This window comes from Erpetoichthys calabaricus, chromosome 1, assembly GCF_900747795.2.
Source record: "Erpetoichthys calabaricus chromosome 1, fErpCal1.3, whole genome shotgun sequence".
In the NCBI taxonomy this organism is placed as follows: Eukaryota; Metazoa; Chordata; class Cladistia; order Polypteriformes; family Polypteridae; genus Erpetoichthys; species Erpetoichthys calabaricus.
In genome coordinates, this window is record NC_041394.2 from 71,050,969 (window position 1) to 71,172,864 (window position 121,896).

General features: G+C 39.4%; 3 protein-coding genes across 4 annotated transcripts in view; 1 reads left to right on the forward strand and 2 right to left on the reverse strand.

Moving 5' to 3' along the window:
* The window catches only part of LOC114669378 (zinc-alpha-2-glycoprotein-like), a 15,748-nt gene extending 14,318 nt beyond the window's left edge, over positions 1 to 1,430 (reverse strand). The window contains exon 1 of one of the 2 annotated variants that reach the window (XR_003719034.2): positions 1,256 to 1,427. Coding sequence is in view for 1 of the 2 variants with exons in the window: in XM_028825593.2 (XP_028681426.1) it covers positions 1,256 to 1,310 (55 nt within the window). In the remaining variant the exon portion in view is untranslated. Of the gene's footprint in view, positions 1 to 1,255 lie in introns of both variants that reach the window. The other variant, XM_028825593.2, reaches the window with a different exon arrangement.
* Positions 1,431 to 36,727: 35,297 nt separating this feature from the next.
* Positions 36,728 to 99,193, forward strand: LOC114651648 (neurogenic locus notch homolog protein 1-like). The gene is made up of 25 exons (XM_028801483.2): positions 36,728 to 36,927; positions 46,487 to 46,556; positions 52,827 to 52,981; positions 53,340 to 53,462; positions 58,746 to 58,901; positions 63,448 to 63,633; positions 65,621 to 65,854; positions 65,940 to 66,092; positions 66,185 to 66,422; positions 69,918 to 70,122; positions 70,203 to 70,356; positions 70,729 to 70,916; positions 72,381 to 72,513; positions 75,025 to 75,267; positions 78,767 to 78,879; positions 84,432 to 84,823; positions 84,923 to 85,279; positions 85,385 to 85,614; positions 88,687 to 88,912; positions 90,350 to 90,567; positions 91,098 to 91,216; positions 91,319 to 91,466; positions 96,989 to 97,086; positions 97,197 to 97,645; positions 98,460 to 99,193. Exons 1-25 carry the CDS (start codon positions 36,864 to 36,866, stop codon positions 98,965 to 98,967), a joined length of 5,160 nt encoding a protein of 1,719 aa, XP_028657316.2. The 5' UTR covers positions 36,728 to 36,863; the 3' UTR covers positions 98,968 to 99,193.
* A 5,835-nt stretch (positions 99,194 to 105,028) lies between these two features.
* On the reverse strand, positions 105,029 to 117,763 carry LOC114651656 (vesicle-trafficking protein SEC22b-like). The gene is made up of 5 exons (XM_028801495.2): positions 117,362 to 117,763; positions 112,875 to 112,984; positions 109,613 to 109,773; positions 106,136 to 106,282; positions 105,029 to 105,970 (listed from the first exon to the last, which is right to left on the reverse strand). The coding sequence occupies exons 1-5, from the start codon at positions 117,434 to 117,436 to the stop codon at positions 105,813 to 105,815; spliced, it is 651 nt and encodes a 216-aa protein (XP_028657328.1). The 5' UTR covers positions 117,437 to 117,763; the 3' UTR covers positions 105,029 to 105,812.
* Between the last annotated feature and the right edge of the window lie 4,133 nt (positions 117,764 to 121,896).

The window sequence follows — 121,896 nt, forward strand, 5'->3', positions numbered from 1 at the left end:
AAAGAATAAAAACGTACAATGCAACCAATACCTCTAACGCAACCTGAAACATAAATGCAGAGCAGGTTAGAGATTATGAAAGTACTAAAATTTAAAAGTCTCAAGAAACTGATAGTAAAGATCAATAAAGAGGCCTATCCACGAGAATTAACAGATTTGTTGTTTGTTCAAAGTGAAATCCACATACGTGAGCAGCAGAGATGCAAAGTTGCTGACACGTAGTGCAGGCAGGAGGGTTGGCGAGCGAAGCAAACAGGGGGCAAAGCCCCCTAGTTTTACTAAAAATAACAAAATATATTTAACTGCAACTGTAATATTTATTTAGTTGATATTGGTGTAAACAAATGTTTTTAATCATATAAAAAATTTCTTTTAAAATATCTGAAGTGGTATACTTGCCATTCTTTAAGCCATTTGCAGCTCCTTTATTACAATAAAGGAGTAATAGCCGTTTATGTTTGGTTATGTAATTTAGGTGCAATAATTCCAAAAACCCCTTAGTGCAAAAGTGTTTAAATATGTAAGGTTAAGAATGGAAACTGAGGTGCTGTACCCAAACAAGACTCCCCAGGATGATGGATGGACATCTCAGAAGAAGGAGAAGGAGATTCCCTACCCAGATGGGAAGCCCAGGCAGATGGACTGGTGTCCAGGCCGGATATATTTGAAGTATCTTCCCTGACTGGGATAAAGGGGGACAGGAAAGGACTGTCGCTGGGGGCTGTTTATTCCCCAATTTGGTTAAATACTGTATAATCATACAATTCAATGATGAGAATCACAAAATATTCAATGGGAGCTTTGTGCTTGCACTTTACTCAATAGTTTTTCAATATTAGGCTTTATTAAATTAAATTAAAGATAGTCTCAAAGCTTTTTGCAATTGCAAACATCTTTTGTTTTGTTTTTATAGCACTAAGAGCAGAAAACACAGTTGTAAACAAGTATATTGAGTGAAAATAAAGGAGTACAGTACTTTAAACAGTATGTTCAATAAAGATACGGCACTTTACTTGAATAGGCTTTCTTTAACTATTATTATTACTTACTGTAGATGAATACCAAATCACATTTTAGCAGCAAACAATGCAGGAATTTGAAAAATTTCAAATTGTTCCTAAACGTTTTCCTACATTGAGGATATTTAATAAAAATAAGATGCCGGTTAACATCTTGACACTGTAATAAATAATAAAAAATAAAAACTTGCAAGTAATTTCAAGCGAAAAAAAATCTTAGTGAATTTAAAACTTACCCGCAAAAGATATTTGTAGCCCACACATTATTCCAAGTACTTTAAGCCAAAACATATCTGAAAATTATAGCAAAAAACTTCTAAAGTTCTGAAGATATAAAACAACAAACAGTGGAGAATATCACATATGACAGTCCACTTCCACACTCAGCTTGTGCTTCAGGTGCTTTAGTTTCTCACCGAGCCAGTTTGATATGGGCAGGGACACAAATAAACTTTATTCATGACTTGACGTTATTCATTTCTGATGGTGACAGACACACAGAAGGAGGTTCCTTAAGACTGCATATCAAGAATGTCTAAAGGTCTTGTTTGTGAACATTCAATGCAGTGTTAAACAAAACAAACATTTTCCCAAGCCAAATTCTGATGTTTTATTTAGTTTTAGTTAATTCTTCTGCTTTCTGTCTTTCTAGACACCTTATCTGTGTTTGCTTCCATTCGTTACTTCTTTATAAACTTAACCCTTGACAGTAAGTGTCTCATGTGCACTTACTCTGTAGTTACTCAGTTATTACCAGTATTCTGTGTATTTTATCATTATTAATGTATAGTTAGTGTGTACATCAAATACTTGTACTGTAGAGGTAAGTAGACAATCAATTACAGAATTAGAATAAGAAATGAGTCGTCACCTAACGCCTTACATAAGTTATACAGTAATTTCACAGTAATCACACAGACGTACACTGTAGTTATGCTGATGTAATTACTGTGTACGTTGTAGCTGGGAAAATGAGGACACGGGACAAAGTCAGATGCTTGGGGTGCCACCTAGGCAAAAATAAAATAAAAAGGAAAGCATGTGCCAACGTGTCTTCATAACAGTCTCTCTTTTCTTCTCTGGAACATCAGTACATGCGTTTCATGGGTTAGTTCGGCACAGAAGTAAGGTCAATATCAGAATAAAACACCACCTACCAGGAGCGATCTCCTTTTATATCATGTGGACTAGAAGGGACATGGCTTCCTTCACTTCAATACCCTTAAGGGGAGGTTTCTCGAGTTTGTGATGGAGAAAGGAGACAAAGCTATTAGCGATAGTTAGCGCCCCCTCTCGTCCCCGAGTGGTACCACTTACTTCAACTGAATCTGGACAGTGACCCACTGACGCACATCGGTGACAACATGTACTGTGAAAGCAGTCACTAAATGAAAAAAAAGATTTTTCAGATGCTTTTAACTGAAAAAAACAGAAGCTATTAGATAAATGACTTTTCTCCGCACAGAATACATGGAATTATTTTTGTCACAGCCATGCCGATAAAAGGCTTATTTTAATAAACTATATTTGATGGTGCAAATGTGTGCGATTTTGAACATTGATGTATTGAAACTTATTTTACTAATAATACCCAGCTGTGTTATACGGGTTGGAGACGGTGGCACTGACCAGAAAGCAGGAGACAGAACTGGAGGTAGCAGACTTAAAGATATTAAGATTTGCATTGAGTGTGACGAGGATGGACAGGATTAGAAATGAGTACATTAGAGGGTCAGCTCAAGTTGGACAATTGGGAGACAAAGTCAGAGAGGTGAGATTGTGTTGGTTTGGACATGTGCAGAGGAGAGATGCTGGGTATATTGGGAGAAGGATGCTAAAGATAGAGCTGCCAGAGAAAAGGAAAAGAGAAAGACCTAAGAGAAGGTTATGGATTTGGTGAGAGAGGACATGCTGGTGATGGGTGTGACAGAGCAAGATGCAGAGGACAGGAAGATATGGAAGAAGATGATCTGCTGTGGCAACCCCTAAAAGGAGCAGCAGAAAGCAGAAGACGACTGTTGATGCAAAAAACATACAGACAGGGCCGTTCTTAGGATTTTGGGGGCCCTAGGCAAAGGTACCTGTTGGGGCCTTGCCATGTCCATCCGTATGAATGTATGATAATTATTTTATCCATATGAATGCATAATAATTACTTTATCTGTATAAATATGTAACAATTAGTGAGGTAAAGCTTATCATTTTATGATTATACTGTATATTATATATACCAGATTGAGAGGAACATGTTAAAGGAACCTACGACTAAAGCTAACGTAACATGTAAATCAAACCTTTAATGTAAAAATACCTTGCATACTTTCATTTTTGCAATGTCTTTGATTAATAATAATTAATAATAAGTTACATTAAGTGTGAATAATCAAGGGAGTCGATGACTTTGTGCTCAACTGATATTAATGCTAAGCCATTATGTTCGATCTGATGTGCAGACGCCCTGGCAGGTGAGGAGCATGATCTGCCCTCCCTATAGGGTCCCACCCGCTACCCCAGGACCCACCGTCACTGTCGATGCTGCCTGTCGTCGCTGTTTCCTCTCTGCTCACATGTAACCATACTGATAATTCTCCTACCAAAAATTTGTTCTTCTGAAATATGGACCTGTAAGTTGTATTTGGTTATGGCAAAAACAGGCTGGGCGGGGTCCTTTGGCAGTGGGGGCCCTAGGCGGTCGCCTACTTTGCCTATGCCTAAGAACAGCCCTGCATACAGCAGGTGAAGCAAAGCAGGTAGAGCAGGAATTAGATTTGCCAACCCTAATGTACCAAACATTTATGACTCAGAGGGTGTAACCTTATTGCAGAAAATTCTCTAAGTTGTAAATTTAAATTCAGAGCCATTCTGATGAACTGCAGTGAGTTGTTAGTGTGTTCGTAGACCAACACTAGATGGCGGTACTGTATGAGTAAATGCATCATATGAATAATACATCTGTTTGTATGATGTAATGAACTGGGAGGTAGCTGTAATATCACATGCAAGCCACACATATTCACTGTCCTGTTAACGCCAGCTTGTATGGCTTGTTACATTTCTATCCCCACAAAGTGCCCCAGATTTTATGGCGATCAACTCAAGCACATGGTGACCAAGCAAATTATCACATAACTGTAGGCATCTGTGAGAATGCACATCAATGTCCATACTATAGCAGCTTCAAATAATCTCGTGGACAGTGGTCTTTTGGAGCCACCTGTTGGCCATCAGAGGCTTCATGGATTACATCACTGTAACTACCACCACTCATGTACAGGTAACCCTATCATCATTGGACCACATGGTTATATGGACCTGGATGAGATTCAAGTCTACAAAGTCAAGAAGTCTAGTGGTCAGAAAAGATGTAATTACCACCAAGTTCAAGCTGCAGCCACAGGGTGAAGATATTGGTGTGGTGGTTGAAGGTTAAAACATCTGAGGAAAGCTGCATACTGCCTGATGATATCAGCTTCTGGCCAAGGCAGCAGTCATCGAATGCGAGTGTGGGTGAGTGCAATAGACGGTGTATTTGAAAGCATATCATTCACATACAAGGAGTTTATATAATCGCAGAGATCCAAAATCCTTTGATCACCAGTGCCCAACAATTACAAAGAGTTGTGATTTGCATTAGAGGGCGATGTGCGTAAATTACTGGGTTTTGTTTTACATTTACTTTTGGGGCCTATTCTACATAACATGGGTATTGCCTTAGAATCTGAGCTGTGGACATCAGTGAGAATGTCAACTCCAGCAAAGTGAAAGATGTCACCGATATTCACATCATGCCATACCATTCAGGAAATATCCTTTAACTTTGCATGTTAGTTAACTGCATTTTTTTTACTCTTCTGCAGTTTACACAACTTTAAAGTGGCAACCTGTCTGACATGTGATACTGGTGCCAAACAAAATAAAGGAGAGTGAAAATGATAAACATTAATATTGGATCACCTACACACTGCCATAAATACAAATACAGAAGTGGAAAATGATCGGTGAGAAAAACCATGGCAGTGCTGCTTTTGTGTTCTTTCAGCAGCAGGTGGTCAGGACCCCTGATTTAGAGAGATTTATAGATTATTTCTTAAATTATGTAGATTATTTATAGATTTATAGAGATGCCTCAATATGTGAAAAAAACAAGCCTAACATGAACACAATGGATAGCACTGCAGGTCTAGCAGCACAGGATGGCAGCTTTTACTAACTTTCAATGGCAGAATGCAGACTAGGAAAATACATATTTGTCATTCAGTCATTCTCCAACCCACTATATCCTAACACAGGGTCACGGGAGCCAATCCCAGGGCACAAGGCAGGAACAAATTCCAGGCAGGGCACCAGCCTACGGCAGGACACACACACATACACACACACCAAGCACACACTAGGGACAATTTAGGATCACCAATGTACCTAACCTGCATGTGTTTGGACTGTGGGAGGAAACCCACGCAGACACGGGGAGAACATGCAAACTCCACGTAGGGAGGACCCGGGAAGCGAACCCAGGTCTCCTTACTGCCAGGCAGCAGCGCTACCACTGCGCCATATGTATTTGTGCAATGACTCAATAAAAACTATTGTGTAAAGATATCAAAATAGACCAACATTATCAAAACTTTCATCAATCATGAACAAGTGCATATGCGGTAGATTGCAAAATGTTAAACTGATGGCTTATCTGCATGCTGTAGCCGCACTTAAAACAAACATCTACCTTTTTTCTCCTGGAGTGACTGGTGTCCTGTCCAAAGCCAGTTCTACCTTTGCACAGTGTGCAGCGAGCATAGGCCTTGGGCCCCAATAACCGTATAATAAATATGGATATATAATAAGGATGGATGGATAAACAATCTACCTTTGATTGTGTTACCCTCACAACAAAATGAGCACAAATTGAATACTTTTATTTAACAAGCACAAGAGATGGCGGGACACAGCATAGCTGAACTCAGGCTTTGGAAGGTAACCTGAAGCGACTTCAATGCCTGGCAATTCAACAAAAGTGTTCAAGTGCACTAGAGGAAATGCATATGTGCCATAAAAGCAGAGACTATTTTTGTATAAAATGTAAGAAATTGATTTTGCAGCTAGGATTTTTTGCTTCATAGTGCCAGCAGAACTTGATTCAGTCCTAGATTTGCTGTCATATCTACAGTAAATGTTTTTTGGACATATCCATGGACTCCGGTCACCTTTTTCATTGCATACTATTAACTTAATTATCACGTCATATTGCCAAGTCAGAGTGAATGTGTTTATGATGGCCTGGCATTATATCCAAGGTTGTTTTCTTGTACACTTTACTGTTGGGATATAGTCTAGCCCACTGTATTCCTACATTGTACATTCAGAAAATGAATGAATGGATGAAATTGTATTTTAATTGATTTTTTATGTGTATTATGCAGCACCCCAGGCTTTTAAATCAAAATGAGCAAAATAAATATACAAGGAATTACACTGAATAAGCAGACCCAACTCACTGTTTAGTCTAGTTTTTGTATCACATCATTTTTCAAAGTCAATGAAAGTGTTGTAGGAGAACATTGTGATTGATTTCATTTATTGTTGAAAATTACGCAAAAACTATTTTCTGCCAATTCTAGGCAGAAGAAGGATAAGGAAACTGCATCAGGTGTAGACGTCTCTGAAATGTTTGTTTGAAAAATATTATAGTGACATCAAAAGCAAATGGATAAAACTGAAGGGTAAATTCTGGGAGGGAAAGATCTTTGTCAAGAGAGCTATTAACATGGAAGTGGATGTGATGGATTTTTTATAAAAAGCAGTAAGGACATTTGTCTTAAAGGTCAATGAGGAAGAATGAACTTCTGGTCAGTGAATTTTTCTAAAACTTTCTCATGAGTATCAGCATCTTTTTTTCCCCACTAGCATTGATCTGCTGTATTCATTCCATCATAGTAGAATCTGATCAGTCCATGAACTGGACACTGCTGTCTGAAAGCTTAAGTGAACTTCTGTCACTGTGATGCCCGGGTTGCCCGCAGCAGGCATCACTTCTGAGTCATCGATAGTCATGAAACCAAGATGGACTGGACAATGATGACACATAACAACAAAAGGTTGGTGCAAACAGTGTGCATGGTGCTTTTTTTCCAATCAAGTGTTCTGATACAACTACATTGCTGTCACAATAAATAAATGGATAAATAATCCATGCATGGTAAAATCACTGCAGTTGTGGAGATTTAAACCAGCAATAAATAAGTTCTTTCAACCATTAAAATCCAAGAATAAAATCGGGTTTCCATTTCTTGCATTTCCTGCCAGCACAAAGCGTCTTTCTTCCTCTGTCTCCTCAGTTCACACACCCAACAGCTGTGGCTCCTCTCTCAGGGTCTCAACCCCACCACCATACTGCAGTGTCCACCAGAACACTCAGAACTGGATCTCCATCATCTTGCCACTTACCCATTAGTCCAGCAGGACCCCCTACTCCAGACTGTTTAGGGGGAATAACACACCCTTGGAGCACCATTCCTCTTGGGGCCACCAGCAGCTCTGCCTTCTCACCACTGACTTGACTCACACTCCAGATTCTGCCTTTCTTGGCCCTTGGTTTCTGTTGCTCTCCCCCTAACTCTGACTCAGCTCCTGTTTATACTCCTGTGGGTGCAGTGTCTTGATTACGACCTGTGGAAAGTCAATGAGGAAACTGGAACCAATTGTGCACTTAGGTATCTCCATCCAATCTCTCCATTAAACAAGCCGGGGCCGCATGACCACACACAACCACAAGGCCTGAGCTGCACGATTTTCATTTCAAAAGTCACACACTGTCATAGACCCCCGACATGCATCACCACAGTCATCTGCTGTAAATCTGTAAAAACTTTTTTTACTTTGTTCAAAGACAAAAATATGAAACAGAAATGGAGAAAAGTGAAGTGATGTAACATCACTATTCGAAAATGAAAAAGAGCGTCTGTTACTTCTTATGCTTCTAATGCTATGTTATGATTCAGCAGGTAAATTAGCTCACGTTTTCATGTTTGTTGATTATTTCTAGATTACTGGTTGTGTTTGCCTTCTACCTGCCTATCAGTTAGAGCTTTTCATCTGCGCAAAAACTCACGCGCTGTCACAGACCCCCAACATGCATCACCACAGTCATCTCCAGTTTCCAGATTCATAATCATTACTCTGTCTGACACTCTTATCACCTCCAAAACACTCTTGACATACTGCTCCTTTAGATTAATCCCTACCCCATTTCTCCTCCCATCCACATCATGATAGAAAAATTGGAATCCACCCTCGATCCACCTGGCCTTACTCCCCTTCCATTTAGTCTCCTGCACGCATAACATATCAACCTTCCTTCTCTCCATCATATCGGCTAACTCTCTCCCCTTACCAGTCATACTGCTAACATTCAAAGTTCCTGCACTCAGTTCCACTCTCTTTACCTTCCTCCTCTCTTCCCTCCTCCGGAAACGTCTCCCCCATCTTCTTCTTCTTCATCCGCCAACAGTAGCCAATTTCCACTAGCACCCAGTCTGGCATGGAAATTTGTATTGTTGTCCGCATATTGATCTGCAAAATTTTACACTGGATGACCTTCCTGACGTAACCTTCCCCATTTATCCGGGCTTGGGACCAACACAAAGAAGCACACTGGTTCATGAATCCCCTGTGGCTGGGTTGTGTTTAGTTTCTGTAAACGTTGCTAATACTAGTAGAACTAACTTATTTGAGAATATTTTATAAAAATCTGTTTTGGTAGCCATTAGGGCTGGCTGCTTTCCCACTTTGAAGTGAGTTTATAGTATCTAGTAATTCTTAAAGCATCAGTGGTTTATCCAATTACGCAGTATTAAAATGATCTAGCTGTGGTATCTCTAATGAATCAAGTAAATTGTGTCTTATCTTCTTTAAACTGAGTAGAATATAAGGACTTATAATATCTCTAAATATATGAGTAATATATTTATGGTTAATATGTTTATATCCATCTATGTTGTTAATTGCTGTTATTGCATTACGGACTTCCTGCTTGTAGGTTGGTTGGGCTAAGATTTTATTGGCCTTTTCTCTGCGTTCATAATAATGATGTTACAATTTAAAGATACGCTGTTCGGTTTCTTTAGTAGACAAGAGGCTAAATTGTGATTGCAAAACATGTCTTTTCCTGTAGAGTGCCTCATTTGGAGACCTGGCGTATTCTACATCTATTCTGGTAATTTTGTGGATTAAATTGGATGCCTTCTTGGTTTTCAGTTTTTTTTTTGTGAGAAAGATATGAAATAATGTGTCTTCTTAAAAATGCCTTCAGAGTTTCTCAGAGTATACACGCTGAGACCTCTGAGGATGCATTTGTCTCAAAAAAATAATCAGTTTGCTTGGATATGAATTCCGTACAGTTCCCATCAGCTAATGACGAGGTTAAGACGTCAGCTAGAAGATGACTGTGTAGGATGCAGTAATTTAAGCTCCATGATCAGAGGGGCATGGTCAGAAATAACAATAGCATCATTTCATAGTGGGCAAGAAATAAGTATTTATGAGGAAATAATCAATTCTTGAGTAACAATGATATATGGGTGAGAAGAAGGAGTATGCTCTTAGGTCAGGTTTTAAGAACTTCCATAAGATAAGTTATGATCTGTTACAAACTGTGTAATTATCTTTTGCACTATTGGATGTTAACGCCATTATATCTTTGGATCTGTCCAGGGGCCTTATATATTAACGGCGCGTACACACAAAAATGTCGCATATGCCCATTTCCATGCTAACATCGCAATGTATAAAAACTAAACTTGGCATAAAGCCACACACATTCTCATACTAGCTCAGTCCATTGCGTACGCAAGTTTTCAGCTCGGTTTTGCAAACTGGCAGCACCAAGCGTCAAAGCAGTGCTACTGTTCCTGTGTGGTTTCCCTTTATTTTTTAGATTCACATCCCTGATGCGGCTTTATTAAATACACTGAAATTAACCGGATATTATTTCTTACTATCGCTTTTAAGTACAATTTCCTCATTGTAAACTTGAACTACAGTTGTAATATTGCACAACCTGAGCCACTTATGCTTTCATATTGTATATCTTTCATTGTTTTTTATCGTATTATTATTATTATTGTTGTTGATTTATCATTTTATAGGAAAATAAGTTTATGGAGGATTTGCAAACTGAATCTCATTGTATCATACAAAAACAATAAAGAAATTCAATTCTGTTCAATAGAAGAGAGATATTCACAGATGATGACGACCGGCTTCTAAGTCGATTTAGTAGATATCCAAGTGCTGTCCTCTTTGAGCTGTTGATATCATTTTTAAGATGAAATGCAGTAAAGTATGTTTATTACATTATACAGATAAATTGTTAACTTCATTTAAATAATGTATACTTTTAATAATTAGACATGTAGGCACAGTGGCACAGTGGTAGCGAAGGGCTGGTGCCCCGTCCAGGGATTGTTCCTGCCTCATGCTGTATGCTTGCTGGGACTGGAGCCACCCTGGATGGATAGATGGATGGAATAATTAAACATGTACTAGGAAGATATTTCAATGTTCCTTAAAAGTTTTGAAGAATTGGAGTTCTTAGCTTATAGATGGCTTGACATTTACTACAGAGCTGATTGTGTGGCGATTGGTTACTTGGGGAAAGAAAGGGAAGGACTGAAATTGGGGGTTAGTACGTTTGAAAGAGACAGTATTGCTGCAATAAATGATTATTATTTCATCATGGGTCACACAGCTATAATCTTGTGGGAGAAAGGAACAATCTCTAGACAGGGAGCCAGCTCATCACTACCACTGCACCACCTTGCCTCCATGTTTAATCCATCCATCCATTATCCAACCCTCTATATCCTAACACAGGGTCACGGGAGTCTGCTGGAGCCAATCTCAGCCAGCACAGGGCACAAGGTAGGAACAAATCCCGAGCAGGGTGCCATCCCACCGCAGTCTTGATGAAAATGCTGGCAGGAAGTTACTCCACACTATCCCAGTCTTAGAAATATGAAGAATCCACAAAAATATTTACAAACAAGAAAAAGAAGTATATATATTAAAAATAAAAGTGCACCAAAACCCAAATAATATGAATATCTCCACCATTTAAAAACAATAACTAGGAGATATCTATAATACAAAGAAAATACATACAAAAATAGGCACAAGCTGTAATTATTTATTACACTGTAAAATGCTCTGCGATAAACTGCACCTCACACTCACGAATTGGCAAAAGACAAACCCTGCAGGCAGGAAGTGTCTTTAATATTTTGCTGAAGAATTTTAGTGCACGCTGTCTCTCCCAACCAATTGTGGATGATCTAAGCACGTCCACACAATGCCTCTGTTAATTTCATTATAGTCTCACGGGCTTTGGGCTTGACTATACTGCCACCTTCAAACAATATTGTAAGCTTTCACCTTCTTTTTATTTTGGGACAATAACTAAGTGCTCCACAACCGTCTTGCACTCCAGCAGCAGTTGGCAACGAGCCGCCACCTTTGGCCCGGACACTGTGTTATATATTTGACACATCTGTGCTAGGCATGAGGCCACAAGTCAAAAATTATGTGATATTTGGAGTTACACCCCTGCCATGGTTGCCAGATGGCAAAACTCCAAGGGGTGACTTTGATAGGTTCAATACTCCAAGGGGGACTCCCCATATCTACAACATCCACAAATCTCCCCCCAGTCATCAAAAGCGTCATTCATTGGTGAGGCCCACAGTACTATTAGGCGGGTTATCAGCTGTCATTTGGTTGTAAATAATTCCCGGACCTGGCAGCCCTGACCCCCACACACTGTCTTTTCTAACTATGCAGTGAACACAGCTTCAGTATATAAAAAATTGTGAGGCTGGTGATGTGGGTGCCAGAATAATGAATGAAAGGCTGAAAATGGTGCAACAGGTCACAGAAATGCATAGGTGCACCAAAAAGACATACAAAAACATCTAAAACACATCTCCTCATCATGTAGGTCCCCCACTCACAAGAATGTTATACTCGTCCTTCCTTTACCACTTTTGGTCAATAGGTCTGAGTCTCCAGCTTCACATTTTCTTCCTCCAGGTCAGTAATAGCAAGCACAGCTCTTCTTCCATCAGTAGAGTCTCACATCCTCTGCTGTTACATTGTTAGCTCTTCGATAATGGTCAAACACTATTCCTTAACTGAAAGTCAGAATATCAACACACTGATCAAATGGGTCACAACAAGTATAAATGTGTAGACATACATTGGCTATGATTTGCCAAACCTGAGACAAAAACAGCTTAACTAAAGAATCAAACAGGTGAAATAAGAGCGGCCACAATAACTCAGGAACAACACGCAGTGAACATACACACTGCACGACTCAAACACAAGACTCTGAGGCTGTCCAATTGCAGTACTAGCCACCATCAGGCCAGGTGTTTGTCGAAAAAAGTGTGGCCAGCAGATCATTGGAAAAGCAGATTTCTACATGTCCTTCTTTCTGCACCAGGGCCCTTTTATATTTCTTTGAAACAAAGATATTACACTGCTGGTGTCTTTTCTGTGAAGTTGAAGGAGCAAATGTAAAGCTTCCTTGGTGGCTTTTTCAAATTTAGTGCCACAAGGTAGTCCTCCATAGTGGTGTTTGGTGATAAGGATGTCACTCGTCACAATCTGTTCAGCATAATATCTTGTGATAGGCACACTCCTGATACTGATCAGCTTTTTTAATTACTGTGGCTACCTTTAAGAAGATAAATGGTATTCAACTTTTTCAACATCTTTGTTGGCACACTCTGTTTAACCTTAACTAGGAAACTTTCAGTTGAGAACTGGAAACTTGTGATTAATAAAAAGGAAAGAAATGGCCCTCATTTTAATGCCAAGAATAAAGGGCTGTGTGTGGGCCTTTGTGATTTGCACTCCCTATAAAGTTAAGCCCCATCTATTACTCTGAAATACATTAAGATAAAATATGTTTAAAATCAATTAATTTATGTTAGGCATTGCAGGTATATGGTTCATGACAAGGGATAAAATGCAAAGGTCAAACAAAAGGCAGCAGTTTAAAGGAGAAATGAACAAAAACAGCAGTAAAAGTAAAAAAGTCTGTAGAAACTGTGATGGATGACCGGGGTCCATGCCTGGCGCCCCTTCACCACATATACCGGGGGACAAGGGTGGGAAACCCAGTATCTCCAACTGGACACTAGATGGCCGCCTGCCTGGGTTCCAGCGGTGCCTCGGACTCCCCCAGGGCTTCATGGGGGTTGGAGTTCTGTGCAGCCCTGTTGGGTTCTACAGATGCCGCCAGGGGGTGCTGCAGCAGGAGCTGCTGGCCCTTTTGGGCATTGGTCTCGCCACACCCAGAAGTGCATCCGGATGTCGGCAATCAAGCACCTGGAGCACTTCCGGGTACCCAATAAAGGGAGCCAGCGACCACCACTCAGCGGCCAGAATCAGGAGGAAGAGGACCAGTTTGCCAGGGAGGAGTGGTGGAGGAAGAGAAAGAGCTTGGCTACTTTGTGTGCTTAGGGTACTGTGCTTGGGGCTGTGTTGTGGCTGGAGGGATTACGGGGAAGACGTGCCCTCCAGATGAAGAAAAATAAATATTTGTTTAATTTTACCTGTGCCTCTCGTGTGAATCTGTGTCGGGTCTGGCTCAATTGAGCGCCTTTTCTTACAATGCCTAAAAAGCATATGAAACAACGGGGCCGGCTCTACGATGGGGCAAGAGGGGGCAATGCCCCCTTAAACAAACGTCCTGCCCCCTTAAATCAAACTTTTACAAGTTGAGAAAGAAAATAATTGATTACCCACAAACAGAATATGGACAAGATTTACTACAGTAGCTGAAAAATCCACTAGAAAAGGCACAAATGAGACAATAGGTTTCACCTCTTGTTCGCTCTTTCCTTCCGTGCTCTGTTTGTGCGCAGGCTCACACAGCACTTGGCAGAGATCTCCGACTAACCCTCCCCCCAGCTAAACATCCAATCACTGTTAATATGCAAATGAACCGGTGTCAGGTTTCTCAGCAGGCAGGGCAGAGCAAAATGAGCTGCGAAACAGCGGAAGGCTTTGAGGAAGCAGCAAATTTCTGTCGTCAAAATCATAGCGACTCGTGAGATAACTAACAACAACTAAAAAATACATCTATATTTGTACAGTCAATGGGGGACTAGTCTATTGTTCTTCTCACAATTTCAGTCTGGTAGAGAAGTGTTTCTTTCTCGATCCCACAAGCACCACTGCTGCATAGAGCCGACTGGAGGACCTGTGTCTGTCTGTCAGACCCGCCACAGCTTTCAACTCTGCACCCAACAGTTTTCTCGTTTCATATACTGATGTAATCACAGCGATTTTAGTAAAGCTTATTCACTTTCCACCAACAGCTCACAAACGGAAAGTTAATGCTGTGAGATGGATCCTTTTTTCCAAGCTTTTAAAAAGTGTGGCGCTGCTCCTGCCTGTACCAATAGCAGTAGCAATAATGCTGCTGCTGGTACATCAGAGACAGCAGCTGGCATATCTACTCCTGTGGCATCAACAGGCACTGCTTCTCCTGTACCTCTGCCATCAATTGCTGCCCCAAAGCAAACCACTCAGCTACCCAGTGACTTAAATGGCAATACACCATCCCAGCCAATACTGGGTAGTTACCCCAAACGTGTATTTGGTGGTACAACATTAAGATCATTCAATCCTGCCTGGTACCGCACACGACCATGGCTGGAGTACTCTGTTGTGCGGGACGCATGCTTCTGTTTCCCCTGTCAGAAATTTGGCAGCACTGTTAATGAGAGGGATGTAGTTTTTACCTTAACTGGTTTTAACAACTGGAAAGCAGCACTTGATCAAGACAAGGGGCTACAGAGGCATGTGTCCAGCCACAACCATGTGCATGCTTCAACCATCTGGACTGAGCATCAAAGCAGGGAGGCCACAGGGGGGACTGTGGATTCAATGTTGGTTGGTAAAACACAACTTGAAAAAAACCATTACTATGTTAAGAGTATTGGTAGTGCTATAAGGTTTCTCTGTGTAAATGAGTTGGGGCTCCATGGGACTGCAGAAACCTTGAGACATGATGCAGCGGGTAATGATGATGACATTGCTTCAGGTATTTTTCTAAAACTGATGGAATATACCTTAGAGAAGGATGAGAAGCTAGCAAGCATTGCTAAGGGTATCCCAAAAAATGCAGAATACTGTAAACATCTAAGGATATCCAAAATGAAATTATCCAAACACTCGCTGACATGGTGCTTAGAGAGGTCAGGAAAAAATATGAAAGTGCTGATTCTGCAGGGTTTTGCCTCAAAAGTGATGGGACCAGGGATCATCTTATTGGGTTGCTTGACTTGCAACAACTTGATGCAGAGTACATCACCTCTGAGATACTGTTACACCTTTCTGATGCTGGCTACAGTGCTGACAGTATACTTAGCCAGTGTTATGATGGGGCTTCTGTGATGAGTGGGGTTAGAGGTGGTGTACAAGCTCTGCTCCAAAAGAGGCTTGACAGGAATGTCCCACACATCCACTGCTACAACCACCAACTGCACTTAGTGACTGTGCATGTCATGCAGAGTGAGCCGTGTGCAAAAAGATTTTTTAGCCTACCTAGTTCACTCTACAACTTTTTCACCACCACTATGTACTCAATAAACATGATGCACCTTGTCTAAAAAGGCTGCTTGATATCAGATGGACAAGCCACTATGAGGTGACAAGGTGCACTGTGGACAATCAAGAACAAATCCTTAATATCCTGTCTGAGATGGCAGAGGATGCTGATGCTGCAGTTGACCTGTGCACCGAGGCATCAGGCCTGCTATGCCAAATTAAAAGGTATCACTTCTTTGAGATTGGAAAGTTCCTAGTGCGGGTGCTTGGTGTCTTGAAACCAGCAAATGCTATTCTACAGTCTCAGTCACTTGATCTGTGCTGTGCTTCTGAGGTTGTTAGTGCAGCACTGGACTCCTAATAAAACATCCGTGAGGATGACTGTTGGGGAGTGTCATCTCCTGCTGATGATGAGACACATCCAACAAAGAGAAGGAGAACAATGAGCAAACACCTGGGTCAAAGTGTTGTGCTCTCAACTTTGGGCCATACAGACTCTGGTGACCCTACCATTTCCCCCCATCAGTCTCTGAAAAGATGCCTGCTCAACATCCTTGACAGGACCATTTCAGAAATGGAAACTACATTTTCACACAAGAATATTGACCTGATGAGACCCATATCTAGTCTTGCACCCAAATCTAGCGCATTTCTAGATCCCACCCTGTTGCACCCTCTGGCTATGATGGCTGGCACTGCAGCAGATGTTGTAAGTCTGAAAAATGAAGTTCTTGTGGCAAAACAGATGCTGTTCAAAAAATGTTCAAAGGAAACAGACCTGTCCACTGTGTGTAAACTCCTGCAGGAGTGCAAGGAAGCCTTTCCTGAGTTGCATAAATTGTATGTCACAGCCCTGGTAATTGGTGTGTCTTCAGCATCGTGTGAGAGTTCCTTCTCCACTTTGTCACGGGTCCTAACCCCCTGTCGTAACACCATGTTACATAAAAGAAAGAGGAATTTGGTGATCTTGGCCCATGAGAAGTCCATGAGAAATAACTTGGATATGGATGAATTTGTAAGAGTGTTTGCAATGGGAAACAGGAGACTGTTGTTGTAGAGTAGATTGAGGAGAAAGGAGAGTGGAGCTGTTCAGTTACAAACAGAGAGTTCAATTGCTTCAAAACAAACAAGTTTAAAACAAGACAAAAAGACAAAAAAAGAAGAAAAAGTTCAAATGTTCTGTTCTAAATCTGTTGTGTTCTACAAATTAGTCTGAGAATTGTAGGAAAAGACATTGGGAATTGTTCTTTTTTTAATTACTATGCCAACCTTTTTTACTTTTGTAAATATTGGCTATATTGAGAGGTCTTATTTTATTCTTACTTTATTTTGCAAATTTATTTGAGAATTAGGCCATCCAATTAAGATAAATTTTATTTTATTTTATGTTATTTTTTATTTTTTATTCTATTTTTCAGTGTTATTTTTCAAGACTTGGTGAATTGATTTTTTTTTTTATAACTTGGCCTACCCTTTTTAGTTTTGTTAATATTGGCAATAGTGATAAGTGTTATTGTTGGGTTCGAATATATTTGATATAGGCCATCCAATTAAGGTAAATGTCATGTTTTTAGTTGTTATAATCTGATGAGGAATATTTTTTTTTATTTTTTGTTGTTTTATTTTTCAGTTTTCCTCCTGAAGGATTGCCACCTTATCGTGGTCAGGGGGTTTGCGTGCCTCAGTGACCCTAAGAGCTACACCAGCAGAAGCTTAGCCTTCAGGTGGGACACCCAAGTTGGACAGGTCTTAGGGTAGAGGCCTGACAAAGTGCAATCCAATTACATGACAAAAACAGTTATCCAGAGCACCCCCACCACCACCACCACCTCATCCCTTTCCCGCCTCCGTCGCCACCATGTGCCCCCTTCACATTTCTGTCTGCCCCCTCATATATGCCTGTCTAGAATCTGCCCAGTGAAACAATTAAAAGTAAAAGAAGAAAGTACTTGGAAGTTCACCAAATCGTTATAATTATTTCCCAAACAGGAAAGGCAACATCACAGAAACACTCTTCCAGACTTCATGAATGCAAACAAATTTATTAAATGATTTAAGTAGATTGATATTTCAAGAAATTGAGTCAGTAGACAGTTTCCCTTTGCTCTCTCTATACTCTACAAGTTGTTCCTAAAGTGTTCTTTACTTTTATGCTCCTTTTTACTAACATTTTGATTTTTAACATAATCATTGTTAATATTTACTGAGACGCACTTACAATTAGATTAGACTGTAACTGAGCTAACCAAATTATAAAAATCTCTTCAAAAGAAGGTGTCCATGATTAGCCAAAAATACCTTTAAAAATGTTCACTTCTAAAGTGACTTTACAATTTCCAATAAGTGTGTGATTGGTGACCTATTGCCTTACAATGAAATATGAACACTGTACTTAGAATGAAGGAAAAATATTTATGAAGACTCCTCTTACAGAAGATCAGATGGACAGACACCATTGATCATAAGACCACCCAACAGCTCCCATAATTTGTTTCCCACTGTTTGTTTACTGGCCTTGAACCTCGTTGATCCATTGTGTAGTTCAAAGGTTTGATTAAAATTGGACTGATCTCTTCACTTTGCTTGATTTTTTTCCTGCCAAAAAAAACAAATGAAAAATTATACCCTGAAATAAATGAATAAAAGAAATGGTGGCATATTAACAAAAGACAAAAAGATTTCTTGAAAATAAATGTAAAATTCTCTGTAAAATATTGCTCAGACTACCTGGCTTACAACAATTCCATTATCTAAGCCTGAACAGGGACACGGGGGCTGGAGCCCATCCCAGAAGGCGTAGGGCACAAGGCAGAAATAATTCCTGGGCAGGGTGCCAGTCTGTTGCAGGTTAACAGTAATACTCTGTTTGTATTTTATTATGTGAATAAATTATTACTGGAATATTTGATCAATTTCTTTGGAGGGCTCTACTTCCATAAATAGTGTAAGGATAGACAATGGCTTCATTCTATGTCAGCCTGCTGTGAGTACCACAGTGGGTGGACTGGTGGCCTGAATGGGATGGAGGATGATTCCTTGCCTGGCCAGGATGCCATAATAAAGGAAAATGAATGGAGAGGCTTTCCAGTCACTAGGGTACAGAAACTGTTACCCAGCCAGGAGACCAATACAGTGGAAGGACCAGAGGAGACAACGACATAAGAGTACTTTCTCCCACAATATGTTAAATGGCAGTATCCCTGGATTAGTTTTCCCACACGGACACCCGCAGGGAATACTGGGACCTGTATTCCAAGGTACAGCACTGTTCAGTTCCATGGGGGCCTCCAGGATTCACAATCCCTACTTTCAGGGACTTCCATTTAATCCAGAAGTACATTCAGTGGGCTATGCCCTAACAATGGAAGTGCTCCTGGGTCATAGATAAAAGAAGCTGCTCGACTTCATCCAGGCAAGTTGGAGTCAGGAGTGGAGGATGAACAACGCTCACCTGGGAGGAGTGGAGGAGAAGAAGAAGAGAAAGAGGAAGACTTTGTTGCATTGAACACGAAGCCCATAACAAAAGTTACTTGTGTTGGCGAGGTTGTGTCTGGTGTTTGGGGTGTTGCAATGCCCCCTACTGGTCACCGTGCCTTTTATTAAATACCAGCTGAAATACCTGGTATTCCCTGGGTATATTTGTATAATGGGTTCAGGTAAGAAAGAAAATGTTTATGTGTTTTTGAAATGTGAACCCTAAATGAAGAGTCTATTTTATTAAACAAAATATAAAGAGTTAAAAACAATCACAAGATGTGCTGTGATGCGGATTGAGGTCTTGGAGTAAATATCAAATAGGTAATAAATAGCACAGTTCTGTTAAGATCAGTCACAGACCCTGCCATCTTAAAAGTCGTTCTTTCCTTTTCACCATCCACAGCAATGTCTACACCTCTAGTGGTGCACCACTAAAAGTGAAAGTTACTGTGGATATCAACGTAATTGGCCAGAAAACTCATTGGGATAAAATACCACATCAGATAGAAGGGACAGATGTTGTGTACTGAACAATATGGATTTGAGTACTATGAAAAATGCTAAAAAAAGATTGTGGGTTTTAGGGGACATCCCCCTCCTTCTACAATCCTGGTTATGAATAGTGCCACCATCAATAGGCTGTAATCATTTCAGTACCTGGGCATTACTATTACATTCTGAACTGGGGTGAAATCATAACTAATAAGTAATTACAAATATCATATGATTTTACTCTATCACCATGAAAAGTTGTTTTATGACAGCCGCACTGATCTGTGTAACTGTTTCCTTCAGTTATTATCAGGGAAACATCACAGGTCTTTCAAATCAAGAACCACTCAATATGTCAATGGTGTCTTTTCTATGGCAGTCAATCTGTTCAGTCATAAGTCTGATTCACCTTCACCCCTCCTGGTTATCCGGCTACTTCTGTCTGACCTAGACTATGACTACCTTTGAAGATGTATAGATTCCAGGCAATTCTGTTTGTTTTTATATTGTTTTATTTGTGTGAAGTGTATCACATTTTTATTACCTATTGTGACATGCAACTTTGTATTTGTTTAGTCAACTGATTATTTATATTGCTAAATGTATTATTGTAACATCAAGGAAAAACTAGAAAATATGTTTTTTCCTGGAAATAAAGAAAAATTCACATGGTTTATGCATTCATCTATTTATAGTTTAAATGCTGAGCAAGAGATATCCAAAGAGAGCAATGAGAGGACGAGGGTCTACTGAGGCATCAAAGGCATCAGACAGAAAGTTGGGGCAAAGCCAAACCCTGCACTGAGGTAAGCGGAGTACAGTGCACAGTTTTATATTGGATTAAATCACACCCAGACGGAGGAAATGTGTGTTATATAGAAAGTGAGTGTCCACCTCAGCTCTCTCTGAATGTACATAAAGTATTCTTCTCGTCCAGCACTCTGTAAAAATTCTAAAGGCAATGTGCCATGCAAACATTGATATACACTCACTGATCAAATTATTAGGAATATCTGTACACTCAATTATTCATGCAATTGTCTATTTATCCAATCAAATGGAACCAACACAATACATAAGATCATGCAGTTAATATATACAATTAATTTATACATCAAACACCAGGGGCTTCATGTATAAACGGTGCGTACGCACAGAAATGTTGCATACAAACGTTTCCACGCTCAAATCGCGATATATAAAACCTAAACTTGGCGTAAAGCCACGCATTTTTCCACGGTACCTCATACCTTGGCGTACGCAATTTCTCCGCTTGGTTTTGCAGACTGGCGGCACCCAGCGTCAAAGCAGTGCTACTGTTCCTGTGTGGTCACCCTTTCTTTCTTAGACCCACGTTCCTGACGCGGCTTTATAAATACACTGAAATTAACTGCATATTGTTTATTAGTGTAATGCATCTGATTGTAATTAACCTGTAGCAATATAATGGTCCAGGGAACAGCCATAGTATCCCAAATACCATAACTGGTTTAGCGTTGTTACGCTCACTGCATCTTCTTCTTCTTTCAGCTGCTCCCGTTAAGGGTTGCCACTGCGGATCATCTTTTTCCATATTACTCTCACTGCACCACAGTATTTATATCACTGTATCTGAGTGAGGAATCACAGCAGCAGCTGATCGGAAAGAGAATTATCGGTATACAGTTTCAAGTACACACTACCTCAACCACGGCAAAAAGCGTCAAAGCCTTTTCTGTACGGACCTCACATTTCAGAAACAGTTTCATCCCAAGAACTATAAACGTACTCAATCAGTCCATCAAGTGCTCTTTGTAGAACTGTTTGTACTTATAAGTACAATCACCTCACTGTAAACTTACACTACAGTTATAATATTGCACAACCTGCGCCACTTTATAAAGCGTGTATAATGACAATATCATTTTTAAGATGAAATGCAGCAAAATATGTTGCTTATAGTATACAGATAAAATTTTAACTTCATTTAAATAATCTGTATTGTTAATAATTAAACATGTGAGGACACGGTGCCGCAGCGCTAGCTAGTTCACGGATAGCTCCTGCCTTGCGCTGTGTTATTGCTGGTGCTGATGCGACACTGGAAGGATAGATGGATACAATAATTAAACATATACTACGAAGATATTTCAATATTCCTTAAACGTTTTGAAGAATCGGCGTTCTAAGCTTACAGATGGCTTAACGTCTATTACAGAGCTGATTGTGTGGCGATTGGGTATTTGGAGAAAGAACAGTAAGGACAGGAATTGGATGTTAGTACATTTGAAAGAGACAGTATTGCTGTAATAAATTATTTCATCGAAGGTCGCACATGGCGCAGCAAGCCTCTTGCGTGAGATATGAACAAGCACTGCGCCACCGTGTTCCCATGTTTAATAACATGCTTTCTTTCCTATCATCATGAAAATGATATCACGTATACATCTCAGTATTTTAATTATTCAGAGAGCTGTAATATCACGAATGTAATGGATTCTGTGTCCTGTCGGAGAAAGAGAAAGAATGGAAGCACGTAGTGATTCACACACATAGAGCACATAGAATATCAAATAGGCCTACAGAACAAAGCATTTAATGTGCTACTTGAGAAACTAGTAAAATAAACGATTTTAAGATGAAGTTTATGATGTTCTACTTTAATGGCAAAATAAACTACGTGACTAAACTGGAAATTTCGAGATTAAAGTTGACATTTCGTGCTTTTTTCCCACTGTGTGAATATTTTTTTTTGTCTTTACCCTAATTTACCCTAATAAGCTTTCATATGACACTCAAACGGTGGGCTACGACTTGCCTTTTCACGGCGACTTTGATATGTGATTTCTTTTTTATTTCGGGCACTGTGTGACTTTCTGAACTTGAGCCTTCGAGTTTTTCCGACACTCTGTCACTCGATCAACTTTCTTTTGTTGATTATACCACTGTTTAAACTAACAAATAGTGAGATTTTCCTTTGCCTCCACTTGGTATTCGCTGAAATTCTTATATTTTCCCCTGTGCTTTTCCCATTGTCTTTTCACAGAAGGCTATTTATATTGATTTGCATATTCAAAGAGGCGTAATTCTGGGAGGAGTTGGGGCGTGCACGTGCGTTACTTTTCACGCTGATCGGGATTTATGTAGTGGAAGAACGTGAAAGTTTGCGTTAGCACAGATTCCTGCATCTGGATTTTTCTCTGCGTACGCACAATCCCGCTTTTGTGCTTACGCCATGTTATAGTGTGAGTTCTATGCACGGCGTTATACATGAGGCCCCAGAAGAGGGATGAATGTGAACCTGTTAATTTCAAGTATGGCATGATTGTTTGTTCCAGATGTAATGTAACTGCTGATCTGCTGGGATTTTCCGACCCAGCAGTCTCTAGAGTTTACACAGAATGGTGTGAACAATATTAAAACTTCCTATGAATGGCAGTTCTGCAGACGGGAATGCCTTGTTAATGAGAGAGGTCATAAGAGAATAGCCAGACTAGTCTGAGCTGACAGAAAGGCTATGGTAACTCAGATAGCCACTCTGTACAACTGTGGTGAGCAGAAAAGCATCTCAGAAATAATAACACAAAAGATAAAACAGAAGAAGACCACTCCGGTCAGCCAAGAAGCGAAGACTGAGCCTGCAGTGGGGGCACTCTTACCAAACCTGGAAAGGTGAAGACTGGTGGGAGGGTCAGAATTTGACGCCAACATCTTGAACCCATGCACCCAACCTGCCTTGACTGAACTGTCCTGGATGGTAGTGGTGGTGTAATGGTGTGGGGAATGCTTTCTTAGCACACTTTGTGCCCAATAATATCAGTCATTTGTCACTTGAATGCCACTGCCCATTTCAGTGTTGTTGCTGACCATTTGCAGCCTTGCAAATGCAAGAAAATGTGACCACATTCCTCATCTCAAAATTGTAAATTAATGCATAATTTTTCCAAAAGTTGTAAACACTTTAGCAACTTGAAAGTGCTTCCAGATTCTACCTTTGTGATATTGTTTCTATTGTCCTTTCCTACCTTTAATTTCTGTAATCTTGCCCACCTGTGTTTATCATTCACAGTGGCCCAAGAACTGGAAACTCATTGTTCCAAGGAACCATCGCTTTATTGTTACTGCAAAGCTTGTGTGTTAGCATCCACTTTACAAACATATTCTTCAAAATATTGGTTAGACTTCTTTGTTAAACTGAACAAAAGGTTTTCATAGGTAAGATAATATAGGAGTGAATATAGCTTTATTTCTTCATGATGCCCAAAAAACTTTATATTTTCCTAAACCCTGTTCTTATTCAAATATGTTAATTATTTCTTTTTACTTAACCAACATTATAACACTGAGGTCGAGTGAAAAAGAAGATGTTTGTTACACCAATAAATGTGAAAAAGCCTTTTAAATGTACTAATCATATATTTAGAAAAAATGCTGAAGATTAAATGATTGTAGCCAATGGTGGTTAATTAGAAATGTTGATATTTTTCTCATGAAAGGAAAATGGACACTGGTCGATGTTTCTGGAGGAAAACAGGATCAGGAAACCTAAAGAAAAAAAATTTTTTGTTAACAATTTTCTTCTAATTAAGAAACTCATATGAAAACCTGCAGTTAACAGCGCACTCTAGAACCCAGAAATCTACTTATCAATTTTGAAAAATTTTAGTTTTAAATGGAAACACTTTGTAATTTAGGTTCATACAAGAACCTGCTGAGCTAATTACCACCCATAATATGACACAGAAGAGTTTATGTGTCAACACCTTAGTATGCCAACAACACCCACCATTCTTTTTTTTGGTAATATCTAAAATATATCTAAAATGAGGTGGAAGCATTCCAAATAATGTGAAGAATAGCAGACGTTCATTAAAAAGCTATGTTTTAATTGTTTGTGATATGTTTTCCTGTTACTGCTTCTATAAAACTGCACTGGATTAAGCAGGTTTAATAATAAAAGATCAGGAGGTTGCTATATAAACTTGTTAAGATTTGAGGAATACTCAACGGAGAGCTTCCTTTATAGCAGTGGCTCTCAATCTGTGGTATGCATACTGAGGAGTTACGGGGTGGTACCTGAAGAAGCAAAATATTAAAGTAGGGAGCTGCAAGCACAAGGGGGGAGCAGAGAGAGACAAGCAGAACCAGTACCAGTTACAAGTAAAGAAGGAAAAAATCTTGCTGCTTTTTCAAGATAAAAAATACTTTCTTTACTAACATTTTATCAATTTATAGAATTGGTTCAGAAATAAAGAAATACTAAATTCTTATAAGCTCCTGACCAATCAACTGTCACTTTAGCAGTAGTTTTCACTTGCAGCGTCTGAGCATTTGGATTAGAGATCTGAAGTGACGGCCAGCTTAATCGCCTTGTAATATAGCACCATATATAGCGCTGAGAAATGAAAGGAGCTTTGCATTCATCCTCTGATTGTAATGAATGTGGCTACAGTTGTGCATCCAACACCCCATCCATTTTATAACCAACTAATCCAGTTCAGTCTGACATGTACTGTGCTACATAACCATAACGTGTAGCTAGCAGGGCTGCTAAAACATAGTACAGTGGAACCTCGGGTCACGACCGTAATTCGTTCCAAAACTCTGGTCGTAACCCAATTTTGTTTGTGACCCATAGTAATTTCCCCCATAGGATTGTATGTAAATACAATTAATCCATGGAGTTTGCATGTTCACCCCCGCGTGGGTTTCCTCCGGGTGCTCCGGTTTCCTCCCACAGTCCAAAGACATGCAGGTTAGGTACACTGGCGATTCTAAATTGTCCCTAGTGTGTGCTTGGTGTGTGGGTGTGTGGGGGTGTTTGTGTGCGTGCCCTGCGGTGGGTTTGTTTCCTGCTTTGCGCCCTGTGTTGGCTGGAATTGGCTTTGTTCCACACAGAATGCATGGAATTATTTTTGTCACAGCCATGCCGACAAAAGGCTTGTTTTAATAAACTATATTTGATGGTGCTAATGTGTTCCATTTTGAACACTGATATATTGAAACTTATTTTACAAATAATACTGTTGATGCAAAAAACATACAGAGGTAATGCAAAGCAGGTAGAGCAGGAATTAGATTTGCCAACCCTAATGTACCAAACATTTATGACTCAGAGGGTGTAACCTTATTGCAGAAAATTCTCTAAGTTGTAAATTTAAATTCAGAGCCATTCTGATGAACTTCAATGAGTTGTTAGTGTGTTCGTAGACCAACACTAGATGGCGGTACTGTATGAGTAAATGCATCATATGAATAATACATCTGTTTGTATGATGTAATGAACTGGGAGGTAGCTGTAATATCACATGCAAGCCACACATATTCACTGTCCTGTTAACACCAGCTTGTATGGCTTGTTACATTTCTATCCCCACAAAGTGCCCAAGAACATGGCGACCAAGCAAATTATCACAAAAATGTAGGCATCTGTGAGAATGCACATCAATGTCCATACTATAGCAGCTTCAAATAATCTCGTGGACAGTGGTCTTTTGGAGCCACCTGTTGGCCATCAGAGGCTTCATGGATTACATCACTGTAACTACCCCCACTCATGTACAGGTAACCCTATCATCATTGGACCACATGGTTATATGGACCTGGATGAGATTCAAGCCTACAAAGTCAAGAAGTCTAGTGGTCAGAAAGGATGTAATTACCACCAAGTTCAAGCTGCAGCCACAGGGTGAAGATATTCCAGCTATTAAGGGCAACCCTATCAAGTGGCTAGGGAAATAACCTATAAGACACTCTTGGATAACAAACTGAGAAGCAAGCAGAGGATTTAATGAGGAAAACTGAACTTCCCTGAAAGGCCAGACTTGTCAGTCTATGGCTTTATCAATACAGATTTCTATCTATAAATATGTGAGTAAGTAGAATTATGTGGCTCTTGACATTGTATGAAGTCCCGACTACAGTGGTAGATGGACTAGAGAAGAAGATGAACAAACACTTTTTATAGCTGCCTTGAAATCCCTCCAAGCTTCTTACAAAGGGGGACCCAAAAATAATGACATTTATTTTCTGGAGGCTGAAGGGGCATTAGTTCCGACGTTTACCAGCTAGGAGCATGTACTTGACTTCCCTCTGCATCATTTGGCCAATTGGCATCCTTGTGGAAAGGTCTGTAAGGTCGGTGTAATTTTTTTTTCTTGAGTCTTCATCGATTTTGTGATGGCAGACTTGAAAGAATAAAGTTTTTGCATCAAGTTCTATTTCCTTTTGGGGAAAACGGCACCAGAAGCTGTCACCATGCTTCTAGATGCTTTCAAAGAAGAAGCTTTGAGCCAGGCAAGGGTTTTTACCTTGAAGTGCTTCAGAAATTGCGTGATGCAGTGTGGAGAAAATTACCCAAATTGCAGCAATCAGGTGAGTGGCTTCTGTATCTCAATAACGCTCCCATCCACACAATATTAAGCGTGCGGCAGTTTCTCACGAAAAACGGGATGACAATGGTTTCCGTACCCGCTCAACCCCACCTTCTTCCCAGACCTTGCACCCTGTGATTTTTCCTTTTTTCCAAGCATGAAGAGGGACCATAAAGAAAAGCGGTTCCAGGATGTAGAGGAGGTCAAGAAGCAAACGATGGAGGCACTGAAGGCTATCACTTTGTAAGATTTTCAGAACAGTTTTGAACAATGGAAAACGTGGTGGGACAAGTGTATTGTGTCTCAGGGAGAGTATTTTAAGGGTGATTAAATTTTGGAAATGTTCAGTGAAATATATGATTTTTTTTTTAATTCTTGTTATTTTTGGGTCCCCCATCGTATCTGTTGGTATCTTCATAAAGGTCAGATCAGATGCAGCTTCCCTTGTTGTCCATTAGTGTGGAGATCAAAGTACCAGAATGTAGGTTAGTCACGGCCTAGGGATGAAAGAGTTAGAGAAGCCAGTGGTATGACAAGATCAGGACGCATTTGGGCGCTGGTGCTGCTGTAGCCCAGGACTTTAAACTTACAGGCATCGTTGTTAACATATGCACTCAAAGACAGGGACTGAGATCAACTCACTTTCATCAGATGGGTAGATCAAATACAAGATAAAGGACTGTAATGATCCAAGATGAGATGAGGAAGAGAGAAGGTGAGCAAGAACCATCTGCAAGGAGCCTGGACAATGTGGGACTATCCATCGAGGAAAATCTCATAGGCTGACCTATGAAGGCTGGGACCTTTGTGTTTATCATTCCTGTTGCAGGCAGCCTATGATAGCCTCCCAGCCTCAGTGAAGTTGCACAAGTAGGGTAGGAAGGAGGCTCTATAATGCAAGCTGTGTAGTGGGTGGGGAGTTACAGCACAAATAATTCCATGTTGCAATATGGCATTAAAACTGGAGAGATACAGGAAATACCATGACAAAGTCTCAGACATTATGGGTCTAACAGCCCCTAGCATTTCTTAGTGGAGCTGACAATAACTTTGAAGGAAGACTGACATAAGCCAGCAGAGAGAAAACACAGCAAGTGCCAAGAATTTGAGCATAACTGCAAAGATAAAGGCTGGCAGACATGACTGTTCATGGTGAAAGTGGGAAGCAGAGGATTCCCTGTCCAGTCGGTGGAGAATCTTCTGTCAGCATTATGACCGAGGGGGCAGAAAGAAGAATATCAGTTCAAAGGCTGGGGGATGCAGCAGAAAGGGCTTCTTGTTGGTTAAGGTTAAGGAGAGAGGAAGCATGCTGGACGCCAGAAGCTGATGGGCAGTGATTTGGTGTGGTGCTTGAAGGTTAAAACATCTGAGGAAAGCTGCATACTGCCTGATGATATCAGCTTCTGGCCAAGGCAGCAGTCATCAAAACACGAGTGTGGGTGAGTGCAATAGACGGTGTATTTGAAAGCATATCATTCACACACAAGGAGTTTATATTATCGCACAGATCCAAAATCCTTTGATCACCAGTGCCCAACAATTACAAAGAGTTGTGATTTGCATTAGAGTGCGATGTGCGTAAATTACTGGGTTTTGTTTTACATTTACTTTTGGGGCCTATTCTACATAACATTAGTATTGCCTTAGAATCTGAGCTGTGGACATCAATGAGAATGTCAACTCCATCAAACTGAAAGATGTCACCGATATTCACATCATGCCATACCATTCAGGAAATATCCTTTAACTCTGCATGTTAGTTAAGTGCATTTTTTTTACTCTTCTGCAGTTTACACAACTTTAAAGTGGCAAACTGTCTGACATGTGATACTGGTGCCAAACAAAATAAAGGAGAGTGAAAATGATAAACATTAATATTGGATCACCTACACACTTCCATAAATACAAATACAGAAGTGGAAAATGATCAGTGAGAAAAACCATGGCAGTGCTGCTTTTGTGTTTTTTCAGCAACAGGTGATCAGGACCCCTGATTTAGAGAGATTTATAGATTATTATTTAAATTATATAGATTATTTATAGATTTATAGAGATGCCTCAATATAAGAAAAAAACAAGCCTAACATAAACACAATGGATAGCACTGCAGGTCTAGCAGCACAGGATGGCAGCTTTTACTCACTTTCAATGGCAGAATGCAGACTAGGAAAATACCTATTTGTGCAATGATCACTTAAAGATACCAAAATAGACAAGCATTATCAAAACATTCATCAATCGTGACCAAATGCAGACGTAGTAGATGTTAAACTGATGGCTTATCTGCCTGCTGCAGTCGCACTTAAAACAAACATCTCATCTTTTGTCCTGGAGTGACTGGTGTCCTGTCCAAAGCCAGTTCTAACTTTTAACAGTCTGCAGCCAGGATTGGCCTCATACCCCAATAACCGTATAATAAATATGCAGATTTGGGGATGGAGAGATGGACAATCTACCTTTAATTGTGTTACCCTCACAACAAATAAGCACAAATTAAATACTTTTATTTACCAAGCATAAGAGATGGCTGGACACAGCATAGCTGAACTCAGGCTTTGGAAGGTGACTTGAAGCGACTTGAATGTCTGGCATTTAAACAAAAGTGTTCAAGTGCACTGGAGGAAATTTCAGTAAATGTAAGATGATGCATATGTTTCATAAAAGCAGAGATTATTTTTGTATAAAATGTAAGAAATTGATTTTGCAGCTAGGATTTTTGTTTCATAGTGACAGCAGAACTTGATTCAGTCCCAGGTTTGCTGTGATATCTAAATGTTTTTGTATGGACTTACTCCATGGACTCCGGTCACCTTTTTCATTGCATACTATTAACTTAATTATCACGTCATATTGCCAAGTCAGAGTGAATGTGTTTATGATGGCCTGGCATTGTATCCAAGGTTGTTTTCTTGTACACTTTACTGTTGGGATATAGTCTAGCCCACTGTGTTCCTACATTGTACATTCAGAAAATGAATGAATGGATGAAATCGTATTTTAATTGATATTTTATTTGTATTATGCAGCACCCCAGGTTTTTAAATAAAAATGAGCACAATAAATATACAAAGAATTAAACTGAATAAGCAGACCCAACTCACTGTTTAGTCATTGCATCACCATCATTTTTAAAAGTCAATGAAAGTGTTTTAGTAGAGCATTGTGTTTGATTTAATTTATTGTTGCAGATTATGTAAAAATTATTTTCTGTCAATTCTGGGCAGAAGAAGGATAAGGAAATTGGATCAGGTGTAGATGTCTCAAAATGTGTGTTTGAAAAATGGTTTAAATGACTTCAAAAGCAAATGGATAAAACTGAAGAAGGGTAAATTCCAGGAGAGAGAAATCTTTGCCAAGAGAGCTATTAACATGGAAGTTGATGTGATGGATTTTTTAAGGACAATTTGTCTTAAAGGTCAAAGAGGAAGAATGAACTTCTGGTCAGTGACTTTTTCTAAAACTTTCTCATGAGTATCAGCATCTTTTTTTCCCCACTAGCATTGATCTGCTGTATTCATTCCATCATAGTAGAATCTGATCAGACCATAAACTGGACACTGCTGTCTGAAAGTTAAAGTGAACTTCTGTCACTGTGATGCCCGGGTTGCCCGCAGCAGGCATCACGTCTGAGTCATTGATAGTCATGAAACCAAGATGGACTGGACAATGATGACACATATCAACAAAAGGTTGGTGCAAACAGTGTGCATGGTGCTTTTGTTCCAATCAGCAGTGTTCTGACACAAACTACATTGCTGCCACAATCAATATATGAATAGATAATACCTGCATGGTAAAAATCAGTGTAGTTATGTTGAAACCAGCAAAAAATAAGTTCTTTCAATCATTAAAATCCAAGAATAAAATCGGGTTTCCATTTCTTGCATTTCCTGCCAGCACAAAGCATCTTTCTTCCTCTGTCTCCTCAGTTCACACACCCAACAGCTGTGGCTCCTCTCTTTGGGTCTCAACCCCGCCACCATACTTCAGTGTCCACCAGAATACTCAGAACTGGATCTTCATCATCCTGCCACTTACCCATCAGTCCAGCAGGACTCCCTACTCCAGACTGTTTAGGGGGAGTAACACACCCTTGGAGCACCATTCCTCTTGGGGCCACCAGCAGCTCTGCCTTCTCACCACTGACTTGACTCACACTCCAGATTCTGCCTTTCTTGGCCCTTGGTTTCTGTTGCTCTCCCCCTAACTCTGACTCCTGTTTATACTCGTGTGGGTGCAGTGTCTTGATTATGACCTGTGGAAAGTCAATGAGGAAACTGGAACCAATTGTGCACTTAGGTATCTCCATCCAATCTCTCCATTAAACACGCCGGGGCCGCATGACCACACACAACCACAAGGCCTGAGCTGCACGATTTTCATTTCAAAATGCATCACCACAGTCATCTGTTATAAATCTGTAAAATCTTTTTTACTTTGTTCAAAGACAAAAATATGAAACAGAAATGGAGAAAAGTGAAGTGATGTAACATCACTACTCCAAAGTGAAAAAGAGCGTCTGTTACTTCTAATGCTTTGTGATGTCTCAGCAGGTAAATTAGCTCAGGTTTTCATGTTTGTTGATCATTTCTAGATTACTGGTTGTGTTTGCATTCTACCTGCCTGTCAGTTAGAGCTTTTCGTCTGCAGAAGTGGACAGCAGTCTGTCCATCCCTCAATCTCTCCTCACTTATTTTCAGTTCTTCCTGTCCGACGTTCCCCTGCCATCCTGGACTTTCTAACTTTCTAGTTTCTTTTCTTTGACATGTCTCCAGGGTTGTACATTTCTAGTTCCTTCTTTAAAAATAAAACAGTGTTTGTTTTAAGGCACCATGAGCATGCAACCTTTCTTTCTTGGTGATTCTCCCTCTGCTCCCAGAGCATTCATCGTAAGAAGCTACTGCAAGCTGTGACATTATGGTGTATTTCTAACAAGTGCACAGCCCACTGAGCAGATACATTGAAATTGAGAATGAAATGAATTTGTATTGTGTACATCTAGCATCTGAAAACACAAACATTGATTCCATGTGTACAAGTGCTCTTAACTAATTTAACACTTATGTTCTGTATCCTCAGGAAATGATGCTTACAGCAGTGCTGACATTTAAAAGGAGATAAATGAGCAATCAGGCCCACCCTTGTCTTTCACTTCCAAGGACAGTGCTTTAAATAGTCATCAGGAAGCTCTTCTCCCAGTAAACAAAGTTGTTGTCTTTTCAGGGTCTTGGTGATCAGAAGCCACCTTACTTTAATGCTCTGGAAAAGAATTAAGAAAGAAAACTGCTAGGATCACAAACATTGGAGAGAAATAATGACCATTTTTATCCAGCCTTTCTCACATCAGGAGTGTCCTCAATGTTCATATTTTCAGATATTTTACAAAAAACAATAGCATTTCATTTCTCAGATTGATTTCAATTTATTTATAGGTAGCACTCTTCACTGTAGAGTGGCTCTAATACAAATACAAAGGATACGATTATGGAAACAGTCATATAGATAAGCACAAATATCTACTTAAATAAACAGTAATACAGATAACTTACACTTTGGTCTAATGAGAGATATGACCAGCAGGCAACAGAAACAATGACGGCAAAAGCATCAGTTATTAGTATTCCTGGAAGAAATAAATGGTTTGTGGCAGAAGTTATTAATGCTCACCTAGGACTTTCTACAGTATATGGTACTGTACTGTACTGTTTACTCAAAGCCATGCTGATGAACTGCTTTATTGGTTTCCAGGGAAAATTTAGACATTGCAAAATCACATATGGATTGTACATCAGAAGTGCTCCCTTTTTGGGTGTTTAAAGAGAGAGCCCACCACTTTGCCTGGCGAGATGGAGATGGCAGAGAATGCCAACGCTCATCTGGGTGGAGTGAAGGAGTAAAAAGGAGAAAGAAAAAGGACTGTGCTGGGCAGTTGGAAAAGAAGTCTGTTAAAGGTTGTGAGACTTGCCCGGACACCACCAGTCGGAAACCACATCTTTATCAGATCCACACGTTTATTATTCATAAATAAAGACAGTTCCAAAACACCACACAATGCATACAGTAATAATCACCCTAATTCAGTCCTTTTCTCAGTCCTTAGCCACCTCTACTCTCCTCCTGGGAGCTTTGTCCAACTCCCACTCCCGACTCTGGCTCTCAGACTATAGGAAGGCAGCGCCTTTTATCCCTGCCCAGATGTGCTCCAGGTGACTGATGACATCCATCCAACAGCATTTCCTGGTGTGGCGGAAGTGCTGCCCTTTGCACCGGAAGCACTCCAGGCGTCCCTGGCAGGTTCCTCCGCCATCTTGCCGAGTGTGGCAGAAGTAACTATTTCCAAGTCCTACAAGGCTTAAGGCGCTCCCTGGCGGTGGCCACGGGTCCTAACAGGCCAGAAGCTCTTTATTCTTCTCCCATGGTCCTCTCCTGTGCCAGGGCGGTGGCCCCCTCGTGGCCCGGAAGCTATTCCTGCCACCTACCGGTCCTTTTTGGCATCCCGGCCAGGTAATAACCCCGGCAAACAGCCACAAGGTATTGTGTTTAATAAAAACATTTATTGTGAACCTGGGACTGTGCAGTTGTGTCAGGGATCTAGGGTTCTATTATGCCCCCTAGAGGTCACAAAATAAACAGCACACAGAAAATATGTCAATGGTAGGCATATATGCATGCAAATAAATGTACACATACAGTGGTGTGAAAAACTATTTGCCCCCTTCCTGATTTCTTATTCTTTTGCATGTTTGTCACACAAAATGTTTCTGATCATCAAACACATTTAACCATTAGTCAAATATAACACAAGTAAACACAAAATGCAGTTTTTAAATGATGGTGTTTATTATTTAGGGAGAAAAAAAATCCAAACCTACATGGCCGTGTGTGAAAAAGTAATTGCCCCCTTGTTAAAAAAATAACCTAACTGTGGTGTATCACACCTCAAGAAATCACTTAAATAGGAGCTGCCTGACACAGAGAAGTAGACCAAAAGCACCTCAAAAGATAGACATCATGCCAAGATCCAAAGAAATTCAGGAACAAATGAGAACAGAAGTAATTGAGATCTATCAGTCTGGTAAAGGTTATAAAGCCATTTCTAAAGCTTTGGGACTCCAGCGAACCACAGTGAGAGCCATTATCCACAAATGGCAAAAACATGGAACAGTGGTGAACCTTCCCAGGAGTGGCCGGCCGACCAAAATTACCCCAAGAGCGCAGAGACGACTTATCCGAGAGGTCACAAAAGACCCCAGGACAACGTCTAAAGAACTGCAGGCCTCACTTGCCTCAATTAAGGTCAGTGTTCACGACTCCACCATAAGAAAGAGACTGGGCAAAAACAGCCTGCATGGCAGATTTCCAAGACGCAAACCACTGTTAAGCAAAAAGAACATTAGGGCTCGTCTCAATTTTGCTAAGAAACATCTCAATGATTGCCAAGACTTTTGGAAAAATACCTTGTGGACTGATGAGTCAAAAGTTGAACTTTTTGGAAGGCAAATGTCCCGTTACATCTGGTGTAAAAGGAACACAGCATTTCAGAAAAAGAACATCATACCAACAGTAAAATATGGTGGTGGTAGTGTGATGGTCTGGGGTTGTTTTGCTGGTTCAGGACCTGGAAGGCTTGCTGTGATAGATGGAACCATGAATTCTACTGTCTACCAAAAAATCCTGAAGGAGAATGTCCGGCCATCTGTTCATCAACTCAAGCTGAAGCGATCTTGGGTGCTGCAACAGGACAATGACCCAAAACACACCAGCAAATCCACCTCTGAATGGCTGAAGAAAAACAAAATCAAGACTTTGGAGTGGCCTAGTCAAAGTCCTGACCTGAATCCAATTGAGATGCTATGGCATGACCTTAAAAAGGCGGTTCATGCTAGAAAACCCTCAAATAAAGCTGAATTACAACAATTTTGCAAAGATGAGTGGGCCAAAATTCCTCCAGAGCGCTGTAAAAGACTCATTGCAAGTTATCGCAAACGCTTGATTGCAGTTATTGCTGCTAAGGGTGGCCCAACCAGTTATTAGGTTCAGGGGGCAATTACTTTTTCACACAGGGCCATGTAGGTTTGGATTTTTTTTTCTCCCTAAATAATAAAAACCATCATTTAAAAACTGCATTTTGTGTTTACTTGTGTTATATTTGACTAATGGTTAAATGTGTTTGATGATCAGAAACATTTTGTGTGACAAACATGCAAAAGAATAAGAAATCAGGAAGGGGGCAAATAGTTTTTCACACCACTGTACATGAATGTCAATATTTATTAATATGGCAATAATAACAAATCATTTAATGAGAAGATAATAAACAGAGCATCAGAAAACAGTAAATCAGATAAACTGCTTCCATAAATCTAATAGAAAATTGTTTGGAGTTAAGAATCATCAAATGCTTCCTATTAAATGTTTTTTTAATGATGTATACTTTGTAATGTCACACACGTGCAATTAGGGGTCAGCCAACAGGCCTGACAGAGCGCAAAAAGACACAGGATGGGAGTACAGGACAGCATATTAATGCCTTTCTCTCTTCCTTACCAGAAAACCCAAAGATCCGAAGTCCAAATGTACGTAAAAGGATTTTCTGAAGGCGACCTCCCGACAACAAAGCCTAACGCACTTCCGCGCCAACTTACCGTCCTCCCGTGATGACTTCATTTCTGGTCCCTCACTGATGTCCTCACTTCCGGCTCTGATGATGACGTCACCTCCGTCCCACTCCGTTTACGTCACCCTCATTTCCTCTGCATCTGTAATACTTCCAGTTCCCACTCCATAAAACCTCCCACTGTCAACTATTCATTTCTTTGGGCAGTTCCCATGCAATTGACCTGTGGTTCAGTGCTGCCTGAGCTTCACACAGTATACGGGGACAGATCCCCAACCCTTAATCTGTTCTTTTGGGTTTTCTGTACTTCACACTAAGATATATCTATGTAAGCCTTGGTGCTTTGGGAAAGTTCAAACCTAAAACTTTTAGATTTTTAAATTAAAAAAATTATATATCAATTAGCCCTGACCCCCAAACATCTTTTTTGATTGTACATTTTGATTTTTTTTTTGTAGTTCTGAATTTAAAAATGTACACAAAACAAAATGTTGGATTTTTTATGGAACATACACAAAAAGCATTTGCACAGTTATATAAGTCATTTGTCAGAATGGGAATCAGTATAGCGTGGCATGATGGGGCAGTGGTGGCACTGCTGCATCACGACATGGAGATGACACCTCAGGTGCTCCCTGTGTGAAGTTTTCATGTTTTCCTCATGTCCGTGTGGCTTTCCTCTCATAGACAGGCAGGTTAGGTGAACCAGCATTGCTATATGCACCTGTGTATTTCACCCTGTGATGGACTGCCACCCTGTACAGATGTCATTCCTGCCTTGTGCTCGATGACTGCTAGGACAGGCTCCAGCTGCCCCACAACTCTGCCCTGGATTAGCAGCTGGGGAAAATTGATGGATGGACTCAGTATAGAACTAAAAGAGAGTTTTGTCAACAGAATACTGTATATATTTTTGCCACATTTTTAAAAAAATAATTTGTTGACCACAACTGTTTACTACAGAAAGTTGAGCATGACTCACACGCCCCTCATTAGTGTAAGAGTTCCGAGTCTTGTGTAGTACAGATGGTTTGCTTTTACCCTTCCCCTCTTTTTTTTTCTGTTTTGATTCATGGCCTGTTCCCTGTCCTCAGATTCTTTCCAGCACGCAGACCCTGCCCTGTGTTTGTGTCAAACACACACACACACTCCCTCTGAGAGGAAGTGTTTCCAATCTCCGGTTTCAGCTTAAAGCTCAGTGAAGTCCGTTACTTTGTAAACTGAAAGAAGACCTGTTTGGAAAGCTTGGAAGTTTTTCCTCCCCTGAGACACGGGGCTTCGATCTCAGGTGCAATGTCATTTCTTGCAGGGGTTTTGTGTCTGCTTCTGCTTCAGTTCTTGGTGCCCACTGCTCAAGGTAAGTGACCGGATACTCTTACCGAGGTTGTCCAAGGATCCATTTAATGATAGTGACCGATAGGAATTTTACAGAAGTACGAGAAAAAAACGTTATGTGAATAACATTGGCTTATTAAGTATTGTCAAAATATTTCTACTTAAATATGAATTGCTGAAGGAAAGAAAGGATTGGACAAAGTGTGCAACCATCATTTAGACTTGTGGCTCGTTGTTTCTGTAGTAGTAACGGTATGTTAGTTGCGCATGAAGTCTGTTTGGATTGCTGTGTTGACTTACTTGTTTTGGGCAGAGATAAAAGCTTTCAAACTACCTTGAAACTAGTAATCAATAAGTCAATCTATACCTATAACAGTTATGTGATAAAAAAAGCCATAAAGTTCAAGTACAGGAAATGTTATGGGCTTATATTAACAGTTAGTCACAAGGTGAAACTGATGAAATTAATTTTTGGGGTCACAATTTATGGTAAGACAAGCACTTGAACCTACCACCCAGTGGGCTTCATCATCATAATCAGAAGACTGCCTACAATCACATTTCTGTTATCAAAACTAACACATGTGTTTAAATGTTACATTAATGCTTTTTAAATCACTTGCTTCAGAGTTTGTCGTATGTTTTATGTTTGGGCAGTTTATGATTTGCTTCACACAATTTGAAAACTTATTCTGTGGGTATACACTATGTGATCAGCCAACATTAGTATAAAACAAAAAATCACTTTAGGCTACCTTCAGTGATACGTTTAAAGGCTTTGATTCCTAGTGGAATATTTGACATTACTAATTACTCGAGCTGAAGTTTTAAAATGATCACCTATTGTGAGGCTTGTCAGAGAGATGTTTTACGTATTAATGGCACAAAGGGTTTATAGGATATAGGTGGGTACTCTACAGCACCGTTTGCCAAGTTCAGTCCTGGAGCCTCACTGTGGCTACAGGCTTTCATTCTAACCAGTTTCAAACATAAACAGTTCAGCCTTACTTCTAAATGATCTAATTGCTTAATTATTTTTTTTGCATTCAGAAATATGTGCTAGTATATTTGCAACTAAACAAAATTCAGAGGTTTCACAAATCAGTAGGTCACTCTTATGTCTTATTAGTCTTATTATTTACCTGGCTTTCATTCTGTATTTAGGAAATGCTCCAGGATGATATTTGCATTGTGGTGGATGGTCAGGGCCCTTACTCAGCTGGGACGCCCTGGTTATAGAAGCACCGGGGGAGAGAGTACTTCCAGGACAGTTTCTCCCCCAGCCCGCTTGGTTTCCAGCAGGGCCACGGGTCATGAACATAGAATCTCAACCCCATTGGGGCCCATGGACACTGTCAGGGTGCGTATGGACATTTGCAAGGCCCTATTTGGCATCACTTCCACCATACCCAGAAGTGCTGCCGGAAGAAGCTCATTGGGCACCTGGAGTCTTTCCAGGTGCCCTATAATAAGGGGCCCAGTCACCAGTATCCAATGGCCAGAGTTGGGAGGGAGAGGACAAAGCCTGTTGTGGAGGACTGAAGGTGAAGCGACTGTGTTGGCCTGTCTGTGTTGAGGTTAGGGTGGCTGTACCCACCTGGGCATCACAACATATAGAAGAAATTTCTCTGTCATAGATTTGAACACTTAATTTTCATTTTAATTTCAATTCACCTTTTTTTTCTCTGGAGTTCGCTCCTTAAATTGTATCCAAATACTGATATGGGTGCAAATGACAAATAATGTTAAAGCAGAGCCAATACTTCAATGTTGCATTTATTTGTTTGCTAATTAGTAACAAAAGGCTTAACTAAGTGGCTCTCAAGTTCAGTTCTGCAGACCATCGTAACTGTATGTGTTCATCCCAACAATCTCCTTCAGTTAGCTGGAGTCCTGTCTTTATCAAACAAGCAGTTATTTCCCAGTTTCTGCCTTTTTTGTGTCAATCAAGAAATTACAAACTGGGTTTGCTAAATTTCTACAAGATTCTAAATTGGCCCTAGTGTGTGCTTGGTGTGTGGGTGTGTTTGTGTGTGTCCTGCGGTGGGTTGGCACGTGCGTTTGACATGAATTGTTTTTTTTCTCGCTTTTTAAGATTTTGCTGTTTTTAGTTTCTGGTTATTTAAGCTTTTTCTTATTAATTCACTCGCAAGACAATTTTACACTGCAGTATTCAGTGTCATTTGCACCCGTGCCTGTACTGCTCATCACTAATCATCAGTATTTGAATACAATACATGGAACACACTCTACAGAAAAAGTGAATTTAAAAGAATATGGTAAAAGAAAGTTAACATTTAAAGATATGGCAAAATGGCAATTTTAAAATTTTGTTTACATGTAAATATCTTCTACTTCTTCTTTCAACTGCTCCCGTTAGGGTTGCCACAGTGGATCATCTTCTTCCATATCTTTCTGTCCTCTGCATCTTCTTCTGTTACACCCATCACCTGCATGTGCTCTCTCACCACATCCATAAACTTTCGCTTAGGCCTTCCTCTTTTCCTCTTCCCTGGCAGCTCTATCCTTAGCATCTTTCTCCCAATATACTCAGCATCTCTCCACTGTACAAGTCCAAACCAACTCAATCTCACCTCTCTGATTTTGTCTCCCAACCGTCCAACTTGAGTTGACCCTCTAATGTATTCATTTCTAATCCTATCCATCCTCGTCACACCCAGTGCAAATCTTAGCATCTTTAACTCTGCAATCTCCAGCTCTGTCTCCTGCTTTCTGGTCAGTGCCACCGTCTCCAACCCACATAACATACTGTCACATATTTCTGAATGCAACATAAGAGAAGAAAAAGACTAATTAAACAATGAGATCATTTAGAAGTAAGACTGAACCATTCATTTGTGAAACTGGTTGGAATGAAAACCCACAGTCACAATGGACTAAACTTGGGAACATCTGGATTTGACAAATGACAAGAGACCATTCAGTCAATCAAGCCGGTTTGTTTAGCTAATAGATACGATGTCCCAAAATCTCATCCAAATTACCTCTTAAAGGTTGTGAAGGTTTCTGCTTCAACCCCATGTCTCTGTAGTTTGTTCCAGAGCCCTACAACTCTTTGTGTAAGAAGTGCCGTTTGGCTTCAGTCTTAAACGCACTACCCCTTCATTTCCACTGAAGTCCTCGAGAACGTGATTCACCCTAAAGCTGAAAGAATGTTGCTGGTCGACTTTATCAATTCTTTTGAGGATTTTAAACACCTGGATTAGTCTCCTCTATTTGAGACTATACAGGTTTAATTCTCTGAGTCTGTCCCAGGATGCACCTGGTTGCTGATCTCTGCACAGCTTCAAATGCTGCTGTGTCTTTCTTGTAGAGTGGTGACCAGAACTGCACACAGTACTTCAGAAGTGGTCTTAATAGTGCATTATATACTTTGAGCATAATGTTCTTTGGCTTATATTGAACAGTTTTTATAATAAACTTAATATTTTATTTACCTTTTAAATTGTTTCTGTCAATGAAAATCTTGTGTCAACACAAACCCCTAAATCCTTTTCACAGGTTGCTTCTTGTATGACAGTGTCTCCCATCTTGTATTTATAATTGATGTCCTTTTGCCCACATGCAGCACTTTGTACTTTTCTACATGAAACTGCATTTTCTGAGTTCCAGGTCTGAAGCTTGTACTGGTCTTTTTGAATTCTTTTTGCTGCCTCCTCAGTTTCTGCCATCCCTTCAATTTTAGTGTCATCTGCAAATCCACATGTTTACTAACTATACCAGAATCGATGTCATTAATATCAATATTACATTTATATTTTTATTCTTAATCAAACAAATAAAACAGTTAAATCCCAAAGTTAAAGTTAAATTTGAATTAGTTAACATAGTTACCATGTTTTGATTAAATATTGAAGAAACATAATTGCTGCTATTGTATATTTGCAGACTTGCTTAATCAAGTCAGCTTACAGGACTGGAGCACATTACCATCATTAATATATCATTTTTACAGAGCTGAAGTGCGTTTCTCAGACTCACACCATAAGTCAAAGGTGGGGACGGACCCTGTGACCTTGTGGTTCAAATTCAAGTGTCTTTATCAATGCACCATACTGCCTCAAGTTCTCATTACAATAAATAATTCTCTAAAGAATTGAACTGAAACCACCAGCTGGTTGAAAGCTGTCAAAAAAGAAAGAATAACTTGTTAAATCTAAAGCAATAAAGACTTTTATATGGCACCTTTCTTTGCAATTTCCTTCCCAAAGAAAATTACAAAGACATTATTAAATTACATGTTCCGAGCTAAACTTCTACTATAAGTCAGTAAATAGAACTTTATCTGTAATAATTGAAAGTCACATTCACTAACCCATGATACAATGTAACAGTTTTTAATTGTCAGCTTTATTTCATGACACACTTTTTAACATTTGGATTTTCACATGCATTGAATCCCTAAGTGTTATAATCAGAGCTCAATAATCAAGCACTGAGGTACCGTAGTGTGAATATGCCTCCTCAAAGAGGTGCTCTGTTTCCTATTTCATTCACTTATCACACTGCTAGGCCAAAGTCAGTTCTTTTTGTGATGGACAACCTCTTTAAATGTCTTGGTGGTGTACTTGATTAACCAAACAAACATTGAAAGCAAACATTTCAAAACATGCAATCACATATTAGCTTACAGTGAGAGGGATTTGTAATTAAAGGGAAATTCTAATGTCTTTAATTGTAGTACTAGGTGTTGTACCATGTTAGCCATTGTGGATCTAGTGAGACGTCAAGCAAAATGACACCTTTTATTGGATAACTGAACAAATTACAATATGCAAGCTTTCGAGGCAACTCAGGCCCTTTCTTCAGGCAAGATGTAATCAAGATTATAAGATTGCAAGATTGTAGTCAAGACATTGCCCGAAGAAACTTGCATATATTGTAATCTTTCTAGATTGCCGATAAAAGGTGTCATTTTGCTTGACTTCTCATTAATGTCTTTAATTTGAATGCAAATTAATTCCCTTCAGTGTTCTGCCACTGTATCAGTAGCTGCTTGTCTACAAATCACACTTTGGTAACACAATTACTAATTCCTTTCATTTTTTTGAACATTTTTGCTGTATAGCAGGTTCAGCTTAAGCTTACGCTCTTACAGATAATGGTTCTGAAATAATGTGTGATTCCTTCGAGAACCTTTGTTTGACAAAGAAGCATTTCATTCTGGGAAGGGTGCTTTGCATATGAAGTTGGTTCTTTTGGCTTTGAAAGAGTTCCTAACATGTGGACACAAACAAATCTAAATATATATATATATATTATGTATATATGTATATATACATAAGGGTGGCATGGTGTTCACAGTAAGGAGACACGGGTTTGCTTCCTGGGTCCCCCCTTCATGGAGTTTGCATGTTCTCCCCATGTCTGCGTGGGTTTCCTCCGGGCGCTCCGGTTTCCTCCCACAGTCCAAAGATATGCAGGTTAGGTGCATTGGCGATCCTAAATTGTCCCTAGTGTGTGCTTGGTGTGTGGGTGTGTGTGTGTGTGTCCTGTGGTGGGGTGGTGCCCTGCCCGGGATTGGTTCCTGCCTTGCTCCCTGTGTCGGCTGGGATTGGCTCCAGCAGACCCCCCTGACTCTGTGTTCGGATTCAGCGGGTTGGAAAATGGATGGATGGAAGGATATATATATAAAAACAGAAGCTGGTTGGAACAAAAACCTGCAACCACAGGGGGTCCCCAGGACTGAGTTTGGGAAGCAGTGCCTTAGGAGAAATAGTTTTAGAAAAGAAAATTGAGAATTTGGTTTGAAAAGCATGTAATATTTTGTGAGATCTCTTTCTAGTCTTGCTTTAAACTCATTTAACACTTGATATTTTTTACTTATTGTTTGACCGATGCCTTTATTCAAGGTGAATTACAACATCTGAGATATGATCGGTTCCATTTCTTTTTTCCAATTGGAGTACAGGCAGTTAAAGTGACTTACTTGTGCTCACACAGTGCCAGTAACAGGATTTGAGCCTACAAGCTCAGGGTTTGAGGTCTAAAGTCTTAGCCACTACACTCACTGCCTGCCTTTGTGTTCAGAATGAGCATGATCTAATTGAAGCAGAGCAATATTAATTGGAGCAACCTATAGTATTATTCAGAATCAAAGACTATAGTATTGTAATAATAGTAAAGTGTTTTATTACCATAAACAACTGTCCGTAAACTTCACCCTATATTATTGAGCACACAATGCAAATACTTTCAAATTGCATAAAAATTTCAAGACCCTATTTAGAAAATCTGAGCCCATTGTGTGACTTTGCTAAAACTCAATAGACACTTGTGAGAACGCCGGGGTATTTTTTTTCTCAGGAGAGAAATCTGAGAAACACGAAACAAAAGAAAATGTCTCCATTGTATTTCTTTCTGACGTCATTGTTGTTTAGGAGAAATAAGAAAGATATTAAGTAGTTCCTTTTTTTTCATTTGTTTTATTCCTATAAGCTGTTACACACCTAAATAAATAAAAAAAAATTTCTGAAACTTTCATATGGATTGTTCTTTTAGGAACCAAAAAATGGTTCCTATATGGCATCTCTTTGAAAAACCACTCTAATATCTATATTTTTAAGTGTGTAGACAGGCAGTCTTGGGTACCAGACAGGAACCAACCCTGGATAGTCACCAGTCCAACACAGGGCACACTCAGGCAAACAGTCACACTCATACATTAGAACTTAAAGCTGCCACAAAAGCTAAAATTTACATTTGTTGAATGTGGAGAACAAGTGGAAAAACCAACAAAAGCATTGAAATAATGTAGCATTGCACAGTTCATTGAATATGTAGAATAGAAATCAAAAACGGATTCCTGAAGTTACTTATGAAAAATAGCATTAGGTCCTCCTTGTTGATAAATAAGTGTGTCTTTCTGAAAAAAGGAAGGAATAAAATCCTATCCTGCTGTTTTTTCAACACTACAGTCTAAACAGTCTTAACTCCAAGGACTGGATGCCATTGAATATTAGTGCAATTCACGGATGTAGGACACTTTAGTAAGGTCTAACTGCAGCGCTTACCTACTTTTATTTATTTATTTTTACATTTTATTGAATTTTTGTTAAAAGCAAATAACATTCCATACAAGCAGGTCACATTTTACAAAACTAAGTTCAGACCTACTGAACCAAAGAACAAACCTACTTTTAAAGTATAGGAAGGTCAAGTGACTTGATAAGTGATCCATGACAAGTACACTGGCATATGAACCTGATGGTTTTGGCTTTCTATCGAACTTCCAGGCCATGCTGCGAACAGTTCACTACAACACTCACACATTAAAGGTTCTTTAGACTCCAGTAATATATAAACAGAAGATTTTTATTTTGCAAATAAGATTTTGGAGCACATGATACAAGCAGGTTACTACTGCATTATAGTGTAGGTTGTGCTAACAGTCCTTTGTTAGATTTAGGATACAGCTGATAACATGTTAATCCTCTTTAATAAAACCCCTGTGTGCGTCCAGTGTCCGTGTGTGTGTGTCTTCTGGTGAAGTGCGCATGCGCGGGGCACGGTGCGATACTTCAAAGCAGATGCTTCAAAGGCTGCCTGACGCGTCACACAAGACAGAGAAGGCGGGAACTATAAAATATCACGTGGCCGATCCAATCGGATTTCAGTAAATGAGGTGAGACCTAAAACATAAAACACGAAAAATTCAATCGGGCACTGAGACGCGGAGACCAACTTCCCCATTGTTGTGCAAGTGTTCACTCTGTGGATGTCAGAGTTGCGATTAAGAAGCTTGGCCCGGTAAAGTGTAAAGTGTCAGTCGTTGAAGGGATTTTCCTAAATATACAAATTAACATAATATTACAATACGATGACTTTTATAAGTAGATTTATTTTTACGCACATTACATCAGTTGCTGGGGAGAATCTGCTGATTGGCCACTGTTGTGACAGAAAATTAAACGCATATTACGGAGAGCAAAGCCAGTATTACTGTCAGAGAAAATTACAGGCATTTTGCGGAAAAAATTTAATGAGGTAAAAGGTCCCTTGCCATTTAATATAGGCTGTTCCTACTAATGTTTAAGGACTACTGTTCTAGCGCCCGTTATTGTAACGGGCATAATGTCTAGTCTAATATAAATAGGTCCATACATGGGACATTAGACCATCCTGTCTTAAATTACACAGAAAGATACCTGATGCTTCCTTCAGAAGATCAGGGGCTAGTTTAAGAATCTGCATACTTAAAGCAGTTACACAAAAGGCAATAATAAGTGGAAATCTTAAAGAAGTAAAAATGTTTTCTACTACACACCCAACAATTGAAGTTCATCAGCAACATTTAATCTGAAATGTTAACAACAAGTGAAATCTCAAAATATTGAATTCAGCATTAATCAAGTTTTACTTTTATAGCACCTTTCAAATCATGAGTCAAATTCACTGAGAAGCTGCTTTGTGAAATTTTAACAGAGACACTCTGCCTAAGCTACTGGATCTTTAAAACTATGGACACAGTGGATAGGTGAACAAAGAATTAGAGAATCAATGTGGAGGTGACAAGTTGACAAGACCTTCCTCTTCTAATTGACTCTTAGGTGACATAGTGGTTGTACTGTTTCCACACCCCTCCAATGACCGAGATTCGATTCTGAGCATGGTCATTGGTACAGTATGTACTTATTGTTCAAGGGGTCTACATGTGCTTTTCTGATGCCACCAAACTAAGTTTTACATTTGTGGGATGGTTCCGTCAATTAATCTGCATCTCTTAATTGAACCCAGTGAGTAGACTGGTAATAAACATTTGCAGGGTTGTTCCCATCTGCAAGAATACATTTTAGGATCCCAATCTTATAGCTTAAAAAGTGACGGTACAGTATGAGTGGACATTCCTTCATTCCTAACTGCTGCTTCTGCTCTAAAGCACAAGCAAACCACAATGTCATAAGCAGACTGGTAAATTCAACACGGTCCTGGTGTGGAGTGCTAGCATTGACCACTGAGATTTTGTGACAAAGAAGCTGAGATGTTTGTTACACTGTGATAAATGGGGTGTTTTTTTGTGTTCTTCATACTACACAGTCACATATAAACTTACAATGAGTGGAATGTGTTGTTTTGCTCAGTGGAATGCTGGAAAAAAGCAATCATCCACCTGCGGCATTTCAACCATTCCATTAAAGCACACGCACATGTCCTCCACATCCCTACCCCCAATTTCATATCACGGCCCAGCTTCCTGGCTGCTCTTCCTGCCCAGCCTGCCGCTGCCGGACACTTCCTGCTTTCCTTACTAACTCACTTCCTGTTGCTTTCCTCCTGTAAGGGAGGCAGGAATCCCATGTCTGCCAGCCGTGTAGAGCATTGTGTTCTAGACAATACAATAACGTATAATCGCTTACTCACGTGGGGTTATGTGTGCTTTTAAACAATACGTGGCCTTAAATGGGGTAATATGTGTAAAGTTACAAGGTCTTAGAAAACACAATGCACAGCCAAAGAGGCGGGGCTATGGAGTCTAAAGTACATCATTGGTTGGGAGAAGAAAATCTAGCAATGTGGAATGTGAACTCTATGCTGATTCAAAATCTCTGTTTCATTTCCAGGTGTTCGGTGTGACAAGAACTGTCTTAATGGTGGTCAGTGTGTCGTGAGTACAAACATCGCTACCTGCCAGTGAGTACCAGTAGTCCATTCCCTTTGAGCTTCATTTGGTATCCTTGAGTTGATGCGGCCTTACACTTCACTGTTTGTTTTCAAACAATTGTATTTTAATTTAAGGCAAATGGAGGTGGGCATGATGGCACAATGGTCAGCACTTTCAGCTCAGAAGACATTTGTTGAGTGTGGGCATCTTTTCCATTTTTTTCCTTCTGTCATAAACACTATTTTTTCGGGTCTGATCCTTTTTTTTTCTTGTAGTTCGATCACACCTAGATTATAATCATACCCCACTCTTTGTCTTCCTTTTAATTTCCTATCTACAATATAAATCTCCTCTATTATTTCATATCATTCTATTCTTTTCCTCTTGCTCCTTCTCCTTCTCCTCATCCTCCTGCATTTAGGAATTGTTCCCTTATGTTTTCCTAGTGGATTTCTTTTAGTTAGAACATTAGAAACATTGATAGCTATTCAGTCTACCAAAGCTCACCAGTCCTATCTACCAAACCCATCCAAATAACAGTTTCTACAGTCCTTTAAGTCCTATTGTGCACTGCACTACTTGATAGTTTATTCTTTGTGTCTATGGTTCTCTTTGTGATGAATAACTTCCTAACTTTTGTGTGATATTTGACCTTAACAAGTTTCCACCTGCCTCTGTTTGTGATGAAGAGCTCATCTTAAAGTAAAAGACTGGATCCATAATTTTAACTTCAATCATGTCACCTCTCAATCTTTGTTTACTTAGTTTTGCAGAGTCAGATGCAATTGTTGGCGGCATGGTGGCACAGTGGTAGCACTGCTGCCTCGCAGTAAGGAGACCTGGGTTCGCTTCCTGGGTCCTCCCTGCATGGAGTTTGCATGTTCTCCCCATGTCTGCATGGATTTCCTCCCACAGTCCAAAGACATGCAGGTTAGGTGTATTGACGATTCTAAATTGTCCCTAGTGTGTGCTTGGTGTGTCTGTGTGTGTGTGTGTGTGTGTGTACCCTGCGGTGGGCTAGCGCCCTGCCCGGGGTTTGTTTCCTGCCTTGTACCCAGTGTTGGCTGGGATTGGCTCCAGCAGACCCCCATGACCCTGTAGTTAGGGGTTATATAGCGGGTTGGATAATGGATGGATGGATGGATAATGGATGGATGGATGGATGGATGGAGATGCAATTCTTAGACAAGAACACAAATCTAGGGGCACCTTGTTAAAATGTTTGTATTGAACAGCAGCAAAACTTTCCCCTGAAGAGACTCTTCCCACTGATAACAATCAATCCCGATTTCCTCCAGGTTGTCCCCTGTTGACATTGCAGTGTCCTATTTCTCCTTATGTTTTAGACAAAGTAAGTAAAATAGCAATGGAAAGACAAAGAGAAGAGCAACAAAGTGAAGAAAAGACTCAACACTAAGATAAAATAGGATGGTAAAATTGCAGACGTTAGTTACAGTATATATATACTACATCTTAAAAACACTGCAACCATATTCAGGTATGGCATGTTTGCATTTCCAGTCAGACAGTGATGTTAAACTTACTTTAGTCATTCATTTGGACATGCAGTCAGAACTCTAATGCTTTGCAGCCTCCTCTGTGGTTCTGCTGGAGTGGTGTCTGTGTCGCTACAGTTCCTGTTTCACGTGTACTACTGACTAAAAAATTACATCTCCTGTGGCTCTTCTTCAACAACTCACTTAACACTGGGTGTGATGGCACACCATTTAGTCCATCCATCCATCCATTATCTTAAGCCACTTATCCAGGGCAGAGTTGCTGGGCCACAATCCCAGCAATCATTCTGTACATGGCAGGATCAACACACAGACAGAGCTCTACTTACACAATTTAGTTTGAATGCACATTTTACAAGCCATCTTTTCATGGCTGTAGCTGCCATTTCTGTCAACCTCACATTGACTGTGACGGTTTTGTCATATCTGAGAGTGACAGACATCATCTACAGCCCGTGACAGTGCATCATTCACTTTTATCACTAGCCCATGTTTTGGGTGCCAAAAGGCAATCTGGTTTTACAGGAAGGTTGCTCATTTCCAACAGGTTTTGTTCATTATTAACACATATAAAGTGTTCTTCACACACAGATCACATTTATGTGTTTAATGGGGGTCTTTATAGGAACTATTTCAGCCATAGAAGGTTTATAAATCATAAACACACGCTTGCTGTCTGTCAGATGAGGTTAACAAGCACATCGCTACTCTTCACTGTTTAAATCACCGCCCCAACTCTGAGCTCCACCTGAGGAATCCGTCTAATTCTTCCCATCCACTTTTAAGCCACATTTACTCATGGGTGACTCTAGGCATAGGATTTATGCAAAACTACTGTGTTTACTTAAACTGTAGTCTTTCTCATAGTTCATGCCTCTCAGTCTTGGAATCAGCCTACTAGCACTACTTTGTCTTTTTTTATAGCCTTCAGACCAAAATTGAACACAGTACTCCATGTGAGGCCTCACCAGTGCACTATAAAGTATAAAGTTTTGCTCAGCTTGGTTGAGTTCAGAAGTACTTTATTCTGTCATTGATGTTTTCATATTTACCAAGACATAATCCATAGATATGATACTGCAGAATACACTACCGGTCAAAAGCTTTCAGTTTTTATGGAAATGCACACAATTTAATGTCTTAATGTTTCATGAAATCACAGCAAATAAACAATGGCAAATGAAAAAATAAGTCAAGGAATAATTAAATGTGCAAAATTTCATTCAAAGTTGTGATTCCTTAAAGTAGTCACCTTTAGATGATATAACAGCCTAACTGTGGTAACTCTTTTGATTCAGAATGTTAGTCACCAACTTCAGATACAAAAACCCCAGACCATCACACTTCCTCCTCCATGTTTAACAGTTGGTGTCACACACAGAGGAACTATCCTTTCAACAGCTCAACGGTATACAAACAACCTGCATGAAAAACAAAAAATTAAAAAGTTTGATTCATCGGTCCATAACACTGCCTTCCAGTCTGCAGTAGTCCGCAGTTGGTATTTCAAGGCTCTATTTTGTCCTTTAATGAATGGCTTTCTTACTGCCACTCTCCCTGTCAAACCTGCAGCACAAACCTTTCTCTTCTCAGTACAAACTGAGACTTGGTTTCTTCAACCACTGCTGTGCTTGAAGCCATTGTGCTGTGAGGCGCCTATCACACAAAACTGGTGACCATTAGAAACATGTCCTCTGATGGGGTTGTGACTTTGGGTCTGCCACATCTCTTCCTATCAGAGCTTCTTTCAGTTTCCAATTGACTTTGGATTGTGTGGGACACTGTACTCACTGATATTTTGATTTTTCTTGCAATTTCTCTGAAATACATATACTTCTAAGGGTAATAATGCTCTGTCTCATTTCATTTGTTATTTGCCATTTTCTTGCCATTATCACTGGAATTTACAACTTTCTAAAGTGTAATATTGTCCAAGTAGTACTTCTCAGGGTGTAGTAACACAGTCTGTTCCAACTGTGCTTTAAGACAGACAGAGGGTTTTTAAGTAATCAACATAAGTTGGGACACCTGTGCAAATTGTTTGCTTCAACTTGCAAGGCTTAATTTACTTTAATTGCTGCAGAACATCTGTAGGTTGTGACCTATTAGTTGTTCCCTGATGGAGGCCCATTTGTAATATTCTGATATTTCCTTTTTTCAGTTATTGCTAAGCTAAACTTTAAAATTAAACCTCTGACAGTTTTTAGTTTATTCATCACATTTCAACTGATTCAGTTCGAAGAAAAGCTAGAAAAGCTGAGGTGTTCTAAATCTTTTGACAAGTAGTGTGCATTACCCTTAAGAATTTTCGATATTCCGTAACTTTAAAAAAAAAAAAGTTAATTACAAATAAAACAAAGCCAAAAGCCGAGAGCCACCGAGCCGCTGCGTGTGTCTGCACCGCCATGTGCTGCGTATGGAGATCATACTTCAGCCACACTGGTTTTGAACACAGGCACGCCGCAGGATTGTATGCTCAGCCCAGCACTCTTCACGTTATTTACGCACAATTGCTCTGCCATCCATGCCACAAATATGGTTGTGAAGTTTGCGGATGATACGACCGTGGTGGGTCTCATATCAGACAATGATGAGACTCACTACAGAGAGGAGATACAACACCTAGCACTATGGTGCTCAGCCAACAACCTCATCTTGAACACCAGCAACACCAAAGAAGTCATTGTTGACTATAGGAGGTCCAGAAGAACAGAACATGCTCCTATATTCATACATGAGGAGGCTGTAATGTGTGTGGACAATATCAAGTTCATGGGTATCCACATCATATTGGATCTGACCTGGTCTTTGAACACATTTCACCTGGTAAAGAAGACCCAACAAAGACTCTTCTTCCTCAGGAAGATGAGGCATGCTGGATTCTCCTCTCGGCTGCTCTCAAACTTCTACAGATCCGCTATAGAAAGCATTCTCTGTCACAGTATGACAGTGTGGTACAGCAGCTGCATAGCACAGGACAGGAAGGACTTGGAACGGGTGGTGAGAACAGCACAGGGGATTGTGGGAAGTCCTCTCCTAGACCTGGACTCTGTATATGCTGGAAGGGTGCAGAAGAGGGCCAAATGTATAGCTGCGGATCTCACCCATCCGGGAAATGGACTGTTTGTACCACTGCCTTCGGGAAAGTGGTACAGAAACATAAAAACATGTACCAGCAGACTGAAAAACAGCTTTTTCCCCAGAGCTGTGAAGTCCATCTGCACCTGCTGATGCACACACATACATCTACCCCTAACCTGCCTCCCTGTAGACATGCACACTCACTTTCTTTTGTAATCAAACACACACACTCGTATTCCTCCCCTGCAGACCCACACACACAGATCACTGGTCTCTGCAGGCGTACTACCTCAGGAAAAGTCTGGACTTGATAATGTTTTATTTCTGCAGTCTTTTATACTTATTATGTTTATTTTATTATTTATAGTGTATTGTGTATTTTAAGTATTCTGCCTTGAAGCCGAGTCCTACCAACAAAACATTTCGTTATGTGTATGCATAATGACAATAAACAATTCTATCTATCTACCTTTGCTTCAGGTCTGAAAATTTCTCAATTATTTTCTGATTAAATTGAGTCATTTCAGTCACCAGTCTCTTTTCCATTGACAGCATAGCCAATGCATTCAGCTTCTCTTGAGTCATGGTGTTTCTAAGAAAAGTAAATCTCTCATGGCTTTAATAGGCTGCAGGACACTAACAGATTAAGAGTTTGAAATTTAGGCTTCTTAATGGGTGGCAGACAAACCATTTTAAAAAAATGCATATTTTTCAGAGTCCCAACAGAACTTGAATATATTTATTTCATATCACATGTCATGTGTCATAAATTGTTCATAATTTAAAGTTAATATAGCCCAAATCTCACTGAAAACCACACATTTAAATCTTTGAAATTTCTGCAAAGTTACACAAGTTCCATTAGCGATGTTGAAATGACACTTGTTTGGTTTACTTATTGTACTTCTGGCAAAATAAACACCTTTTGTATTGTTTTAAGTAAAAAATTATTTATAAAGCGCAGTAAAAATCTGAAAGGAACCAATTAAAAGGCAGCCTCGGGTCACCTGATTGCTGAAATATCAAGGACTTACATGGACTCTCAATTAGCCTGAGCCCTTCACTCAGGAAATGTAGGTATTCACATAGAAATTAAATAAATACAAGTCAGAACCAATTTTGGTTGCGCAAATAAACAAATTTTTTTTATTATTTATTCATAATCATTTCACATTACCTAATTAATTTAAGTGGAGTTTTTAAAATATTTGGAGGGGGCAGCACTCCAGCTCCCCGCATTGCAAATCGTCACTGGTTCCTTTATTGTTTTTATCACTATCTACTGCCTTGTGTCTATTTTTATGTCTTTTCCTTGGTTATTTTCTTTTTCTTCAGATAATAAACTTGTATCCCAAATCTCAAAGTCATCATATAAGGTTCAATCGATCACTCTTTATTGACACAGTAAGAGCGTGTGTGAGTGTACGCCACAATATCTTGGCATCCTACCTACTGATGCTGCCATACTGAGCTATGGCTCCCCGAAATAAGCAGATTCAGAAAATGGGTGGCTGGATGAATGGATGAGTCAATTGGCTATTTGTCCTGTCTGTTTTCATCCCAGCCTCTAAGAGTAGAAGCTGGGAAGTTAGATTCACTGTGATCTCGTATTTTTACTTGTATCTTTATCAACTTCCTTAGAAGCCTAATAAACAGACACTCTGTCACTGGCCTGATCTGTTGTCTCACTCTCTCCTTTAGATGCAGGCCTGAATATATTGGGGAATTTTGTCAGCATCCTAACCCCTGCTCTGCTGGCCCATCTCCATGTGCAAACAGTGGAACGTGTTTGCCTTCCTACCCAAATGCTGCTTCTTCATCTAACTTCACTTGTGTCTGTGCGCCTGGATGGACAGGTATGGTGGCACTGAATCTGATTACAAGTTTGTAGTAAACTAATAAAAAGGTACAGTTAGTGGCTAAATATCTAAATGAAAAAGTGGAATATAATGAGAACAGCAGTGGGCTTGGTAACATTTCCAAGTATTTGGTTAGCTAGCTAGAGTACAATGCAGGGTAATTTATTTAATCTTCGCTATTAATGCTGAATATTACAATGACATCTGGCAGAGCAGCTTAATACACTATTTGTTTTCTCAAAACCACAGTCTCTGACTTTATCATGTACTCTTTTAGGCATTATGACATTAATATCATGTGACATGTAACAATTGAATGTTAAGTAATATGTTATATGTAAAATTTGTCTCCCAGGATCTCTGTGCACCATTAACATCCACCAAAGTGAGTGTCCGCTTCCAAGTCCATGTCACCAGGGTGCCACCTGCATCAATAACTTGGGTCAATTTACCTGTCATTGCCCTCCTGAAAAAACTGGTGAGTCAGATCGGCCTTTATTGTTCAGCCTTGACATGTCCTCTGTTGTCTAAGACAGTGGATCCCAAACTCGGTTCTGGGGACGACCCTGGGGGTGAGGGTTTTTGTTCCAACCACCTTCTATTTTTAATGGGACTCCTAGCCTAATTAAGTGAACTGTTATTTTCCAGTTTTGGTGTTTTGGAATCAATGGAGAAATTATGAAAGTAAGTGTGTTAATGCATTTTAATAAAAATTAAGGACATATATGTGAATATATTTTACTTTTTATTTACGTTCATCCTGATATCAATTCCGCCTTTCCATTATTGACTAATTAGTGGGTCTGACGCTGAAGCAGTTGCAGCCTTTCATCATTTAGTGTTGGTCGCCCGGGTGTCTGCTTGGCTTGTTTTTAATTGTCACTATTAGGATACAATTAAGGGGGCAGACTACACAGAATAAGGGGAAAATAACAGGAAAACAACAAAACAGAGTTAAGCATTTAAAGCAATTGCAAAAAACAAATCTTTCTAAATGGTACATAATGTAAAACATTATACTTATGTGCTTTTCTAAATACAGAATAAGAAAAGAGTTAACTAAAGGATATCGATTATTACCAATTATAATAATTTATTGTGAATCTGGTTGGAACAAAAACATACAGCCACAGGGGGTCCCAAGGACTGAGTTTGGGAACTTCTGGTCTAAGACATATTTACAGTATTATATGTGGTCAAGGTAACTTATGTCCCTGTAGTAAAGTTTCACATTAGTCATTCCACCCTGCCCAGTGGCATTACTAGGAAGTCATCCCAGTTTGGACATGTGAATATGCAGGGGGGACAACTGAATGCCAAAATTTCATTTGTATTAATTTTTCATTGGGAGGACACTGCTGCCATAGCCAATTCCCCTGTCTCACATAAATCCATTCATCCATTTTCCAACCCACTATATCCTAACACAGGGGGTCTGCTGGAGCCAATCCCAGCCAGCACAGGGTGCAAGGCAGGAACAAATCTTGGGCAGGGCGCCAACCCACCACAGGACACACACACACACACACACCAAGCACAATTTAGGATCGCCAATGCACCTAATCTGCATGTCTTTGGGTGGAAACCGGAGCACCAGGAGGAAACCCAGGCAGACACGGGGAGAACATGCAAACTCCACACAGGGAGGACCCAGGAAGAGAACCCGGGTCTCCTTACTGCGAGGCAGCAGTGCTACCACTGCGCCACCGTGCTACCCTCTCACATAAATTCATATCAAAAATACATCATTATCATTAGCCAGTGATTACTCAAGTGCTTAGGACAACAAAGTCCCCCCTTAGCTCTTAATTATTTCACTGCCACACTCATCTTTAGTCAAACTTTATGTAATTGTCTATAACTGCTGTTTTCGACCTTAATCCGTATTGTTAAAAAAATGTTTATGTTGGCATGGTGAGTGACTAAAGTTTAAAAGTTTAGTTTGAATGTATCATTGGATATCACATTTGTTTCTGTCTAATGGCTTGAAATGGCTGTTAACTGATTGGCTGATTTCTGTAACAAACCCTTAAGTTCTTTATTTTATCATTTTTTTACTGATTCTTCACATAAATGAGGTAAGTTTAATTCCCTTATTTCACTTTTAGCACTTGTTAAGTCTTAATGTGCTGTCAATTAAGCAATTGAAGGGCAGAGAGAGAACCATTGTTGGACTTTGCTTAGGGTATCAGATGTCTTTACTTCAGCCCAGATTATTAGTAACTTGCTGATCAGTAAATAGCAACCATTGATCATGTGTGAGCCCAAACTGCAAAAAACTGCATGAGTGCACTTAAAGACTATAAGCTGAAAAATGCTAAGGCTCATTTCCAGATGGGTCAATCAGTGCCTGTGTGGAGATCAACATGTCCCTCATTGTGAACATAGCAATTATCTGAGTTCCTCACACATCTCAAAGATTTGCTATTAGAATACTTGGCATCTTATACGTTGGCTCATTATAGCTGAAGGTGGATGTGGTCATGAGTTTGTTCTGAAAAGACCTGGCATCTCATCCACAGATGGTTCCTTCTTTGCACCTCTAAAATTTCATGTGGCACAACCCTGTAACAGACAAAAACAGCTGAAAGTGTTGTTTGGTGGCACAGAGGTTAGTGCTTCTGCTTCTTACTGCTTCATAATCCTAGTTCAAATTCCTATACACTCACTGCCTGAATTTAGAATAATCGAGATGAGAACAGGCTATTCACCCCAACAAAGCTCGCCAGTCCTATCCACTTAATTTTTCCAAAATAACATCAAGTCGAGTTTTGAAGGTCCCACACTACTTGGTAACTTACTGTATTCTATGTGTCCATGGCTCTCTGTTAAATGAGTGGATAAATATTTACCAGATTAAATTTTTTTAATAAAATGTTATTTCCATTCATTGTCATGTTGCTTGGAAACATAACAATTCCTAGAACTTCATGACGGACAACCTACTAGCCAAAGTATGTGAACATTTAAACATGGCTCCATGCTGTATCAATAAAACTAAAATATTTACACTTTAGTTAGGTATCCATTATCAAGAAGCTATTGACAACCTGTAAAGATTTTATTTACAGTGCATGGCTGGGGATACATGCAATGCGTCGCAGTTCATTCTATATGGGATGTAGTAAATGACTAAATCGTGCACATCGAGTACAAATTGTCACTGTTTTAGGCCAGTCGCATATCGGTTTACTGTATACCCAAAACGCTGGTATAGTGGCCCAGCAATCTATCTTCATAACCCTGCTGGCCTGAATGACAGCCTGCGCATAAGTGTTACTGTATGCTAAGCTACTATTATGGTGCTCTGCTCTCTAAATCTTGCCATCTGTTGCTGTAGTGGCATATTCTCGAACGGCCGCTGCACCTCTCTGCTCTCATAACCCGGCTGGCCTTCACCATATTAGAGTCTTCTTCTTCTTTCACCTGCTCCTGTTAGGGTTTGCCACAGCGGATCATCTGTCCGTATATTGATTTGTCAAAGTTTTACACCAGATGCCCTTCCTGATGTAACCTTCTCCATTTATCCTGGCTTGGGACCGGCACAAAGAAACACACTGGTTTGTGCATCCCCTGTGGCTGGGTTGCCTTCACTATATTAGACTACACGCATAATATACCACTGTCTAGTTATGCTGCTACACTACTTATGCAAGTTATGCTATTTATTTTCAGATGCAGGTCATTTTCAGATGCATGTTTTTACTCATAGGTTTCATTAAGATAATGGAAAGGATTTCAGTTTTACTGTACTTTAGCATGGGATCAACGCAAAACAATAGATGCTTAGTGTGCACAGAGAAGTACAAGCAGGAAAAGAGAGCATTGGACCTTCTGCTCCAAGAGAGGTTTCTTTCCTCCCTGAGTTCACCTTTGAATATTTTCATTACGGTGTGACAGGTGTACCACCTCAGTCAAATTCCCCAAATGTCACTGTCCCAGGCGCCTGAGGCAGTTTGGATGCCTGATGCCAGAAGTAAGAGTCCAACATGGAACGGGAAACATGGGGTGATTGATTGGAATGTGTTAAAAATGATGTGAAGTGTTCTTGTGCATTGCTTCTGGCACTAAAAACGGTTTTGAAGCATATCACTCAGAATTGCAGTTTTGGCGTAGGTCGTTATAATGGACTGTAGAAAGTGATGAAAACTACAAAACTGAAAGAAATACAGCTAGTTCTATAGTATCAATCTGTTGTAATAACGGTGGCTTATCATCATATTACAATTAATGTAAAGTGATATGACTGTTACTGTTCTGCAGATTGGTTTGTCACAGTGAAATGACCTGTTGTCACAAATATAACACACAAAACGTACTCGTTAATTTGTGTTGCTTTGAAATGTTTCTTGTTGTGTGCCAGGTTTACGAGGTTTGTATTTAACTGTTTTGTTAACTTCCCCCTGTTTTACATACAAGTTTGTTCTAATTAGAAATCACTAATGAATATAAGCAAGAATGATTTCAAGCAGACATGTGTTGCAGCAGTGTGTTGTAGTGGTTAATGCTTTGGACTTCAAATCCTGACATTGTGGGTTCAAATACCACTACTGACACTATGTGACCTTAAGCAAGTCACTTGACCTGCCCATGCTTCAATTGGAGAACCAAAAAAAGAAATGCATCCAATTGTATCATAAATGTTGTAAGTTGCCTTGGATAATGGCGTCAGCCAAATAAGTAAATGTAGAATCATCATAGTGATGTGATTGTATGAATCAAACAGTTAAATCAAGCTAGAGGAGATTACAAAATACTGAGAGATATGCTAAGCATCATGAAATTGCCTAAATGTATTGCAAAATTATTTATATACTACTAGGGGGGGCAACCCCCTCTGGCGACCAACCCCCAGTTGCGGCCAGAATATTAGTAAAATCTGTAAAAGTACAAAAGAAAAATTATTATTTATTGGAGTCAAAATCACAAAATTCTATAAATATGTAGAAGAAAAATTAATTATTATTTAACGGAATAAAAATCATGAAATGAGAATAAAATATTTACTCTTACAGATTGGAGTATTCCCGTTAAACTGAGGTCCACTAAGCTCGATAAGTATTTATAAGAGACTAAATAAACGATCCATTCGTTTTAACTGACATTCTTATAGATAAAAAAAACTTTTTTTAAAGAATGACTCATTTAAATAACAGGAAAAATCACGTGAAAACTAAAGTGGTATGCAATGGGTCATCGTAACTCGACCTTCAGCTAACACATAAATACAAACATTAGTGTTACAAATAGATTATTTTTTTTAATAGTTTGTTCCTGTGAAAGAAAGTTTACTAAATCAAAAATAAAACATATATATGTAGGTTTTAAAATAAGCCCGATTTAAAGCGTGACAAAAGACGTGACATAAAAACTTCACATAAAATCGTCGCACAAAATCATTCCACTTTAGACTTAGGATTTTATATATATAGAGAGTAGATATCACCCAGCACTAAACTGTGCTATTAAATATAATAAATCTCATTAAAAATAAACAGACTCATACATGTTATAATACGCAGACTTAGTGCTACATCCAGAAATTCAAGCTTAACATTATAAATCAATTTACTTACCAAAATGAATGACTGCCATCATTAAGCAATAAGAGCTAAGTAAATTTTGTTTCTGGAACTGCATCTCGAAACGATTTGATTGATTTCATTCAGCTCTGTCATCAGTTTCTTTTTAGACAGCATCAAATTGTCACTTGTACATCCTACATAAAAAACACTTTTCTACTGTATTTCTATTCTTGAAGGTCTGAGGTGCGACGTAGACAATGCCTGCCTTTCCAGGCCATGCCATGAAGATGCCTCCTGTAACATCAATCTTGTGACCGGTGAGGCTGTCTGCATCTGTCGTAGCGGCTTCACTGGAGCAGACTGCAGGATGGACCTGGACGAGTGCAATATGGGTGAGCTGATGGAGCTCTGTAGATTAGGAGCACACACCAATACAGTACAGTATATTCAAGCCTGTCACCTTGTTATCTACTCTTTGGTATAGCTAAATTAAAAATTGTTGAAAGCAGCTTTGAATGAAGGCATTATGGGTGTGACAAAGCATCAATAATTACAAATAAACTACAGGTGCCATTAGCATAGGGTATACAGAGGAAAATTTAAAAAAATAATAAAGATGTGTATAATTATTTTTGGTTTCACACCACTACTACCTCAGAATGTGTAAGGTTTTTTTTTTGTTTAATTGGATACTGTTAAACAACATGTCCCCTTACTACAGTAAGTGTATCATTTCAGTCACAGTGGATTTACTGGAAAGTCATACAGTGTATGAAATAAGAAGTAAGCCATTTTTTATAATTTCTGGAAGTTCATTGTTGTAGCACCATATTAGATGATTACTTCCATGCACATTTTAAATTGAACATCTTTGTCAATGTAACATGATGATTTTAAAAGTATTCATTGATTTTTATATACTAAGGTTTGAGCTGAGTTAGAGCTGGATGGACATATATCATATTTAAGATACTACAGTATGAACCTCATCTTTAATGGTTTTTAAGATGTGTAAGCTAAATGGGAATACTGTTATGGTGAATACCAAGAAAATGTCCAGACTTCCTTCTAACTTTAATATAGTAAAGAAAAAAGATAATCTCACTTAAACTGAACTAGAGCTGGTTACTTTATCTAATATTCTGAGAGCTTAGGAAAGAGCTTCAAACACGCCAACAGTCTTTGCTCTGTAAGAGATGGTAGACCACTCAGTAGTTTATCCAGTCTTCAGATTATTCTTTTAGTTATAAACTAGCAAGAGTTCATGAAAGGCCAACTACAAAGTGATAAGATTTTGGGGTTTTTTATTCTGACTACAGGTTTTGATTTCTGTTTTGGTTTTGGTTATCTGGTTATTTCTGATTTCCACAAGCTCTGCCCTCCACTTGATTAACAATTTGTTGATTTGGGATCAACTGAAAACCTGTATATTTAACCTAAGTTTATTACCAAAATCTTTTCTTTCCTTAGTTTTCTGTTTTTGTTTTCACCAAACGCATTCATAACAACAACAATTTATTTATTATATAGCCCAAAATCACACAAGGAATGCTTTAATGGGCTTTAACAGGCCCTGTTTTTTGACAGCCCCCACAGCCTTGACAAGGCAAGAAAAATCTCCCCACCTGCAAAAAAAAAAAAAAAAAACTAGTAAAGAAAAAAAATATGGACAAAATCTTGGGAAAGGCAATTCAGAGAGAGACCCCCTTTTGGGGGTTAGGCATGCAATGGGTGTCAAAAAATGGAGTAAATACAATACAACACACAAAACAGAACACAAGTAATCCACTTCACAGAGCTAGATAATCAATCTATCATTACCACCTCAGCAATACAATACAACAGAATAAACCACAAGACAAAATGCAAGAATAGATTATACTACTCAGATTTGCAGATGCAGATTTGACCAAATACATTAAAAACAAAGTAGAAACTAATTAACATAAATGAAAAATGACATCTGTCCATCAGTTTATTTTTATTAACAATGGTCAAATTATAACAAAAGTGAATAGAAGAAAAAACAATCCGTATAAATACAGTATACTTTATATATGACCCATATATATGATATATGATATATAGGGCGGGCGGCACAGTGGCGCAGTGGGTAGCGCTGTTGCCTCGCAGTTGGGAGATCTGGGGACCTGGGTTCGCTTCCTGGGTCCTCCCTGCGTGGAGTTTGCATGTTCTCCCCGTGTCTGCGTGGGTTTCCTCCGGGCGCTCCGGTTTCCTCCCACAGTCCAAAGACATGCAGGTTAGGTGGATTGGCGATTCTAAATTGGCCCTAGTGTGTGCTTGGTGTGTGGGTGTGTTTGTGTGTGTCCTGCGGTGGGTTGGCACCCTGCCCGGGATTGGTTCCTGCCTTGTGCCCTGTGTTGGCTGGGATTGGCTCCAGCAGACCCCCGTGACCCTGTGTTCGGATTCAGCGGGTTGGAAAATGGATGGATGGATATATAGGGCATCTTTTCACAAGTCAATAATTTGACATATACTGTATATGCATTTTTAGACTTTAAATTTTAGTATATTTTTACTCCATATGGGTATTAGTGATGGGAACTCCGGCTCTTTTCAAAGCTTTGGCTCTTTTGGATCGGCTCCCTTTAAAGAGTCGGCTCTTATGGCTCCCGAATGGCTCTTCGTTTAGTATCATTTGGATGCTTATATTTTAGCCTAATTAAGCAATTATGAATGGTTTGTGTATAAGCAATTTCTTATTCATTGTTTTCAGACATTACGTATTTTTATGCATTTTTTCATTACAATAGATAGATAGATAGATAGATAGATAGATAGATAGATAGATAGATAGATAGATAGATAGATAGATACTGTAGATACTTTATTAATCCCATGGGGAAATTCACATACTCCAGCAGCACCTTACTGATACAAAAAACAATATTAAATTAAAGATTGATAATAATGCAGGTAAAAACAGACAATAACTTTATATAATGTTAACGTTTACCCCCCTGGGTGGAATTGAAAATTCGCATAGTTTGGGGGTGGAATGATCTCCTCAGTCTGTCAGTTAGTGTTAAATAGTTTCATAGTGCTAAACTATCGTTTAACATTTTAATAAAAGCTTTAAATGAACAACTTAACACAAAACCACAGCAAACAAATTAAATAAACGCCAAACTCAACAACAACAACACAACACTATGACTCTTTGAATAAAAGTTTTTAGGCCAGGTTGGCATTCAGAAATGCCAGATGCCTCAGCTTAGATGGGCTGATGTGATTTCTCCTCTCCGTGATTATTTGTCCTGTTTTTGAGAAGACTCTTTCTGAGGGGACCGATGTAGACAATGACAATGACAATGCAAAGTCTTCCTACCATTACCTTAACCAGGCGTGGGTAGACTGCAGCCTTAGCCTCCCACCAGCTCAGTGGGTCTTCAGCTCTTTGGATGAGGGGCTCCTCAAGATAGGACCTCAACTCCAGCATAGCATCAGCTGTGGGATTTCTCCTTGCAGTGTCTCCTGTTGCTCTTTAGTCAAAGAGCCTCCACACAGCAGAAGCTTGTGGTTCCTGTGAACACGCCCCTGCTCCAATTTCTTCCTCTTGGCTCTCTGATGGATGAGCAGACAGGCTGCTGGGGTTGCATCTTGCTGCTGCTGCACTTATTCTTTGAAATGCCTCATCCACAGCTCTGTTGTCATTAAATGCTACCTTTTTTCCAGAGCAGTGGTTTCTGAAAGCACAGTGTTGTACTCCATCCTCAGATATATAGTTATGGAATAATTGTTTGGGACAAAGTTTTTCTGCTAGGGAGAACATACATGGAGTTTAAGGCCTGTACAAAAGTTGTAAATCCTCTCCCCCACAATGGAAAATGGTTGAAAGTCGCTAGCTATCATTTTAGCCAGCTCCTCATCGACACTTATTTGTTTGTTTGGCGTCATTTGTTTTGGAATAAATGTGCTTATTTTGGTTTGAACTGAAGACCGTGTTATACTTGCAGTTTTCGGTAAGACAGTGGGTGCTGCAGCAGAAGTACTTGGCTCTTTTCCAGGGTCAGTGGATGGCAGGAGAGAGGACACGCTCTCCTCCAGTTGCACGGATGGGTGGGTGGTTCTTATATGTCTGTGCAGGTTTGTTGTTGACCCTGCCCTAACGGATATTTTCATATTACAAATTCTGCACTTAGCTTTGCAGTCTCCAATATCACTGAAATGCAGCCAGATGCTGCTTCTTTTTCGGCTTTCATTCATTTCTTCACTCTTCTTTTTTTCTTCACGATGCGCTTGCATTTAAATCTGGCTCCTCGTCTGTCGCAGCAACAGGTACACAGACCGACAGTGTCGCTCGGTGTACCTGGCCTGTACCAACACTCGCTGTGTTCGGAGCGTCTGCCCCCCTTCCTTCTTTCACATAATGGTACGATCCTAGTCCGATGTGTTGTTCGTGAACGAGCCGGCATTATGAGCCAATGTTCTGTGTGCCCATATAAATAAAGTCTCGCCTCTGCCGAATGGATTTTCAGCAGTGCTGAGCAGGAGCGGCTGAAGCTTTGGCTCTGCTCGACGGGCATCGGCTCCTCCCGTTCGCTTCAAAGCATCGGCTCTTAGAGCCGGCTCGTTCGCGAACGACACATCACTAATGGGTATCAGGTATAAAGGCTCACTCACATGATCATAAAGTAGTATTTTCTGCTAATCTCCTAACATTTCACCTGGCCACATGAAATAAAAAAATGGTCCAGTAGTACCCACTCAGGAACAATAAAATGTTCATGCCACATTAATCACAGGCATAATCATAAAGCTTTTTCTCTTATATTAACAATCAGTGAGGCATCACCAAGTTATTTAGAATTCCAAGAAAAAATTGAGAGCTAAATGACAAAGCTGTTCATGATGAAATGAAGTCAAGCAAAGAGCACTATGATATCTAACGTGTCTGATTTCTCTCTGCACTTAAAGGACTAGAACCCTGCGAGCACGGAGGCAGTTGTGAAAATACAATTGGCTCATTTGTGTGCAGATGTCCCCCTAGCTACACCGGCCCACGCTGTGACAGATACATCAACATGTGTGAGTCTAAGCCATGCCAGAATGGCGGCAGCTGTATTGATCTGATGGGACAGTATATCTGCAACTGTCAGCCAGGTAAGTGGCACACCTCTGATGTTTTCACTTTTTATTTTTAAATTCCTTTAGATACTCGAGTCTGGGCACGCAGACAGCTCATGTCATGCATCAGGAATTCAGGCACAAGACAATAATGATTATGTCACTGACTTCTACTGTATGCATTCCAATAAGAGCAGGAATCAAAACAAGGCTGACCTGTTACAAGTAAAACTTCTACGCAGGTCACTTGTACATTATTTAAATCAATAGATGTTTGGGTTCTTACCAACATGGAATACATAAAGCATATTACTGCACTGTTAATTGGTGTTTTTGCTGCTCTTAGTGTTGATTTTCCTTGCCACTGTTTTCAACAGAACCATTTCCAGTATTTTCCATATTCTTTGATAATTCCCTTATGGATTGAATTTTGCAAGTCATGCTGGACACCGTAATGTAACATGTGCTGGTGACTGAAATCTGTACAACAGCAAGGGCTGGCCAAAATAAAATCAAAAGAACAATAGATGGCATTTAAAAACGGCACCTGACTAAGATGCTTTGTCTACAGAGTTTTATCTACATGAGTATTAAAGCTGAAATCAATCCACTTTATCACATTGGACTCCTTGGAAGCGTTTTCATTGACACAGAGTCCATGTTCAGGGCACCACCTATAGTCTTATTGAGCCATTTTATGCATATAATTGTATTCAGTTCATGGTTTGATACATTAAGTAATCTTTTTTCAACGTTTGTTTTTTATTTTCACTCAACAACTTCTTACTTTTATTACTTATTTGATGATGGTGTGAGTGTTATCATGTGACCAATTCAGTCACACTATTGACGTCACGAGAAATGACATCATAAACGTTTGTATCACTCGCTATCCCTCGGTGGATCCACTTAATAAATCTCTCAAGGACTTTACCAATAGTTGCTTTCAGTTCAAGCAATTCAATTCTATGACTATGAGTTTTGCTTTGCCCTTTGGTTTTGGTGACGCAGTCTGTTTGTCTCTACAGTTTTGACCATGCTTCTGCTGTGCATTTTTTATCTCCTATTGTAAATTCTGCATTCACAGTTGTTCTGCTTCCTATAATAGCTGATTTGTTATATAGAATTACTAACACTGTCTCATGAATATTCACATTAATAGTTATAAGGAAGCAGAATTACAGGACATTAGTGGGTAGACAGAATGTTTTGTGAATAGTGTTTGTTAGGACCATCGAAACAAAGCCTATAAGTATTATTGTACCAGACTGATTGGTTAAATATAAATTTTTAGCAAATTCAAGTTGTTTACTGCAAATTGGTAACTATTTACAAATTACTTCTTTTCATTTTCACTATGACTTCCTAAAATCAAAATAAAATTGGAGTAAGGTGCTGCCTCCTGACTTTATGAGCCATTTGTGAAGCAGAGTTTGGCTGCTCTTTAGGTTCGGGTTCTTGCATCAAGGACGAGAGCAGAACAACAATAAATCTGAGAGTGTGTGTCACGTAATGCCAGCCTAGACAGCCTTGAAATTTATTTGGGGATTCCAAGATCCTTCTGAAAATATTAGTGAAAATAATATAACCAGGCTTAGCCTATTTCCTAGTGCCATTTTGGTGACATTAGCACACTGAAAAGAAAAACCATACAAATGAAAGGGTTTAAACAATGGAAGAGACTTGACTAGTCAGATGGGAGGCATTGCCCATTCATCTGATCATTAGAGGTCCAACAATCAGTTCTTTTTTTTTTTTTAAATGTAGACAGCATCAGGCCATAGGATGTTCTATCTACCTAGCAGTAGATGTATAACAGGAAATATGTCCTAGAAAGAATTCCAGTCCGCTATAGCTGGTTAATCCTGTTGATTCTTGCTTGCAATCTTGTCAGTGCTGTTTCTTTGGTTCAGGTGTTGTCCTGTCTTACACTTGGCATTCATACCAGAAAAATTATTAATTTATAAAGATCCACAGATAATGAATAATGCTCTAGTATTACAGCATCTGTTGAACCCCACAGGTTTCACAGGACGGCAATGTGAAACAAAAGATTTATGTGCCAGTAATCCTTGTGTTTTTGGAACCTGCGTGGTAAAACTGAGTGAGGTCTCCTGCCTGTGCCAAGTTGGTTATACCGGACAGCTCTGCAATATCAGCATTGATCCCTGCCACAGCACACCCTGTGCCAATGCAGGACTTTGCAAAGATCTGGGAAATCAGAAATATGAGTGTGCATGCCAGCCTGGAACTTCAGGTAATAAATTCTGAACATCTCAATGTGAGGTTCATTAAGTGTTGCCTGGTATGCCGAGAGATCCATGAGTTTTGTCTTTTTTCAGGTCCCCAGTGTGAAATCATCATTGACAGCTGTGATTCACATCCATGTGCCAATGGAGGTAGCTGTGGGAGCAGAGTAGGTGGGTTTGAGTGCTCCTGTCTGGAAGGCTACTCGGGGACCCTGTGTGAAGAACAGCTGGACCAGTGCAAGCTCAGTAAGTAACAAAGTACAGCAAGCAGTTCTGTTATTTAAAGCAAAGAGGCCGATCACACTTGACTAATCACACATCCATCTTTACTCATTTAGACCCATGTCAGAATAGTGGACAGTGTTCACTTGTCAAAGGAGTCCGCAAGTGTACATGTCCAGAAGGCTACTCCGGTGATAGCTGCGAAGATGTGCAGGAGCTGGATGCTTGTTCTAGTTCCCCTTGCAAGAATGGAGGGACTTGTCGACTTGATGGAAATGCAGGCTACCTGTGTGAGTGCAGCACTGGTTATGGCGGAACAAACTGTGAAGAAACAAGACCACAGTGCAGTGCCAGGTAAACAAACAAAGCTACCACCAGTATCCATCTGGAATATCCTCATCTTTATTAGAGAGCAGTGTTGTCAGTCTGGGTCCCAATATGCCATACAGCTGTGTCTTTGCTGAGTGCATCCTACATTGAATATAAAAACTTTACTGACTGTAAAAATTCTACATCTCCAAATATGTTGCTGTCTGTCACACACATAAAATGATATCCAACAGGAGAAATATGTTTCTTACAGGAGCAGATCGGTGTAGATGGCGTATACTTGTTTAGAGCCAGAAAATCAATACAGTGGATTTCTACTCCAGCCCTGCTTCTCTGTTCATGGTTCCTAACTATTGTGGCTCCATATAGAGGCAAGGAGAGTTGCTTAGCCTGTGGGCTTCTGCACTTGTTTTTTGGTATATTTAAATTAATATGGTTCCTTGTTTCATTATTTTTTATCTTCAGAATACAAATATGATGCTGTTCTGTGCAAGCTGCTCAAAGCAAATGAATCATTTCAAAATTCTATCAGCTGAGAATAACACAAATTATATTTCTATGAAGATTTAAACAACAAAATCAGTGTGACAATATGGCTTGAATATTAGTCTTTTGTTAATACAATGAGTAAGAGCTATCAAAAAACGCTTTTTATGCATCATTTTACTATAGAAGCAATGGGCTGCTTTTCTATGTGGTTTAATTATAGGGATTCGAAGGCAGAGACAACATATATTTTTTCTACCTGCCCACTAATAATGTTTCAGGAACTGTTTTCTCATATTAATAGAAATCCCAGAGATTACGTACCTAAATCCTTGAAAGGTTATTATATGTGAGCATAGCATCACCTAGTGGCATGTCATGAATCACCAGGCTCATTTATGCTTTGGCTGTCTTTGAACTCCGCATAAGCATTCATGTGACTGAAATCCTCCTAATGGCCTCAGGCGCTGTGATATGTTAAGTGACCTGGAGTGCCACTCTTTATGTTACATTTTTCTTTGTTCATCAGTTTATATTTTTAGAGAGAGGAGAGAGGTTAGGAGCAAGTGCTGATACAGTTTGTTGCCGCACCCACCGCATAGCAAGCCACCTCAGGATCCCAAATTAGGACCCGAGCACAGCCGTGCAACAGGTGACACTTTGACACCACACTTGTTCGAATGGAGTTGAACAGTGTGAGCTTTTTTTTTTTTACAGTGGCTAGAGTGCCAATCCTGCCAACATCCCCCAAGTTCTCCCTGCAAGAGTAATCGCAGGTTAAGGACCTTGCTTTTCAGAGCCTTCCAACAAAGTTTTCAGGAATGCATTAGCTACTTCTTAAAGGCAGAAAGCCTATATGCCTCTTATATTAGCATTCTTCACACTAAATTAGGACACGGTCATTTAGATGTCCTCTCCCTCTTAATGTCACCGCTTTAAGTTGTACTTCTTAGCTCATACTTTAGTGATTCCAATATGACGGCCATGTAAAAAGAAGTTAGCCTGAAGTATTTTAGCTTCAAAGACAGCCAGGCTGGTTCAAGATTCCTTACCTGGCTGGGAGGCCAAGCCAATATACAGGCAGGGCAGTCATTGCTGCAGCCAAGAAATGGACAGAAATGGATATGCTGGCATCCCAGAAGTACTTAATCAAGGATCCGTAACTGGACAGAATGCTAGTACAATGAAGGAAACCTACCTGGGATATTTACTCCCCCAAAATGCAGGAATTAACAGTGCCTTTATCATGGGACTTCCACCTAACCTAAAAGTGCCACTGAGGAACAGTGTTACACCCCTGGAAGTACTCCTGGGTCCTGCATAAAGGAAGTAGCTCATGTGAGAGGAGAGGAGGAGAGGGGGAATAAACAGTAGAAGAAGAATAAAGGAAAAGATTTGTTTATGTGGAGTAATTGGAAACGATCCTGTGTTAAATAAAAACATTGATTATGAATTTGGGTTTTGTCTGTGCCATTGCATCTGGGGTTTGAGGCTTAATGGTTCTTCCCAGAGGCCACTATATATATAAAATTGCCTTACATATATGTAAACAGGGAGAGATCCTACATTTACATGTACTTTTCAGGCATGAGTACATTTAAGATAAGATTCCATCAGATCAAATTAACTTTCCAGAAAGGTGACTTCCCTTTTAGGGTTAGAATTGGGGTTGGAGTAACTTGTGTACTTCATACAACACTGCTCCACAGGGTAGTGTGCTAAGACCCATGCTGTACTTGTTTTTTCGCAATGACACATCCCCAACTCCACCATTAAATTTGCTGATGGCACCATTACAGTAGGACTGATCACCAGTAATGATGGTGCCAGGGGATGAGTCTCACCAATTAGTCACCAAAACTCCCATCTACAAATGAGTGGATGCTGTGGAGAGGATGAGTAGCTTTACATTTTTTAGATTTACTATCACTGATGACCTGCAGTAACAGAAAAGATCTGAGTTATGGTAAAGAAGTATCCATCTGTGATATCCATTGTCAATTTGTAAAGTGAAGTCTATCCTCACTGGTGTTATTACATCCTAGTCAGTGCTGGATTTAGACATAGTGAGGCCCTAAGCTAGGGGGAACTGCAAAGGCCTTATTTGACAAGTATTCACAGAGAGTAGGGCTGTGTAAGAACTGAGCTAAGCACAAATGCTACCAAGATGTACAATGAATCCATGTGGGGTTGTGCCAATTATACTTTAATAATACGCATTTAAAAAGGTAGAAAATAAAAAGAATTATGTAATTGTGAGAGTCTGCTTCAGACTAGGAGTCCTTAAGCTGGAGTTTGTTTAGGTCTAGGATGGATCAGGCCCTGGCCATGGTACAGTTACCTGTTCAGAGCAGGACTGCAAAACAATACAGATGGTGGTGATACCAGCACAGATTATAACTGGCACACGGGCGCCTTCTTTTCAGGACATATAGAACACACATACTGCCTTAGAAATGTATGCTTTGAAGACCTCTGCCATCTTCAACAGTCACCTTTCTCCCTTCTTTGTTCTGGTAAATGGTACAAAACCAGTAGTACTTGCATCATCAGATTCATGGATGTTATTCATCCATAGGTCACAAGCTCGCTCAACAGCCACTTATAAGACTGCATGAGAATTTCTTGTTCCTTTAATTCTATATTTAAAGTATGGTGTTGTATTAATTGTCTGTGTTTGTATTTATTTCTTGTTCTTTGCATTGTACTGTCACTAGTCTGTGGGACTCCTGTAAGTCTGAATGTCATTGGACAATGAACACATGGCAGTAAATGCGAACTTGAGCTTAACATGATATATTCAATCCTTAATTATGTATGATTTATTGTATTTAAATTATGGGTATATTAATTTAAACAGTTCTCACTACATCCATAGTTTTAGTGACCATAGGAAAACAACAATCAGGATTCATGAAAATGTGAGGTCTATAGTTATTACCCGACTTTCTGAGCTTGTATTAGGAGCTTATATTTACAATTTCTTGGACCAGATGTGAATGCAGCATCCTCACTATCTCTCCTATCCCTCAGCTCATGTCTAAATGGCGGCCAGTGTTATCCGACTTTGACGGCAGTGACTTGCCAATGTCCTCCAGCATTCACTGGAGAGAGATGTCAGTTTGAAGTGACTCCATGTATGTCCAGTCCTTGCCTGAACATGGGCACCTGCATAAACACCCCTGGGGAATCCTACATATGCCAGTGTGTGTCTGGCTACATTGGAAGCCACTGTCAGGTAATGACTGAACTTTGCCATTTACATGTTTTATGCGTCACTACAATCATTACACTGATTTCATTCTCCTTCTTTCAAAGACTCATGTTTCAATCTGTGGTGGCATCCAGTGCAAAAATGGTGGACACTGTGTAAACCATAATGGCACCCTCTACTGTGAGTGCCCACCTGACTGGGGAGGTCCCGAGTGTAATATCATCAGAGAAGGCTGTGATTGGGTGGCTAAACAAAAAGGTACGATGTAGAAAGCATTTAAGAACTCATTGTGAAAACTGAGCTCAGTTACTATTGCTCTTCCCACGTCTTTGTAAACTTTCACCTGCAGCATTCTTAAGGCATGTATCTTGGGCTGCTTAGTGAATCTAAATTTCCCTGTTGTGAGTGATTGTAACTAATGATGGAAAGGTGTCCTATTCACAGCCAGATCCTGCCTTGCACCTTGTGTTCCAGCTCACACTTCCAAAGGAAAATGGATGGAAATGCAGAATGGATGTTTCAAACATAGTAGAAACATTTCTGCCAGTGCTGGTCTCGCAGCTTAGACAAATGTCTGGAGATGCTGTCTAGGGTCCTTCTGTGACTGCTGTTATTTTCTGCTTTACTTAGGACTGAATCGAGACACTGTTTGCCAAAATGGTGGCCTCTGCATTGATACTATTATGTCACATTACTGCCAGTGTCCAGAAGGTTATCAGGGCAGCTACTGCGAGGAGCGCATTGATCCGTGTTTGAAGAAGCCATGTTATAATGATGGCGTGTGTACATCACTGGGAGGCCTAAGGTACACCTGCAGGGTGAGTGGAATCTCTCTGTATTTTAAATCCAACGTCTGCCTGTCTGTCTGTCTGTCTGTCTGAATGTCTGTCCGCTTTTCATGAGAGAACTACTTAACGGATTTAGATCAGGTTGTTTTCTATAATTTGCTTGAACATTCCGGTTGATTTTGCGACTTCTCTCATTTAGCTATGCACCATAGTTCGCTTGCGGTACCAATTTATTTGCACGTATCTGAGAGACAGGCAGCGGGCTGAAGGGGATGAGCTGGGGCCCTCCTCACTCACGCACTAGCCTTGGGGTGTATCTTACATTCGCTTACCTAGCAAACGAGAGAACTACTTAACGAATTTAGATCGGGTTTTTTTCTAGAATTTGCTTGTACATTCTGGTTGATTTTGCAACTTCTCTCATCTCTGTAGGAATCATAGTTCGCTTGCAGGAGCGATATATTCCCGCTAATCCGAGACAGAGACTGCAGGTTGAGGGGAGGTGGAAGCATGACGTCAGGAGTGGGGAGCTGGTCTACCTCTGTGTTTTGGATTGTAACTTGGCTACCGCTTAGATAGCGATACCTATTTGTTTATTGATTTTTAAAGTTTCTCCTGTTTCACTACTATGCGGGCGGAGCCACAGTACAGCGATCTTAATCCATACCGTGGGGAATGGCTAGTTTTTAATAAAATCTAGCAACCTTAAGGTTTAAACAAAATAATTATGAATAAAATTCATACTGAGAGGTGCAAGAAATAAACGAGGAGGAAGCAATGCAATTCATTATAGCTCTGAACATTACGCTGGACTTGGGTAGCTGCAGTGTGTCTATACAATAAATACAAATTAACTAAACAGACATGTGCATTTCCACTCATGGATCAATAGGGTACTATCTATCTATCTATCTATCTATCTATCTATCTATCTATCTATCTATCTATCTATCTATCTATCTATCTATCTATCTATCTATCACTTTTCACATCTAGTTATTAATCTATCTATATGTCACTCTTGTAACTGTATTAACTCTAATTTCTTTATTAAAGGATGTAATCTGTAAAAAGAAAAAGTTTTTATGAATGCATGTTCTGTATTTAGACTACCATTGAGTTCAAACGTGCTAATGATACAGGCATCACTTAGAAATGGCCTGGAAGACCTGGCATATTTAATTGACTATATACGTATTATAAAATCACTTTTTTTTAATCTACTTTTTATTTGTTAATGTATTTTGCAGTTCTGTGTCTATGGAGAGTAAACATTCCTTAAATTAGACCAAGCGACAGACTCTTAAAATCATGGAGGTCATTCTATTCAGTCATCCTGCTCTTTGTACTGACTCATTTCATGTTGGGTAACAAGATGGTTATGCTCTCTAAAAGTGGGCAGGATGTCCTGACCCCTACACCCATGTGAATGCAAGACTGACTAATATAAAAAGTTTTGTTTTTTTTTTCAACAAATATATGTGTGTTTTTTAGTGTCCTCGTGGTTTTACGGGCACAGACTGCTCCATTGATATTGATGAATGTGCTTCGCATCCCTGCATGAATGGTGGCACCTGCTTAAACCTCATTGACCACTTCCGCTGCAATTGTCCAAATGGCACCCAAGGTAAGTCTGGCTTAAAACTATATGGTATCTTCCATATCTTGAGCTTTCACTGAATCCTGCTTCATTACTTCTGTACTATATTTGAATTGTCTTGTGATGAATAGTTTGACAAAATTTTGACTTTATGTATTTAATCATAGACACAGTTTTGGCAATTAGTCTGTTTATGAAGCAACTTCTCTGTTAGAAGATGGCACCTCAAACCACTTTATATAACCAACAAAAGTGTTTCAGAAGATTTTTGTTACAGTGCATCCAGAAAGTATTCACATCGCATCACTTTTTCCACCTTTTGTTATGTTACAGCCTTATTCCAAAATGGATTAAATTCATTTTTTTCCTCAGAATTCTGCACACAACACCCCATAATGACAATGTGAAAAAAGTTTACTTGAGGTTTTTGCAAATTTATTAAGAATAAAAAAATCTGAAAAATCCCATGTACATAAGTATTCACAGCCTTTGCTCAATACTTTGTCGATGCACCTTTGGCAGCAATTACAGACTCAAATCTTTTTGAATATGATGCCACAAGCTTGGCACACCTATCCTTGGCCAGTTTCACCCATTCCTCTTTGCAGCACCTCTCAAGCTTCATCAGGTTGGATGGGAAGCATCGGTGCACAGCCATTTTAAGATCTCTCCAGAGATGTTCAATCGGATTCAAATCTGGGCTCTGGCTGGGCCACTCAAGGACATTGACAGAGTTGTCCTGAAGCCACTCCTTTGATATCTTGGCTGTGTGCTTAGGGTCGTTGTCCTGCTGAAAGATGAACCGTCACCCCAGTCTGAGGTCAAGAGTGCTCTGGAGCAGGTTTTCATCCAGGATGTCTCTGTACATTGCTGCAGTCATCTTTCCCTTTATCCTGACTAGTCTCCCAGTTCCTGCTGCTGAAAAACATCCCCACAGCATGATGCTGCCACCACCATGCTTCACTGTAGGGATGGTGCCAGGTTTCCTCCAAACGTGACGCCTGGCATTCACACCAAAGAGTTCAATCTTTGTCTCATCAGACCAGAGAATTTTGTTTCTCATGGTCTGAGAGTCCTTCAGGTGCCTTTTGGCAAACTCCAGGTGGGCTGCCATGTGCCTTTTACTAAGGAGTGGCTTCCGTCTGGCCACTCTACCATACAGGCCTGATTGGTGGATTGCTACAGAGATGGTTGTCCTTCTGGAAGGTTCTCCTCTCTCCACAGAGGACCTCTGGAGCTCTGACAGAGTGACCATCGGGTTCTTGGTCACCTCCCCGACTAAGGCCCTTCTCCCCCGGTCGCTCAGTTTAGATGGCCGGCCATCTCTAGGAAAAGTCCTGGTGGTTTCGAACTTCTTCCACTTATGGATGATGGAGGCCACTGTGCTCATTGGGACCTTCAAATCAGCAGAAATTTTTCTGTAACCTTCCCCAGATTTGTGCCTCAAGACAATCCTGTCTCGGAAGTCTACAGACAATTCCTTTGACTTCATGCTTGGTTTGTGCTCTGACATGAACTGTCAACTGTGGGACCTTATATAGACAGGTGTGTGCCTTTCCAAATCCTGTCCAGTCAACTGAATTTACCACAGGTGGACTCCAATTAAGCTGCAGAAACATCTCAAGGATGATCAGGGGAAACAGGATGCACCTGAGCTCAATTTCGAGCTTCATGGCAAAGACTGTGAATACTTATGTACATGTGCTTTCTCAATTTTTTTATTTTTAATAAATTTGCAAAAATCTCAAGTAAACTTTTTTCACGTTGTCATTATGGGGTGTTGTTTGTAGAATTCTGAGGAAAAAAATGAATTTAATCCATTTTGAAATAAGGCTGTAACATAACAAAATGTGGAAAAAGTGATGCGCTGTGAATACTTTCCGGATGCACTGTATATGCAGAAGCAACCATAAGATAACAGAAAATTCTCAAACCAATGCAGGATTGCAGTGGCCTGAGCTTTGGCACCATTAGGTTCAAGCAAGGAATCAACCTTTGATGTTGCTCCAGCTCTTCTTAAGAAACAGTTTAAAGTCTGCAATAAAGCCAGCATACTTGTATTTTAGATACCTACCATAATATTGTCAGATCCACTTAATCCAATTATGGCTCACAGTGGGCAAGAGCTCAACCCAGCAGTGGTAGGTACAAGGTAAAAAACAGCCCTGGCCAGAGTGCCAGTCCATCTCAGGACCACTCATGCATGCTCACATTCAAAGCAACTTGAACTTAACAATGAACTCAACCTGCACCTACACAAACTCAGGAAGAGTGTGCACACTCCTCATAGATTCATGCTCATTACAAAGAAGCAACACCTCAAACTTCTGTGCCACCATGTCGCACTATGACTGTTCAAATAAAATAAAATAAGGCACACCATATCAGTACTTTAGACTACAGTTAATAAAGAGCCTGATGTTATAGTCATTATTGTAATTCTGTGATAATAAATTTGAAAATATTAAGAAAGTCAATAGAAACAATTAAGTAGTTGTTATTATTACTGTATCTTTTTCCATATAATTCTTTTTGCAGGCTCTTACTGTGAAGTCAATCATGATGACTGTCTGCCACAGGCTGAACCCCTCTGTTACCATGGGGGATCTTGTGTTGACAAAGTTGGAGGTTATGAATGTGCCTGTCCAGCGGGATATGTAGGACTGCGCTGTGAAGGAGATATAAATGAGTGCTTATCCAACCCATGTCAAAAACCTGGAACCCGGCAGTGTGTACCTGGAAACAACCAGTACCAGTGTTCATGTAACCCAGGCTATACAGGTATGGGCAAAAATAGAATGAGGCATGGTTTACACCTACGGAAAGCTTGGCTCTACATATATGATGGATTGGTAGCTACTGCTTAAGCTGTAATAGTTCATTATTGATGCCACATGGTTTTTCTTACAGTTTGAACAGTTCCAATATCAGATACACCTAAGAAGAGCTTTTCAAAAACTGTTTTACATTCAGTCATCAGTTCAGATCTTGTGATTGTAATTAAGATGATAAATGGATTTCCTAATACATGTTTCTAATCAGATCTTAGCACAGAATGAATGGTGGTCCTGATGTTATAGCCATTTGTTATGATTTTGTGACACTAAATCTCCCTATTATATAAAAAAATCCTGTGACGAGACAAAACTTTTTGGAAGATTTTTTCAAGTCCCGCAAGTCGAGACTTTGACTTTGACGTTTGTTTTCAAGTCACGCCCTCCTCTCAACCATATTCAACCATGCACACGGTACTCTCACCTCTCATTCGTGTGAATGCTTTTGACAGACACAGTTCTTGCTCTCTCAGCTCTTATAAATTTTAACATTTTTCTACCTTTAAGTTCCCAAGTAAAGAAGACGTATTATGACCATCACAAAGGGTTATCAACAATAAAAATGAGTACACAGGCAATCCTAGTCAAATGAATTAATGGCAAAAATGATGATCGGTTACATGTGTGGTACCTGGCTGGGGTTCATGACCGGCCGGGATACCCAGGAGGACCAGAGGAGGGCTTGTGCCTCCTCCACAACATGAGGGGGCATCCTCCCTGGTTGCTGTGGGGGCCACGGGTACAGAGCTTGGAAGCTCTACCCTGTAGGGGCCCGTGGTCACCTCCAGGGGGCGCCCCGATGCCTTGGGAGCCCTGGACCTCAGCACTTCCGCCACACCCGGAAGTGCTGGGGGGAAGAGGATTGGGGACACCCGGAGGACTTCCGGATACACCGCCAGAGCTTCCGCCACACAGGGGTGTGGCCACAGAAGCTCATTGGGATGCACCTGGAGTCCATCCGGGGTGGATAAAAGGGGCCGCCTCCCTCCAGTCAGTGGCAAGAGTCAGGTGGAAGTGGACGAAGCTTGGTGGAGAGGAGTGGAGGCAGACCAGAGACTGTGAGAAGGCATTGTGTTGTGGCCAAGGACTTGAGGGGTGATTGGTGCTGCGGCACTGGGTATGTGCACTGTAAATACTGTAAATAAATGTGTGTTGGGTGAAATCAGCATGTCTACCTGTCTGTGTCCGGGCTGTTCCCCACACATGGCAAGTTGGATAAATGTGTATCAATAGACTATTCTGAAACAGTTGGTAGTGATCGTGCGGAACATGAAAACATCAACTTACAGTATCCCAAAGAATATCTACAACCGTTAACACCATCTGGTTTTCCTCCACACAAATTACTGTAGAAAGAAGGATGTATCCAAGAAAACTAATGTAGTACATCTTCAGGGTATAACATTAGACAAAGAAGGAGATCTTGACATGCCATTCGTATTAAAACGTTAACAATTTCATGTTAGAATAGCTTTTGCAAGGACAATTTACAAATCTCAGAGCCAAACATTCGAAAAAGTAATTTTATTTAATAGAGAGAGAGAAAGAAACGAAATTCAAACACGTGCAGTTATATGTTGCATTGTCACAATGAAAGTCCAAACACAGAATCAAAATTCAATGTTATATTGATGAAAATTTAATTCAAAAAATTGTTTTTACTGAAGTTTTACAGTAAAAGTGTAATTTTAAAAAGTTTTTGCATGTTAATTTCAAAGCCGAACAGAACAAAATCGTATTATGCAACGAATAACTCTTACGCAACATGAAACATAATTTACTTTCAAATTATTACGTTTTAAGAGTTTTTAATATGGTTAATTACTCACTGTAATGCAAAATAGTTAGTAAATTATAAATCCTCATCCCCATACGCGAGCGGCAGAACTGCAAAGAGGCTAGCATGTAGTGCAGGCATGGGTGTTTGGGGAGCGAACCAAACGGGGGCAAAGCCCCCTAGTAAAATATTAAGAAAATCTTGTACTAGAGTTTGAGCTGTAATTTCTCAAAAAAGCTTCAAATGTCTTGTTGCTTTTGAATTATCATTGTACTGTAGTTGTTGTTTCTGTTAAGACGCAGCATCCTGGGCTCAAGTCCCACATCCGGATGTTGCCTTTGTAGAGTTTTCCTCTCATGTCCTCAAAGAAGTATGGGTTAGGTTAGCTACCAATTTCAGATGGTACTCTTGCTCTTCCTGGAGCTGTTTCTGTGGATTTGAAAATAGCATGGTAGTGTATCGTAAAGAAGCATTAAAATGAATTGAACTGAAGAAAAATATTCTTCATTATTATGGATTTCAGAATATAAAGTACTCCACTAATGCCACTCTGAAGTGCAATTTTAGAATTTGAGTACTTATTATTGTACTGTAGCAGTAGAGGCGTGGATCCACCTCTTGAACCCTCAGGTACCACTCCAAACACCAGGTAAAAGCACAAGACTTCTTTATTTTGCAGTCACGTGCACAAAGCACCCTCCACTCCACACTACTCATACAATAAATCAACTCTCAACAATAATCACAAATCCTCCGCTCCCAGACACTTAGCCACCCTACCTCCCAGCTCAGCTCAGTGTCTGGGCTTTCCCAGAGTCCTTTTATACACCCTGACCCGGAGGTGTTCCTGCCCAACAGTCCACAGTTCCTTATTCCTTCCAGGTCAGGGTAAAAGTCCTTTTCTTCAACCTGGAAGTATGTCATCTCTCCTGCTCGCGTGACCAGGATGTACTTCCAGGTTATAGGGCACATACGAGTCCACGGGCTTCCCGACAGCGACTCCCAGTGGTCCCCAAGGTATCCAGCAGGGCTGGGTATAAAAACTACATAGTCCATGAGGCTCTGCTGGAACTCGGGGCACGTCCATGCTGTTGGGAGAGCTCCTCCTGGCGGCCTGGGGGTGAGGGCCAGAATAGGAAGCCGGCAATCCACCACAGTACCAACATATTTGAAAATCAAAAGTAATCTACTGACATTAAAACAACAGACAAATTAGGGAACAGAAATTCAAAATATAAAAGCATATTAGAAAGTGTTCATATCAAGTGTAGCAGTGGGTCTGATTGAGAAGCCTGCAGTCGTGTGGTGCTGTCTTGGTATTATCTCCAGCTAGCGTGTCTACTGATCTCAAGAGAAGCATTTAGATGCTGCCTGCCGCAACAGCTATTTGAAATGTTAAGAAATTAGACTACTTTTTATAAAGGTTTGACTTGTATTTCTTAAATATAACATAGCAGAACATTCTCATCCCTGTTTAAATGTTTGAATCCCAGTACCACTGGTTGCAAGTCAGTCATCATTCATAAATGAAGCACCAGTCCATTGCAGGCCCACTGATTCTCATACGACTTCTTGCACCCAAGTGGAATTGGCAATTTTTTTTTTCAAGAAGTACTTTGAATTTTCTCTATATTGTTGTGTCAGACTTATTAATTGACTTTCTTTTTAGGTTATCACTGTGAGATCCAGATTGACTTCTGTTCATCAGCACCTTGTCAGAATGGAGGAGTGTGTAAAGTGACTCCAGCCATGCCCTTCGGCTTCACCTGCCTTTGTGCGGAGGTGAGTAAGGCAGCAATAGCCGGTTCAGAATCACTGAAAAGCACAAATACTCCATACCATACCCTACAGAATGTAAACATAGAGGATGTGAGAATACATTTTAAAAAATTTTTTTGCAGTTTTTTTCAAGGGACTGTAAAAATAAATGTACCTAAAGTGTCATGATCTTGAGTATTTTGCAGTTTAGAATTATTTCAGCTTTGACTGAATGACTAGATGATTTAATGTTATCATTGTTATTTTGAGTTATTTTGTTATTTCATTCATCACTATTTCCTGTATGGCAGGCATATTGTTTACTAGCAGCACCACTGTTGCCAGTCACATTCCCAGTTTCATGCATGTGACATCACCGGCGACATGTTTTTTTAAGATGGTATCCTGGCATTCTTTGAGCTTTGGTATTAAACACTGCTAAGATAAATCCAAGCCTAGCGATTTCCATTGTCTTTCGATGTTCCTCATTTGTTTTTTCATTAAGCTTTGTAGACGAGCGTGTTTGTTTTTGTTTTTTTTTGATTGGTATTCCTACTATTCTGATCTTTCTCCCAGACCCAGACTGATTTGCGCCTTGTCTAGTCTCTTAAGACTATGTCACATTATGCAACTTTTCCAGCGATTTTCAGTTGAAACCTTCAGTTACATAATGTTAGCGAGTCACAGGCCATCGGTGGCATGTTCCCATGAAGCCTGTCACGTAATGTGACATACTCTGCAACTTATGTTGTGGAGAAAAACTTAGTCTAACGACAGAAAAGACACACAATCTCTGGATGATCAATCAGAATAAGATTTAATTGCAAAAGAACACAAAGCCATCTCAGTTCAATGAAGTGAGCTCCTTTCTCTCAGCACATCTTGCATTTATTACAATTTCTTATCACAACCTTGCTTTTTCACTTTTTTTATAATTATCTGACTCCAAAAACAAAATTCCCCCTTCCTGAGGGTTCCCTTATGCCACCAATATATTCTTATTGCAAAGCAAGCATAATTGGTTTCTTGTCTTTTACTTGCCACGATTATTTTTGAGCCCAAACGTGGTTACCGCCTGGCCTAGGGAGTGGCCCTTATCATTCTTTCCATGTTCCTTAAAACATTTCTTACATTCCTAATCTGGGGCTAATAAATAATGGTGGTTTTTCTAATTAATTAAAGGAAAAAAAGTACAGGCATGAGCCTCTAATATTATTAACTCTTACATGACCTAAAGCTGTCTATTACAGTATATGATTTAGTTTGATTGAGGTTATATTTATAAATAGATTTAAATACTCCATAGTTAGTCCAACATGTTTTCAACTCACTCTGATAAAATCAGACAAGTTTGATTTTGTCTTTAATCGTGAGGACGGGCTGTGTGTACATGAGAGCTGACAACCAATGAATGCTCATCCAGAAATTCAATGTATAGAAGGCAGTGACGAGGAATAGTGCTGGACGGTATGACCAAAATTCTATATCACAGTGTTTTTCTAAATTTTACTGGTTTCACGGAATTCAACTGTATTTTTTTTCCAATGCATGAGTGGATGTTAACCACATTTTCCACTGCAATTACTGCAGTAGACTGGCTAAGAATGACCTATTCTACATTGTACAAAAAAAAAATTTAATGTGCACACAAGTATTAATACAGGCTTGCATGGCCCCATAAAGTGATAGTTTTCAAGGGGGTGGCACTAATGAATAGAAGGAGTCACATTGCATGACAGTTGCAGTCAAAATATAGAACCTTTTCTTTAAACAAATTTTGCAAATAACTTAAACTAAAATTTTGACAACATATTTTCAACCATCCAAAGAGGCATTTAGACAGTAAAATATCCAGAGGTGCTTGTCAAAAGTTGTATTGCACTGAACAAATCTTAGAAAAGGAATAAATAGTAAATATTTTTTGTAAACCAACTATACGTTCTGTTAATGTTAACATTCTCTGTCCACTGACTGACACATCATGGATTGTAATGGTGTTGGTTATCTCAATCCACTGCTTGCTTTTTTTGTCGTAGGCAGTACTCTAGCAAACGCGTCTGACTCGAGTGACCTCCAGCTTTTCCAGTTTTACCTGAGGACATGGAGGGTGCTAATCTTAGTTCCATACATTCATGGTACTCCAAAGCATGTCTGTGGCTAAAGTGGTGCAGCAAATTGCTTGTGTTGCCACCTCCAGCAATAACTTTAGCTCGACAGCATTTGCAGTAAATAGTTGTTTGCTCCACATCCGACCTTTTAAAACCAAAGTATCTCCAGACAACAGACACAGCTCCTTTTTTTGTAAAAAGTTCTTCTGTGTCATCATGTTCAACTTTATTGTCTGCTACAGCTTCAGTTTCTGAACGTTCTCTGTCCATTTTCACCGCTCAGTACCTCCACAAACGCATGTACTCCATTGCATGTGTGTTTAGTGGTGTAGCAGTGAAAACGGTCCCCCCTTGAACAGTTTCCCGCAGCGCCACGTTCTGAACATTGTTTAGGCTATTTAAACCGGTGTTGCAGTATAAGAAAAATCCATATCATAACAAAAATGAAAAACGGTTTTCGGTATGAACCGGTATACCTCCCAGCACTAACAAGGAATAAGGAATGTATTAGTTTTGGTCCTCACAAACATAAGAGAAGCTCGTCTCTTGGATATCTTGTGTTTTACATTCCATGACAGATAAAAGAACTCACCATAACCTGTTAACCGTTCATACAGCACCGGCTTCATCAGACAACATATTATTGGCTGCCAGAAAAAGGAGCGAGTGCAATTGTGATGAAAGGTCAACACCCAATCGGTAAATGTAACATGGGCAGCAATTTTCAGCCTTTTACATCTAACATGATGCAGTAGCAAGATTAGTAACTGTGGTCGGAAAATCTGACATAAATCATAACTAGAAGTTGCATAATGGGACATCAGCCTTATTGTCTGCATGTTTTAGTGTAAGTAATTTTTTTTACATCCAGTAGAACCATTAAGTTAAGATTCTCCCTGTTCCAGTCCCTGCATCTTTACACTTTCTGGTCAGCATTTTAAATGTTGCCCTGCATTGATTGTAGCAACAGGAAGATGTTGTTGAATTAGCTACTTAACATTAAGTTGCTTCTTTTAGTTAAACTAAAACAGGATAACTTGATTGAAAGAAACTGATTATTAAAGCCTAAAGCAACAACGTACATGTGGACATTTTAGAAAAGCAAAACACGGCAGAGCTTGTTGACTCTGCACAGCCAGGGATGTCTAAATAATACAAACAATTAAAAGTAGTAGTTAGTGACATATTAAGAAATTGAACACGTGGAAAATAGTCATTGGAGAGCAATGCAGTAAAGCATGTGCTATCATAACTTTAACATTTAAAAGAAAGATGGAAAATGTAATTAGATTTGTTCCTGGAAAAAAATATGTGAAAACAGAAAATCTTTGATATTCACTTTAATGTTTAAGGTTGGCCTGAGTGGGTAACATTTTACTTCTGTTCAAATTAAGGCAGATGGATGTCTGTAGGGTTAGTGTGTCCATTTCCCATAAATAAGCACATTTAAGTACTTCTTCATTCAGTGTCCATTATTTGTCCAGCTATATTATCTTGGTAAGAGCAACTTTCATTGTTGTGATGTGCAGAGTCTTGTTTTTCACTCTCCTAAGTTCGCCATATGGAATGGACTCCTGATAGCCATCAAAGTTTGATTAAATGAACACTTTCTGTTTAGATGTGTGTAGTACTAGGGTGTTGTACTGTGTTAGCCATTATGAATGTAGAGAAAAGTCAAGCAAAATGACACCTTTCATTGGCTAACTAAAAAGATTACAATATGCAAGCTATCAAGGCAACTCAGGCCCTTTCTACATTGTACTTTATATTCACTGCAGATGTGAATTAATTTATAGTTCAAAACTCAGTTCTCACCAACCTATTTCACTATCCAGAAACATAGAAGAAGAACACAGAACATGTTGCCCAAAGGTGCAAACATCCATGCCAAAGTTCTATGCAAAATGTTAGAGGGAGAATATTGCAAAATACAAAGTACAAAGACAGTGGAAGGCCTCATGCCTTAAAAATCAGAGGTAGGACCCCACGATAACAGTACCAGGAGCAAAAATGGGGTTTTCAAGGGCTCAACACAAATTAATAGATTTGGAAGAAGATTTGATTTATTGAAACTTTCTAAACATTGCACTGCAGCAACATCTGGTGTCCGGATGGTGCTCAAATTAAAACCCTCACCTGACAGACATCCATCCATCCATCCATTTTCCAACCCGCTGAATCCGAACACAGGGTCACGGGGGTCTGCTGGAGCCAATCCCAGCCAACACAGGGCACACGGCAGGGAACCAATCCTGGGCAGGGTGCCAACCCACCGCAGGACACACACAAACACACCCACACACCAAGCACACACTAGGGCCAATTTAGAATCGCCAATCCACCTAACCTGCATGTCTTTGGACTGTGGGAGGAAACCGGAGCGCCCGGAGGAAACCCACGCAGACACGGGGAGAACATGCAAACTCCACGCAGGGCGGACCTGGGAAGCGAACCCAGGTCCCCAGATCTCCCAACTGCGAGGCAGCAGCGCTACCCACTGCGCCACCGTGCCGCCCCTGACAGACATCAAAAGTCTTAAATCAAATAAACTACAAGAAGAATGAGGCATTTGTTAAGACACTGCAAACAGCGTTGTGAAGATAAAAATGCAAGAACTGACTGGCAGAGATGGTTTATTTTTTAATTTTCAATTTAGTTAATTTTTCAAAGCACTCTTTACTGAATGTAGGCTGAGAGTGTTGGAATAAATTCTCAGGTAAATTCAATTACAAATTATGAATTACATAATGAATACACATGAAGACACAGATTTGTTTTAACAGACAGGACAACAAAGTAGTTTAAAATTGATTAAAAGTGATTAACATAAATTAAGCCCAGCAATATCTGTCTAGTAATTGATTGTTGAACTGTGGCCTCTAGTCATTCGCATCCCTAAAGAAAATTAAACAATTCAATAAAATGATTTGTTGACATCATAATCTGCTACATGTGTGATTTATTTGATTGATATGAACCCTATAGGGCAAAAATCCTCAACACACACCTACTTCATTATAATATATTTTTTGCTCATCTTCCATCACCGTTTATGTGTGCATTGTGTGTTTATTCTTTCTAAGTGTACTAGGTGTGCTTACATATTTATTGTCTATATATTGCATATTTTTGAGTATATTTGTGCAAATGGTGAATACTGAATCTGAAGGCACCTATAGCAGACCTCTGGAGAAGACACCATCTCTAATCCTTTACATTCAACCAACTTCAGAGTCAAATTCTGGGACCCTAGTCTCATACTGCTTTTCAGTGGCTGTCTGCAAGACTAACGCTCAAATCCCACTGTCAATGGCCATTTGGAAACCCCTGTAAGCTCCACATGGTGCACTGAACCACCTGAATAACAAGGTTTCCTCTGCATCCTTTGATATTTCAGGATTGATGCTTCAAACTGTTATATTATTTCTCAGTTCACCCATAATTTTTTCCCCTCTTTCTTTGTTTAAGGGCTATAGTGGTCCCACCTGCAAGGATGTAACACTAGAGGACCCCCCAACATCCTGCCAGTTTAACTCTTGTCTCAATGGGGGCACCTGTCTTAGTCTGGGGGCACCGTCTAAACCGCATCCTCTAGTCCGTTGCTTGTGTGCTCCAATGTACACGGGAACTCGGTGCCGCACTCGGTTGATGGGGCCTCCTCAAAGATCCCATGAAGACCAATTACATCATAAGACTAATAGCTCCAATGCTCAAAGGAACTCTGGTGACCCATGGATAATGTGCCCTCAGGCTAAGGTTTGCCAGAAGAAATTTCGAGATGGAACATGTGACCATGTATGCTCCAGCCTCGAATGTCTCCTGGATGGGTTTGACTGCCATCCAAATGAAGGACTTTGCGAGTAAGAAATCCTCTTCTCCATTAATAAATTCTCTTAATGCAGTCATGATTAAAAGTCTCGAATTTATCGCTTCTTGTCTGTCTCTTTCTGTGTCAACAGATCCAAATATCACCACTACTGCCAAGATCACTACAGCAATGGGAAGTGTGAACAGGGATGCAGGAAGGCAAACTGTGGCTGGGATGGTGTGGACTGTTTTTCGGAAGTCTTCCCTTATTCTGCAGATGGAATGCTACTGCTTGTAGTTCCCATTCCAGTACAAGATATCAGGGATCGAAATATCAGTTTCCTCTGGGCTCTTGCCACAGTGCTTAGGACATCCATCATCCTCCATGGTCTACACCCATTTGATCTGCACCATGACCTGAACAGTCTCACCCAGTCAGACCTCAATAACACAGATGATTTTGCCTTAACTCCAAAGTCAATACCATTTCCAAAAAACTATGCCACTGGGTCAGTGAAAATATAGAACAGACCCTAGGGTCTTGATATGTTGGATCATAGCTATTTCTGTGTAAGTGTTTATTCACAAAATATTAATATTTCATTTTGACACAGGTCCCTGGCTCTACTGGAGATTGACAACAGGCCCTGCTCCCAAAATTCACATTTCTGCTTCCCAACTGCCAGTCTGGTGGCCAGATTTCTGATGGCAGTGAATTCGCAGAGAGGAAGTCAGGTTCCAGTCTTACCCTTCCCTGTGAGTGCAGCAAGAGGAATAAACTGGCATTACAATAGACAAGGAGGCCCACAAGTGTCAAACAACAAAAAAGACACTTCAACTCAAGGTAATTTTGTTTCATTCACTTACCTTTCAAATGATAACTTTAGAGCCATGTATTGAATATATACAGTATTTAACTAGAGACAGAATTATTACTTGATTTTCACTTCTCCAATGCAAGGGAGACAAAGGAGTCCACCGTATTTCGATGTTTATCAAGCAGTCATTTGTGGTCATGAAATCCATTAATGAAACAGTTCTATGAAACTGGTGCAAACAAGATGTGGAGAGTTTTAAACTAAAATAGCAGTTTGACAATTTTAGAATTTTGAGGTTAGACATTTGATTACAGTCCTGGAGGGCCGCAGTGGCTGCAGGTTTTCATTCTATCCTTCTTCCTCATTTGTGACAAATTTTTGCTTTTAATTAACTTCTTTTGCCTTAGTTTTAATTAACTTGACTCAGACCCCTTTGTCGTCTCTTTTTCCTTAATTGGCAGCCAAACAATAACGAGACACAAAACAAGCCGCCACATGACGAGCTCACTTGTGCCCAGCACATAATATCTGAAAATAACGAAAGGTGAAGGTCTCAGTAAGGTTGATCTCTCAGGTCACCAAAACATTTTGACAATGTTCTTAGAAAAAACAGAAAATCAAAAGTTTTACAAATGTCTGCCGTGGTAGAATGAGAGCAGCAACAAGCTGTGGAATTAAATAACGGGTTTAATTAACGGCAAGAATAAGCTTTTCATTAAGTGACTAGTTGGAGTGAAAATTGGTTGGAGTTTGAAATCCCAATTTAGCTGGTCATCTGTTGGCTTGTTTCACATCTCATTTCTGTTTGGCTCTCATTTAATGAAGAAAGGAATAAATTCAGAGGACTGAATTCTTAAAAGCAGGGCTATTAAAATGAAGGGAAAAGAAGTTAATTAGTAGTGAAAACTGGTCAGTGATTAGGAAAAGGGTTAGAATGAAAACATGTAGCTACTGCGGCCCTCCAGGCCTGGAGTTCGACACCCCTGGATTACAGCAACATCTGACTGCAGGACTCATTCAGAAAAATACACTCTCGAAGAACAGCATTTCAGGAAACATGTAGCAACTGGGCTCTATCGGCATGCTTTCTTTTTTCCATTTAATATTTCTCTAAAAAGACTTAATCTATGACACATGAATGAAAAGAAAGTTTGCCTTTTCACAACCATACACACAAATAATAAGTATAGTGGCTGTCTATGTAAGCAACTAGTCTAAATGGTAGTTTATAGTGATAGTGACATTATTTTACTCTTATTATGAAATCCCATGAATCATAAAATATAGAGTAGCGTCTCTTAAATAAACTGTCTGTAATAATATAATCACACAATTCAGCAAAAATAAAGTATAATGACTATGTTTATACGTTCAGCCATGAATCCTGTTTACTAATCCTTGTCAACATATACAAATAATGCAATATCACTATCCAGTCTGTGCACGGCATCAGAGAGGTTTGTTTCCAGTAAGAGACTATGGAGGATTGTTTTTTAGTATGCCAGGAGCAAAGAGTATAATTTGTCAAATCACAGATGGTGATGAACAATGGAGGATTATATTGTGTGGAGTTTCAACAGAGTTTTACTGTGAGCCCATTTGAGAGATGATTTCAGCTTTTAGTAACCCAACAGTCATGTTGATTTTGCCACATTTTTGTCTCCTATGCTACGCCAGTTTGTTAATTATAATTGTCATTGTTGGATTATTGTCTCTGTTGTATCTTAACCCAGGATGGAGCAATTGCAGGTTAAGGGCCTTGCTCAAGGGCCTGGTGGGTGCGGCAACACTCTGTACTCAGCGTAATCAGCATGTGCTCCCAACCCCACCATGTTTGTGATGACTCGGTGCTTTAGAAAATGCATGCAAAATATGGGGCTCCTCCAAACAGTTTGTTGTGTCCCTCCCTAGCAGCATCAGGTGCAAAGCAAGAACCAACCCTTGACAAGGGCCCTCAGGCACAAACCATCGAGTCGATTAGAGTCGGCAATTAATATACCCTAAGTTTTTGGAGATCTTAAAGCAAATCCCACACAGACACAAAAACAACATAAAACTATGTGTGGATAACCACAAAGAATGAGGTTTGAATCCCGGATGCTGGATTCTTGAGGCAACAACAGCTGTGCCACTCTTCTACCTATATTTCTGATTAGACAGTCAAGTTTGTGAATCGAATCAGTCACAAATTAGTTGCCTAATAGACTGCCATATTAGACTTTTTAACTGCAAATATTTATTCAAACGTACTGGAATTACTGCATTATTTGCTTGTGCAGATATAAATATTCAGCCATTTTCAAACTTGTTTAATCCAATTGGAGGATTGCAGGGACCCCAAGCATAAATTAGAACCTAATGCCAGATAGGCCAACTCGCTCATCCCAGGCATACTTGCACACACATACGTATATTCCAGCTCGAACAAAACTACTTTAAGTTACCAGTCAACCCAACCAGTAAATCTTTGGATTCTTTAAGGAAAACCAGAATACCCAGTGAAAAATCTTTGATGAAATGGCACAAATGTGAAAACTCCATGCCAAAAGTATACAGGTCAAGATACAAACCCGGACTCCTGGAGCTGTGTGGCAGCCGTGCTAAACATTGTTAACTATGGCCACCTTAGCTTCAAACATAAAAGACTTAAAGTTTCCATATTTGTGCATTGATGAATATACAATTTATTATAATTTAAGTGTAATGGTGGGTTTTGTTGGATAGCTGGTCACATTCCAGCTTGAGCACTGGACCACACATCTACTCCCTGTTGCAGGGTTTTCAATAAGGTTTTGGTGACTTCATTCATACGGTTATCATCTTGAGACTCCTATTTCCTTGCATGCCTCAGTTCTAAATTATCCAACGTAAATGTGCCATGCAATAGATTGATATGAAGTTCCTGCAATACACTGCCATACATGCTAGGAACTAAGGACATGGAAAGCCCAGGTGTTGGCACCTACCAAATATGCATCCAAAAATTCCACAAGAAAAAATAAAGTTACAGAATCAACATAGTTTTATAAAGAAAATCTTAACTGTTCCACTCTGTCTTTTTAATTTTGTTATATTTTGCACTTTTTTTTACACTGCAGGAAGTGAAATGCCCTGGATATTAATTGGTGTAGCCCTGGCATCTGGTTTCGTGGTCTTAGTGGCAATGATCGCATTGGGAGTAAGAGTCGTTGCCCTTTGCCAAAAGAAGCAACATAAGGAGAAGGACAAAGAACAGACGAGGTGTAAGCACAGGTCCAAGAAGCAAGGCAAGCATTGTCGACGCCAGCGCAGAGAGCCTCTAGGAGAGGATGCCATTGGCATGAAGTGAGTACTAATAGCATAGCAAGTAAAGACAAATTTATATTCCTGTGATACTCAAACAAGTATCATTTCTTCATCCCAGCGTCCATGTATGTTTATTTTCCATGTGTGTCTGTAGAAATGTATTGAAATAGGATATCCTTATTTCGGATGGCATGGTGGCGCAGTGGGTAGCACTGCTGCCTCGCAGTTAGGAGACCCAGGTTCACTTCCTGGGTCCTCCCTGCGTGGAGTTTGCATGTTCTCCCCGTGTCTGCGTGGGTTTCCTCTGGGTACTCTGGTTTCCTCCCACAGTCCAAAGACATGTAGGTTAGGTGCATTGGCGATTTCTAAATTGGCCCTAGTGTGTGCCTGTGATGGGCTGGCGCCCTGTCCGGGGTTTGTTTCCTGTCTTGTGCCCTGTGTTGGCTGGGATTGTCTCCATCAGACCCCCGTGACCCTGTAGTTAGGGTTAGGATTAGGGTTAGTCCTTATTTTATCTTACCTATAATAATTCCAGAGAAACCCGGTAAATTATTTTATAAACGCATAAAGGTAGGGAGAACTGAAAAATTCCAAAATGAGACAAAGTAAAACAAAATCCAAACTGTCCCTCTGGATCTAATTACCTCAAGATATGAAATAATTTTTACAAAACAGGTGGTCTCGTCCTAATACAATAAAAGCACTCTCCTAACTCACCGCCATCTTCCTCTCTCACCCTGCCTTAACCATTGCTTCCTTTGGTCCAACCAATGAGCTTTCACCAAATTCTTTTCTTTACTCAAAACTGTGCTCTGGATTGGAGCAACTTTAATCTCAAAATTCCTACATTTCCCAGAGTCAGGATGTCCTTTTTTGGTTACTGGGCAGGAACTACCTGCAGCAGCTCCAAAACCCTATGGAGTATTTAAAGGCCAGAGGCCTCATTTATAAAGCTTGGGTACGCCCAAAAAGAGGCTTGAAAAGTGCAAATGCAACTTTCTATGCAAACGTCAGGATTTACAAAATAAAACCTGATGGGGAAACTTGCATAAATTTACCATTACTCTGTCCCACATATATGTAGCATTTTGGAGAAACTGAGAAGTGATGACACCCTTGATCAAGTAGGGAAATGCAGCCAGATCAGCTAAATGACGACTCGAATGCATAATAATTCATATCACTGAGCTGTTATTGCAATGCTCATTAACATGACAAACATTTTATACCTCAAAAGTGATGAATATGATGTACGTCTCAGTTCCCTTTTAATCAGGGCCTATGTTATGCATTTGCACTGACAAACTTTTCTTTTTAAATATATTTTGCTGTTTGATAGTTTTCAAAACCCATTTATGGTGCCGTGTATTCTGCATTCTGTATGCTTATTTTCCTCCCGTGCATGTGTGTATTTTAGGGGAATATGGTTCTTTCTCATTGTCCTGTAGATTTTAACAACTGCATCCATATCTTTAGGCCTCTTAGACGGCAGCCCAACTGTGGGGATGACACTGATGTTACCCAGAGTTCCATGGATGAGTCATCCATAACGGCGACATTGAATGACGAAGAAGACTTCAGCTCCATCCGAGATCATCGACCGCTGCAGCACAAGATTTACAGTGCAAAGCAATCACGACCTCAGTCACCAGTCAAAAGTTGCAACACAGAAATGAAAGAGTTAAAAAAACTAGGTACGATCTATGAACTGATTTTGGGTTAAAGTCTCACAGATAAAGAGTATAAACACAATTTGACAGGTTAGAAGACAACAGGGCAGATTCCATTTGTCTCTCTTGTTTGTGTAAACTACGGCATTTTGAAGCCAGCAAGTTTTTACAGTATGTAAACTTTTGTTTGTTTAGCATTGTGTAGTCACTTGGACCTGACAGAACTTAACGCATCTGACTACTGAGAGGAGGCCATTTAGGCCATCAGGCTCACTTTGTTGTCTAATAGTTTATCTATAAAAATCTCATTCACATTCAGATCAGCTTTTGAAAAGACATCAAGGTTTCTTCTTTAACTGTACGCCCCATTATTGTGTTTTAAGTTCCCACAACCCTTTGTATGGTAGAGTTAACAACGTATGGCCAGTCATACTTCAGCATGTGTACTTCCATGTTTTTCCAATACATAAGAATCAGACATTTAAAGAATAAATAGTATGAATGTTTAAAATATGACCAGAACCTGTATGTCACATTGTGATTTTCTTAATTAGGAGAGCCTCCAAAAGCCACCAATAACCTGACCAAGCGGTCCAATGTCAAACCGAATGAATCTGCAGACCGAGGTTCACTGCATGCAGCCATCTCTTCTGGCTCAGTTCCATTGTGTCTCGTAAGTTTCCCTTTTATAAAAGCCAAGCTCTGCTCCTCATGGAGAGAACACTAAAAAGTACATCGATTTTTAACTGTGTGGCGTTCTTTTATTGTCTTTCAGACTCTTTTGCAGAAGGGCGTGCCAGATTTGAATGCTGAGGGGCCAGACGGGGCTACACCACTGATTCTGGCTGTAAGGCTATGCATGAATGACGTGGTGTCCCAGCTACTGAGTGCCGGGGCTGAAGTGAATGCAGCTGACCACCGAGGTGCTTCATGTCTCCAGTCTTTCTTTCTGTCTTCCTCAGTATTTACTTACCACCATGGCTATCCTGTATGTCAGGAGGTTCAGTTGATGCTCTTCTGCTGGAGTCTTTCTGTATTTTCAGTTCAAGTGCTTAAGCTGGAGACCTCTGTCTTTCTTCTTTAATGATGACTAGGGGGATTTGCCCCCTGCTCGCTTTGCTCAACTCCCCCCCACTTTGCATCTCTGCCGCTCATGTTATGAAGAGGGGGGCTGAACACGCACTAAGGAGATGCCATCGCTTCTCTGAAACCCCCTCTTAAATGGTGATACAATGGGAAACAAATAAATTGTTTTTACCTCCTCTTTGCTCGATCACTGCTGGCTTGCTGCTGCTGCTGCCGTGCTGCATGTTCTGCTTGTCGCACCGCGCTTCAAACATTTAAAAGCCTGTATAGCAGCTGTCCTTTTGTCTCACTGCCTTGTCTCGCGGGACATTAAAGTGTCTCAGAGAAAATCACGTCTCGTCTCCTTCCAAGATTTTTTTTTATAACAGAGAAACGTAGAACTGGTTAGCTGTGCTATTTCTCAATCACGTGGCAGCAGTACTTGCTGCTGATTGTCATAGCTGAACCCTTTACTAATCAACAGGGGTTCTAAAACCAAGCACGGCAGTCATCACTCTTGGCAGTTTCCGCCATCTTAAACAAGGCCTTTCTCATGTGTGTATTGATTGCATTATGGATTTGACTACTGTCTGCTTTTCTCAGTGATGCCATGGCTGTATTGTTCTGTCTATAGAGAAACACTTAATAACAGTGACTATTGAAAGTGGTGGAGGACACAAAGCAGGACTGAAATAATTAATAGACAGAATCAAATGCTGTAACTAAAATGGTGTGCTCACATTCTTTGGGGAATATGGAAAATGTGTGCATCCATGAATAGATTTTACATGTTCACTCTGAATTTTGCAGGGGCACACACACCATTACGATAGGTTTGTTTTATTTTCACTGATTGTGTAATTCTTAAATAGAGTAGACAAACACACTTGCCCCAGAACAGACAACAGAACAGCAAACCATGCAAACATGAGAGATAAAAAAGAGAGGACTTAACATAATTATAATGATGATTTATAGGTTTATCGGGTCTTTATTGTCACATGTAGAGAGTACAGTGAAATCCTTACTTGCATGTGCTAGTCAACATCCAAAACATTACCACTCTTTGGTGCCATGATTGGTAATGTGTTAAAACAAAGATATGTCCAGGCACAGGAGGGCAGCACGCTGTCAATACAACAGGCAGATGGACGAGCTTCTCATCTACTGCCAAGTTCTTGGATCTTCAGATGGTTCAGAAACAAGGCCTCACGGCTTGAAGAGTCAATGAATTTCATAAAGGCATCACTGAGATTTTAAACATGGTGACAGCAGAATGTGTTTGCTGCACTTTTTATCATATTATTTAAGGCTTTATAACAGGAGTGTCGAACTCCAGTCCTGGAGGGCCGCAGTGGCTGCAGGTTTTCATTCTTACCATCTTCTTAATTAGTGACCAATTTTTGCTGCTAATTACTTTTTAATTAACTTGACTCAGGCCCTTTAGTTTTTTTCATTAATTACCAGCCAAACAATAATGAGACAAAACAAGCCGCCACATCACACAATATCTGAAAATAAAGAAAGGTGATGGTCTCAGTAAGGTTAATATCTCAAAACACTTTGACGATGTTCTTATAAAAAACAGAAAATCAACAGTTTTGGAAATGTCTGCTGTTGCAGAACGAGAGCAGCAACAAGCCGTGGAATTAAATAACAGGTTTAATTAACAGTAAGCAAGCATCGGCTTCTCATTAAAGAAACTGGTTGGAGCTTGAAGCCCCAGTTTAAGCTGATCATCTGTTGGCTCGTTTCATATCTCATTTCTGTTTGGCTGTCATTTAATGAGGAATCCTTCTAACATGGCTGTTAAAATAAAAGGGGGGAAAAAGTGAATTAGCAGTGAAAACTGGTCACTGATTAGGAAAAGGGTTAGAATGAAAACCTGCAGCCACTGCGGCCCTCCAGGCCTGGAGTTTGACAGCTTTGTTTTATAAGAATTAGTCCAATAAAGGATAAAGTCCCAGCAGCCATACCACATGCACTTCAGAAGAGGTCATCCACCTGAAGCTAAGTATGTTCAGGCCTGGCCAGTACTTGGATGGGAAAAAGCTTGGATTGCTGCTGGGAGAGGTGTTGGTGAGCCCAGTAGGGTCTACGTGTCTGCCCCAGTGCAATGACAGGGACGCTGTCCTGTAAAAATGGTACAGTCCTTCAGATGAGACGTAAAACCAAAGTCCTGACTTTCTGTAGTCAGAAAAGATCCCTGGGCATCCTTCATAAAGATTCAGGGGCTATCCTGAAGTCCTGGCTAAATTGCCCTGCTTGGCCTAGTCATACAGGGCCCCAAATCATCCCCTGTCAGTAACTGGCTATGTGTCTTGCACCACTTCACCACCTAATAGCTCATGTGTGGTCAGCATGCTGGGACAAAAATGGCTGCCGTCACATTGTCCAGGTGAATGCAGCACATTAGTGGTTGCTGAAGTGGCTACCCAATCACTATGAAAAGTGCTTTATAAATGTAAAAAAATATTATTATTATTATTATTAGATGCTTCTTCTCCTTGCTCTTGTCTATAAGCAGGACATTGTAGCATATAAGACAATCTCATGCCTGACCTTCAGCTCTGTATTCTTTTTTAGTTTTTCTCTGGATGCTTAAATTGCAAAAGGGCCTTGTCTTATCAGGTTGAACAACATTCTCAATAATGTCTGAATATTCATAGTAAAAGCTAAAATACTTTTTGGGCACATGTATAAAGCTAAATCTACCACAATATATCACAAATGACATATACATCTGCATAATGATTTAAAGTGTAAACCTCAGTGACATTTGAATTGTTCATTCTGATCGTATGAACCTATTTGCTGTACACTTCACGCTTATCCAAGTGGTGTCTGCCAGAGAAGATTTCAGTAATACATTTGTTGCTTTTAGTTTCACAAAGTTGCAACATACTGTAACTTTGACCCCTTCGCTCATTTAATTATAAAAAAATAAAACAAAAAAAAAAGAGTTGTGCCGACAATGGCATTTTGCAATCATGAAGTAATTTATGACTTAAAGCACTTCCAACATTCAGAGCAAATTTTACATACAAGTATCTTCTTGTTATGTTTCTCCTAAATCTCTTGAATGGACATTAGTAAAGTACAAAAAGAGGACGCCACAAATGGTGGGTCCAAAAACTCTGATAGCTCATGAAACTGAACATAACATCAAACATAGTTGTCACTCAACTCCATTTAAGTAAGTCTGGTGCAATCGAATTATTATTTAAACCACTAAGTATAGTTTTAGAATTCAGTTATACTTGTTTGGAAAATTTCCACAATGTCTCCTAACATTTTACTTTACAACGGTATTGCAGCAAGAGGCAGTTGAGATCATTGAGAAATACATTGATAAGATATTGCATGAACTTTAAAGTTTAAAGTATATACTGAGTATAAAACCTGTTGTTTACAGCAATTTCAGTTATTCAGCTATTTGAATTGAAGCATATGCTGAAAAATATAATAATGTAATCAGAGTCAAAGCATGCATCCAATAAAGACAAATTATTAGATACAGTTTACACAGATAGCATCAAGTATACTGGACAATTACATGCTAGCAGAGGCATTACATACTGTATACTGTACTGTATACTACATTTGACCATTAAAGGACTACTCCACCCAAAAATGATAACGTTTGTCTCAGTTACTCCCATAGGTTGTCAGTAATGATAACTGAGAAAAAATTTTTAATCTCATATGTTTTCATGGGGAACAGAGACAACAAATTTTCTGATACAATGCGTTTCATTGAAAAAACAGCGTAAATAAAATTCATAACATCCATAAATAAAAATGTCAGGTATCCAAAAATCCAAAACACATGCCATGCACTTTTGCTAAAATATTGTTAAATAAATCACTACCAGAAAATGCTCTGGCAGACAAGAAAGAAGCATTTTCAAAGAGGATTGAGTTTTTGAGTTGAAGACCTGTCTCTCTCCTCATTCATTGCCCATTAAAACACAACTACAGTTCTTTCAGGTTTTTAATAAGCGTTAGTGAGATTGCGCCAATGAAGAGACCTTCTGCTTGTGGAAGCAACTCAGATATGCACAAATATGGGGTATAATTTCCACCTCGCTTTTCTTTGCCTTTCAAAAATTGTATGCCTTTCTCAGACCAAGCTTTGCCATGCTGACTTCACATAAAGACAGTAGACAATAAATAAGCTATTTTCAGGCAGGGCTCCTGACCAATGAACGACTGGATAGCTGGGTCTTCAATTCAAAAGCTTGATATCAGTTGAACATGCTTTTCTCTCATGTTTGAGAGTATTTCTCAGAATTGGGTGGAAGATTTCTTAAATTGCAATATTTTTTTTATGTAAAGCTATTAGTTTTAAATTAGTATTTCATCTAAAATGTTAAATTTCATAAAAAATATTAACCTGAGAAATGTTTATGAGTGGAATAAGTCCATACTTTTCAAGTTGTACATGGAACCTAAAGTCCTGAATGAAGAATTTCAATAAAAATATCTTAGAACCTAAAAAAGTACACTCTATGAAAAAAATTTGAAGTCATAGTGGACTTAACACTAGCAGCGTCCAGACAGTGATTGGAATCCATTAAGAAAGCTTACATAAATGTATGTTATACAGCACGATGTGTGGAGTACAAGTCCAAGGAGGTTATACTCAACCTTTAAAACACACTGGTGAGGCCTCATCTGGAGTACTGTGTGCAGTTTTGATCTCCAGGCTACAAAAAGGACATAGCAGCGCTAGAAAAGAACCAGAGAAGAACGACTAGGCCGTTTCCAGGGCTACAGGGGATGAATTATGAAGAAAGATTAAACGAGCCAAGCCTTTTCAATTATGCAAAAAAAGATTAAGAGGAGACATGATTGAAGTGTTTAAAATTATGAAGGGAATTAGTAGAGAGGGTCGAAATTTTTATCTTAAAATTTATTTCATCAAGAACAAGGAGACACAGTTGGAAACTTGTTAAGGGTAAATTTCGCACAAACATTAGGAAATTTTTCTTTACACAGAGAACCATTAACACATAGTGTGGTAGTGTAATAAGAAGGTTATTTTTGCCCATTTAATTTGTGAAAATTATTTCACAAGGCCATACAATTCAGCTGAGAGAGAGATGGCCAGAGATGGACAAATAACAGCTGTAAATTATGTTAGATTAACAGAGGATGTGTGTGAGGAGCACGCAAGCAGGTTATTTAAAAAAAAGTGCTGATGTCTGTGTGAACAAACCCAGAGTCTGTGACGAATGACCTGTTCTCGTCTAGATTGAACTAATCTTTTGAGGTTGCCCATGTAGCCCTTCCTTGTACTCACTTCCCCTACAGCACATTAAGTAGATTTTGTCTAAGCAATTCCATTTTATTCTTTAATTTTTGTTCATTATTTTAGGTCGCACAGCTCTACACTGGGCCTCGGCAGTTAATAACTTGCCTGCTGCTCGCTACTTGGTGGGAAAGGCAGCTGTCATCGACCTGCAGGATTCCAAGGTCAGAGAAGTTGGCCATCATTAGGCAGTAGGCAAGAGGTTGAGTCATTCACTGAAATCAACCACAAGGTCATATCACCTCTAATTGTCATCTTATTATCTCTACCACAGGGGGAAACAGCTCTCTTCTTGGCTGCCAGAGAGGGAAGTTATGACACAGCAAAGTTTCTCCTCCAGAAAGGAGCCAATCAAGAGCTGCCAAACTATTATGGATGGCGACCTCGTCATGTAGCTCAGGAGCGGTCCCATCATGACATCCTTAAGCTGCTTCTTGTTGCTTCTGCTGGGCATGTCCTTAATACAAAGGGTTCAATGAATAACAACAAGAACAGAAAGGATCCACGGTATGGAGTTTATGGAGGACCTGGGCCATGGCGTGAAGGAAGCACTCCTTACATGCCTCCCCAACTAATCCACATGAGCCATCACTACCCAGATGATTTCAGTGAAATGGAGAATGGGCGGCCATATAACATTTATGGCAGAAGTGCTTCATTTTCTGGAGTTGCAGGCTCTCGTCAAAACATTATCAGTCATGGAATGAGAGGCCAAAGTCGTGAGTAAGTACTTGATGGTAAATTTGAGGTATCAGTAAGACCTTGAGTTATTAGGGTACCTTTATTAAAAATCACTCATAAATTCTGAATTAGTAAGGAATGGCTGCAACGTGGGTACTACTGCTAGCCCTGAGCTCCAAAATTCTATATAAAGTTTGCATATCCACTGTTGGCGGCACGGTGGCACAGTGGGTAGCGCTGCTGCCTCGCAGTTGGGAGATCTGGGAACCTGGGTTCGATTCCCGGGTCCTCCCTGCGTGGAGTTTGCATGTTCTCCTCATGTCTGCGTGGGTTTCCTCCGGGCGCTCCGGTTTCCTCCCACAGTCCAAAGACATGCAGGTTAGGTGGATTGGTGATTCTAAATTGGCCCTAGTGTGTGCTTGGTGTGTGGGTGTGTTTGTGTGTGTCCTGCGGTGGGTTGGCACCCTGCCCAGGATTGTTTCCTGCCTTGTGCCCTGTGTTGGCTGGGATTGGCTCCAGCAGACCCCCGTGACCCTGTGTTCGGATTCAGCGGATTGGAAAATGGATGGATATCCACTGTTTCTACATGGGCTTTCTCCCTGTTCTCTACCACATCTTCAAGATTTGCATGTTAGGATGTTTGATAATACTATATTAATCTAATATAATTGATGAATAAAATAAAGTAACTGTGTGTGTGTGTGTCTGTGTGAATGAAGGTGCCTCTGGTGGACTGCAGTTCCATACCTGCTTGAGCCCAATGCAGCTGATAGAAGCTCCTGAAGGTCTGGCAAAATGAATATTTGTATAAGATAGTTGAAGATTATTAAAATGGTTATTTCTGTTTTTCCTACAGTAATCGTGTGACTCTCAGAGGAGGCCGTATCTCACCACATCAATGGCACTACCAGTACAATCAATCTATGATGGCTATGGTGACACCACAGATCCACACCAAATCAACACATTCCATTGACACTGTTCAAGAAGTGACATCAGAAGCTGAGGAGGAAGCTCGAAACAGCCCCTCAGTAGCCAGACACGAGAAACAAGAACTGTCACAGACAACCACAGCCCGCTCCCTTCAGCCTTCCCAGGAGCCAATACACCCAGTCGAGAGGCAAAGGTCTTTTTCTTGCTCTCAGCATATGCTGCGGCATTATAATATTAGCCCTGTGCCGGCCATCCAACAGCCAGCACCCTTTGGAATTTCTACCTCCACACCTCTAAAATCAAATCTTAAGGAAAAAACAGCACTCCCTTCTGAACTTCCAAAGCAAAGACAGAAAAGCTCTGGCCTACAGAACAATGATAACATCAGCTCTCTCAACAATGTCTGTGAAGGTGGGGTCAGCGTGAAGTAACCTGCTGGTACCGATCAGCTCATGATACCATGTAAATAGAAATCAGCGCTGGGACTCTGGCCTTTTTCCTCATAGCAGACTTAATTCAGAAACATTTCTCACCTTTCAGGTTTCACTGAATGAACTGTTCACCATACTGCTGTAGAGTCACTGTTACTTAATTTGTGTATAAGAATGACCTCTACATATGTTCTTTTAATAATTTATTAAAATTATTTAATGACATGTTTAATGTGCAGTAGAAAGTTATGCTCAATTGAACGAGTCCTCATACTAAATGTTCATGAAGAAGAACATACGTTTATTAAAAAAAGTGGAAACATGCAGTCCATCATGTTTGGTTTGGTTAGTTAAAAGTTAAGTTGCTTCAGTGTGTCATGCAAATACTGTTTAAAAATTGACAAGACTTCCACTGCAAAGCACGAAAGTACTGCAGTATTGAAAACGTAAAAGACACACGTGTATTCATTTGGGACAACTTAGCAATTAGCTAAACACACTTTGATGGACTGAATTGTCGTCTTGTCTCATTTGCCAAATTTCTTACGTTCATTTCCTAGAACTATATCTACAGTACATGCTTGAAGCAATGGGTGTACAAGTTTAAAATAAAAACACTTAGCTATTATCTAGTAAACGTAACCAGTTTACAGTGAGAACTGTATATCTTGAAATACAATACATGCTTATTTAAGCTAGAAATAAAACCTTTATAAAGTTTGCTGATACTTTTCAAAAAGGTTTTAGATGGAACTAGCAATTTCAGACAGAAACTAAAATAGTATAGCAGATCTCCATTAACCTGGGTAGAATTGCAGGCCCACTCATTGTCTGCACTACACATTCTCTTTTGGGTTTTCCATGCATACAACAAATCCCACCCACATCCAAATATATGCATATTAGTGGGCGTGTATAAAAGTGGACTCTCCAATGAACTGATGGCCCACACAAGACTGTTCATCGCCACTGACCTTTGTAAAGAAGTAAATGGGTTTCAAAAATGGATGGTTGGAGAGATAGATATGTGCAGATAAGGCTAGTTAGCTACTGTGGTGTGCTGTAAGTGACCGTGTGGGTACGCGCTCTGCAATGAACTGCAGTTTCATCCAGGGCTGGTTCTTGCCTTGCACTGTACACTCCCAGGGTAGTCACTGGCTCCTTGTGACCGTGTCATGAATTAAACAAGCCTAGAAAATTAACAGGCACTCGCTAAGCAGCCCAGCAATTTGTACTCTTGAATTGTTGCCCACCACCACAACATAAAAAAAATCAAAACAGCTTTATGTCCTACAGAGATATTTATCAAAACAAAATGAGCCTCTAAAAGTTTTATTTTTAATTTAAACATGAACAACTTCATTTTTATGATACCTAAACTACAATATTATCCACAACTGATTAAGTATTTCACATTTAAAGATTTCAGTCTGAATCACTTATATAAGTTCAAAAGAGCAATAATCACAGTATTTTAGTAGCTTTAAATTAAGGTCATTCAGAAAATATTCCTTGTTCATAAAAAAATAGTTCTATGCTTACAGCAGTTCTGCACCATCTACACACTGCTTTATGATTCCCTGCCTCTTAATGCCAACTTATATCCAAAGTTTGTGAAAGTCAAAGTATACTACAATAATCAAATACTTTTATCGCATTTCATCCTGTAAACCAAAACTGTCTGCCATCAGAACCATAATGAATAACTGTTTCTCTGTCTTTATTTCCTTATCTGTTATACACAATAAAATAACCTGGATTTTAGTTGCTAGGGTCATCCCAGTCACCTTTTTTAAATGAAACATTTGTTAGTTTCCATTCTTTAACATGTTCCCCAGTATTGCTATTTAACAAGGAACCAATAAGCGTTGTCCATGTCCCCAGGGTCATAAATTGTAGTGGTGCTTTGTGTGACTAACCCATGGTGTGGCTGGTCCACTTACTCACCATTTCACCCTGGTCACATTTGTAACAACACAGCCCTTTAGTACTCTGAATTGACTTCCTTCCAACAGTTAACCTTTGTTCACTGCTACCTTCCACATCCTATCTCACTGTGCAGCCCATAAGAAGTTTTTAAGCCCTGGCCCCTTGCTATTTGCTGGCATTTCTTGTAATCATTTCCAGGGTTCTTAGTGACCTCATGAAGTCCAAGGGTTGTACAAACAGAACTCCCACTCTACCGCAACAATGCCAGGGGAACCTGCATCCGAAGTCAGCCATAAAGCTAAACCGGTGAGGATTGGATAGCAATAAAGTCACTTGCCTTGAACTCTAACATACCATGTTGTGTCATGAACACTTTGCCCTCCAGTAGCTTGGGAAACTCCATAAAGGGTAACAGAATTTCTCACACTTGGCTTGAGAACCTGAGTGCTACATGTACCTGATGGCAGTGCCCTCTGCTGGAGGGAAAAGGTGTCACTGCCTCAGTTCAATTTAATATATTATAAAGAGTCTAGGTCTTTTAATATAATAGTGTCCTAGTGCTGATTATTATTATTTGTTGTTACCATTCCCATTCTTTGTACCACTTTGGCTTTTATTTTTCCAATTCCTTTAATATTTTCTTTAGCTACTAGTATCTTACTGTACTTTTGCCATTGGGGTTAATATGGGTGGCAAAATAGTCAGGACTTCTGCCTCATGGATCCATTACCATAGATTTAAAATGCTGCTCTATGCCAGCACTGCACTGCTTTACGCTGTATATTTTATTTTGTTCTTACAGCCCAAAGACACTCACTGATGACTGGATGGATGTATGCGTGTGTTTGTGAATGTACCCGCCGTTACTGAAATTGGCTGCAGATCCCAGCATCTTCAAACTGAATGCCATACACTGTATGTAGTTCTTAATACAGTACTTATTATCTCCTCCTTCACTGCCCTCCTGTGGTCGTGTGGCTTCATCACTACAACCCTGAAGGATTTTAAATGTAGATGTAAATCATTCTATAGGATTTGTAGAGGAATTAGTGGATTAATCAGGTTCAATAATGTGTAGATGGATGGTAATTTTAAGCCTATTAGCTTGCGCCATTTGCTTGGGTAGCTTAAATGTTCCTCTGAAATTACTTTGGAGTTATTTTAGTATGCAACATGATTTTCTAAAACCTATCAAGTGCCTCAAGAGGTCTGTCCAACTTTGCCCAGTTGGCACTTCTGCAATCGATTTTTCTAGCACAGTCAGAAGCTCTCAGCTGCTTTAAACTCCCAAGGAATATGTCCAACAACAGTTCATTTGCAGGAATTCATTGCTCAATTTATCACCTTCTCTCACTTGCAGATTACATGTCAATACCTCTAGACCTCTGCCCAACTTTATCTAGCTTCTTACTTTCCTACATGACTCTTTCAGTTGAGGACAAATCACTTGTGCCCCCTTGGATTCTCTGACTTTGTCTGAGTATTGCTTATAGATCGTAGTAACTTACAAAAGTTTAGTAAGCGAAAATTTTATTCTGTCCAAGACTCTGTTTTTCACAGAGAGATAATGTAGCTATTTAGCAAAAAATGGCACAATATTACTTAAACACCCGATCTATATCTGATACACTTGATTGTGTATCCAACCATTTTCTGAACATTCTTTTTAATGCATTTCATCACCACGAGGTAGAAAATCATTATACAAACTAAACTATCATTTTAATCTGCTCAAAATGTAATAATGGCACACATACAACACAGGGGAAATATTCTCTCTTATGAGTAATTAAACAAATATAGCCACTGAGATTTGAATCCTAGTCCCACAGTGTTAGGGCCTCAATGACTGGCAACTCTCTAAAAATGTCTTTACTGATAACCAATATGAGATAAACAGAAAGCAAATTAAACTATGCAATAGGGGCATGAGCCCAGGTCCCCAATTTTAAAATTCTATCTTCTATTAAAGAATCACAGATACAGGCATGTAATCATTCTTTGCAATTAGAAGTCAAAAATCTTAGAATTGCATGCTAAACTAAATTATAACTTGAATTTACAATAAATAAATATCAAATGTATACTGTCTTTTCATGCATCACATCTCCTTCAAAGTCAAAGACAGATTTTGAATTTCTTTGACATCGAGATAAGTTTCTTTTATCACTGTATCATTTTGAGCTTAAATGGAAATATACTTAAGCATAGAAAAAGTAGTTAAGGACCATGTATAAAAATGGCTAAAAGTTAATCTACAGCTATGATTTCCTATTTTAAAGCTAAACCTTAATTTCAAATGAAAAATGTATTCCTTCCCTATATTCCCTTTGGTTGTAACAATAATTTAAAATTAGAAACATTACAAACACAAAGAAAACTAATCAGTTACTTGAGCAAATTAATTTCCTCTCAATGTATACAGAATTGTTCCAAGTAGGCCCATTGGCAGGGAACCCAACAGCAAAATTTAAGTTAAAATATTATAATCTGGAATCTGAATTTGATCATGGCAGCAACATGTTTTGGCTATTGCCTTTCTATAGAGGTTCTGTTTGTATGGCGTAACATTCATCGATTTTCCCCTTACGCACTGAACAGCTTCTCATCATTTCATCTTTGGATGGAATGGCCTTGATTCACTGGTGAGCTTGCTCACTAATTTAATTTGCCAAAGCGTTTTTCACAGTGAATATGCTGTGTTCGCCAAGTACATGCATTTAGACAAGCATTTGTTTCCCAGTGCAATATGATGCTTTGCGAGGCCAGCAAGACATCACAGAGCTGTTACATCCATACGCAGAACTTCAGTGCATACGTGCTGCAAGGTCACTGCCCGATCTGCTTCATGTATGAGTGACGTCACAACCCAATCAGTACTCCAGCAGGATTTTCATCCTGCATGTATAAAAAAAGAAAGAAACTTGCAGTATTTTCATTTGAGGGGTACATTAGATGACCATAATGAGAATAATATGAGGACTTCCACTGGATATAAAATACTGATCTCTTGTGTTCACTCACTCGCCACCGCCTAGCACCACATGGCTAATTTCATATGCCGGCTGGATGTGTGCATAGTTAGCCATGCACCACAGCTACGGGTCAAAACAAGCCCTTAAATGAGTCCTCCTCCTCAAATCAGAGAACAAAAAAATAATAACAACAAAAGATTTATTTCTATTTACAAGAAGTTTATATCGTCTTGATAGACCAGAAACAGACATTCTAGCTGTGCCTGGAACTACAACTTCAAACAATACAATGAGCCAGTCTCACAACTCCTACTTTGTGGTGTGTATTTTTTTTGCGTTATCATTCCATCTGCGTGTTTTGCTGTTTGAGGCATGGTGGCACAGTTATTATTACTGCTGCTTCACAGCTCATATCATAATCTTTGGCGACAATAATCAATCCAGCATAGTTGCCAGACACTTTCCTAGACCTCAAGCACATGTAAAACACTAATGTACCATTAAAATCTATTCAAAACGAGTTCAGTTCCTCATTCCCCATTGACTTCAAAGCATTTTACGGAGTTTGACAAAGTTCCTGAACATTTCTGAGATTTCAATGAACTCACTGCAAAGCAAATTCTGCAGGGTTTTCTTATTGCTGTTCCTTATATATTTAGGCTTTGTGCCATTTAAATTGACATAGATATCACCAGCTGTAATCATGTTACATCTGTTGGTCCCAGTTATTTTCTTCTAAGCAATCTTGCCGTTTTCCGATGGAATTATAAAGGTTAATTTTAGAAAGGTAGATGAAGAAGGACTGGAGGATATCCTGAGCTTCAGTGAAAGCACTCCCGCCACTTCTGGTTGAAGCTCATAAATTTCTGCTAAGACATTTGTGAAAAATACTTAACTGAGGCGTATTTTTAAACTTTTGACACAAACAGGCCATTAATTTGGGTGTTAATTTGGTAAATACTAAAGGAGATAAGCCAAGATTTAGCCCACAATAGTACACTGAAAAGCTCAAAAGCGTAAACAGTGACATAGTCAAAAATATGGCAAATGCAGTAATTAACAATTGTATAAAGCTAGGATCTGAAGACTTACTGGTTATAAATTAAATTATCAACAAATTAAATTTACTCTACATTCTTCACAACAGACAAAAAAGAGCCTTTGCATAAATATATATTTATTCATAAAAATAACTGGATTGAGAACCGCTTCTTGTTGCTGTTAAAAGACGTAGAGTGTCCGGTGTCAAACATGAATCTCAACACATAACATAGCTGACAGTCCCGTGGTCACAGTAAATTAACACCAACTTCTAAATATATATATATTATATATACTGTCTGCCTCACAACCAGCTTACCACCCCTCAGACAAGAATCCCCACATATAAGGTCTGCTGTTTATCATGTTTAACCCTGGCCCATAAGCAGATGTAACCAATGCATACATTCCTTCACGCTTGACTATCATCTTCTGCTTCTCACCTAAGGATGCAATGCTATAAAATATTACAGTTCAAATCTGTCAATACTGTAAACCAAACAGGTGGACACATTTGGTAGTAAAAATTATAACATATCAAGCATTAATTTCTTTTCAGAAAAAAATAGCAGTACATAAATTGACTGACTTGAGATCCAAAAGTAGATATTATATACTATTGAACATACCACTCTAATCTTGAAAGTTTTATTATTTTCTTTTCCAGAAGTGTCAGCATTGTGTTGAGATGACACATATTTCACTTTGTTTCTCAGTGTGACCCCACAAAATTAATATAAGAAAAGATGTTAAACTGAAAGCCTAATAAACAGGCTGTTTGTTAAAGTAACTTGTTGCATGTGGTCCAGAACAGCCAAAAAAAAAAACTAGAAACTTTCAGAGAAATTCAGAAAGATTCCACTCAATGGTCCTTGAAATTAAAAAGTTCACGGTTACACTTCAGACAAGCCACCAAAACCGAACATACAGGAATAGAACAATGCAGACTGCACTGGCAGCTCCAATCTTGGCATACATGGATCGAGTGTTGAGGTATTTTGCATCTTGCCGATACTTCTTGGAAAGTGCAGAAAGGTTGCTGGCTTTGGAGTCCAATGCTAGAATATCAGAGAGGAACACAAATTATGTGAGCTTTTCAAAAGATACATATTCTAAACTATTATTCTCTTTAAAAAATGTTCAATGTCTGAAGAAAAGAGAAGTAATAAGATTTTATTCATAAGATTGCACGAGGCTTAGTAATATGCTAGTATCTCTCATACCTGACAGGGCCTCTCCTCTTTGTAAGACTTCCTCAATATTAGTTACCATAATCCGCTGGACATCTTGCAGCTCTGTATTAACAGATGTTAGGTGTCGTCGGGACCATGAATCTTGATAATTTTTTTTTAGCTTCTGAATGTAGGTGTCTATAAACAAAGCAAAGATTCAGTAGTGGAACAAACCTCTGCCTTGCAAAGAGACAGCTTCTAAACCAAAAGTACTTCTATGGAAGCATGTCACTAGGGGAAAGTGGAAGTTGCTTGGTACTTATTTACTTGCTAAAAACCGAGCCAATTCTACTACAAAGTGACAGTCTGAAATTACCAGCAAATAGCAAACAAACTTATAAGAGACATGTTTGACAATAAAAAATTTGCACAAACAGATAAAAACTTCTCTGACCTCAGATTAACTTTTCTGTTCTTGGTGAACTCAGAATACCCAGGAAACATTTAAATGTCTGCTTGGTAGAAAATGTTAACTTTCAACAAGGCTTAAACTAAAATCAACATAATTCAAATGAATCTCTAGATTGTGAATTTATTAATATTTTTTGAAACTAAAGATTGCCAAGAGAAAGAGGTTTTTCTTTAGCCTCAATACTGCCCTACAGTCCAGCACCTGTAGCTACTGGTCAGATGGCTGCACTTTTGAGAGCTATGATTGATTTGCTTGTTAAGCAAACCAATACTGTTCTATAAACAGACCTTAAGTCTTTAAAATATTAAAATTATAAAGAATCTGTCACAGAGTATTATTTCAGGTAGAGCTGCTGCTTAATCACATTTAATGCATGCAATTAACATTTAAAAAACTTCTGAGATTACAAATTTTTAACGGAATCCTAAAATGCAATAATTTAGTTTGGTCAATTTGACCGTGCTTCACGCTTAAAGAAAGAAACAGTGCCGAATCACTCCGAGTCTATTAATAGCACTTGTCCGTTTCCTGCATTACTTCTTAATAATGGTCTTCATCCATACACACCAGTAAAGACGCCACTCGTCTTTTGTAATATGGGATTATCCTGTATTGGAGCATAAAATACAGCATACAGTATTGAATCAGTAATGCTCACGATCTGACCCGTATCCTCATACACCTCATTTCATGTATACAATAGCTCTTCAAAGTGCAGACAATAACATGAAACAATTAAAATCAAAGCAGTTATGCAAGTGGAGTGGAGTTTCATTTTCGTGTCACGCTAACTTTGCAGATGGACAAGCACTGTGCACTGAGTGAGACTGTGTGTCAGCATCATCCTTGCCATTATGCTGCATTCATATATTGACGGAAAAACACACAAAAAAAAGTACTGTATTGCACAGTATAGCAGAACGTCCAGAACAACACAGTAAATGCAGTGATGTTTGCTAATGCAAGTTCATCCCTGAAGCATATGGTCAAAGTACTGTCTTAGTGTAAAACAGAATGTCAGCTGGTCAGTCCTGTCCCTGGCAACAAATATGTTTGCCACAAAGATTTTTCGGTCACCCATGCAGGGATATCTGACCTGAAACAGCATGTGTAGGTGCTACCTATTCAGAGCACCTAAAGAGCAGATGACACAGTGTGGAATCTCTCGATTCCTTATATCTCACTTACACTTCCCCCAGAGAAAACATGGCATGTTACCTAATGTGTTCAACATTATAACCTACATTTGCCTATATTATATTGTAACAATAAAACTAAGCAATAATCAGTGTAAATCGACCATGCTAATATTTCCATCCATTTGGGATGAAGGTTAAAATAGTTAGACTTGTTTTATAATTCATTAATGAGATATTGTAGGACAATGTGCAATTTAAAACATATGCAAAAGGAAATTTAGAAGTTTTTTTTCAGTCTACAGTAATCCCTCGGTATATCGCGCTTCGCCTTTCGCGGCTTCACTCCATCGCGGATTTTATATGTAAGCATATTTAAATATATATCGCGGATTTTTCGCTGCTTCGCGGGTTTCTGCGGACAATGGGTCTTTTAATTTCTGGTACATGCTTCTTCAGTTGGTTTGCCCAGTTGATTTCATACAAGGGACGCTATTGGCAGATGGCTGAGAAGCTACCCAACTTACTTTCTCTCTCTCTCTCTTGCGCTGACGTAGGGGGGTGTGAGCAGGGGGGCTGTTCGCACACCTAGACGATACGGACGCTCGTCTAAAAATGCTGAAAGATTATCTTCACGTTGCTATCTTTTGTGCAGCTGCAGCTGCTTCCTGAAACGACATGCTGAACGGTGCTTCGCATACTTAAAAGCACGAAGGGAACGTATTGATTTTTTTATCTGTCTCTCTCTCTGCTCCTGACGGAGGGGGTGTGAGCTGTGCCTTCAACAGCTTTGTGCCGGTGCTTCGCATACTTACAAGCCAAACAGCACTATTGATTTGTTTGCTCCTTTGAAGAGGAAGATATGTTTGCATTCTTTTAATTGTGAGACAGAACTGTCATCTCTGTCTTGTCATGGAGCACAGTTTAAACTTTTGAAAAAGAGACAAATGTTTGTTTGCAGTGTTTGAATAACGTTCCTGTCTCTCTACAACCTCCTGTGTTTCTGCGCAAATCTGTGACCCAAGCATGACAATATAAAAATAACCATATAAACATATGGTTTCTACTTCGCGGATTTTCTTATTTCGCGGGTGGCTCTGGAACGCAACCCCCGCGATGGAGGAGGGATTACTGTATCTTTTGCTTTTTAAAGGCCTAACTTATACACATTTTCAATCTAAGTAATGACTTCTCCTCTCTAGGTAACAGTGACGGAATTGATTTGTGTGTATCATGCAGTTAAGCACAACCTGAGCTGTAGCAGTGAAAACTGAACCATGATTTTATGTTTCTGTTTTATAATATCTAATTGTCCAAGTAATTGTTAGTGCTTTTGGTAAGTTGTCTTGCAACAGAGCACTCCAAACCACATGTATTAGTTTTCCCAAATTATCACAGCATCCCAAGGGATGTGGGGGTGGTGTTTGGTCACTGAGTTTTGGGTATTGTTTCTGTTACACAAAACTGTGAATTCAATAAACGAAGTGAAATAATTTAATAGGCAAATGAACATTGAAACTTTTTTTTATTATAAATGAATCACGGAGTTATTTCTGCTTTTTAGAAAAATATTAATGTGTTTGAAGGAAATCTGATAAATTGTGATTAATATGCAGGTAATTTTGATTAAAAATGATAATTGTACAATTTAATTTTTTAATCGCACAGCAGCCCTAGTTTCTGGTGAAGGTTTTGCTGAGTTAATGCTAGAGATCATTAAAATGGGCTTGGTATATGAGTGACTAGTATAGTTGTGTTGCTGAATCTCACAACAAGTGCAAAATTATACAAAACATACAAAAACACAAGTTCTGCAAAGTGAAACTCTTAAGCATGCAAGTGCAAGAAGCAAATGTATAAAGGCAGTCTTCTGCTGATGGACATTATCAAAGTTAGGCAATGGGAAAAATAATTGCTCACCAAACTCAATAAAGGCATATGGGCGAGACACTGAAGCAAGGCGTTTCCCATACAGTTCACTAAATTCAGTCTGCAACTCTTCCAGATATGAGAAGGCCATTCGCTTTGGGTAAGAGCCATCACACAATACCAGATAGCAAACCCCCTGAACAATCAGGAAACTACACACAAAGAGAAAATAAACAATATAGAGAAACATCATTAGTACAACTTTACAAAGATTTAATGTCAAATGACTGCATTATTCATTCTCCACTGGGACATTTATCCAGTATACGAACACAACAGCAAAGTGGTTAATTATCATTAACATTAACAAAATACAAATAAAACCTGACACACAGTATATCACTTGTTTGGAAAACGAGAACACTAACACACTATCATTATCAAGAAAAATAAATTCCACCAAATATAAAAATTGTGAAAATTTATACAAAAATCTTTCAAGAGTATTATGGCAAATAAAATGTCAAAAGACTTGTTAATGAACCATTACAGTCATGCATTTTTAGCACAAATCACCATCATAAACACAGTAAAAAAGTAAAAAGCAAATGGGTGTTATCCAGGCCAATTGAGTAAATAAGCACCAGATCAACTTAACAAGGCACCTCTACTGTACATACCGTGGCACATTAATGGATGAATGAATGATAAATATAAAAATATGTACTGTACTTAAAGACAACCACATTCTATGACAACAAATGACTGCAGTGCTGAAGGAGTGACAATTTTAAAATGTTAAATATATCCAATGTTAAATATATCCAATGGAATGTAAAGCATAGGATACAAATGGCAAAAAAATTCAATGACAGTAAAAGATCATATTTAAGTGGAAATTAAAAAAAATGCATAAAAGCACATCTTAAAAATATAGAAGTGTTTATTTTCATGCACTGGGCTATTCCCATGATAGGAAATTATTAACTACAAATCAATTTTATGCAATAACTTGCTTTCATAGTTAATGACATCTAAAATTCTTACTATATTACAGTTACACATTTTGTCATAATTTCAATAATATTTTAAGTAAATGAAGCCTTCTTAAGTTCTAGGGATAAAAGGGAATATATACTGATCAGTCACAACATTAAACCACTGACAGGTGAGTGAATAACATTGATTATCTTGTTACAATAGCACATGTCAAGGGGTGGGAGATAATAGGCAGCAAGGAAGCAGTCAATTCTTGACGGTGATCTATTGGTTAGCACCGACAAAAAGTGGTCACCCAAGGCTGATTGATGCATGTGGGGAGTGAAGACTTAGTCCATCTGGTCCGAACTCACAAGAGCTAATGTAGCACAAATTGTTGAAAAACTTAATGCTATTCATGAGATAAAGGTGTCGGAAGACACTGTGCATCATGGCTTGTTGTGTATAGGACTGCATAGCCACAGACTGGTCAGAGTGCCCATGCTCACTCCTGTCCTCCATCAAGAACACCTACAATAGGCATGTGAGCATCAGAAATGGACCATGAAGCAATGGGGGAAGGTGGCCTTGTCTGATGGATCATGTTTTCTTTTAGATCATGTAGATGTCCAGGTGTGTGAACATCCTTTACCTGGGGAGGAGATGGCAGCAGGATGCCCTATGGCAAGAAGGCAAACCAGCAGAGGCGGTGTAATGCTATGGGCAATGTTCAGCAGGGAAAACTTGTGTCCTTGTGGATGTTACTTTAACACATACCACTTAGACACCTTCATGGCAATGGTATTGCCCGATGGCACTGTTCTGTTTCAGCAGATACAAACTGTATTCTATAAAGCATATGCACCCTCCCTACAAACTGTTCAGGAATGGCTTGAAGAACATGAAAAATTGTTCAGATACATACTGTATTCTATAAGGCAAATGCACTCTCCCTACAAACTGTTCAGGAATGGTTTGAAGAACGTGCAAAACTGTTCAGGAATGGTTTGAGGAACATGAGAAAGAGTTTCATGTGTTGACTTGGCCTCCAAATTCCCCAGATCTGAATGCAATTGAGCATCTGTGGAATGTGCTGGAAAAACAAGTCTGATCTATGGAATCCCAACCTCACAACTTAAAAGAGTTAAAGAATCTGTTGCTATCATCTTGGTGGCAGATATCATGGAACACCTTCGGAGGTCTTGTGGACTCAATACTTCCAACGGGTCAGAGGTGTTTTGAGGGCACAACAGGGACCTACACAATATTAGGTAAAATGTTTTAATATTGTTTCTATATGTATACTTTAAGGTTTATTTCAACACTTAAAGTACTTAACACCATTAATTGGGCTGTGATATCAGTTTTAAGAAATTAAAACAGTTAATAGACTGATATAAAGAGATTTGCACTGGCTATAGGGTCAGGGCCAAGTCTTACACAAAATTACAGATTAGGGGGACTCCCCATGCTTACAAGGCCTTTTTTCCTATACGACACCTTCCACACATGACTCAGGCATTGGCTATTACGACTGGGTGACAAAATTAAATTCCTTTTGTGTATTTATTTCTTTGTCCCATGGAAGGCCATTTTTTCCATGCAAGTGCACTTTAGACTTGCATCCATCTATCCATTTTCAAAATCTGCTTTTCCTATCAGAAGTGGGCAAAGGTAGGAACTAATAATGTATCGGGTAAAAGGTTTATCTTGGGATACACTTGCGTATCACAGTATAATTTGGATATGCCAATCACCCCACCATACAAATCTTTGGAATTTGATGACACTGGGGTACCTAAATTTACACAGGACAAGAACATGCACACTCCACACAGACAGAGTCTGGATCAAGAATTAACCCAGGTCCCGAAGGCTGCATTGTGAATCAATGTGCTACTCTAAATTATATATAACAAAGAAAAATATTTTCAATGCATTATTCTATGAAAACATTTTACAAATCTAACCTAACTCTAAACAAAGCACTTTTTTTCATATTTCTTTACTTTGGGGAACTTGCATACAGGATGTTTCTAGTAAATTACATATTAATAAAAATAAATAACAGACAATCATGAATTACTACAAGAATGTTAAATTTGGTGGACTTTTTATTTTAATTACCTGGCTTTTCATTTTTATGTTTCTAAGTGCAGCCAATGTTAAAGGTGTTGCAATTTACTAGAATATACTTGCTACTGAAGATTTGCCTATCTGGAGCATTACTCTGACATCAAAAATAACTAGTGGGCATATACTGGGTGCCACAGCAACAAACTTTAGAAAAATGACTGTGGGTGACAGACGGACACCTAGGCATTTGAGAGCTTACTGGAACATCATGGGACCAGCTTCCAGGGAGCAGCGTGAGGGCGAGTTCTCATTCAGCTTTCTGAAAAGTTGTTTCGCTTGGCTCTGATACTCCTGAAGATTTCTACCTGTCTGGAGAAACATGGATATGATATTAACATTTAGCACTCTTTCTTTGATTCATCTATAGACTCAAAGAGAATCCAGAGGGAGGTGACACCATGCAAAAATTTGTATACCACATATTTGTTAAAAAAATTAAGAATTACTCTAAGCGTCTGTCAAAACAGTCAAATGTTAATCTCTCAGAAGCCCACTGCCTAATTCAGAAAGTTTGAAACAATTACTGTAGCAGAGAGTCTCAAAAGTGGTGCTACAGCTACTCTATAACATTTTGAGTTGACTGTTGAAATTCTTCTAAATAGAGTCACACTACTCCAAATGACCTTTGTTCCATTAACCAGAAAAAAATCAATTGCACAAAGACATACTAAATATTACATGTACTTACATGTATTTAAGATGATTAAAGGTAAATTAACACCAACTGAGAGGATTTTTATCAAGACTAGGGGGCTTTGCCCCCTGCTCGCTTCGCTTGCTAACACCCCTGCTTGCGCTATGCACCACAAACTTTGCATCTCTGCCACTCGCGTATGTGGATTTCACTTTCACCAAACAACAAAACTTTTAATTCTTGTGGATAGACCTCTTCATTGGGAAGAACCACTACTTTTCCCTGATAGCAACACAAATTAGACGATCTACAAGTCTCCGACTTAAAGTTTAAAGCCAAACAATATCTACATACTTCTGTCATATCACGTATGTCCATATATTCGATCTCTTTTCGCTTTTACCTTTTCGTCAATATCACACTGAATTTTGATTCCGTGGAATTACATTGTGACAAAGCAACGTATAACTGCCCGTGGGTGAATATTGTTTCTTTCTCTCAACACGAACTGTGTCTGAAAATAGCATTCACACAAATGAGAAATGATTGAACCATGTGTGTGGCTGTAAATGCTTTAGATGTGGGAAGGACTTTTCCAAATCTCTTTGCATAAAGTCGTCTCACGGGGCTTGAAATTTTCTCTTGTGGGATTTCACTTTCACCAAAAAAAAAATCTTTTAATTCTCGCAAATACACCTCTTCATTGGGAAGAAACACTACTTTTCTCTGATGGCAACATGAATTAGACGATCTACAGACTTAAAGTTTAAATCCAAACAATATATTCAATCTCTTCTTGCTGTTCCGTTATTTCACCAAGTAATAATTTCCGTCTTGTTTGTGCTAATGCGATCTTTACTATCATTTTTTGAGACTTTTGAATTTTCATACTTCCATTATCTCTAACCTGCTCTGCACGTGTATTGTGCCAGTGTTTTTGAACTCTTTACAGCGTTCTACTTTGTCATCTTATTTCCGGCCAGGGGCGTGGTTAAATCTCTTAGCACAAAATCTTGTCTCGTGGGACGTGAAAGTGTCTCTCTGAGAAAGTCACGACTCGTCTCTCTTCAAGATTTTTTAATTATAATAGAGAGATAAATTCCAAGTTAAACCATCCCTCCATACACCCATTTCTAAATCCACTTTATCGAATATGCCAGTAACTCGTTTAAATGAAAAAAAACGAAATTACGCATTAGCTGCCTCTGTAATTGAGCTTGACATGAAGGAGGTAATCAACAATCAAATTTAATTAATAGAGTTTTACACAAAGTGATGTTAAGTGCACACAACTGTGGTGGAACTCATATGGCACATTCAAATACAAAATAACACTAAAACATAATGAGAAAGTGTTGTCAAGTGATCAGTTTAACTTGTTGCTTTTTAAAGAAAACAATGAATCAGATACAAAAAACAAGCTGTTTCCTGTTAAGATCCCACGAATAAAATTACGTTTTCATTTTTTTTTTCCTTTCTGTCAGATGGCCTGGTAGTAAAGTGTTTACCACTGCGCCCTCATGATTCTAACATACAGGATTTCAGTCCTGTGCCTGGTCATTGTCCTTGCATGACTCGGCACAGGTTTTCCTCCACATATCACAGTTTTCTCATCTCTAAATTATCTGTTTTAGGGTAACTGTTACATCAAAACTGGCTCCATGTAGATGTACGTATGAGAAGACGCTCAATGGAGTGACACTTGGTCCTAGTCCAGAGGTTATTTCTGCTTTACATCTGATGCTTCCAGGTAAGTTTTTGGATTTCCTGTGACAATTAATTGGATTAAGCAGCTTTGAGAAAGTTCTGAAGTATTTCAACATGGCAGCCTGGGGCAGAATCGGATCATCTCAATTGTATTGTTAACTATTTATAATTTTCAAATTAGTGCATGGTCTAATTATGGAGCCCCAAACTTGGATCACTCCTTCCGCTGCTCAAGCTTAAATTGCTATCAAACAAGACCCCAGGCTTTACTTTTTTTTTTTTTTTTTTTTTTACTATCAATTGTCAGGATTATAAAATTATCCACTTCCTGCACATTCCATTCTGAACACTTTGTTCATTTATTGATTTATCTCATTGTCTTCAGTGCACAATTGCAGTGAGCTGTATCCCACAAACAGTCGATGAGAGGCTGGAAACAACCTAAGATGGGACTGCAGTCCATTTAAGGCCACGATTACACAAATACACACATGATTTGTATTTGCCAGCTAACTCAACATGCTCATGTACTGGATGTCGGAGAAATTCAAAGTATCCATAGTAAACCAAAACACTCATACTGGAGTCAGTAATGAAGACAGTGGTAAGATATTAATACACAGGTAGCAGAAGATGAATGGATACTCACTGTCCACCACTGGGCATACTCACTTATTAAAACTGCACCAGTACTCATCTAAAAATCACATGTCTGGAATGAGAATGAAAACCTGGGCAGATAGGCAAAACTTACAAGAAGCTGTGGAAAACATGCTTATATTAAGGAAGTGGAACAGCTGGCTATTTTGTGCAGAGATGGCAATCTATCCCTTACCACTGGTAAGACTAAAGAATTAATTATTGACTTCTAGAAGAAAAAAAAAACCTGACCCAACCACATCCCAATCTGAATCAATGGCTTCAACATATAGATTGTCAAGATTCCCAAGTTTCTTGGTTTGCACAACTGAGGACCACACATGGACTAAACATACCATATCCTTAAATAAAAGGGTCTAGTAAAGAATAAACTTTTTGAGGCAACTGAAGCAGGCAATCTTCCCTTCTCCTACTCTCACCACATTTTACAGAGACACCATCCACAGTGTTCTGACCAGCTAAATTACGGTCTTGTACGGCAACTGCAGCATGTCCGACCACAGGAGATTGCAGAGAATAGTGAGGTCAATAGAGAATATTTTTATGGTGTCTCTCCCTTCTCCAGAAAACATGTTTTGCACACTCCGTGTCCACATTGCCTGCTGCATTGTGTAGGACCCTACTCACCCATCTTATGAATTCTTTGTTCTTTTTGCCATCTGGAAAAAGATACTACAGCATCAAAGCCAGATCTGTCAGATTATGTGGTAACTTTTTCTATACAAGTTGTCAGACTCCTCAACACAATGTGGTCACCCATGACATTCCATCACACCTTAGCATCCTAAATCACAATCAGTCACTGCACTGATCTGTGGAACTTGCCTTTAAATGGGTCTCTGTGTAACCATGCAGTTAATTGATTTTGAATATTGCCTATTTAAACAATACGTTGCACGGTTTTGTCTTTTTGTGGACACTGTCTTATTTGTACTATGTGTACACTGTGAGCCCTAAACTAAATCATTTTTGTCTTTCTGCATACGGTTCGGATGTGAATAACGTCTGACTTCAGCGTGACACCTCTTTGTAACCAATACACTGAGGTAACCACTGTGGTAACTTGTTGACTACGGACCACTTCATAAGATTAAAATTTTATTCCTGCCATATGGAATGTGAAAAAATATTTTAGCTTTGACGTGTTATTTATAAAGACCCCCAAAAATGTCGTCCTTATCCTTCTCTAAAAGAGAGTGATAACCACCACAGGAACACATGATTTCATTTGAAAATTAAAAGCATGCAGTGAGAAAGGGATATGTACTTATGTGAAATTGTAATCTCATGTGAAGATTTACCTGCATTCCCATTTTACAAACTTACTAAAGCTTAATAAATTCTAGCAACGAATTAGCTCTTGTGGTAGCTCTTACAATACATTGAATAAAGGTCGGTTAAATAATGAAAGAAATGCTTGTATTTAATTATCAACAAAGCTCTTGTTTTCACCAGAGGCCCCTCTCCGTATCTGTCGCACTAGATTTTCCGCACCAGGCTTCCACGCTGGAAGGGTCTCACCAAATCCGCACCCCACCCCCTTCCAGTCCACGTCTAAGCTGGCAACACCATGTCGCTTTTTTCATTTTCCTAAGTAGTAACTTTACATTTTAATTCAGTTATTTGGAAAGTAAATGACACATTTAAACATGTTAAATAAACTTACAATTACTCTAGGAATTTACCTGTTCGCTCTCCTGCATTGAAGCGGCAAGAAGCAGTCCATCCTGGACGCGCGCAATCATGGTTAAAGTAATCATTTCTGTTAAATTATAGATTCACAAATACGATCTATAAAAATGTACAGTCGAAAAGAGTGCGTCTCGTCGATCAGCTAGCTCTGCTGCACATTTCTCAATCAGAACCCTCAGTGATCAGCAGTACTACTCGTCTTCTGTCAGTGACGTGGCTCAAACCAACTCAGCAAGCACTCACGTTTACACAAACTTCTCAGACCAGACGGGCCTGTCGGGGTCGAAGTTAGCTCAGGACTTCGGGAAATTTCGGAAAAGGGCGGAGAAAGCCGAGCACCAAAGGCCACTCCGCGGGGAGCTCGCTCATCACACGGGATATAGAGCGAGCCGCTCCTAGAGAAACACGCCTTTTCTTTCTGGTGAAGACGGACCTAAACTTGGGCTACTACCCCGCCCCTGCAGTTACACGTTTGACACCTGACCCGGAAGAGGCAACGGCTTTTTAATCACGTGAGACTAGCTGCTCTCAGGATTGATTTACGAAGTAGCGAACTGTGGAAGAGTAAGCGTGAGTGCGTGTCACTTGTAACTACAACACATAGGCAAAGTGTCATAACTGAGTGGACCAATGCCAACAAACAGCAGCACATTAAAATGTGGTTTTAAATTGTTTAATAAATGTAAACATTGAAATCAAAAATGTAATTCTGGAGAAGAAATCAAACTCTTATAAAACGAACTAGTATTGTATGTTCATATAAAAAATCTATTCAGTAACAAGCTAGACTTCCAGTTTGCACGGCACAGAACCTTCATCGTCCTACCCTTGCCCAAAATTATATCAATATAGGAAGCTCAAATATATACAGCACTTACTAAAAATTCATCAAGCACATCCACCTTTTTTATAATGTGCATCTTCTCTAGTTTGCTAGTGTGAGTGCCGTTTTTTTTCAAGAGTCTGTTTCTAGAAAAAAATTTGAAATTGTAATTTTTAAAAGTCATTAATATATAATAAACCTTCATCATCTTTTCCCAGCTTACATTATGTTTTCTTTGGTTTATTGTATAATCATCATGTTATGGCCATCACTTATCAGTTAGAGTCGGTCTTCACAAAAACTGAATAATATCTAGGTGAAAACACCCTTATACGTAGCTTCCTGAATGTATTATTAATAAAATAATGTTTTCAAATAGAATTAGTTTTTATGTAAGAATTCTTAGGTTCAGATATGGAAAGCAGGTATCTTGTCTAAAGGTTCATTCCTACTTGGCATCAATGTTGCCTAGGTATACCACATAGTTCTCCAATGGAAATAGACTGATCAAGAAATGCATGGACTTTTTTGAGAAAATCTGAGGCTGTTGCTAAGCTCCAATTGTCAAATCATGCCACTCCTCAAAATTGTAATGAATTACTTTTTGGTCATAAGTAATCTGTCAGCCATAAATGATGTGTGATTGTAAGGGTGCACATCATTGGGCCTATGACAGACCAAAAATCTAAATCCAAATTCAAAGTCAGAAACAACAAGGTACTACATTTATATGCCAAAAACACATTCTAACTCTGTTTTATCTCTGTAATCTTGGATGATCGTTTCTTAAGCAACATGACGGTGACCAAAATGGTCACACCTGCAATAAACAAAGTGAATGAAGATCTGAAATTTTCATAGGCTATTCCAGAACATTTGAACTTTTTTTGTGTGCTTCTTAATTTTGTTTCTCACTAAGCCACTACCATGTTCTGCTTTATGAGGAAAAGTTTCCAAAATCCCAGATATGATATATTTTCACCATAATCCCTCTCCACTTTGCTGGACAATAATATGGTGCTTTTACCACCAAGCTTCATGACTGGGAAATGTATATGTTCTGTGCTGTAAGCACAGAACTTAGTACTGGAGACAAAAGGATAACTTTTGATCTTTTTATAACCAATATTAACAGCCTCAACTTGTACGTCACTCTGAATAATTATATCCTGCCTTAACTTTTAAGTCACTTAAAATAAACATATTCTGTAACTAAGTGGCGGCACGGTGGCGCAGTGGGTAGCGCTGCTGCCTCGCAGTTGGGAGACCTGGGGACCCGGGTTCGCTTCCCGGGTCCTCCCTGCGTGGAGTTTGCATGTTCTCCCCGTGTCTGCGTGGGTTTCCCCCGGGCGCTCCGGTTTCCTCCCACAGTCCAAAGACATGCTGGTTAGGTGGATTGGTGATTCTACATTGGCCCTAGTGTGTGCTTGGTGTGTGGGTGTGTTTGTGTGTGTCCTGCGGTGGGTTGGCACCCTGCCCGGGATTGGTTCCTGCCTTGTGCCCTGTGTTGGCTGGGATTGGCTCCAGCAGACCCCCGTGACCCTGTGTTCGGATTCAGCGGGTTGGAAAATGGATGGATGGATGGATGTAACTAAGTGACATCAGATATATATCACATATCTGATTGGGCTCTTTATGTTTCAAAACTGTATGGCTAAACAGTTATGAAGTTAAAGCAACATTTGTTAGAACATTGATTCCAAGCTAAAAATGTAAAATAAGCAGGTCTAAGCCTTTGTAAATATAACAGTATGGTAGATGTTGATTGTGGCTGAATAATTTTCTCTAAAGAATATGAAATAACCCTTTAGCCTAACTAATTTATATCATTAACTTGGAGGTAATAGTGCATGCAGCACATTAAAAGCAAGCTTGAAATTTGATTTATCTCCTACTTAGGATATTACCCTGGTGTTATAATAATTATGAAAAATGTAGGTTGCCTAAACTTACCACAAACAAAGCCTGTCACTCAACAACAGTTCCTAAGCAAGTCTTGGAAACAGAAGATTTGTTCATAGGCATGCAAACAAATAGATATCAGTTGTCTGAGTAATAAAGCATAGAGAATTTAAGAGCATGAAATTATTACTTAATTAGTGATGTTTTCAGATGGCATGCATATATTTCTGGGAATGCGTTCATCTGAAAATGTTAGCTTTACTGAAACTGTTAACTCCTTTTTGCTAACTATCCATGACAGAAATATCCAAACAAAAAAAGTAAAGCATTACAGATAAGATACACTTAGCTTGTTTGTTTAATGCAAGTTTGTGTTCCCAAGAAACAAACAGGAGGTAAAAGGCCATGGAGCAGCATAGTCTTGTGATGAGGTCACTGATTTTCAACTGTATACTCTTCACAGGAGTAGGATGCTTTTCTCCTCAGGCCTCACCAGCAAGTTCTCCTGTCTGTCTTTTGGAAAGTTTGAATTTGTCCAAGTGGTGCCCATTTTATTATACATATAAAATCATAATAAGGTTCTGTGGCCAATATATACAAAATAAGTGGAATAAACTATTTCAGTCTCACTCACCTTCTTCATGGTGATGTACAGTACTAGCTGATTAAGGTGTCATTCTTTAATGTCAGACCAACCTATTTTGTCCTAAAATTGTTCATATGATCCATCTGGAGAAACCTACAGTCAATTTAGTTTCACCCACAGCCACTTTTGACCAGCAAGCCACTAGAAAGTCAGCTGTGAGATAAACTGTTGAGATTGTTCTGCTCAACACACAAGTCTCATACGGATGATGAAGAACCACGTCTATGGTTATCAGGTATATGCAAGACTGGAAAAGTGTTGATGCTGAAGGTACTGTAATCCATAAAAACTGATAACGTTGTCCCTAGGAATGATTCATGAAACACTAATCAAGTCATGCTGTGACCTGTCCAATACTAGCCAACTCCCTCAACACAGATATGAGTAACCCACCAACAATGCCTTTCCCATCTTAGGAAATCTTTTTGACTTTTAAATTGTTCTTCTAGAAGGACAGCACTATACTATCTATCTTATGGTCAAGCTTGATGAATGCTTTTAGACAGAGCTTTATGAAGTTGCAGATTGTTTTCTTCCTAACTGAACTCTCAACCAAAAATAAATAAATAAATGGCACAAAAACAATATTTGGTGTTGATTTTGAACAATGGATGAAAAAGTCATCTGACACATCAGGAGCCTTGGAATCCTCAAATGGAAAGATTCTGTCATCAGTTGGATGGCAGGTATGTGGGTGCATAGTTGGCCAAGGTCTCTAGGACTGTCACTGTGTCTGAATTTGTCTTTGATTTTCTCTGTTACAATTGACTGTGGACCTCCCAGAGGTTTATTTTCTCCAAGGATGCTGCTGACTGGAGTTTTTATTTTTCTCTCCTCCGTTGTCAACTTGGAATGGTTCAACAATGAATTAATTGACATATATTGTTAGTTTACATTTAGGTTAATCAGTTTCAAACAACTGTGTGTAAACAGTTCTGTGTCTTTATGTATTCTAATTTTATTTGAAAAATGTATACTTGCATTTTACCTGCAAACTTCTCACAAAGCTCTGCACCTGCACTCCGTAAGTAGTGCTATACAAAAATAAACTGAATTGAATTGAATTAGTTCAAAAGACAGATTGCAGCATTCCTTTTGGGAAACCATCTTTGCTGCTCTTGACTCTGGAAAAATATTTACTCAAAGCTTTTGTGCCT

Excerpts from the sequence above, each read along its gene's own strand:
- LOC114651648 (XM_028801483.2), top strand. The coding sequence starts at position 36,864 with ATGTCATTTCTTGCAGGGGTTTTGTGTCTGCTTCTGCTTCAGTTCTTG. Across the intron at positions 88,913-90,349 it reads GAGGATGCCATTGGCATGAA|GCCTCTTAGACGGCAGCCCA; the intron begins GTGAGTACTAAT and ends CCATATCTTTAG. Across the intron at positions 91,467-96,988 it reads GAATGCAGCTGACCACCGAG|GTCGCACAGCTCTACACTGG; the intron begins GTGCTTCATGTC and ends TCATTATTTTAG.
- LOC114651656 (XM_028801495.2), bottom strand. The coding sequence starts at position 117,436 with ATGATTACTTTAACCATGATTGCGCGCGTCCAGGATGGACTGCTTCTT. Across the intron at positions 112,985-117,361 it reads CAATGCAGGAGAGCGAACAG|ACAGGTAGAAATCTTCAGGA; the intron begins GTAAATTCCTAG and ends ATGTTTCTCCAG. Across the intron at positions 109,774-112,874 it reads GCTGGTCCCATGATGTTCCA|TTTCCTGATTGTTCAGGGGG; the intron begins GTAAGCTCTCAA and ends CTTTGTGTGTAG.